This window comes from Pogona vitticeps, chromosome 2, assembly GCF_051106095.1.
Source record: "Pogona vitticeps strain Pit_001003342236 chromosome 2, PviZW2.1, whole genome shotgun sequence".
NCBI lineage: Eukaryota > Metazoa > Chordata > Lepidosauria > Squamata > Agamidae > Pogona > Pogona vitticeps.
In genome coordinates, this window is record NC_135784.1 from 307,316,793 (window position 1) to 307,460,971 (window position 144,179).

The following is a 144,179-nucleotide window of genomic DNA, read 5'->3' on the forward strand; positions in this document are numbered from 1 at the left end:
TGCCAGGTACTGAGGTCTTAAACCCATTTAGGGCTTTATATGTTAGAACCATCCCCTTGATGCTGGCATGGAAGTGGATAGGTAAGCCGTGTAGGGTGGCCAAAGTTGGGGAGATGTGCTGGTATTTACTAACTCCACACAGGGACCTGGCCGCCATGTTCTGGACCTGTTGAGGCTTCCGTATCAGCTTTATGAGTAGCCCCACAAAGCTTCCACTGCTCCTTGCACACAGGGAGTCCTTTAGTCACAAGGAGAGCCTGCTCTGTCCTTAGAGGCCCTCACACAACACTGAAGCAGGGTCTGTGCTCTGGCTTTTGCTGCGTGCCAAATTCAAGGTCATAGATCAGGGCTGTTTATGTCGACTTGGTACAACTTTGCTTCAGAGTAGACAAAGGTTGCCAAGGATTGTACTGAGATGTTTGGCATTTGGAAAGTTCAAATGTTAAAAGGATGTGCAGGCAAACAGGGAAATGGAAACAGAAAATTAGAATGCTATGGCTGAAATCTGGTAGTAACGTGTAACTAGAGTAGACCCCATTGAATCAATGGGAGTGAGAAGTGAAGGAAATGAACCACCAGTTCGAAAGTTTGTGGGGTTTTTTTTTTTGTCTCGCAGCCCAACAGGTGTTTTCCATTTCAAAGCCCCGCCTCCTCCTGTCAGTGCCCACTTAGAGGCAACAGCCTGGCTTCCCTGCCCTGCCTCCTCTGGGTGCTGCCTCTGAGTGGGTGCCAGACAGAGGAGGCAGGGCTTTGAAGCACCAAATACTTGTTCAGCTACTAAGCAAATCAGCATGAACAGCCAAACCAGTGGTCTGTGCTCATCTCTAGGGGAAGTCAACACCTGTGCAAGTACCACGGGGTCAATGAGTCTAGTTTAGTTGTTCAGCCCACACAAAACTGCTTGGGTATGGAATGGTGAAATAAGAGAAGGAGCTGGGTTTAATGGATGGACAGCTTAATTCCTCAATGAAGCCAAAGGACCTCCCCTGCGCTATCCAAAGGCATAGGGTGTGAGGAACGTACCAATATATCTAGCATTTATGTGCCATTTGTTTAAATACTAGCTGTATAACAATAGGTGCTGCTTTGGTTTTTTTGAGTATGTGTGATATGCTGGAGACTCTGAGGCCCTTTCTCCTCTGTGGGCTGTGAAGGATTAGGCTTCCATCAGCTTTAGCATGGCCTGACCTGTCTGTCTTCACTCTCTCTCTCTCATATTCTCTCAGCATGGGTTTTTGGGTTGCTTTTTTTCATGTGTCATGTTGACTTTCCTGGACTGAGGTCTTCCACTGATAAGCATGCTGTTCCTCCAGGAACATAACTCACTGCCAACTTTTCCTCAAATAAGAAGGATGTTCATTCTTGAGCATGCAGAACAGGGCTTCCAACTGTAGGAGTTTGGGGGGGGGGATGAAGACAGCAACATCTGGAGGTGTCTTGACAAACCTGAAAACATGCCTGTATGTGATTTGGATCATTGAGTCATGCTTTTGTCATCTACCATCTTCTCACATTCTCAGTACTTTGGCCATCTCATGAGAACAGAAGATTCCCTGGAAAAGACTCTGATGTTGGGAAAGTGTGAAGGCAAGAGGAGAAGGGGACGACAAAGGATGAGATGGCTGGACAGTGTCATCGAAGCTACCAGCATGAATTTGACCCAACTCCGGGAGGCAGTGGTCCATGGGGTCACAAAGAGTCAGACACAACGACTAAACAACAATAATAATGGGTTGAAAAGTTTTAACTAGAAATGCATCAACCTTCCCATTCCCCATTTTCTTTTTCTTCTTGATTATTCATTAAAATTGATTAGTGTTTATTGTTCATTCATTTTTCACATCACATTTGTTCCTTTATTTCTGCATTTCAGCTGTCTGCTGCTAAAAGTAGGGATATTTGCAACAGAAAGCTCTATTTCTGTTGACATTCAGGGAAGGCAGAACATGTGATGAGAAAGGAGGAGAGGTTACACATGTCCGACTCTTTGTGAGCCCATGGACCAGAGCACATCATGCCCTCCTGTCTTCCACTGCCTCCCAGAGTTGGCTCAAATTCATGTTGGTCCCTTCGGTGACACTGTCCAGCCATCTTGTCCTCTGTCATCCCCTTCTCCTCTTGCCATCACACTTTCCCAACATCAGGGTCTTTTCCAGGGAGTCTTCTCTTCTCATGAGATGGCCAAAGGATTGGAGCCTCAGCTTCAGGATCTGTACTTCCAGTGAGCACTCAGGGTTGATTTCCTTCAGAATGGATAGGTTTTTTTTCCTTGCTGTCCAGGGGACTCTCAAAGACGGCCACCATTAGGTAGCAAGAAAAAGGCTTGTATGTTGGAAGTGGTCAGCGTGTGTCAATTTAGCTGTTCACTGCATTAGATCGCTTTCTTACCTCAGGTTCTTTGCCTTCTTCATGAGTGATTTGAGAAAGTCTGTAATTCTTTGAAAAACAAACTGAATTGATGTTTTCACTCATTCTCATCATAGAAACGACCATATTGCATTTGCCAGACATTCACGAGCACTATTTATGCCTTAAGAATATATTCCTTAGCTGTCCAATCTTCACACCTTTTAAGTCGGACTCTTGAGCCACCAAACAAAATTTCAGTGCTTTTATAGCATACGCAGTGTGCAATCATGGTCGAATCTAAAGGAGTGGCTGAGTTACCAATTTGAATTATCCTTCTTTTCATTCCCTGCCACTTTTAGGGGCTATCAAAGGAAATTCAAAAAAGTTGTAAACCGCCCAGAGTGGCAGATAGATGGAAGGTATAAAAGTCAAAGAAATAGATAAATAAAATACATAAGACTTTCTACCTGACTGATTATTCGACTTGCAGTTATATATATATTTCAAGACAAATAGAGTCTGGTTACATTTAGGCAGGGGGAGAAAAAACAGATGCACAGATATAAGATAGGTGACATGCTTGATAGCCGTATAGGTGAAAGGGATCCAGTGGTCTCAGTCGATCACAATGTAAATGCGAGTATATAAATAGGTACCACCTCAGTGGGAAGGCGAACGCATTCCGTGTCTATTCGCGCTGGTCACGTGACCAAAGAAATGGTCTACAGACAAACGCTGGCTCTACAGCTTGGAAAAGGGGGTGAGTCGGACATGACTGGACTAAATGTCAAGGGGAACCTTTACCTTTACCTATCTGGTAGAATCAGTTGCCTTACATTCATAAAATTCACTGGACTCCTGTAAGAGCTCAGAGCTTCAGACACGATTCTGGTAGACATTTTGCAATGGACTCCAAATGGAGTAGGGTCAAGACCTATTATAATTGAGGGCAGTTGCTAATACCCAGCCCTTGATGGCCTGCCTGCCGTTTTCAGCTAGGTGATAATGTCATTCATTGATATGACAGGACACTGAGTTGACAGCACAATGGGCAACATATTTTGCTGTGCAGTTATATGAGATCATTTGCAGCTCCCTCTCACATCAGTAACACCTCAGAGGACACATAAATATGACTCCATATGTTCTCTGTGGCCATAAGGAGGAAATCTGAACATGAGCTACAAGGCTACGGCATGTCTCCGCTAAAGCACACCGAGGTGACATAGGACACATGCGACAGATTCTTCCAGGTCATGCAAATGCCAAATATATCGGAGCACAAAGAGTTGCCAATTATATTTAATTGGCTTCGAAATGTACTAATAGATCCTGCTTTGATGGGGAACTATCAAGAGTTCCTTTGTTCCTTCTTTTTTTTCAAAGCTCTTTGTCATTAAGGGGTTCAGATCAGCAGCAGTACACACAAAACAATAAGAAGAAAACTACTGTAACCATCAGCGATGGAAGCCACCTGTTTCAGTCACAAAGGACTGTTCGCATTAGGTGAGGGAAAGGGATATGAATCCAAGGCAGGAGCAAATAAAATCTACATTCAACATTTTGAATTAATGTATTTTTTTTTCTTTCTAGCAATACTTGTCAAAAAATGTGTGGAAGCTTAAGCAGAATAACTGTAAACTGTCCCAAAATGACTCTTGGTCCTTCGGCTTTTCGTGGGCAGGTTTGCACACCTGTCTCTGTAGGGTAGCAAATGCTTCCTTGAGATAAATATATGCACCTCATTTACTGAAGGAGGGAATGGAAAGAATATTGTGGAACAAATAACAAATTTTAAATTCTTCTGAGCAGAAAGAGGGTCCTAAGATTTCAAATATATCTTCTTGGAGCAACATATGCAAATGTGTGTGGGTGTGTGGGGTGGGGTGTGTGTGTGGGGTGTGTTTTGCCTCAGGTGACCCCGGCAGACCATCTGGCTTCATCTCACAAGTCCAGGGGAGCCCGTGAGACAGTGAGTGTCCCTAGGCAGAAGGGACAACGGTGGAGGAGGTGCAACAAAAGGAATAAGAGGGTGGGAGTTGCAGGCCTCAGGGTCATCATCAGTCACATCAGATGAAGAGGAGAGGATGAGAAAGAGGGTGGAGCAGTGAGGTCCCATCTTCTGCATTTCTACAGAGGTGCGAACATGGATAGAGGACGAGGGGAGCCACTTTCTCCTGCCCAGCCTGTATGGTCATGGATGGGGTCAAGGAGGTTCTGACCCAGTGCCAGCCCAGCCTTGGTGTCCTCACCACCTTATGGAAACTGCAGAGCCTACCTCTCTGTCCATGGGTGTGGGCATGCCTAACCCTACTTTTCTTCTTAAAGGGAAAGGCCACTAAAATATTGCACACCTATTTCAGAAACCTTCAGGGCAAGGGGAGAGATTTTAGTCTCATCTTTGGCTGCATGTAAGAAATCTCAAAAGGCTTGAAAGCTCCTTCTCGAGGACTGAAATCCAGACAACTAGACTAGGCCCACTCAACCAGTGGGGATTTCATGAGTCCATTAAGTCCCATTGAGTCAATAGGCCCATTTTAATAGCAAGTTGCCACTAATTACAGGATTTCAGCCAAGGTGTCTTGTCCTATCAAGGCAGCTTAAATCTTGAAGAAGGAGGTGCTTAGTCAATGTTCTTTCTATCCCTAATAAAGAGGTGTGACATCTTGCTGAAATGTTTGTTGCCAAATCACCCCTCACATAGGATAACCCACAGAATCGGTGCTGTCCAAAAGCTCCTCCCCATTCAGGTCTTGCAGACTAAAAATTGTTATCAAACTGCATCCTTTTCTTCCTCCTGCCTCCAGAGTTTTACAACAGTCTTGCCTCTGGCTGTGAGCCTCCTACGGACAGAATGGAACAGGGGCATGTCCGAATTGTGATAGCTGCAGTTGAGCCATTTTAGCTGCTAGAATAAGTTTAAGCTTGATTTGACCTACAACCCATGTACACCTCTTCCTGGGGTGGGGGGGGGAGGAGACTCACGGTCTCCTTTCCCCTGCAACGTTTCTCATTCGTTGACATTTTTCCTCAAAACTTTCCTGGAAAAGGAATCCTCACCCCAAAAATACCCTCTAAAATGCTTTAATTTGGTAGTGGAGGGAATATACAAGCAACCAAGAGAACTAGAAACCCTTGATAGCATTATCAATTGAGGCATTTTAGATGCTAGAATAAGGTTAAGTTTGATTTGACCTAAAATGTCAATGAATGTACAATGTAAGGCAGTGGGGGGGGGGGGAGAGAAGGTCATGCCAGGAGGGAACAATGGGGTTTGAGTTGTGGGCAGAAGCGGGCTGGGCTTCTTCTCCGGCACTGCTCTCAGCTTTTGATCACATGCCGGATTGTCACTGTTCTTACACTAGTACAAGGATGTTGGCATCAGGCACTAGGGAGACAATGAAAGATCTGGACAGACAGAAATACATATATTTATTAACAATAATAAAGAACATACAGTAAATTAAAATCAAATCAATAAACATAAAATAAATCGGCCAACATCAGATAATAGTTGGCCGGCAAACACAATTTTGCAGTCATCAGGAAGAGATGGACTGAAAAGCTTTAATAAAGAGCATTGTCTTCAGGAGTCTCTTGGAAAATAGAGAGTGGGCCAGGCATAGCTCAGCTGGAAGCCCATTCCAAAAGGCTGGTGGCACCACCAAGAAGGCCTGATTGCTGATGGAAATCTTGCTGGCTTCTCCCAGTGTAGCGGTCCATAAGAAGACAGATTGCAAGGTTCTGGTGGCATGGGTTGATGTTCTTGAGGAAAGGCACTTTGGAAAGTAATGAGGTCCCTGTGAAGGACTTTAGGAGTGGAAGGAAGGAAGGAAGGAAGGAAGGAAGGAAGGAAGGAAGGAAGGAAGGAAGGAAGGAAGGAAGGAAGGAAGGAAGGAGGGAGGGACGACCTGATGATGAATAGAAGGAAGGAAGGAAGGACCTGATGATGAATAGAAGGAAGGAAGGAATGAAGGAAGGAAGGAAGGGAGGAAGGAAGGAAGGAAGGGAGGGAGGGAGGGAGGGAGGGAGGGAGGGAGGGAGGAAGGAAGGAAGGAAGGAAGGAAGGAAGGAAGTGAGGGAGGGAGGGAGGGAGGGAGGAAGGAAGGAAGGAAGGAAGGAAGGAAGGAAGGAAGGAAGGAAGGAAGGAAGGAAGGAAGGAAGGAAGGAAGGAGGGACGACCTGATGATGAATAGAAGGAAGGAAGGAAGGACCTGATGATGAATAGAAGGAAGGAAGGAAGGAAGGAAGGAAGGAAGGAAGGAAGGAAGGAAGGAAGGAAGGAAGGAAGGAAGGAAGGAAGGAAGGAGTAAGAGAGCAAATGAGTGAATGAGTGAATGAGCAAACGAATGAAGAAACAAATATGAAAGATCTGTGATGGTGTTCCCCTGCCTCGTGGGTGACCAGAACATCTTTGTTATGCCCTGTAGTCACCACTAATTCTCACTAATACCCCTGCCAATCTATTTTGCACACTATACAAATAGTTGGAGACAGAGTTGATAGATACAGTTGCTAGCGTGGACATCCTAGGCAAATTAACTAGTCTCATCATCAAGCGAAGCATTGTTTGAGAAGTTTTCTTCTTGAGGTGAATGGTGGGGGAGGATTAGGGAGACGCTTTGCAAAAGAATAATACAACAAAGACCTTGTGAAATTTGGGCATACAATCATAATTCTTTTCAAACTAATGGATTAAGAAAGCCTCTCCAGGAGTACGGTACTTTGCACATCTTTTGTTTGTTTCCTCTTCATTTTCAATTTTAATTTTAAATGACGTTTTAGTAATTCACCCAAAAGAAACACATGTGGGCTACATTCATACCCTTTCAAGACCGCCATGCATTTCAGTTTTTGTTTATTTGTCACACTTTCAAACTACCCAATAGCCAGTGCTATCTGGGCAATATAATCAGAAATATAAAACACTACAGTCAAGTATGGCAGTAAAAATATGACTAGAAAGTCACCTTTCTCTTGGTTTGAGAACCAAGATGAAATAAGCAGTGGAGAATAAAAGCATCCTAATTTACATACCATTTATCCTAGTGAAATCTAATCTATCACTACAGAACATTAGGAGTTAAACCCAATATTAGGGTCATATCGGATAGAAAAACTGAAATGAATAGAATAATTTTGTTGTCATTTTATTTGCAACTTCGCACGCTGGCGGTAGTTTGTGTGACTGGGAGGGACCTTTGTGGGCTAAGGTGATTGTATGTACATCTATTGAGCATCAACAAATTGTTCCCTCCAGCTTTTGGATTCAAAAAGATCCCTGCCTTTCTTATGAGTATTTTCTTTCCTACTCTTTCATAAGTTGGAAGAAGTGGTAGTTTGCAGTTGATCTGTTCAGTCGGTTCCTATGTGTGAAGTAAAGAAAGCAGTATAGACAAGTCTGTAATTTCAAGCAACTGTAAGTAATTATATATATAATTTTGCCTTCTCTGGACTCATTCCACTCTGTTTATAGCCTTTGAAACTGTCATGCCAAGAACTGGGCACAGTGGTCCAAGTGAGGTATGGATTAAGCAGAACAGAGTGGTCCGAGTCCTACCCTTGATCTGGGTATAACACCTCTCTTGATGCAATCTCTAATTGTGTTAGCCTTTTTGGCTGCAGCATCACACTCTTGACGTCTTCTGAGCTGCTGGTTTACTAAGACCCCTTCATCTTTTTCACCTAAACTTCTGCCAGTCCAGCTGTCACCTCTATTTGTGTGTCTGATTCTTTTCCTCTCTGCCTCAATGCGGAATGTTAGTGGCTGTCATAGCACTTTCATAGATATACCAATTCCAAATATGTCCTTGTCTGTTTAAAATACCTATTATATTGAAATGTTTATTTTAAACAGGACAAGATAACTGTTGCTGTGATTACAGTTACAATTATGATCATGACCACATTCAATCATGGCCTCAAATCACGTATATCCTTTTGGGAAGTATATAAATATATCCTTTAGGGAAATATTTCACCTAGCCTAGATAGCAGCAGTTCTCAGCAGTAATTATGTAAGAAGGATATTATCATCAAATATAATAAAACTCTTACTCTAATGCTTCTTTTGAATTTTGATCTTATGTCAGCAGAGAAGTTGCAGCAGAAGGCACTCCTTTAAAAAAACAAATTTCTATTGCTCAAGTTGCCAGTTGGAAGTTTCTAATTAAGGTGAATTTCATTACCAACTTTCTGAAAATTAGACTAGCCAGAACATGAGAAGCTTCCACTGACCAAATCAAGATATGAATTCCCTTACCACTCAATTTTCGATACCAACGAGAAGAGGTTTTGTGGCTTTAATAGATTGCTGGAGCAGAGTTGTTGTTTTTTTCAGCTGGAATTTTGCACCCAGAATCCTGTTAGTTTTTACAACCTCTCATACCCCTCTCTAGTACATGTGGCTGGAAAGGACTTATCTGGGCTGTAGTGATTGTCAATCCAACCATCACTATCTGATAGTTCCTGCCTGCTTCTGCTTTCAAAAGAGAGGCCAGCCTCCCTGCTCTGTGACTCTTTCCCTCTCTAGAGTCTGTTGAGGTCTGTTACTGAAAGCAGTCAGTTGTCAGTCAGGTTGGCGAGTTTTGCTCTTTGATCTGTTCACCATTGTAAATACACCTTCTTATTCTTTCTTTCTCATTTGAATGTCTCAGAATCAGTTATTGAGACCATGTGTGCCAGTTAAGGATAAAAGGGGTGATCTACGTTGGGGACGAATCTTTGTGAATCTGTCCACTTCTGCTGTGAAGTTAGGGGGACTTTAATAAAGAATTCAAAGTCCTGAAATTCTAAATCTTTTCCTCAGTCCATATGTGGATTCAGTAACATTTTCCAAATGCTTTCCCCTTGGTATTTTCTACCTAGCTTCTCCATGGAATTATTAAAGGCTTTTTGACTATAGGCTTTGTGCCCATTGCACATCACTTTAGCCACTCCTATTGTTCAGAGTTATGTGTGATTTTGTATATTTGCGGCACACTACAAATGCATAAGAACTGTGCAAAGGTGTGGCTTTCTAAGGCACGATTGCTTTATCTCACAATCTGTCTCCTGGTGTGGAATGAAAACCATCATTTTCAGTCTCTATCTACCTTTTCCCCTTTATTATTGGTGCCTGAGCACCAGTATGGCTGTGGTTAAGATGGTCTACAGCAGTGGTCCCCAATCTTGGACCTCCAGATGTCCTTGAACTACAACTCCCAGAAGCCTTCACCACAACCTATGCTGGCCAGGATTTCTGGGAGTTGAAGTCCAAAAACATTTGGAGGCCAAAATTGGGGATCACTGGTCTACAGAATACCCTCTTCTGCTCACTGCCGTTCACACTTTTTGAAAAACAGTCCTGACAATTGCTTCATGTTTGAGTGTGAAGTGCTTAACTGATGAAAAAAGGAGTCTGCTTCTGGGATTTTCCCTTGCTTGGTGTCACTTTGTCTATGGTAGTGGTTCTGGGGGACTCCACTTCAACACTTTGGCCTGTGGAATGATTCGGAGTTCTATGATTTCCCATACTATTTCACGTAGGTATTAAAGAACTGAAAGAGGCTGTCCAGAATTGTGTGGTCTGTTTCCATCAGTGTACTGATGTCATCAATGTCCATTAGACCTCTTAGGAGATCTTTCTCTCAGTCTCTCTGGCCCCAGTGTGTGGTCACCCAGCCCACCATCCACTGTCTGACAAAACAGCCCTCTTGTGATTTCATGATTGGAATAGCCATTTGCCCTACAAATGGAATAGCCATTGTTTGAGTGTGGTGCTGAGAAGGTTGAGTTTGGTGCTGAGAAAATGAGCTTCGCAGTTCCAATTCACATGGTCTATTAGTGTTTTGATTATGCCTCTTTTTTGTTATGGTTGGTGGTTGGAGTTTTTGTGTAGAGACCAGTCCGTGTGGGTGGGTTTTCTGTAGACCTTGTGTCCAAATAGGAGGTCAGATTTGCATATGACCATGACATCTAAGAAAGGGAGTTGGCCCTCAATTTCTTTTTCCATGGTGAATTGTATATTTGGGTGGATGCTATTGAGATGAATTGTTCCCTACAGGCAAAATGCTATTCCAAGAATGAAATCATAAGAGCCATCAAACTGAGAAAACAACACCGAAATGAAGAAGAAAAACAGCCACCCACAAATAAAGTTTTTCTGCCATACATCAAAGTGGTCACGGACCACATGGGGAAATTTTTGAAAAAACACAACCTGCAAACAGTATTCAGACCCACCACAAAAATACAACAAATGTTACAGTGAGCAAAGGACAAAAGGGACCCCCTCACCACTGCAGGAGTATACTAGATACCATGTAGTTGTGGCCAGGTATATATTGGGACCACAAAATGCAGACTATGAAAGACACTGCAGACTAAAACAACCAGAAAAAAATGGCAGTAGCTGAACATGCACTGAAACAAGTGTACATGAAATCCTATTTCAAAACACAGAAGTACTGGACAACACCAGCAATGATTATGTTAGACTACACAGGAAAGCCATTGAAATCCACAAACATCAGCACAGCTTCAACAAAAAAGAAGAAAGTCTAAAACTCAACAAAGCCTGGCTCCCAGCACTGAAAAATACAGCCTGCAAAAAGGTCAATGAACTCTACCCAGCCACAAGGACTGGTGATCACTGCACACAAAAGACTAGCTAACAACACCCATCAATCACAGTGACAGATCATCTCCCCCCTCATCATGACAATACACCCATAACAAAAAAGCACCATGATCACCATAATCGCCCGATCTCCTGAAAATAGCAAAAAGCTGATCAGACAGCTACAAATACTCAACTATCCCACACAGTACACCAGAACACAGAGAGAGAATTCTAACTCCTGTCCTCTGAAGATGCCGGCCACAGAGACTGGAGAAACATCAGGAAGAAAACCCTCCAGAACATGGCCAAACAGCCATAAAAACCTACAACTATTTATTTATTTATTTATTTATTTATTTATTTATTTATTTATTTATTTATTTATTTATTATTTATTTATTTATTTATTTATTTGTTTGTTTATTTATTTATTTATTTATTTATTTATTCATTCATTCATTCATTCATTCATTCATTCATTCATTAGATTTGAATCTTACACAATGCACTGCTAATCCTGGGGTTTCTCACTTTCCAAACATGAGTGCAACAGTTTGTTTCTTGATTTTTTCAGCCCTTTTGCCTGAGCTGGGCAGCAGATTGAGCTGTTTCGGGATCTTTCTTTCTTTCTTTCTTTCTTTCTTTCTTTCTTTCTTTCTTTCTTTCTTTCTTTCTTTCTTTCTTTCTTTCTTTCTTTCTTTCTTTCTTTCCACTTTTCTGAAAAAAAAAAAGAAAAGAAATCAAAACAGCCAGTCAATAAAACATATTTGTACATATCAATGCGCAAGTGGCTTCTCTCTCGCTTTCGCTCTCTCTCTTTCTCATGTATTCGCAAATGCACACCTAGAAATCATTACGCAAAATAGCCAAAGCAAATTGAGGAAAATAATTATTGCAGTTGATGGAGCAGAAACCCCATTACAGCTAAATTCTACTTCACAATACACAGTCTTGCCCGTTCAGAAGTAAATGCATTTTTCAGCATCTGTAACACAGTTTATTAAATTAAGTTTTAAAATAATTCACTCACCTCTCCCCGTTTCTCTGTGTTCCTGAGCTTTGTGGTTGATTTCTATTTCTCCTTTTTTGTTCTTTTTTGTTCCATCAGTTTCTCATGGCTTTTGTATCATATATTAATTTTGAACCGGTGGGAGGAAAATTTGCCATGTTGGGCTCCAGCAATGCAATTGCTTAAAAGGAAGTACTTGGGATCGGCTTTCCCACACACAGTCTGAGGCATGTGTAACCTCTCCTCCTTTCTCACCACATGTTCTGCCTTCCCTGAATGTCAACAGAAATAGAGCTTTCCGTTGCAAATATCCCTACTTTTAGCAGCAGACAGCTGAAATGCAGAAATAAAGGAACAAATGTGATGTGAAAAATGACTGAAAAATAAACACTAATCAATTTTAATGAATCATCAAGAAGGAAAAGAAAATGGGGAATGGGAAGGTTGATGCATTTCTAGTTAAAACTTTTCAACCCATTATTGTTGTTGTTTAGTTGTTAAGTCATGTCTGACTCTTCGTGACCCCATGGACCAGAGCATGCCAGGCCCTCCTGTCTTCCACTGCCTCCCAGAGTTGGGTCGAATTCATATTGGTCGCTTCGATGACACTGTCCAACCATCTCGCCCTCTGTCATCCCCTTCTCCTCTTGCCCTCACACTTTCCCAACATCAGGGGCTTTTCCAGGGAATCTTCTCTTCTCATGAGATGGCCAACGTATTGGAGCCTCAGCTTCAGGATCTGTACTTCCAGTGAGCACTCAGGGTTGATTTCCTTTAGAATGGATAGGTTTGTTCTCCTTGCAGTCCAAGGGGACTCTCAAGAGCCTCCACCCATAGCACACACCATTTCATCAGTTTGAACAGCACGAGAATGGGAGGAAAAGAGAACTGATACTCAGGTTTCATGTATATGGCTGCAGAGCTAGAGCTTGGGTGTATAATTCCCCACTGTGTCTCTTTAGACCTTCTGGACATCTCCATTCTGAGATGATGATGATGATGATAAGAGATTTTGCCCCATGGATGCTAAATCATCTGTTTTGCAGCTCCACTTTCTATGTGAAAAACCCAAAGCGGAGCAGGAGTAAATTTGATTTTATGCTCCCTGTCCTGCCACCGTTCAAATTAGACAGGGGAGCTTCATATTCGTATCCCAGAGGATATAAATATGAAACTCGGCACCAAAGGCATCAAAGGGTGGTTCATTCCTGCCCTTCGGAACCTGTCTGCTCCACTCACCAGGCTCCTTGCAGTGTGCATGTCCGTCATCGGTGACATCCTGCCAATCACGTGCATAGTCCTCCAGCGCTTCCCCACCTCTCCGCTCAGCCAACCACTCAGCAGCTGAGCAGGGAGAGTCACCTTCCTGCCTCCTCACCAGAGTGGTTAGCTGAGGGAAGAGGTGGGGACGCACCAGCAGAACTATGTGCACAATTGGTGCAATGCCACTGCTGACAGATGTGCACACTGTGAGGAGCTCAGTGAGTGGACTGGGCTGGTTCTGGTGGGAAGGAATGGACCCTAGGATATGCATACGAAGCTCCCATGTCTAATTCAGATAATTTTCCTTGGTGCGGTTGTTCTTATTAACGTCGACGGCCACAGGCTGATTTGTGGTTCGTCAGAAATCCCTGGGGAAATTCGTGGGTCGTGACAACCCACGAACCACAACAAACTGCCATGAGGTTCGTCCTCATCTCTATTGGGCACCCAACAGCAATGAGACAGTGTGCACTTCTGATGGCTTACAGCCAGTCATGCTGAAGGACCATTCCTGGCTGTGCTTCGCTTCCTGGTTCCTGTTGGAATCATGGTAATTAAACATGCAAATTAATGCATGATCCCCTGAGAGGAAGGAAGTGCTTGGAACACTGACATGCTGGCTGGCTTTCATGACTCCCTCGCCTGTCTCGATCCATTAACTAATACTCTTTAATTGGTGGACAAAGAGGACCTTCCCTCTACCTTCAATTGTTTATTGCCTTTGTTTAGAGAAAGGAACTTTATGGGTGCTCTTTTGAGTTTCTCCTGTCCTCCTGTCTACTGTATTTCTCTCAGCCATGGTTTGCTTCTTGTTCTATTTTATGCTTCGTTCCTTATATTAACCTCTGAAGCCTTTGTACTTTATAGAAGTCTTCTGTAACTCCATTCAAGCCTACCACTTGCAGAGTTATTTTCTTTTTATGCTACAGGCTGTGTCTGAGTAATTAATTAAGCTGGTTAAATGCATTGGGGGGGGTCTTTAGGAACTTGCTTCTCAATTTTAACTCCTAAAGTTGCTAGTCCTTCTGTTGTGCAATTAAGGGAATTAAAGACATCCCCGTCTGCTGGTATTACATAGCCCATCACTCGTAACAGTTTTAGGTAAAGATCTACAGCCTCTGGAAAGGGGAGCTTCATTTAGCTAACTTCACTTAGCTTAGACAAGATCCAACAGTATACCTTGGTATCTAGTTGCAGCAGAATATGGACCTTTCCCTCTTTCTCTTAGCAGTCCTTGGATCTAATAACAATCCGCCTCAACTAATTTTTCCGACCTCCCAACCAGGTTTTGGGGTGCATAAAGGAGGGGGGGAAACTGATTTTTGGCAGCTGAATCAAGACCCAGCCAAAGTACACAGATGGATCTGGGCCACTTTGTATCTCCCAGTTGCAACGGACAAAAGAAACAAATTCAGCAACTCTTATACATCCGCACAGATAGAAGAAAATATACTTCCTTTTTGTAAAAGTCGCCACCCCTTCCTTAAACAATTCTTTAGAAGGGGAATAAAAGGAGAATATGCCAGGATTATCTTTTGCCTTGATTAGAAGGGATCTATTTATACAGATGCCTCTCTAAATTATGAATTCAATCATCAACCCAAAGATAAAGGTTGAGTTATAAAGGCCCCGTGTTGATTTAATATCTAAGGATGAGACTTTGAGTCAAAAGCCTGAATTACATTAGAAGTGCCGGGTTTGAAGACCGCAAGGCTTTGAAACTAAATAGTACAGCAAATAAATCTGATCATGTGCTTTAAAACTGAGGCAGGAAAAGAGGAAGAGAAGGAGGAGAGGGAGGGATGGCAGATAAACACTATCTGTCCATGAAAGCATCATCCAAGTATTTTTGATCAAAACTGCTGTCTCTTTGAAAGGAATTGCATCAAGGCACTTTACTCTTTCAGGGTTAATGAATAATTTTGGTCTCCTTCAGTTTGATAAATGATCTAGATCCATCCTTATATTTTTTGGGGGGGATTTTTTGGACTTGGTCCTATCACTGTCAATCTGCCAGCTCTTCGAAGCCCAGTCCAGGCTCTGGAAAAGAATCAGCATCATCTTAATACGGCAGAGATGGAATAGACTCTATGGATCATCAAGTCCAGCCCCTGTCAAGGAGGCACAAATGAATCATCTCCTGCCTATTGTTGTTTAGTCATTTAGTCGTGTCCAACTTTTCGTGACCCCATGGACCAGAGCACGCCAGGCCCTCCTGTCTTCCACTGCCTCCCGGAGATGGGTCAAATTCATCTTGGTCGCTTCGGTGACCCTGTCCAACCATCTCATCCTCTGTCGTTCCCTTCTCCTCTTGCCCTCACACTTTCCTAAATCAGGGTCTTTTCCAGGGAGCATTGGAGCCTCGGCTTCAGGATCTGTCCTTCCAGTGAGCACTCAGGGTTGATTTCTTTCACAACGGATAGGTCTGTTCTCCTTGCAGTCCTGGGGAGTCTCAAAAGTCTCCTCTAGCACAACAATTCAAAAGCATCAATTCTTCGGCGGTCAGTCTTCTTTATGGTCCAGCTCTCACTTCCATACATCATTGCAGGAAAAACCATAGCTTTGACTACGCATACTTTTGTTGGCAAGGTGATGTTTCTGCCTTTTTAAAAATGCTGTTGAGGTTTGTCATCGCTTTCCTCCCAAGAAACAGCCATCTTTTAATTTCGTGGCTGCTGTCACCATCTGCAGCCCTCTGTTAAAATCAGCCATTTATTTGGGATCCATCTACACAGACCTATTTTATTGCATTCTCCCGGTCATCTCAAGTGAGCTTCTTACCAACAAAAAGATAAAGTTCTCCTCGTTCTCCTCCTCCACCCTTCTCAGAGCACCCCAGATAGCACAGCCACCAGCTGGGGGATTCTGAAAGTTGTAGGCACAACAAGGAACTTTTCCTCTCTCTGTCTCCCCTGATTTTACATTTGTTCTGGCTCCAGATGGCTACTGTGATGGCAGAGAACATCAAGTGGACAATCAACACCTATAATCATTCTGTAGAGGAAAACATTTCAGAAAGCATCAATTGCATTTGAAACTCCATCTGCTGAAACAGAGTGATGCCCTATGCTAAGTTAGAGGTATAGAAACTTATGAAACAAATTTGTGGTTATAAATTCTCTTCTTCCCCCACACAATTGTCCTCTTTTCCATCTTCTCACTGAGAAGTATCTTTCCCCCTGTCCTCCTTAAGGCTGTACAAAGGACACCTGAGTTTTTACTTTACTCCCAAAAAGTTTCCTCACACTTCTGAGAACAACATTTTCTACCAAGTAAAACAATAAACTAAGTGGCAAAACAACTGAGCAATAAAAACAAAGCAAGCCAGCATGACGGTTATTTGGTGTGGTGCCTGTCTGCCAATTTCAAGCTTTAGATGGATTGGTTGTCTCTTTTTCACCAGTCAAGTGGTCTTCTGTTCTTGCTGTGGGTGCTTCAAGAGAGCTTAATGAAGCCCATTGTCTCGGTCTTGGCAGGAGGCAAAGGATCTCCTAAAGCTGCCCGGTCCTTCATCAACAACGTTGTGGTGTCAAGACCGCCAGAATCAATAAGGATGAGAAATTTAATGATCAGCTGTCAAATTCCTGCTCTCTAATACCTGTCATACTGCTGAAGCTACAAACCAGAGAAAAAGGATGATGAGTAATGGGCAAGAGAGTTTTTCAAGAACTACTGGCATGGGTCAGCAGTGCTGGCACAATGCCATTTCTCATTATTGGTTGTGTCTGGCATGGATAAAACACCCCCAACATTGTAGAAAAAGAGAGGATGAATAAAAACAGATTCCTCAGTTTTCCTCTACATATAGAAAAAAAAGAACAAAAATGGAGGGGGTTTGACTGAATGAGCGGCTAGTCAGGTGGCAGGAAGGGTTAAATTATTGGCTAGGATTTTACTGCAGTCTTGAGATTTAGGGATGTATTTTCAAACATTTTAAGCTGCAGAATGCAATTGCAGGTGGTGAGCTGTGGGGGAATGCCCCTCCCCAAAGTTGTTAACCTGTTGGTTGATTCTCCAGTAGTAGAGCACATTCTCCTGGATGATGTCACACCTGCTTCTGGGAGGAGCTACTGCCCATTCTTCTTCTTTCTCATAGGTGATAGAGAGCTTGCTTAATTGCCTTTCCTTGGGCCAATCATAATGACATTATGTAACCATTGTCCTATCTGAACTCTGTCAACAATTTGTATACTGTCAACTACCTGTGAGCTTGTAAGGTCAATAAACACAGTCCTCCTGGGGGCAGGGCAGTCGTCATATTAGAGTCCTCTCCTTCTAGTCGCCCATCAGGAGCACTGCTGGCAGACATCCATCCTTGTGCGTGGCTGACTTCTTTAACTTCTCTAAGACTATTTGCTATCCTAATTACTTATGACTACATAAACTATCAGCCTTCTCATTTTGTGACTCCAACAGTGAGCACTCCAACACTGAAGGCATTCAAGAGAAATCTTCACAGCCATCAGTCTGACATGCTTTGTTTTGGATTCCTGCATTGAGCAGGGGTTAGACCTGATGGCCTTCTAGGCCCTTTTCAACAATACTCAATATTTCCATGATTCTATTATCTTCTGGCAATTTTGGGTATTGTCTGGGTCCGTAATTTCATGTTTTCTCTTCTCACCAGGCTCAAAGCAGAAGTGACATCTTACCTGAATCATGATTTGGAAGGCAAGTGGAAGAGATAGGGAAAAATCCTCGTTGTGCCTACATGAGGTCAGTTGCCAGGGACATGACAGAGGGAGAAGATCTTGACCTGGAAGAATCAATGTTTAGTATCTCCAGGGAAGTCCGAGGAAGACATAAGGTTCCTACAGAGCCGCTGACCACCAGTGGAGATAATACTCTATACTGAGTTAAAATATTCACTTTTCTGAATCCAAAAGCACATGCCTAGAAAATATAACATAGGTATTTTCTTAAATGCAATTTTGATATGCATTTGAACATAAATTTCATCTTTACTTTTTCCTTTTAGGTATCTTCTTTTCCCCCAACACAACTGAGACATTTGAAAAAGTGTATAATGAAAAGATAGCTGCATGCCAATTCCATAGCATTCTGGAAGCCCATATCAATATTGCTTCATTCAGCCTATAAAGACCTAAATGGCCTGGGTCCAAGCTATCTCAAGGACCATGTCTCCCATTATGAGGCAGCTTGGATGCTAAGATACTAAGATCCTCAGGAGAGGCCTTTCTCTCGGTCTCGCCACCTTCACAGTGTAATAAAATGTAATAAAATAAACATGGTCAGAAAGGAATCAAGATTAGATATGACTATTCGTATCCCTGGGGATACGAATACAAATAGTGGCACCACAAATGCCACAGAGATTCTTTCCCTCCTTGTGGAACCACTCGTTGTTTGACACATTGCGCTCAGCTCTGTTGATGCTGCGCTAATCACAGAAGGAGTCTAGCCAGCTCTTCCCCACCTCCCCGTGCAGCTGACCACTCCATCAGGGAGGTGAGACGGGGAAGGCCGATGAGTGGTCGGCTGCATGGGGAGGTGGGGAAGAGTGGGCGGGGCACCTTCCACAATTGGTGTGACAACAGTGTCAGAGCTGAGCATCACACACCAAATGGTGAGTGGATCAGCTGATTCTGGGGGGAGGGAATGGACTTTCAGAGCATCTATGGTGCTGCTATTCATATTTGCATCCCCAGAGATACAAATACAAATAGCCCATTTCTGATCAAGATGGAAGATTAACTTAAAGAACTGGTCAAGCAGGCAATTATTTTATTTAGCGAATTTAGCTGTTCTGTAGGATATGTAGTAGTCTGGCCCAGCTATCAGGAATAGAACTGTACATAAAGGGAAAGAGTTCTTGATCCAAGTTTTTCAGAGTTTAAGATATTGGTCCCTCAGATCTGCCTACAGAAGACATTATGTTAGAAAGTGTACCATGTCCACCAGTTTAGAGCATCCTGCTGAACAATGTCTATTTGTACCATGTTGGTCCATGAAACATCTCTGAGTTTCTTTCAACTATAATAAGTTCAGTCTGTGTTTAGATACGAGTTGTCTTAGCTTGTGTGAGCTAATCAGGCAGCTTTCCAAAAGGCAAGGAAAAGACTTTCTATGTCCTGTTGGAGCAACCACAAATTGCAGATGTCATGTTAGCTTGGATATTAAAATCATATAATCATATGTTGTTGGGCAGCCTCATATCCTCTCCTGTGAGTAACCCAGCTTTGATATAACTGTGGATATCTTAGCTGCCCAAGAGTCCCTTCCCATTTCTTCATAGGCCAATGAGACCAGTAATGGGGTCATATAGTACACTGTCTTGAGCCAAAACAGCACAACTGCTTTCTTAGCAAGAGTAGCCACAGAGTAGCATGATGTTTCAGAGTGGACTATAGTCCTGGGAATAGATTTTCTTACCCCTAGCACTCTGGTTTTAAAAAATAGTGTTGGACAGATTCCTATAAAGAGTACAAATGAAGTTGGATGCTTAATGAACAGACACATTTTTCCCACCTGTTTTCTGCCTGATTTAAATACCTGGCCTTAAGTGGTTGGGTCAGTTGTTGTTGTTTTTTTTTTATATCAGTGCATTGGGTAGTGCCATATAAAATGGGTACTAAGTAAAACCCTTGTGTTTGCTTTTCAAGGGATATTAGAGATGGTGGTCAAAATGGCTGATTAGTTCTGCTTTTTCAATGGCCAGCCGGGTGATATTATGCTAGGTTTTACAGACTTACTAAAATGTCTTATTGTCTTCCTTGATGAACTCCACCAAGATTCTGTGCATAGGCTGCCTTTAAGATGGCCTCTCACCCAGCCCAAGCAGGGGGATGAAGATGAGGAGATTAGCGCATCCCTGTTGTGTTTGGTAGATTTGTAGCGTTGTGCATCCGCTTGCAAGGGTGGCGTGGTTAGCTTCCAGGCATCCATCAATCAACGGAGGTTCTGGTCTTGTTAGTGTCCAGATGGGTTTCCCCCCCTCATCAGCCAATACAGTACTGTAAGTCATTTTCCAGGCTACAAATGAATCCAATTTCCAGATGTGAGTTGGAGACACTAAATGATGTTGGACAAGATGCTGTTCTGATGTCAAAAAGTAAACCCCTCTTTATTATGGAACAAAATCTGTGCTCTACACTTGATTGACAAAAGCCAAAGCCTTTTAGAAAAAGCAGGAGGATGGCTTTATTTTAATATTTCCTTTCTGACACATAGAAGATTTCCCTTTCTTATTTCTTTCTTTTTCCTCCTCTTACTTCCCAGGTAAATTTCATGATACAAATATTTATGAATGTCAGACAGTGCGATCCTATAGCATTTACCTAGTGGACGTGCTTCTTAATGAATTCTGCTACGCACAAGGGACTAGGGCTTTAATGAATAGGTCACTGTGAATTCTCAAGATGGCTGTCACTTTGAGATATGAGGATCATTTTTCTTTAGCAAAGAAGAGCTTGGATATGTGCATATTTAGGGAGATCTGTTTCCCAGGACTTTTGAGCTGGCAGGAATGATGTGGCAGCTGAGACATAAGTCAAGTAATTCCAGGTCACACTTCTGACGTCTTGAAAGAAGAAGCCAGCTTTTGAGGAGCACTTTTGAGGGGTTCAGTTTAGAGTAGTGCATTTCTGTCCCAGGAGAAAGATCTGGAACAAAAGCTAAAATGATAGGGGGAGGGGGGTTAGATGAGGAGGAGAGACATCTCCAGAGTTGATGGGAACTTGTAATATGGTGGTGATTGCTTAATAAAACAACACACACATCCAACCAAAGCAAATGTAATATTTTCACTTCTGTTTCCTCTTATTGTTCCTCTCATTTTAGAAACGGGGCTGCTATCACGGCTACTGTAATGCTCTCTATGTGGGACTTCCCTTCAGACTGACCAGGAAGCTACTGCAGGATTAGAACGTAGCCACTGGGTTTGTTTCAAGTGTGAGCAAATTTGATCAGATGATGCCCAAGCCGGTCTTGTCTGCACCTTCTGCCAGTGAGGTTCTGGGCCAGATTTAAGGTTTTTGTTCTTACGTCAAAGCCTTCCATGGTTTGGTCCCCCATTACTTGTCAGAGTGCCTTTCCCCCAAGAACCACGAGATCTTCACAGGCCATGATCCTAAAAGTTGCTACACCTAGGGAGACCAGAGAGGCACAGATCAAGCCTTCTTGGTGTTGGGACCAGCTTTTGGGATGGGCTCCCGGTCGAGTTGTGCCTGGCCTTCAAGAGGCTATTCAAAATTGTGCTTTTCAAAATTGTAGCTTTTACTGGTATTTTATAATGCATTCGCCAAAATTGTCCTGTCTGTCCATTCTTGCTTTGTTGCTTTTATGCTGTTTTACTGACTTGTTGGCTCTTACCTTTTTAAATTTTTGTTTGTTATTTACTTCTCTTGCTATATGCTTCATATTTCCCTCATTTGTTTGTCCAGAGTAGTGCTTTGCACTAATTGGGCAGTATAAAAATGGAATGAACGAACAAATGGATGAATGAACGAACAACCAAATGACCGAACGACGAAATGAATGAACAAACAAACAAATGAACGAACAAACAAACAAACATCTAACTTCAGATGAAGCAACTCTAAAAAACAACACTGTGCTGCACCTTCCCTAGTTTCCCAAGTTCTTCAGCTTTAAACTCTACTCCTGACTCCACTTGCATTCTGATTTATTTCACTGTGAATGATCAGCTGCAAAACAAAAATCTGTACTTTTCATTTGTATACCTAGGGTAGTGTATTGGATGGAGTGATGGACTAGGATTCAGGATCCCTAGGTACAAATCCCTGCCCAGTCATAAAAAGTCACTTAGGGTGTAAAACTCTTTCAATTTCTCATGGAAAGCTTTACCAGAGTTGCTGTACAGCCCATGGCACACACGACACATATTTTCCATTTCTCAGTTATCTCAAAGTACAGGACACATAATGATGGGCTCAAGCTACAGGAAGGCAGATTTCAGCTGAATATCGGGGGGGGGGACCCTTAATTGGTACAGCAGTGCAACAATGGAACCCATAACCTCAGGAGGTGGTGAGTACTCCAACGCTGGAAGCATTCAAGAGAAAATTGAAACATCATCTGTCAGATCTGCTTGGATTTGGATATGTTGAGCAAGGGGTTGGACTTGATGGCCTGATAGTCCCCTCCCAACGCAATTACTCTATGATTCTATGAGCAAAGTATTTTAACTTACCAAGTTCTCTGATTTTTATGATTTATTTGGTCTTAATATATTTGCTTTAACCTTTCTTCACTGGTTGCCCTTTTGATCCAAGAAACTCTTAGCATCCTTGATAAGTCGTCATTTCACTGCCAAAGCCAGTTTTAAAATTTGATGGTATTTGGCTTTCTTCACCTTGAGGAAACTTATCTGGGAAAAAGAAATTCCATTATAAAGGAAACTTAACATCTCAAGGAAGCACTTTTTCTTTTGGTTTCTATTGCTTGGCTTCAGTCTTTCTCTAAGTACGGAGAAACCTGTCAGTGTTGGTTTCAGCTCAAGCCTGAAGACTTTTCCAATTTTAACTTAGTCTCATATTTTTCTCTTTCCCCTTTAAAGCTAATGTGAACATCTATGCATATTCTAATATGTATTTTTCCTGATGTTCTTGTTTTTGCGCATAAATGTTACAAGACATTTTTTTCCTTTGTTGAGTTTCCCTGCCTCCCGGGGGGGTGGTGTTTCACCCACAAATAAAACTCAGAGCAGCCTTTCCTAATGCAGACATTTCTCTATCATAATTAGTCTTTTGATGACATTTTCATTAATATATGCTTGTTTGTGCACATTTGCCTAATGAGCACATATTTGTGTGCATATTTTTGATGAACTCTCCCACAAAGTTTAGAGGGACATGGTGGCGCTGCAGGCTAAATCGCAGAAGCCTCTGTGCTGCAGGGTCAGAAGACCAGCAGTCGTAAGATCAAATCCACGCGACGGAGTGAGCGCCCGTCGCTTTTCCCAGCTCCCGCCAACCTAGCGGTTCGAAAGCATGCAAATGCGAGTAGATTAATAGGGACCACCTCGGTGGGAAGGTAACAGCGTTCCGTGTCTAAGTCGCACTGGCCATGTGACCACGGAAGATTGTCTTCGGACAAAAACGCTGGCTCTATGGCTTGGAAACGGGGATGAGCACTGCCCCCTAGAGTCGAACACGACTGGACAAAAATTGTCAAGGGGAACCTTTACCTTTACCTTTTACCCACAAAGTTTGGAAGGTAGGCGAGTTTTAGTTTACCCTTTGAGTTGAAAGAATGGAATCAGGAAACTTTATATATATGGGTAAATGAGAACCAAGCACATGCAGGGCTGTCTGGTGGTGGCTAGTGTCCACTGAGACTGGAGCAGGGAGCTCCGCAGAAGGCTGGGCCACAGCAGAATTGGGCATTCAGAGATTGAGAGAGAGGGGGGGGAGAGGGAGAGGGAAGCAGGCAAGTAAATAAAGAGACACACACAGAGATGCAGCACCTTCACCCAAATTAGAAATGTCACTATCTGCTCCAGATTCCCTCTCATAGGTCTCTCTCTCTCTCTCTCCCTCTCTCTCTCTCCCCCCCACACACACAGAGGCTGAAATTCATTAGTAGGTCAGGACAGGAAGTACTATGCCAACAGGAATTTACCAATTATGTTCTCTCATTAGTAGACGTTGTCTAGAGGGGCGGGGTAAAAATTGAATAAATAAATAAATAAATAAATAAATAAATAAATAAATAAATAAATAAATAAATAAATAAATAAATAAATAAATAATTGCTATTATTAAAGATGGAATATGGTGAATGCAGAAAGGGGAAGAATAAAACCTAAATAAAGCATCATGTCCAGTCCATCAAGTGTAAGGTAACAGTTTATGAACTCATTTTGAACACCTGCTGTGGTGTTCCTGCTTTAAATACACACTCTGAACAAGAAGACAACATCTACATAGAACGATAAAGCACTTTTGGGAAAGACACATCTCTTGTGACCTTATTTAATTTGCAAAATGAGAGATGAACATTTCATGCCTACAAGGAAGTCACACCCTCTAATAGAGATGTGCCAAACTCCCAAGAGAGATTTTTGATAATAGCATGAAATCCTATTTAGCTTCCCTGAAAGTTCTTCAGATGTCCTTCCAAAGCTCAGCCCTTCAACTTTGCAAATGAATTTTGCAAATGTGTGCAGGAAAGAAATTGTCTACGCATACTATGGAACTATGGTTTATGAGGAGATGGATGGATTTGCTTAATTCCCCTGAGGAACAAACCAACCCAACTGCTGCTTGTTTGCCCATGCCCAATTCAAGAGAGGAAATGTGCATTGGAGAATACCATGTCATAGCATCATGGGCATGTTTAGTCTTGAGAAAAGAAGACCAAGGGGTGATATGATAGTGCTTTTCAAAGATTGCAAGGCAGCCAAAGAAAGGCAGGATGGCTTCTCCATTATCCCAGAGTGTAGGACACGCAGCAATGGGCTCAAATTACAGGAAGCCAGATTTAGGCTGAATATCAGGAAAAAAAGTTCCTATCTGTAAGTGTAGTACGACAATGGAATCAATTATCTTGAGAGGTGGTGAGTGCTCCAATGCTGGAGGCATTCAAGAGAAAACTGATCAACCATCTGTCAGATTTGTTTGGAATTGGATTCCTGCCTTGAGCAGGGATTGGACTCGATTACCTTATAGGCCCCTTCCAATTCCATTATTCTATGTCACATTTTATGACTGTATCAGATACTTGCCAGCATTTGGGGGTGTAGGGCTGAGGCCTTATATTCCCTCCTGCACTCCGTGCTAGCCTCTTTTGCTGGTGCTGCTCAATCTGCCTGCCTGGTATCTGGGTCTAGAGTTAATCTGCTGGTTGTCCAGGGTCCAAAGCCTGCCCAATTTGTGCTGGTTGGGGCATATCTGTAGCTTGCAGAATGCACTTTGTCTGGCACCTCATCCTTATAAGCCAAGAGAGAGGGACAAGCTTCTCTGCCTAGAATTCACACTACAGCCAGTTTAGGAAAGCAACTATTAATAAATTTCTTGCCCAGCTTTAAGATGTCCTTGGACTGCAACTCCCAGAAATCCGAGTCAGCACACCTAGGGATGAAGGTTTCTGAGATCTGCAGATCCAAGCTTGGGAACCACTGCTCTAAACAGTAACACACACACACACACCACAAGCACAGAATGATTGGCTGATCCCCACCCACCCCAAAAAGACTTGCATTGTTCCTTTGATGTTTCTGAAGCTTAACAGTTTATGCAACAAACCAGGAACCATTAGGGATATGTACACATTTGCCTAATTTGTGCAATTTTGTTTAATGGCTGCAAAAGATTTGTTATTGTTCCCTGGTTAAAAACAAAACAAAACATTTTGCCCTTTGCCCTTGTGTGATGATAGAAAGAGTCAAAATCTAAGGATGCTCAGGCTCGCATGCAAGGATTTATATTGCTATGTTACATAGGCATGGCAGAACGTCAAAAAGTAATTTCAGATTACGACCACCAGAATCCCCTTCTTCTAGCAACGGCATCTCCTCTCTCCCGCGAAAACAACCTGCCCCTTTCCTAAATACCATGATGTTGAACCTTCTTGATTTTTTTTTAACCATTCTATGACAAACTGCTATTTAGTCCTGTCTCAGGATTCAATATTTTTTGTTTTACTTTCTTTTTAGGGACCAGGTTGACTCTTAAGGAAAAAGAATGCTTTCTTAAAGTAACCGTGACATTCTGTACTTTTAATCCACTCCCACGACTGTGGCAATAAAGTGAGAAATGAAATCAGAGATGTTTGCAAAATAACGAGTACATATCTCATCGCGAGACATGCACATACTTCTGCGGGTGAAAACTGTTCCTTGGGAGTGCTGGTCTTTAAAGCAGAATTGCCACAAAGCAATTTTCGTGATTCAAGAATATAGCAAAGTAGGAATAATTCCATGAACAAGATGAGCGGAGGTGTATGTAATACAGAAGTCTAAAGGAACCTAACTTACAAAGTGCAAGATGTTAGGGAGAATTGACCAGGACTTCTTGCAGTGTCCCTGTGTGATTTAGTACTGATGGGTTGGAGTCCTTCCTAGCTCAAAGCTGGAAGCATTGCTGGTCACGAACGTCCATCTTTCCACTCAGCTGGTTCTCTTCCCCAACCCTGAAGGCTTGAGGGACTTACTTCTAGTGGTGGAAAATGAGGAGATGGTCTCTACTTCCCTGGTGGAGCATCCTTTTGTGTTTGGGAGATGGCTCCAGGGCTGTAAGTCCCAATATCAGAAAGTGCTATTCACAAAAATTTCTTCTTGGCAGAGTAGACAATAAGGTGTTGAGGTGCAGAAAACAGAATGTTGCCTTTTCAAAGGAACTCATTATGTAATTTTTTTACTTCTCAAAACAGGTGGGTGTTGTCATTATGTTACTCAGATTTCACAAATAATTGCTTCCAGTGAAAGAATAATGTATATCACCGCATAACATAGAGCTAAATTTGCTAGGGGTTATACCCAGGCAACAATGACTGCATACATTGATTGTGTAATTGGTCATACTGTTGCCATTATGACTGAGTGTGAAATGCCCCTGCAGAAGTTCTTTCTGAATAGCACCTCTGCCTTGGCACAAGTAGCACCACTGCTTACATGACGCCGAGTCAGACACTTAGCTATTCAACAGGACTACAGCCACTGTGTTAATTAACACAAAATTCAGGGAATCAGTCTCTGTTTTCCGGTAGCAGCCACTTCCAATATTGTCTCTTGGAAATATTTATAGATATGCAGCAGAAAAAAAAGGAAGCAATACTAATGATGGGGAAATCCGTGTTTGTAAATGAATACGAATATCCCCGCCCCAGCTGCACCTAATGAGGGTCCGTCCCCCTGGGACCAGCCTGTCCACTCACATGTCTTGGCACCACAAAGGAGCCACTCTTCCTGCCAATTGTAGCATTAGCTCTGTAGTCTCTCTGCTCGGCTGGCCACTCAGCAGCTGTGCGGGGAGATTTGTCCTCCTGCCCCCTGCCTAGTGTGGCCAGCCAGGCAGGAAGGGGAGGAAGCTACTAACACAATTGGCAGGAAGAGCGGGACCTTAGCAGGGGTTGGACCCACATTAGGTGCAGCTGGGGCAGGATATTCATATTCGTTTATGAATACAAATATGCCCATCTCTAAACAGTACTTCTCTTGGGATTGTAGGGAAACAGCATGAACCCTGAAAAAAACAATCTGGTGGAAAAGCTTCTAAGGTAAAGGTAAAGGTTCCCCTTGACAATTTTTGTCCAGTCATGTCCGACTCTAGGGGGCAGTGCTCATCCCGTTTCCAAGCCCTAGAGCCAGCGTTTGTCCAAAGACAATCTTCTGTGGTCATATGGCCAGTGCGACTTAGACACGGAACGCTGTTACCTTCCCACCAAAGTGGTCCCTATTTATCTCTTTGCATTTGCATGCTTTCGAACCGCTGGGTTGGCAGGAGCTGGGACAAGCGACGGGAGTTCACTCTGTCGCGTGGATTCGATCTTACGACTGCTTGGTCTTCTGACCCTGCAGCACAGGCTTCTGCGGTTTAGCCCGCAGTGCCACCATGTCCCTGAAAGCTTCTAAAAAGATGTTCAAATGTTTTTTTAGAATAACCTTTGCAATTAAGACATGTTGAGTTAGGGTTGTTGTTGTTGTTTAGTCATTAAATTGTGTCCAACTCTTTGTGACCCCAGGGACCAAAGCATGCCTGGCCCTCCTGACTTCCACTGCCTTCCAGAGTTGGGTCAAATTAATGTTGGTCACTTTGATGACCCTGTCCAGCCATCTTGTCCTCTGTCGTCCCCCCTTCTCCTCTTGCCTTCACACTTTCCCAACATCAGGATCTTTTCCAGGGAGTCTTCTCTTCTCATGAGATGGCCAAAGGATTTGAGCCTCAGGGTGAGTTAGGGTATCTGACTGCAAAGCCAGAGGTCAAAAGGCTAAATCTCATTGTGCCTCCTGAGAGAAAAGCCTGCTTGTGAGGCTGAGGAGCCATGCCCCAGGTTGCTCCCAGAAGAAGGGAATGGTAAGACATTTCTGCTTACTCTGTACCTAGAAAACCTTGGAAATAGTCTTTGTTCGTAGAAATTGACTTGAAGACATGTTATTCGTTACAGCTAAGCAACTTATGCACTTACTGTTAGACCGAAAAAGTAACTCTGTAAATATTTATGTCACTATTCACTCAAAAATATCTAGTTAGAGATGATTATGTTACTTAGAATTAGTTACTTCCGAGTTCTGTTTAGGAGATCATACATTCAGGATATGCCCTCAAGCTCTTTTGCAGGAGCTCAAGCTGGTTACTTACGAGGTCTGAGCTTTTCCTAGTATCTGTCTCAGATATTCACAGCAATAGAACTTGTTTCTGGTGGTGTGCCAAAATGATCACTGGTCCCTACAGAAATCACAAACTAAGCTGTTGTGGGGACTGGCTTTCAGCTTGAGGGCCATATTAAGTTTCAGATACGTTCTTATAAGGGTCAGGTGGAATGCAGCTAAAGGAAAAATGGCTGGGACCACACATACTGGCTTAAAACTCTTAACTCAACTTTTGGAGTGTCACTTCAACTTTTTAGGGTGAGAAAAATGCATAGAAAAGCCAGAAAAACAATGAATGAAGGTGGAGAGAGCTGGATGGAAAAAAACCCTCTGTAAAAGCCCTGGGTCTGTGACCAACTAATGACTATAAACCAGACAATGAAACCAAGATGCAAAGAGTGTTTCAGAAATGTAGTTTGTCTTAACTATCATGAAGTGTTCTGTCTATGCTAACCAAACTATGATTCTTTTCTCTCTGCTTGGAAGGTAAAAACCAGATAATATAGAATGTACATTGTAACATGGAGATGACTTAACACAACAGAGTGCTGCCCCGCTTAACGATTACCCTGCTTGACAACGAATCTGCTTCATGACGATGTTTTTGCGATCGCTATTGTGATCGCAAAACGATGTTTTAATGGGCAAAATCTGCTTTACGACGATCGGTTCCCTGCTTCGGGAATAGATTCTTCACATTACGACAATCAAAACACCTGATTGTTGGGTTTTCAAAATGGCTGCCGGCTGTTCAAAATGGCTCCCCGCTGTGTTCAGGATGGATTTTTTGCTGCACAGCCACCGAAAAATGGCCACCCTATGGAGGATCTTCGCTGGACGCTGAGGTATTTCGGCCATTGGAACACATTGAACTGGTTTTCAATGCATTTCAATGGGCTTTTTTATTTCACTTGACGAGGATTTCTCTCTACAACAATTTCGCTGGAACAGATTATCTTCTTCAAGCGAGGCACCACTGCATTTTAGAGTTTAACAAGGACCAAAGCAATGAACCATAGTGCTTATTTTATTCTACATTGATTCCTTTCTTCTTCCAAGGAATTTAGTGTAGTATACATGGTTTCCATTCCTCCTCAATCTTATCCGGGCAACAAGTCTGTGAAATAGGTTAGGCTGGGTGATAGTCAATAGCTGAAGGTTATCGAGTCATCTATATGGTTGAAGGGGGATAGGTATTTGTGGGTAGTCATTATGTTTAAACAAGACTGATGCAACAGAAATTAACAATACACTTAATCGCTTTAGATAAGGCTCATCCTTCAACAATCAAACCATGGTTAATCACGACGCATTAAAAATCCATGAAAATTGCTTTGAAATGGAGGAGCTTGTCGTTTCTAAAATCTTTTGGCTTTGCTCAAGAAACTTCATGGGGACGTGGTGGCGCTGTGGGCTAAACCGCAGAAGCCTGTGCTGCAGGGTCAGAAGATCCGGCAGTCATAAGATCGAATCCACACAACAGAATGAGCACCCGTCGCTTGTCCCAGCTCCCGCCAACCTAGCGGTTCGAAAGCATGCAAATGCAAGTAGATAAATAGGGACCACCTCGGTGGGAAGGTAAACAGCGTTCCGTGTCTAAATCACACTGGCCATGTGACCATGGAAAGATTGTCTTCGGGCAAACGCTGGCTCTATGGCTTGAAGAGCGGGATGAGCGCCGCCCCCTAGAGTCGGACACGACTGGACAAAAATTGTCAAGGGGAACCTTTACCTTTACCTTTTAAGAAACTTCATAGACAGCATTGACTGGCAGGAATTGGTTTCAAATTCTGCTTCAAATTCTTACTAACTGAGCTATGGTGGTGACCTTGTGGTTCTCCATATCCCAGAGAAATCTCAAAAGCATTAGGCATCTCCATCTTTGCTTCATAAAATCTTTGGTGGCATGTCTTATTGGAAAATGCTAAGATGCTAAAAGTGAGGGGGCGGGAGAAAAGAATATGTCAAAAAAAGTGGTTGGGAAGAGATTTTAGATTAAAGACAAGTCGAGATAATAATTTGAAAAAACTGAGGACAGTTCGCTACACAAAGTGAAAACTAATTTGAAGATATGAGAGCAGATTCAATTCCTCTGTAATCGAATGTGACTAGATTCAATTTTCCCAACTTATTGTGCTTCTCATAAGTTACAGATGCATTCGCTGACAGGTCTCAGATCTGAGCCATTCTGACAAAGTCCAATGCATCACTTAATTTTTCACTCCTTGATTAATCGACAGTTGAAGCTAGTGGAAATGGTTGCCTAATGTAGAAACAAAGAAGGGGAGCGGATGGCAAGGATGTGCCCCTTGTCTTTCTCTTCAGCTCCATGAATTCAAGGGAGGGAGAAATGAATCCTATTAATATGTAGAATTAAGAATCACATAAATTATTGTGGAGATGATTTTGTTCTAAGGTAATCTTTTGTTTGAGAAGAATTTTGTGGAATTTACGAATTTCATCATATTCAGGAAGGAAAGAAACTGAGAGTTAAAAATAGTTGTGAGAGGGAGATAATATGAAACTGATTAGATTCGTCCATCTAGGAACAAGGTTTTGGTCCAACTTTGATCCCCTGTGTTTTAATTTCATTTTTATTGAAGTAAAACTGCCGTTTCCCGCTTGTTCTGCGATCTTTATTCTGAGAGGCTACCTGTATATTTCAAGCAGTTAGAACAATCAACTCTCCTGCTTAGATCAGCTGAATGTATCAAACATGGAACATGTAGAACTGGGAAAGTTCATATCAGTCCATTCTGAAATGAATTTGTCACCATTCAGTCCTCATAAGTTTAGGACAAAAACTGTACACAGGAGAACATGAAACAGAGAAAGAGAGAGAGTCCCTTTCCTAGCCCAAGATCCTAGCTGTCTATCAGCAAACAATGGAATGGTTGTTGGATGACCATGTATGATTCACATGATGAAAATTATATATATTCGGGAGGCTGGTGATTCCAATTTAATGGAGGTCAGTGAATCCATTCTGGGGTCTACTCCGAACTTTACATGAGCTGTCCAAGGTTGACCCTTTGTTGCTTGGCTGTAATGAATAACATGTCTTCAAGTCAATTGATTGATTGATTGATTGATTGATGATTGACTGATTTATACCCCGCCTATCTGGGCGACTTTATTCCCCAAACAGGTTCAACATTTTGCAGAGGTCCTTTAAATTTCAGACTAAAACCTAGAATGAATTCACCACCCTCCACTGACGCAAATCCTGCATGCAGTGAGGCATATTGGCTGCCAGGAAAACCAATGTGAAACTTGGTTGCATCAATAGGACTATAATGTCTAGTACAAGGGAAGTGATACTACCACTCTATTCTGCTTGGGTCAGACCTCACCTGGAGTATTGTGTCCAGTTCTGGGCATCTCTATTCAAAAAGGATGTTGACAACCTGGAACGTGTCCAGAGGAGGGTGACTAAAATGGTTAAAGGCCTGACAGCCATGTCCTACGAGAGCAGCTTAGGGAGTTGGGAATGTTCAACCTTACAAAAGAAGGTTGAGATGGGACATGATAGCCATGTTTAAATATTTGAAAGGAAGTCATGTTGAAGAGGGGACAGGTTTGTTCTCCAGGGCTCCAGAGACTAGGACAAGGAGCAATGGTTTCAAGCTACAGGAAAAGAGATTCCATCTGGACATTGGGAAGAACTTCTTGATGGTCAGAGCTGTCCAGCAGCAGAATAGGTTGCCTCAAAGGGTGGTGGAGTCTCCTTCTTTGGAGATTTTTAAGCAGAGGCTCAATGGACATCTGTTGGGAGTACTTTGATGGATGTTCCCGCACGGCGGGGGGGGGGGGTTGGACTGGATGGCCTCAGTTGTCTCTTCCAACTCTCTGACTCTATATGCACTTTGTCCCCGTTGCAAAGCTCTGGAGAGTGAACCTGAGTGTTCTTTTGGACTTACATTTCTGCACTAAATGACCATCAACACCAGATGTTGGTGGCTTGAATGTGAATGTGTGTGTTTTGGTCCACTTAGCAGAATCGGATTTGAGGTGATGAGGAACTGATGTGCAAATTCCATCCCTAGTCTGATCATCTGTCTTTGAATAGCTCCCAATCTGCGTCTTAGATCAGTTTGACAATGCAGTACAGAGTTTGTCAATTGGGACAACCTTCCATGGTGATAAGCTACATGTTTAGCTCTTCCTAAATGGCTGAGAACACGCCACACTGCTCCTATGGTCTAGGAAGGATCCACATGCCAGTATGTCATACTGACGGCTCAGAGGAAAATGTTGTGAAACAGATAGCACTGCCAATCAGCAGCACCATTGTGGGAATGGCTTTTTCTCAGTCTACCTTAAAATGGCCCTGAGTGAAAACTCTTCTGTGGTCAGGAGATGATATCACCTATTTGAACTAGCCACTGTGTAAGCTGGGTCTTTAGAGTATTTCAGATGTGGGTTGGAACTATAGAGAAATGAGAAAGGGGGAAAATGGTTCTTGTTTTTCAGAGAGGGACAGCCACCAAGCTAGAGAAAACAGCTTCTGTTGCCCCCTACATACAGTGGATACACTAACACTATTGGCAGCTGAGGTGTAGCCCATGAAATAAGACATTAGAAGGCCTTTCAAGGAAAGGACTGAGCTATATCATTCCTTTTCCCCACAACACTAATTATTTTAATTACTTCGCTTGGAAATGACCACAAAAACCATCAGCTGTTGACTGTCATCAGTATATCATGGTTTTGGACATCCCAAGTCAAATAGCTAATTGTATGGTGCTAAAATCATTCTCTCTCTCTCTCTTCTCCAACTTTTTCCATCTTTCTCTCTCAACACCCCCCTTCTCCCTTTTTTTATTTTTCTCTTTCTTTCCTGTATTCAGACTTCAGAGATGACATGCAGGAATCATACAAGATGTACCTTGCATGGCAATTGCTTTATCCATCAAATTGGGGACATGGTTGGCCGAGAATGCTATCCGTCATTTTATGGACATCTTTAATACACTTCCCTGTGTATTTCCCTCCCTGTTTCTAGACACCTCTGCTTTTAATTGCTTTCTCTCCAAACAAAGGCATGCTAGAATTCTGACATTTACCAAAATCACTCACACCTAGTGGACTCAGAGGCTTAACAGGGTCTGTTTCCAAAGCATTGTCCATTCATTTCATTTTGAACTTTAAAGCTTTTCTTCCTGCTTTCTCTTCTTCTTTTTTTTTTTTTTTTAAAGAACTGAGATAACAGGATCTACTCTGAGATCAGGCTTAGGAATCACAGCTTGAAATGCCCATCCAGGTGAAGTCATGCAGAAAATGAAACATATCTGGCTGAACAAGGCTGTGGCCAGAGTGACAAGGCAATGTCAAGGAAAAGGGCAGGAAGGGATGTCCACAAGACAGGTAAGGGCTCCCTGGAGCGCTCAGGAGGGGAAAGGGCAGTAAGTGGTGAAGAGCACGAAGAGTTAAAGCTTCATCTGGTGAGTTGGAAACTTCAACAAACCTACAATTCCCTAGGACAACACGGCAGCTCGGATAAAAGATTTCTCTGCCTCTGTATGTTCTCCTTGTTTACATCGGGTGCAGTTTTCATAGGAATCTGATTTATCAGACTGTCTGTCTTGCCTATGAATCTGTATGAAATCTTTTGTCTTTGCTGGAAGGAAGGTGGAGTACCACAGGTCATGAAGGATGCAAACATCGTCACATCGTACAAGAACAGGGGTGACAGGGGCAACTGCAATAAATGCCATGGCATCTCTCTTCTCAGCATTGTAGGGAAGCTGCTTGCCCATGTTGTGCTGAAGAGGCTCCAGGTGCTTGCAGACAGAGTCTATCCAGAATCACAGTGTGGATTTCGAGCTAATAGATCCACCACTGACATGGTATTCTCCCTCAGACAGTTGCAGGAGAAATGCAGGGAACAACGACAACCACTCTTTGGAAGGAAGGAAGGAAGGAAGGAAGGAAGGAAGGAAGGAAGGGAAGGAGGGAGGGAGGAAGGAAGGAAGGAAGGAAGGAAGGAAGGAAGGAAGGGAAGGAGGGAGGGAGGGAGGGAGGGAGGGAGGAAGGAAGGAAGGAAGGAAGGAAGGAAGGAAGGAAGGAAGGAAGGAAGAGAGAGAGAAAGCACACATGCACACAATACAACTTCAGTAACAGCACGCTCTGTGCAGCCGTGTTTAACATATGGTGCCATCCTTGCTTTGTATTTCCACTTACAAATATTAAAAAAAGAGAGAGAAAGGAGGTGACAGCTTCTCCTGAAGAGACTTCAGAACAAAATGGTAGAGGGAGAGACAATCAAGGACATGTAGTTTATTTGGGTTTAATTTTTCATTTTATAAAAATCATTAAAAATGACACGGTCCTCTTTTTTCTCCCCCTATACCACAGCTGCCATTGTCAAGCTGTTAAATTCTTTTTCCCCCCTATCTGCAGCTCTGAAACAGTTGTTTTGATTTCTTTCTAAATGACAGCTTGCTTTAATTTAGTGACATATTTTAATGGGAAAAATGCACTCTTATCTCTCCCCCCCAATTAAAAAAAACACACTAAGAGTTTTGTACCCATTTGTACACAATGTCAGCTTCCTCGAATGATCCAAGATGTTGCACAGAACTCCACCGTTCGCCTTGCCGTTTGTATTTTTTTTTAGAGGGTGGTTCCCCCCCCCCCCCGATTATGTTATAGTTTATTTATAAGTCACCTTTTGGCCAGAAATTCCCAGAGGTGGCTCAGAAAAGTATATGAATATGACCTTTAACCCTCATGAAGCAGGACAGACATTTTCAGCCCCTGCAGAATGCAGAGAGCATTAGACTTACAATGTAAGCATTCTGGAACATGGTTATCTAAAGAATTGGAAAGAGCATTTTGAAGTCTCAGCTGCCTGCAATTGGAGGTGTGTAATTTTTTAAAAATAAAATAGATAAAAAAATATGAGTGAAAGAAAAAAGAAAACATTAATCCCACCCACCCCTCATATTTTGCATTTTGCTTTTCGGATGCTTGTAATCCTTGCCACTTTAGCATGTTGCATCCAAAAATGCTGTTTCTTGATGAATCCACAGAAGCAGGTGTGATATACATTAGAGTATTATTTATTCCTTTATTTTGTGTCCCCTGCAAGGGGACCCAAGGCAGCTCACAACATTAAAACAAGGAAATCTAGAGGGGAAAAACCACTAATCTATTACTTAGCAATTGAACTATAATAATAATTAAAGGTACATTAAGCCATTAAACATATAAAACTTAAAAAGCAAACTTGTAACTTTACGTTAAAGGAAGTGAAAGGGTTCAGGGAGTGGTTTTGCCAGTTCCACACCCCCAGTGAGTTTCCACGGTTCAGTAGGGATTTGAACCCAAGCCTCCTGAATCCTAGTTAGAGATGGGGACAATTCACCATTTTGGCACCAAAGCTGATGAATCACGAAGCCCCCCTCATGAACCGACAAAGCACACATTTATTCGTTAATTCGTGGGGTGTTAAACAGAAAAAGCTGACCCCTCGCTGCACCTCCCCCCAGTGCTGTACCTCCCCTGCTGTGCCGCCCGCTGCCATCTGCCACACCCCACTTCCACTGCCACCGTCCCCCCCCCCGGTAATCGCTTTCACCGCACCACCCCTGCTGCAATCTCCAGTTGGTCTCCACAGCCATGGCCTGCAATAAGGGAAAACGGTTGCAGTTCCAAATAGAGTAGTCCTAGAATGAGCTGGAATTTTTAGCATGTATACATTATTGAAACAGTGACGTCTACTTTGGCTTGGGCACGTCGTGAGAATGGATGATGGTCAGATTCCAAATGATCTCCTGTATGGAGAATTATTGCAAGGAAATTTCCCCAGAGGGAGACCACAATTGCGATACAAGGACATCTGCAAGCAGGATCTGAAGGCCTTAGGAATGGACCTCAATAGATGGGAAACCCTGACATTGGAGCGTTAAGCCTGGAGGCAGGCATTGCATCACGGTCTCTCCCAATTTGAAGAGACCCTTATCCAGCAGGCTGAGGCAAAGAGGCAGTCCTGAAACTAGCAAAATCAGGGAGCTGGACAGGGGACAGATTGTATTTGTTCTCAGTGTGGAAGGGATTGTCACTCTCAAATTGGCCTTCTCAGCCACATTAGATGCTGTTCCAAGTCCTCCATACAGAGCACGTTACCATAGTCTCTCGAGACTGAAGGATGCCTAATCTGATATAATCCTAAACTCCCAAGTAGTCCAATTTGTGATGGAGTAGGAACAGGAATTCTCTGTGAACTCTGGAAATACATGGCATGTACACAAAATCCTTCTGTTAACCCTTACCGTAAGCCTCACCCTACTTCTATCTATCAATATTCTACTACAGAACATACCTCACCATCTACTAAATGGAAGGGTTTTGGGTGCAGACCAAAGAAGACAGACCACTTGGCACTTATGGTTGTTTCCCACATCATAAAAGAAAAATCTGGAGTGTTAGTTGCGGCAATGTATCTATGACAGCCCTTTGAATCCTTCTTTGTTCCAGCCAATAATGCTTGGGGATGATCAAATACCCTAGCATGAATTTATGTAACTGAAAAGCTAGCCACCATGCCAGACCCTACAGACCAACCTCAACACATGGAAATCCCCGTAGGGCTCAGCAAATGGGACAACATTCACTATGCTCAAGTGTTTCAGCCCTGTGGAGACAGACTAAATGGCATAGAATTGAATTTAAATATACTTCAGGCCACATTCAGAGGTGTGAACAGAAAGCCACCCCCCTGCAAATATATGAAATGGACCTCTTTCTCACTCTGGATTTGTCCACCATGATTTCCCCCCTCCTACTCAACTCAAACCCTTTCTCTTTGGGTTAGGTGTTTTCCCATTACTGTGAGAATGTATTGAGCCCTGTGATGATTCATCTAAAGAGGGTAAAGATGCATCGAAGATAGGAGGAACTTTTCTGAGTCCTCCATCTAAGGAGCTAAGAAACCCCCCCCCACCATCTCTGTTCAAAGGCTATATATTCTAGCAACTAAGCTGAAATCCCTCCTCTTCAATCTGCTACTCTGGATACTTGCCCATGGAGTGGCTTACAAAAGATGTGCAATTGTTAACTAGGAGAATATGGAGTGGTACGCAATAAACTCAGCTAACCCGTATCTTTTCCCCCTCACTCCTGCTTAAGGGAAAAGAGGAACATAATGAAATGTAACCAAATTGAATGGAAACACTAAAGTAGATAATGGCACCATGTATCCATTGAAACAAAAAAAAATGCTCTTATTTTTGCAGACAGTGTCTGCACTCACGGAAGCCAAAGGTGCTGAAAGCCACTCATACTATAAGTAGTGTGTTTACATGTTATTCTCGGTGGCAAATAACTACCAAATGTCGCCATTTCAATTTTCTCTGAAGGGGTTCCTTCTGTCAGAAATCTCATCACTGGCTATGCAAGGGAGGGAGCAATGGTGTGCCCTTGTAAAAGTGTACAAAAATAGAGAAGAGTTTTTATATCCAACAGTATTCATATTGTAATGTGCTGAAACTTCATACTTTTCTAAACACTCACCCACATCCAGAAACTCTGCAGAGTTAATTACATAATGGACATTTATTTTACAAGATTATGGAGGGCCGAGATAGAACAAGTTGAAGAGGAGAAATTCTGAGGGACTGGCATAGGATTAGATTGTTTCTTAAGTTTCTTTCCTCCCCTCCCCCTCAAGCTTATAAGAAGAAGTAGCAGTGTGGTGCAGTGGAGAGAATGTTTGACTAGGATCCTCAAGACCTGAGTTCAAACCCACCATGGAAACTCATCGCGGTGGCAAAGGTCAACCACTCTGTGAATAACTCACATGATTCAAAAGCCCTACTAGGTTCTCCATAATTGGGAAGTGACCTCATGACACAAGACAACAATTAACTATGTTAGGAAAGACATAAAAAGAGTTGAGGTGTAACAGATCAAAGGCCTCTCTTGCTTTTAAGATGTTTTCAAAGAGGCCATGGTGTGAAAGCACTATCTCATGTGGGTTCTCCAGGAACGGATACCGATAGACAAACTGCCTGTTAGGTAAAGATAAAGGTTGCCCTTGACATTTAGGCCAGTCGTGTCCAACTCTAGGGAGTGGTGCTCATCCCCATCTCCAAGCCATAGAGCCAGCGTTTGTCTGAAGACTGTTTTCATGGTCACGTGGCCAGCATGACTAAACACAGAATGCTGTGACCTTCCCACCGAGGTGGTACCTATTTATCTACTCACATTTACATGCTTTCAAACTGCTAGTTGGCAGGAGCTGGGACATGCGACAGGCGCTCACTCCGTCATGTGGATTTGACCTTACAACGGCTGGTTTTCTGACCTTGCAGCACAGAGGCTTCTGTAGTTTAACCCTCAGTGCCACCACATCCCTGTTGCCTGTTAGACTGGAGGAAATAGATAGCCATAATGAAAGGTAGTTTTGATAGCCCTCTTAGCCTTCTCCTCCATGAATATCCCTGCTCCTCTCTTAAAATTGTCCAAACTTCCCCCTCTGATAACAGCCAGTCTTGCTTAATTGAATGACCCCAGGTTCTCATATGATTAGAGAGGAAGAAAAGTTTGATCCATCTACCTTCTTCACGTTGTCCATGGTTTTAAATGTTGGTGTCATATCCCTTTGACAGCCACAAACATTACAACCTTGGGTTAATGTTAGCCGCCCAGAGTAGTCAATTGACTAGACGGGTGGGGTATAAATGCAATCAATCAATCAATCAATCAATCAATCAATCAATCAATCAATCAATCAATCAATCAATCAATCAATCAATCAATCAATCAATCAATCAATCAATCAATCAATCAATCAATAAACCTTAACTCACTGGGGAGTTGCTCCATACCCTTGGTCTTTGAGGTGTCCATTTTCCAAACCTTTTCCACCTCCAAAATAACATCTTTTTATCCACTCCTTTTGGAGACAGGAAATCCATCATAATGGATATGATGTTGCTTCTGAAAATGGCACCCTCTGTCTCTTATTCCTTTTTTTCTTCCCTCAAGACATGTAAAAAGGGCCAGCAGTTTTTGCACCTTAAAGACAAACAGCTTTACTGTAGCATAAGTTTTTGTGGCAGGCTACATTTTCAGGATGTAGAGATGGACGGTGGGCCATGGAAGCTTATGCCACACAATACATCTGTTGGCCTTTGAACGGCCTCTTGCTGTTTTCTTGCTCCAGCTCACTAAAGGAGGATGTAGTAGTTGAGCTGGAAGCAGAGGTTGTTCCCTCCTGGAGTTATGCAAACATAAACCCACAAAGAAAGAGGCGTTCACTCACATTAGTGTTCATTTGGTCGAAGTGGTTTGAATCCCTCATGACTGTCTGTCTCCTTGCTTTAGTTCTGGTTATGGAAATGCATAGCAAGATATTATTGTATCATACATTTCTTCACACTCACCCAAATGATGTAGGCATAGTGCCTTAGGCCAATATTACAGCTTTGCTCAATCATTCCAAAATTTGCTGTGCAAGAAGCAGACATGGGAGCTTCATATTTGTACCCCAGAAAAAATGAATACGAATCTCGGCACCATAGATGGCCCCATTCCCACCCACCCTCCCCAGAACCAGTCCAGTCCACTCATCAGGCTCCTCACAAGGACACACGTCCATTGGTGGTGACATCACACCAGTCACATACGTAGTCCTGCTGGTGCAGGTGAGTCTCCCCGCTGAGCTACCGAACAGTCGGCCGAGGGAAGAGAGCAGGAAAGCACTGGCAAGACTATGTGCAATCTCGCCTCCGACAGACATGTGTGCTGTGAGGAATGGATGACTGTGACACCTGTGGTGCTGAGCTTTGTATTCGTATCTCCCAGGATATCCAAAGCTCCCATGTCTAGTGAGGAGAGTAAGGACATGTTTTCTGTTCCCTCTTCCCTGGTCCTCTTTTGGGTCCTTCCCATCTGTTTCAGTTATAAGGAGTTTATATGGAGTTTTAGCTAAATGAGTGATGCACTGTCTGGATAGCACTCTGGTGATTTCGTTGCACATGCAATGAAAATAACATGTTATTCTATTCTATTCTAAAACAGTCCAGATTACAGTTGGGAATGACTCACCATTTTGGTGAGTTGTCCTGCTTCTGGATTTGTAGAAGTTCACAAAGCATGAAACTCCCCTGTGAACTGACGAAGCATGAACCACGATTCGTGGGAGATTACTAACAAAAATCTGCCCTCCCGCACCACTGACACCCCACCACCACCCCTGCCAACACACCCCCACTGTAATCACTGCCACTGCTGCCATCTCCAGCTAGCCTCGGCAGTCATGGCCTGTAGAAAGGGACACTGGCAGCCCTTTGCAAAGATGGCAGCTGCAGCTTTCATACTCTAAATGAAGCTGCAGCCACCATCTTTGCAAAGGGCAGCCAGTCTCCCTTTCTACAGGCCATGGCTGCCGAGGCTAGCTGGAGATGGCAGCAGTGGCAGTGATTACAGTGGGGGTGCGTCAGTAGGGGTGGGGGGGTGTCGATGGGGAGGCAGTGGGCAAGGGGCAGCAGGTGCGGTGACTAAGTTAGAGAGAGAAAGGGCTGTGGGGGTGGGTGGCTGCCTATTAATTTAATTTAATTTAATTTAATTTGATTTATTTATATCCCACCTATCTAGTCAATTAAGACCACTCTAGGCGGCTTACAACAAGAATATTACAATATAATTAGAAACAATTTTAAAATAAGGGGAAAACTTTAGGCAAGATGGGAGAGACACTAGGAGAAGGAAAGAAGGGAAAATCAGGAATTGGCTAAGGGGAAGGCCTGCCGAAACATCAGTGTTTTTAGCTGATTTTTTAAAAATCAACTGCCTTGCCGATCAGCTGATTGGTGGACCAGTAGGCAGAATGGGAAAGCCATAGGCTAGCTCTCCCTCTCTTCATATGGGAGATGAATAAAAATGGTGAAATATTCATCCCTTTGTATTCGTTGGGGTCTCTGGAACCCATTAATATGAAGGGATGAATATCTAATGAATCAGCAATTTCTGATGAATATCGCAATCCATTTTTTATTCATCCCCATGTTTAGTCCAGATCCATGGAGTTCTCTACAGGAAATGCCCATTTTACAAATGGTTCAATTAGAAGTCCCAAGGGACTTTTCCGTCTAAAAAGCTTTGAAAAACTGAGTATGTTCTTCTCAAAAACTACACCCAACCACATTATCATCCATTTCCTCTGGCCAGACTTAACAGGTGCCGCTAAGGAAGGAAAATGATGTTGGATTCAACAATGTTTGGATTCAACATCTTGATCAAGGGTATGGAAAATGGCTCAAAGACAGCCACGCAGCACCCCAGATTTTTTTTTTGATGGAAACTCTTAAAACTACCTCTTAAAACTTATTGCAGGGGAAAAACAACAACACACAGCTAACTTTGAACATCTGCACATAGGCGAGCTTTATGTGGCAATGGGGAGGGTGAAATACAAACTATACAAACATTTTAATATATGAAATAATGTGCATGATTGAAAAAATATGCACACATAATAGCCAATGAGAGGAACGTGAATAGTAGCATAAATCAGCACAAATTTCCACACAAATCCCTACAATTCTTACAACTATTATTGACTAATTAACCAACATGGAACAACTATATTGATATGTTCTTTTCTTTTCTAAAGTGCATATTTTATTCTCATTTCTCAAAAGAGATCAAAATATTTGGTTTTGTATTTTTTTTTAGAAAAACACAGCTGAACGTCTCAAGCTTTTGGCCAAAGGTTTTTTAAAAAGCACTTGTAGGAAGGCACTTTGGTGTCTTTTCAAAAAGCCCAACCGACAAGCCAGCACATAAACGACACAATATTCTTCTTCTACCGTGTATTGAGACCACCTCTACAACAATAAGCATAACTGGATACTACCATTACACTTCAAAGGGAGGGATTTTTTTCACCTGTTGAGTTCCAATGAGAAAGTAATTAGAAAAGAAATTGGTTACCAGTAGTTATAGTTACTGATTCCCAGTGTGGTGTAGTGGACTAAAGCACAGACTAGGACTCAAGAGGCCTGGATTCAAATCCCCACTCAGTAATGGAAACTCACTGGAGGTGTAAAACTGATAAAACCACTCCTTAAATATCTCACCTTGAAAGCCCTTTTAAGGTTGCTATAAGTCAGTTCTCACTTGATGGCAGAGAACAACAGTTACAGTTACTAGTTGTAGTTATTAGGTGGAAAAGGAAATTGAATTTATTTATTTCCTTCCTTCCTTCCTTTCTTCTTATAAAAGACAATTTTTAAAGCTAAAAGCAATAAGTATAACAAATACTAAAAAGGGTCAAATGCAAATTACAACATGGTAAACAAATACAACACAAGAAAACACATTCAAACCAGTAAGGCAGAATAGTCCACTTTAAAAATCCCACTCAGGCAGTCAGTTCCCTAAAGAGAAAGGTATTTGTCTGCTTGCTGAAAGAAAGCAAGGATGGGGACCAGCCTGGCCTCTAGTGGGAGGGAGTTCCACAGTCTGGGAGCAGCCACAGAGAAGGCTCTCTCCTATGTCCTTATCAAATGCACCTCTAGTGCATTTGGGTAGTTATAGTTACTCATTAATTTGATTAGTTACTTCCAAGTTACTGAGAAGACATGTTCAATGTAATATTACAGAGTACTTCCCAAAGCAGAATCTCAACCATTGTGCTTCAGTAGAAACCATGAAAAGTCATATTAAAAAGAAGAAGAAGAAGAGAAAAGTGAGGCAGGGAGGAGAAAAAGGAATGAAGTTGTTTTATAAAGATGTTTTGGTGGTTCGTGCCAGTGCGTTTAGCAGCCAAACAGGTGTTTGGCGCTTCAGAGAAAGTGCAGCCTCCTCCAGGGGGCGCCCACTCAGAGGCAGTGCACAGAGGAGGCGGGGCAGGGAAGCCAGGCCACTGGCTCTGAGTGGGTGCCTGTCAGAGGAGGCGGGGCTTGGCCGAACACCTGTTTGACTGCTGAACGAACCAGCGGTTCATGGCCAACTGTAGGTTGATACATAGGAAGGAGTCTTGAGACGCTTAGTGTGGTGACAGATCCCTAACAGAAGGAGGCATTTCTGCAAAACAATTTTGGATTCTCCTCCTCCTTAGGTTTGCTTAGCCCCATCTATTCTGTGCAATTGTGTCTAATGAGTTAACTTCAATATATGTTAAGGAGTTGTGCCTGGGGTCATTTATGTTAACAATCTTAATGTGTTCCCTTCATCATAATTACCCTAATTAGCGTACAAGCCATTACTAAATGCCCAATTCACATACAGGAGTACCTTCAAGCTCCTTTGGCTCTTAAATAAACACAATCAACCGAGGTCCCGATCCACTTTGAAATGAAAGGGGGACAGGATGTTCTCCTCCAGCACGCAGGGTCCTTGAGAGGAACGGGAGATTCGATTGGGATTGGGGTCGCCAGGCTGGAAAAAAAAAATCTCAGGACCAGCAGAACCAGAAGAGGAAGAAGTTTGATCTTATTGTGTGTGTCAGATTTAATATCTGGGCTCCTATCCCTTCCACACTTGCAACCCGACCAGGATTCTCTGGCTTATAGCAAAAGTATTTATGTATGTGTTTCACAAATATATACATGTATATATGTGTTTCAGGGATGTGGTGGCGCTGCGGGCTAAACCGCCAAAGCCTTTGTGTGCTGCAGGGTTAGAAGGCCAGCAGTCCTAAGATCGAATCCATGCGACGGAGTGAGCTCCCGTCGCTTTGTCCCAGCTCCCGCCAACCTAGCAGTTCGAAAGCATGTAAATGCGAGTAGATAAATAGGGACCATCTCGGTGGGAAGGTAAACAACATTCCGTGTATAGCCATGCTGGCCACGTGACAATAGAAAACTGTCTCCGGACAAACATTAACTCTATGGGTTGGAAATGCAGATGAGCACCGCCCCCTAGAGTCAGATACAACTGGACAAATTGTGAAGGGGAACCTTTTCCTTTATCTTCACACATAATATTTGTTTAGGAGGAAAAGACCCTGATGTTGGGAAAGTGTGAGGACAAGAGGAGAACGGGACAACAGAGGACGAGATGGCTGGACAGGGTCATCAAAGCGACCAACATGAATTTGACCGAACTCCGGGATGCAGTGGAAGACAGGAGCACCTGGCCTGCTCTGGTCCATGGGGTCATGAAGAGTTAGACACGACTTTAAGGACTAAATAACAACAACATGAAATCCATATCGACTCTTATTTATTATTTTTCTTTTTACTCTTTCTCTCTCTTTCTCTGTCTCTCTCACAGATATTATTTTGCAGTTGTGCAACCGCAGTCTACTGCGCCATCTCAAAGGCTTCACAGGTGTCTGCCTCTTGTGACATGAGAACAGTCCACCTATAGATCTCAGATTCCGGCCTGAAATCTCAGAGAACTGGAAGTTGCTGATTGGACAACCCAAGCCAGTGTATGTTTTTACTGTAGACAATGAGCTCAACAGAGCTGGTAAAAGTTTTTCAGGTTGCTTCTTTCAGGTTCAAAACTTCCCAAGGGGAAAAGAAAATATATAACAAACAGAAAACTAGCCGGCTAGGAGGAACATTTTGTTCCTGATCCTCTACCCTATTTCACCCTATCTAGTTGTTCAGTAACCCAACATCACCACTATATTACTGGGAGATGGTGGCACTAGGTCTCCCTCATTGCTTGGCTCACACAAATGGAAATGAGTCTCAGGAAGAGGAGGTCCTGCTGATGGACAGAGATTGTCTCAGATTTTCCAGGATTCTTGCTCAGGTGCAGGCCATACATATGAGCAAGAGCCTTCTCTTCATCAGGCCTGTCATTGCACATGTGGAAAAAGCTGAGCTCCATAAGGATTAAATTCTCCCTTGATTTGTCCTTGCATGTGAGGATGAGGAACCACAATGTTCTTAGAACTGCAAAGCTGAAAGGAGCCCTATGGATCATTGAGTTCAGTCTCTATGTAGGAGATACAGTGGGGGATTGAACTCCCAACCTCTGGCTTTGCAGTCAGATGCCTAAACCACTGAGCTATCCAGATTTCCTTCTCCTTCCTGGAAAAGGTATACAGATATTTCTTGGCACTATTGATGGGAGTTCATTTATTGGCAAGAACAATTTGTTTTGTAAAACAGATTGTTTAATACAACAATCCCAGTGCCTAGCAGTGTTTTGCGGCTGGCTGCGTCTGTCCCCTTTTATTCAGATGGGATGGGCTCATATTTGTGGGCTGTCTTACTTAGAAGTCACTGTTCTGGACTGTTCTTTACAAAATTGAAACTCTACTTGGAATGGGCACTGTGCTGCTGTTCCTGTGGATGATTTGGGGGCCTGAACCTCCATCTCATCACAAAACGTGACTGAAAAACGGCTGGCACCCTCGCTGGGCATTTTCAAAAGCCAGTTGAAAATTTGGCTATTCAAGCAGGCCTTCCCTTCAGTCAATTAAGTCATTCTTATTTTTCTTCTTTTATTCTTGCCATCTTGGGACTCTTTGCTTTAAATTAACTGTTAACATCACAAATTTATATTATATTTTATATCATTTTGTTTTTTAATGTAAAACTGTATATTTTAAATTGTTTTTATCTTCTAAGTTGTGAGCCGCCCAGAGTAGACTATGTCTAGATGGGCGGCATATAAATGCAATAAATAAATAAATAAATAAATAAATAAATAAATAAATAAATAAATAAATAAATAAATAAATAAATAAATAAATAAATAAATAAATAAATAAAACCACAATTTGGTCACGTTATCCTACTTGGTGGGATACTTGGAGGGATGTGGTGGGGCTGCAGGTTAAACTGCAGAAGCCTCTGTGCTGCAAGGTTGGAAGACCTGCAGTCGTAAGATTGAATCCATGCGACGGAGGGAGCTCCTGTCGCCTATCCCAGCTCCTGCCAACCTAGCAGTTCGAAAGCATGCAAAATTCGAGTAGATAAATAGGTACCACCTCGGTGAAAAGGTAAAACAGTGTTCCGTGTCTAGTTGTGCTGGCCATGTGACCACGTAAAACTGTCTCCGGACAAACGCTAGCTCTATGGGTTGGAAACAGAGATGAGCACCGCCCCCTAAAGTTGGACACGACTGGACAAAATTGTCAAGGGGAACCTTTACCTTTACCTATCCTACTTGGAAGTTGCCATTCTGGGCCATTGTGTTCCACTCAGGCAGGTTTTTTTGGGGGGGAATAAAAGCTTAATGAAAGAGTGATACTCATTCCGTTTGAGGTCTAAAATATTGTTCTGATCTTTGTCCATCACATCCCACTATTTTTGGCATTATGGTTTATTAAGAAGCACCCATTGTGGTCTGTTGCATTCTGTTCTGGCTTTAGCCTAGTTCCTAAATTCATCTGGAGATACTCTAATTCCATTTAACATCAGAAGGGAATAATCCTCATTTGAATCTCTTCCCTTCAAAGAATTGCATTTGCACTTTAATAAATTTAATACCCATGCCTTTGTTTGCTTTTAATTGCACTTCAGGAGGTGCAAACCTTTTCCTTACCTTGACTTTGAGGTGCTCTTTTTGAAATCACAAGTGCTTATTGACTACAATCCAATTTCAGGGCCCTTCAGTTTTGGATGTTACTTCAAATATGGGAGCAGGCAGGGCTGTAAGCTGAAATTCCCATCTCTTTTTTCGGCTGCCTCTAAGGGTTGCCATGGGAAGAAGAATCTGCATTCTCCTGATAGAATTCAACATAGTTCTAACCATATAGACAGCCTAATGTTTTAACCAGGCTTGTATATACGTATACTTCTAAGTGAACCACACTTTGGTCTCTGTAGGTGTGAATCTGACAGGTGGAACTTCCAGTCCTGGTCTGATTTCCTGTTCAGGTGGGTCGCATATAAGGATCTCTTGGTGGAACCCGAAGAATGGAGGATTGTGAGATTTTTAAATCCCACGTTCATCCATTTCTAAGCAAAGGAACATGGAGGTTTTAAGTCAATCCATCTCATGCTTGGTCTTCCTCTTTTCCTGCTGCCTTCCACCTTTCCCAGCATTATGATCTTTTCCAGAAAAAATCTTGTCTTCTCATGATGTGCCCAAAGGAGGACAGCCTCAGTTTCAACATGTTTGTCTCCAGAGATAATTCAGGCTTGATTTAATCTAGGTCCCGCTTGTTCATCTGTCTGGAAGTCCAGGGCATCCACAAAGCTCTTCTCCAGAACCACGTTCCAAACAATTCAATTTTTACCTGTCAGATTTATTTGCTGTTCAGCTTTTACATCTGCACACAATGATCAGGAGTGTAGATGCTGATGAGCTTGGTCTTGGTCTCCAGTGACACGTCTTTACACTTGATCTTCTCTAGCTCCTTCATTGCTGTGCAGTGGTGCCTCGACTTACGGCCGTCCTGACATACGACCATTTCAAGTTGCGACTAGCATTGGCTGCAAAATTTTGCTTCAACTTGCAGCCGAAGCTTCGACTTGTGATCAAAAGAGGCAGGGAAAAAAGGCAGGGAATTCAAATTAGAGGGCTAGTCCTAGCTCAGCAAAGAGCTTCTTTGTAGCTCTTTTTCCCCAACGGTTAGCGTGTGTATGTTGGAGGAGGCTTGGAACTGCCTGGAGCTGCTTTTTACTTCTGAGTAAGTACATTTACGTAGGGACGTGGTGGTGCTGTGGGCTAAACCGCAGAAGCCTCTGTGCTGCAGGGTCAGAAGACCAAGCAGTCGTAAGATCAAATCCACACAACGGAGTGAGCTCCCATCGCTTGTCCCAGCTACCACCAACTTAGCGGTTAGAAAGCATGCAAATGCAAGTAGATAAATAGGGACCACTTCCCCTTGACCATTTTTGTCCAGTCGTGTTCGACTCTAGGGGCCGGTGCTCATCCCCGTTTCCAAGCCATAGAGCCAGCGTTTTGTCCGAAGACAATCTTCCGTGGTCACATGGCCAGTGCGACTTAGACACAGAACACTGTTACCTTCCCACCGAGGTGGTCCCTATTTATCTACTTGCATTTGCATGCTTTCAAACCGCTAGGCCTCTGTGGTTTAGCCCACAGCGCCACCACGTCCCTCATCCAGTTCATTAGACGTTGCCCAATATTCACCTAAGATTGTTGATGTCTCTTGTCCCAGCAGGAAGGGTAGAGGGAGAAGAAGAGGTATGAGATTGCAGCAGAGCTTTGGAAAGGCTGCCTTTTTTCAGACTAAGATTACCAGAATGCCTGCTGGTAATGTTTCCAAACTCTCCTCACCGCTGTTCCTTTTGACAGAACTCTGTTCCTGGAGGGAGATCAAGGGACATTTTATTTTGCTTTTCAGGACATTCTGAATTAGCTAGGTGCACGTCCTAACATGGAACAGTTTATCAAATTGGATGGTGAACACCATGAATGCATCTGCATTTAAATTCCACTGTCACATGCCCATAACACATTTTCCCCTCAAAGAGCCACATGGCTTTCAGCTCATAATTTATTGCTGGGTATATTAGGTACATGAAGTCCTTCTGATTCACAGCCTTCTAATCGGCTATTTAGAGTTTACACCAAGCAGAAAATCAATGTATTCAAAATGTAGTAGCTCTCTTGTTAACTCCAGTCATTTGCTTAAACAGTAATGCTGAGATGATAATTGAAATATGGTCTAAACCATGCATTTTAATTTGCAATAAAAAATGCTTGAAATATGAGTAATTTGATTTTTTTTCTCCAAAGGGCATGTTTATTGCAGTCCCTTCTTTGGGATCTTAATTCCATGGTTGACTGAGATTTTAGAATAATAGTCTCTAATATCTTCCTGGAGGAATACCAATGTGATTCGCACCAGCTGCAATCTGACACAAATTCTTGTATGTTCGGGTCTGATGGTTCCAAACTATCTTATGCGGGCACAGCAATGTGACATATTGCTCTCAAGTTATCTAAAATTGCAAAAGATCCTATCCGAATGGTATCAGACTGGTGTCCCACCTGGATCAAAAGATCTAGCAATGTAGAGCCAACAGATATTAGCCAGAATCGCACTGGTGTTTGGGTGAGATTTGTGGCTAATTGTGTCTAATCAAACAGGTGCTCTTAACTGGGTTTCAGACCAAGCATGTGACTGAGACACACCCCAGCCTCTCATCATTTAGTCACGGCAAGTTAGAATAACCTTATATAAATACTATTAAAACTCTGGCCGCTAATTTTAACCATTGTCTAGGTAGATCAGATGTGTAAGTCCTGGGATTTGGTTTGATTTGGCTTGGCCTGGTTTTCATCAGAATTCACATAACAGTAAGAAGACATTCAGCTCTAAAAAGCATTTTAAAGAAATAAAATAAAAATGAGACGATGAAACTATTAAAACCAATAAAGTTATGATTAGTTGAGATAATCCTGATAAATTAAACTCTTCCCTAAAAACCACCAGAAGTAGAAACTGCTAAAAAGCTCTCATATAAAACTTGGGTTTATGGTCTGAAGCTCAACATCAAAAAACAAAACAAAACAAAAAACACCTAAGATCATGGCCACTGGTCCCATCACCTCCTGGCAAATAGAAAGGGAAGATATGGAGGCAGTGACAGATTTTACTTTCTTGGGATCCATAATCACTGCAAATGGTGACAGCAGCCATGAAATTAAAAGAAAACTGCTTCTTGGGAGGAAAGCGATGACAAACCTCAACAGCATCTTAAAAAGCAGAGACATCACCTTGCCAACAAAAGTCCGCATAGTCAAAGCTATGGTTTTCCCTGTAGTGATGTATGGAAGTGAGAGCTGGACCATAAAGAAGGCTGACTGCCGAAGAATGGATGCTTTTGAATTGTGGTGCTGGAGGAGGCTCTTGAGAATCCCCTGGACTGCAAGGAGAACAAACCTATCCATTTTGAAGGAAATCAACTGTGAGTGCTCACTGGAAGGACAGATCCTGAAGCTGAGGCTCCAATACTTTGGCCATCTCATGAGAAGAGAAGATTCCCTGGAAAAGACCCTGATGTTGGGAAAGTGTGAAGGCAAGAGGAGAAGGGGACGACAGAGGACAAGATGGCTGGACAGGGTCACCGAAGCTATCAACATGAATTTGACCCAGCTCTGGGAGGCTGTGGAAGACAGGAGGGCCCAGCATGCTCTGGTCCATGGGGTCACGAAGTGACTAACGACTAAACAACAGCAACATAAAACTTTGGTACAAAAAAAAAGTCCAGCAACACTTTCCATGATGGAACCTTGATGCTTAGAAGCAGACGTGGCATGTTCTGGTTGTCAATAATGTGGACCCATTTGAGAGTGGAGAAGACTGGAGATTGAAGTGGGTTTAGGAGATATATTATAGATCACTCTGTCCCTAACTCTAAACTCCACCGTAGTCGTAACTTTAAGCTTTAGCAAAGTGTCCTACCAGGAGCCGGGCCTGCTGCCCCAGAGGATTATGGTGGTGGAGGAGGAACAGGATAGGGAGGCTGCATGAGCTGGTTCGGAGGTGACAGAGGCAGTGGGAAGGGAAGGGTCAGACATCTTGTTTTGCTGAAGCAAAACAATGCACAGAGGGCAAAAACGTTTGGCTCTTCATTTTGCTTTGTGAAAAAGAGATGTCCTGAACCACCAACCAGCCCAGTTCATCTGTTTTCCTGCTTCCCAGCTCAGTTCCTGCCCATGTCTCACTACAACTCCTTTGAAGGCTCTCCCCATAATCCTTAAAAGGCAGATGATCTAGATTGATGCAAGGGCAAAATGGAGCTACTGTTGTTTGTTTTCTGCCTGACATTGAGCCTTTACAGATCAGTGTGCCCCCTGTGAGTAGAGCTAGCCTGTGTGGCCTTGGGCAAGCTGCACTAAAAAGGAAATGGTGAACCATGTCTCAATATTCTCTACCTGGAAAACCCAGAAAAAGGTTTTGCCATAAATCAGAATTGACTGGACGGCACATTATTATTACAGAAAAACAACACAGATATCTTATTTTATCCTATTTTACTTTACTCCATCTGTATTTATTTTACTTTAAAAACTCTTTCAGAAACCCAAGAACAAACAGACTCAGGCCATCTCCAAATCATGCATGGGGATCTGCCCCAATTTCTGTACAAAATATTTGGATACAAATCCAGTTCGGCAGCACTCACAGATCACTAACCGGTATCTTCTTTTGCCTTCCCTTCTCGTTGCCATCGGAAGGATGGCTTCCTCTTCCTGCCAACTCTTGTCGAGAGCCTAGGATCCCTCAAGTGGAGTGTTTTGTTTCCTTCGGTTTTGTTTTTGCTGCTGGGGTCCTGGCACTCAATCTGCATAAGTCTTATCAGTCGTACACAGGAGAAGGGGGCATGCGGAGGAAAGAGAGAAAACTATTTGTTATGGTTCAAAGTCAGGATTCTTTTATGTTTCCCTTGCCCTAACTCCCCTTCTTCCTGTCCCCCCTCTCCCTACAAAAAAAGATAAATAGTCATTGAAAGGACAAGCAGTTTTGATTAGCATTTAAAATGTTGTCAATTTTTAATGAAAACCATAACCTCCAACCAACAACTTCACACAAACTGGAGGCGAGGTTGCCGGGTGCATGCTAATGGGCTTGCCACTGTTTTCCCGGACTGCCCTTCCGTGAACTTTCTTGTCGTTAATTTGTGATGTCAGTGCACATTAGGAGCCTGCAGAAGGCTGAACTAACAAAAGCATCAACCGATCCACTGGTATACGTGTAAGAGTTTTGGGGGAGTTGCTGAAACCATCCTGGGTATTTCAGTTTGCCATCCTCTTAAGCATCTAGATCATGGGAACCTAAATGGCCACCTTCCCTGAAAAGGTGCAGCCTTGTTACCTCTTTGTTGCCTAGTAAGAGTAATAATAAAATAAAATAAACCCATTTGTCATGGCCCCAATGGAAGACTTCTTTAAGTTGAATTTGCCTGGAGATGGAAAGAATGCTTCACTAAATCCCCAGGGGTTCTGTTCTATTTTATATTAGGCTGATTGATTGATTGATTGATTGATTGATTGATTGATTGATTGATTGATTGATTGATTGATTGATTGATTGATTGATTGATTGATTGATTATTGGTTGGTTGGTTGGTTGGTTGGTTGGTTTACTGACTTGTTTATTAAAAACAATTTTACTTCACCTTTCTCCTTAAAAAGGACCCAAAGCAACTTACATCACGGAAAGACAATATTTAAAGCTGAAGACAATAGACGCTCCACGCGGTGCAGAACTGCGGAACTGCCGAGCGCAGAAATGCAGAACAACTCGGAACTGCGGAGCGCAGGGTTGTGATATTTAGGCTGACGGGAGGGTGAAGAGCCAATTATCAGGCTGGCTCCCCCTGGCTCATTGTCTTTCGTGGCATCGGCAGAGCAGCCCACTCGCCCACCCTTGAGAACTATAAAGGAAAGTAGCTGGTCACTTCAGGAACGGATGGGAATTTTTGGCTTGCTTTCACAATTGGCACAAGACAGGAAGCTTGTGTGTTTTCACCCATCCCATTCTTACTTCATGGTGCAATTAGGCAATGATAGGAAGACATGTTGAATAGGTCGCAACTGCGGGTAGTATGGAAGTAAGGAGTGTGAGTGAGTTCCCTATGGACACTGGAGGAAGGTGACAATTATCCCAACTCCCTGGTGGAAAGGGAGTTATATGAAAGAGGGATGGGTTAAACAAATCTCCCAGGCGGCAGTGCACCTGGGGTCTCGAGGCTTGGTGACTGAAGCAGTGGGGGGATTCTTGGTTTTTGGGATGGCTGAAGAGATGCTGGACAGAGGTCAGCGTGCTTTGGCAATAGGAATTGACGTTTGGTGACCTGATCCAGTTAAGGTGGTACACTGGAGTCAGAGCAATTTGCATTACGGTAGGCCCCCTTGTGATAGGGAAAATAAAAGTTCAAATAGTTTAATAAAGTTGTGGCCCTAGTTTTATCCAACTTCTGTGTCTCGATTCTTTAATCCAGGCTGGGTGGGCAATGAGGATATAGCGGTGGTTTACATCCTTAAAAGCCAAATTTAAGGTTGAGAACAATCAGTAGAAAGAGACAGCTTGCATCATTAAAATATAATATTAAAGCTAAAAAAACAGAAAGAATACAAATATTAAAAAGGAACAAACAAATACTATTCTGTGAAATGGAAAACACAAGCAGTGCAAAAAAAAAAAAAAAAACCACAGTCAAAGCAGGAATGCACAACAATCTATCTAAAAAGCCCACTCAGGTGGCCAGTCACTAAAGGAGAGCCTGTCTGACGAAACAGCAAAACATGAATGTATAGCAAATACAGAAGGACTGTGCGACTGGTAAGAAAGATAGAAACAACCTATTCCATGCTTCAGAGCTTTAGATAAAGCTTTGATCATCCTATTTGACAGCATGTAAGAAGAACAGCAATTACTGTCTTCTCATCCCCAAGATCATTGGGAGCAAAGGAGGCTGCCAACGAGGCTGAAGTAGTTCAATTACGGAGTTAGGAGGCCCTAACTGTTCCCACAGTTCGAGATTCGTGCCGACTTACAACTCAAAGTCCCCAACCAAAGTACTGCAAGAGAGGACACCTTGTATGGTGAGTTTTTTTCTCCAATGCAGACATTCTCCTCGAGAGAAAGCCCCCCACTCTCAGGAAGATGGCAAACTAAGAAGCCTAAAGCTAGGAATGGCAGTTTTAGGGTGTTTTTTTTCCTCTCTCTCTACTATTACAATTCACAAGGAATTCGCTCAGCCAGACCTCTGGCATCTGTAGCCAAAAACATTTCAACTCTTCAGAGGAGTTTCAGTGGCTGCAGTGAAGAATAGGCCAACCTCAGGTGTGTGAACTGAAGTTCTTCCGAAGACGAAGATTGCTTTGGCTACTGGTGCCAGAATTCTGGCTTGGGAGAATTCCTGCTGAACTGTAGCAGTTGTAGTGAAAACAACAACAATAAATCACATGCCTACCTACAGGTGAACTCTCAGTGGGTCTCCGGCAACTCAGCAATATAAATTTCATTGGTGAGAATCTATGGCTGTTGGAAACTTTTCTTCCCATTCATCATCATCACCATCTTAGAATGGGTCATTGGGCTCAGCTCCTGTCAAGGAGGCCCAGTGGGGAATCGAACCCCCAATCTCTGGCTCCACAGCCCGATGCCTCAACTGTGCGGCTATCCAGCAATTTTGTATGCCTTCCTCTTGTTGCGATTGACCCGCTGGTTCATGATCTATGGTTGTGTTTAATTCTATTGCTTGAAATATCTCTCCCTGCATGATACACAGAACCAAGTCAGATGAACCTTGAAACTGTTCCTTGATGTGAGGTTCGGTGCTCCATATTTTAACCTCCTAGACAGTCTGGCAGCCCTGTTTGTTTGCATCGTGGGTGTCAGTATCCTGTTGCATAGCTCCACTCATGCAATGAGAGTTACTAGATATCACCAGCTGTGTCACACTGCCATGAATTGGAGCATCACTTTTTTTTTTTTAAAAAAATGGCTCTTGTGACTTGTGCACAATGATACAAAGTCACACACAAGCCAAAATCAGAAAAAAGAAAGAAATCTAATTAGCAGCAATTTGCCACTGCCGGTGATGTCACTCCCATGGCATTGGTGGAGATACACAACAAAATACTGGTCAGTGTATCCTAGCATTACTTCTCTAATCTCCTTTTCTGGCAGATTCACGACCTTACCAACACTTGACCCTGGACTCTAGACTTAGCTATTTCCACAGAAGAAGGCACCATCTCAAATTGGAGAGAGGCCTGGATTTCTCCTGGAATGCTAAAGCTAAGTGAAACTTTTTCCTGAGAATTTTCTGAAAGTTCAGGAGCCGGTTCCTTCTCTGATCTCCACTCTCCTAGCCTCCACCCTGTTAATGATCTTCCCTTTGCAAACATGTCATGCAAATAAAAAGAAAATTAATGACAAGAAGGAGGCCAGAGAAACATCTGTCTCCAGAAAAATGCATTTATCAGGATACTAGGCAACTGTGGGTTTTTCCCCCAAAATAAATAAATAAAACCCGACTAATCTACTTTAACATAACTATAAATTCTGAATCAGCAGCAACTGTAATTGAGTTCTTAGACACTTTGCATCATCTTTCTTCTATTCATCTATTTTTTTACGAACTATTACCTAACCTCTGGTTAAAAATATATTTCCCTCTATACCCTTCCAGAGTCGATTTCTTCATTTAATTTTTGCTACAAAATGCAGCATTGTTACCCTCCCAAATCCTGGATCAACATCTTGCGAGTCACCCGGGCTAGGCTGAAATTAAGCCTTCTTTTAACCACGGGAAATCTGCCGATGCAGCCGTCAAAGCAACATGGGCTTTATATAGTAGGTCATAACCAACAACTTCAATTCCACTTGACTTTGCAGTTTATCACTCAGCTATAACTGGAGTATGTAGAGGCCCATAGGTAGATGTATATACATTCATTGAATAAATTGCCACTCTGCATAATTTGCCAGGCAGGGTTGAAATGCAAGCCCGGATGGCAGCGCAATTCAGCAACTGCTTAGCGGAGCGCATCAGCATGTTAGGAAAGAAAGAGGATAATTCAGCATCTAACTGAAATGTAAGTGCCTGGCTGTGTACCAGAATATATATATAAGTGTGTATATATAATATTAGATATAACTCAGTTTGCATACCCTTCTGCATGCATATATGGAAAGGTCCCCGAGAATATCAAGATGATAAGAAAGTTTTAGAAATGTGTCGAACACCTAATTCTTAAGCATACTTAGATGGAAGCAATTCTTGCTGTTTAAAACGGATTTGACTTTCTGGGGGAGTCTAAAGCATCCCAAATGCCTAAATGCTGTATCTGGAATGTTCCGCAAGTGTGAGGGAGCAAAAATGGCTGCACAGTCATGCCCAGTAGCTCATAATCTGGTAAAACTGTAGACATTTCATATTGAAGGGTGGGAGGAACCAAAACTGTACATACTTCTATGCCACAGAGCAGTGTTTTGAAACCTGGGCTATCATAGTGTTTTCTGGGGGTGGGTGGGTTTGCAGGTCACCTGATATGTCTTGTAAAGGTAAAGGTTCCCCTTGACATTTAGTCCATTCGTGTCTGACTCTAGCGGATGGTGCTCATCCCCATCTCCAAGCCATAGAGCCAGCATTTGTCCAAAGACAGTTTCCATGGTCATGTGGCCAGAGCGACTAGGTACCACCATACCATGACCTTACCACCATGGTGGTACCTATTTATCTCCTTCCATTTACATGCTTTCGAACAGCTAGGTCGGCAGGAGCTGGGACAAGTGACGGGAGCTCGCTCCGTCACGTGGATTTGATCTTATGACTGCTGGTCTTCTGAACTTGCAGCACAGAGGCTTCTGCAGTTTAACCTGCAGTGCCACCACGTCCCTGATATGTCTTGTAGCCCTTGCTAAATAATTTCTTCCTTGACCTTTTTGAACAGGATATTAAAGTTAATGTGTATATGCATGCATGAGAAACAGGCCCTTTGAGGGAGAAAGGAGCCTCTACTTGCTGGGAAGGGATGACCTTAACCCATTAAAAATGTCTTTTTAATATAAAAATTGTACAGATTGTAGGTTACTTGGCTATTATAAAAGTGGGTCACAACTCGAAAAAGGTTGGAAACCACTGCCATTCAGTCTATGGGCACTGTAGATGTAATACAGTATAGTGATTAGAACTGGCATATTAAGAGTATCATTGTTACCCCATAATGCACTGACACTGGGAACAATGAAGGGTAAAATTGTCCTTTCTCATTCAATTAATTAATGGGTGTTGTGTTTGTAATATAAAAAGCAATATAGTGCTGTAGCACTATAGTGATTCTTTTTCCTTCTCCTGTGAGATTGGTTCCTCATGATGCATGTCAAATCAAGAGCTGCACACAATAATTTCTGACGGCTCTTAGCTGGAGACACAGTTTCACATGGAGGTGTCTAACCTCACCCTTCTTTTCTCCTATTAACAATGCACCAGTGTTGGAATCTGGAACATACAAACAGACCTGCCCAATGTAGGTCCAGTTTCTGATCATTCTTTATTTTTTAAAAAAGTTTGCTGCTTTATATACCACCCCATGGTGCTTCAAACACTCTCTGGGAGGTTTACAAGTTAATTATGCAGGCTAACCATTGCCCTCACCCCCAGCGAACTGGGTACTCATTTTACCGACCTCAGAAGGATAGAAGGCTGAGTCAACCTTGAGCCCGCGACCTGGGATTGAACCCCAGGTCGTGAGCACAGTTTTGGCTGCAGTACAGCGGTTTAACCACTTGCACCACGAGGCTCATTATTCTAACTAGTAAATAAGACGAGTGACTCCAACAGGGAGGGATGAGTGTTCCTTGCTCACATGGGCTGAAAGATGTGTATTCCAGGGTCTGCTCCTCTTATTCAGAGCACTCACTAGCAATTTATTTCCTGTAGGAATGGAAAAGGAAAGAACAGGAGATACGTCCATGCATGTACAGTCCCATTGCCTTTGGCCCTTTCCATTTACTGCTGCATAGACAGATTCTTCTCCCCTGGATGGCTGAGGTACAGTTTAAAGGGAGGGGATGAAAAAAATATGCTCACAAATAGAGATGAGCACAAACCTTGGGTTCAGAGATTTATGCCTGCTCTTATGCACAGTACTGCAGGTGCCATGCATTCCCTTCCACCCCTGCCTGACCCACTCACCAGCCGGCTTGTACTGTTCTTCCTCTTCAGCTGTTCAACCAGTCTCCGGCAGGAGCACGGGGTTTCCTGCCCCTCCTCCTTGGCCGATCACCCACTCAGACAACCAAGAGAAGGAGGAGATGAGCGTGTTCTGACTGGTGAGTGGATATTAGGTTGGGGAGGTGGGGGAAAGGAAGGCTCAGCACTTGTGCTACCGTGCTTACAAAGTGGCACAAACCTCCAAATTGAGGATTGTGCCCATCCCTACTCATAAACTTTAGATGCGTCTCACCTCATATTTAAAAGTTGCCTGTCTGCCATTTGCCGTGGTGAATCCTTTGTGATCTATTATTTTGCCATGTGATGCTGTGAGAATTCGCCCCTCTCCCAAATGATCACTGCTTAAGATTCTCCATCTAAGTGAATGGGATCCCCAGAGCTACTAATTTGGGGGGGGGGGGGTCTGGATTGGCTTGACAAGAGTCCTCCTCCCATCCACATCTCATCCTCCTATGAAATGTCAGGCTGGCACCTAAACCAAATTGGAGGAACTGTGCTCAGTTAATAATGTGTTATTAACACACAAAACATAAGGTATGGCCTTCAAAATGTTAACAAACGATAATGACTTGAGCACAGCTCTAAACAAGGAGAATTCTACACAGCCCCCCCCCCCCTTTTGGGCTAAGATTGCAAACCCTAACACTGAATTACTTCTGTGACCCGGCATAGTTCAGCACGAGAAGTGATTAATCTTTGAAGCATGATTTGATTTGTTAAAAGCCCTGATAAACATCCTACAATAGGTTGCACATTTGCCCATCACCCCGATACAGCCGCAGGTATTTATATTTTTAATATAGAAAAAGAAAGGAGAAGCAGAATGTAGCATAAAGGTCATGAAATTTGATCATCTCCATATTTAAGGTTACTGTAAGTGTTCAGCAAATAACAAGACGGCTTTTAATCCTCCGCTTGCACTTTAGTCTCATTTAATATAAAACCTATGAAACCTATGAAAGATTATTCCTGAAGTCATTATCTTTAACTGTTGAGAGCATAGATCATGCCTAAGTGGCTGCAGTTCGGTGTGAACTCTCAGCGGGATAACTGCTGAAGATCTGATATATGTTTTTCTGTCTCCATCTGAGCCGAACGACATGGAGAAGAAGTGGAAGAAGAGCGATGCAAACTTTTTCAAAAATGAGTTGCAGAAGAGATTTGATGGCCTCCCCAGCCCCCAGGCAGGCACTGAAACCATGAAGAGTTTGAACAAAAAAAGAAGAAGAAAAGAACTATAGCTGTTTTCAAAATTAACAAAGAGAGCAGTGTTAAGCTCCAAGAGAAGGCAGTTGAGCGATGGATGTTGTGATCTCAGATGTCAGAGCCTCCTGGAAAACCTTTACCTTCCCAAAAGTAGTGTTCTGATTGTGGTGGAGCCCCTCACCATGATAGGTTGTGTCTCAGGAAGCCTTGCTTGTGATTTCCCAAAGCATTACACATGCTGGTTACTAGCGCACAACGAGTTACAAGTTCCCTTGCTGATATAATTTTGCTTGGAAGATGAATCTTCACTTATCCTGTTCTCAGAGGTGAGAATGGAAAATGTCCAAAAATTTCTCCTTGTGGGGTGAGGTTGCGAGAGCTTTTATGAGTTGTTGGTTTTTAAAAAAAACACTTATTTGTGCAAATGTTTGTGGAATGTATTATTGTGCAAATTTATATTTTGTGCAAAAAGTTAGTATTTTGCACAAGTTACAAGGGATTTTACAAAACATGCAAGCTATTACACAAAAAAGGAGAGGTTTAGAGCCATTCAAAATTATCCACCCATCTTCGGATCTTTATAAAATAAGCCTCTTGAGGGCTCATAACTATGATCCACTCATTTTAGCTGAGCTCTGTTCACATCCAGTGTTCAGCCTGGAGGCAGGCGGTGCATCACGGCCTCTCCCAATTTGAAGAGACCCTTGCCCAGCAGGCCGAGGCAAAGAGGAAGTCACAAAAGCAGCAAAACCAGGGAGCCGGACAGGGGACAGACTGGATTTGTCTTCAGTGTGGAAGGGACTGTCACTCTCGAATTGGCCTTCTCAGCCACACTAGGCACTGTTCCAAGCCCTCCATACAGAGCACGCTACCATAGTCTTTCGAGACTGAAGGATGCCTAACTAACTAACTGTTCACATCCAACACTTGTCTCTGGACTTTCAGAAAGGAAATCCATGGAAGGTACAGGTCTCTTCTCAATGCCTCAGTTGGCTGGACACAGTTGCATAACCAATATTCATTTCTGGATATGTGAAAGGGAAATCTGTGGATGTCCCAGGTTTCAGATCCATCTGCATCGACTGAGCACTGTTGTCCAGCCAACATGTGTCTCTGAATCTCCAAAAAAAAAAAAAAAAAGGAAAAACAAAAATACACCGCTGGCCATGAATAGGAAGCCACCATAACTTTGGTCAAAGCGGCTATTTCTTGAGATGAGGGTTCTCCAGGCACAGTCCCAAAACAAGAGGGACAACTGAAATAGCCTTGTTCTCCTGATCCCGGAGGTCCAAAGACTGGAGAGACTTGTGAGATTCCTTGGCATTTCTAGCCCAAGAGAGGTGTTTCCAGGTGGCTCTACTGCAGCCACAAGCAACCCATAGGGCCTTGAAACAACTACACAGACTTTTAAGTGGCTTCCAACCCAGGATAAACACATATCAGACATACACAGCATATACATCTTATACATCCCTGAGGGACTGGACTGAAGGATATATCAAGGCTATCTCAATAGCAGTGCCCCAGTTGTGAAATTCTCTTCCAATGAATGTCAGACAAGTGCCATCCTTATTGTGCTTCTGAATGCACTGTTTCAAAGAGCTTTTGGTCACTAAGATGGGTGGTGGCGGTGGTTCATTTGTTTTAATTAATTGCCCTATTTTTCCATTGATAACACGCCCCCATTTATAAAACGTCCCACCAATGTTCTAACCCCCAAATTAAGAAAACATAGCTTTGAGGGTTCAGCCTCTGAGCTCCGATCGTCAGACATTTTGTCTCTGTCGAATCTTGAGCCTACAGGCTCCACCTCTAAGAAGGTGTGTTCCAAGTGGCTTGTTCAGGACGAGCTGATGTCAGTTCCATAAGGCTCCTGATTAGAAGATGCTAAGTCTCCTGACTGTAGGAAACTCAGCCTCGTGGCTGAAGGGAGTCTGTTTACAGAGGCAAGGTATGTGCCGTTTTGTTCTCTCCTCATCTATCTCAGCTTACTTCCATGTAAAAGATGCCCCTCAATTTTTAGGGTAATGATTTTAGGAAAAAAGTAGTGTCTTATAGGTGGAAAAATACAGTATGCGTCATCACATTGCTTCCTACTTATGATGACTTTCTTGTATTATCTGAGTACAGAATACTCAGAAGTTACTTAACGTTCGCTTCTTCTGAGGATGCTCTGGGACTGTTCAGCTTGCCCAAGGCCACAAAGGCTGGCCCTTCTCCTGCAAGGCACATTGAAGAATCAAACCCCCAACCGCCTGACTCAATAGCCAAGTGGCCCAATTCGCTGAGCTATCCATCCAGCTTGGGCATGATTCAAATATCTTTCAATGTTCTAAATCTATTTGTTTTAATGACTTGGTATGTGTTTGATTCATTCTTGATCCGTTTAATTTATTGTAAATCACCTTTCCAGCTCTTGTGGGCAAAACGTTCTTAAATAAGTGAATGAACGAAATATAGTCCATATAAAAGCTATATCTAAAGGGTGGCAGTCAGTGCAATACCTTGGCTAGAATCCTCTTCATGTGCACCAGTTGTACACAGATCTGTAGGGGGTATGTGTGACTTGATTTCTTGGCTGTCAGGCAAGGCAGAATCCAGAATGTTTGTTCAGAAGTACAAACCTCTTTGCTGTAACTGGACAGTCACCAGCTTGTGAAATGCCAAGCAGAGACTGCATGGAGCAGCGTGGACAGAGTGAGATGCTCTGACATTTTGCAACAGGATAGTGGCGCTTGATTCTATTTAAATTGCAACTTGCCTCTGTTTCAAGAGTCTCAGAATGTGACTATACTGTGAGCAGAAAAACTGCAGTAGAATCAGGTTTGCCATCTTTTAAAACAATTCAAAAAAGGTGAATACATAACACAAAGGGAATCTTGGATTTTTTCCCCCTCTAGGATGTGAGGTTTTAATCTGAAATCAAGGTATTTTACTGTACTGCCAGAGGGTTGTTTATTTTTACCCGGATGTCAACTTGATTTAATTTGAGTTGATTCATCAGATGTGAATAACTTCCTGTGTCAGGGTAAATCTATCCCAAAACTTTGCCCCAGGTCTGAATTCCAATAGCATGTCTTTTATACTGGACAGCTGTCTGGAATTTCAGTATTTTCTTCCCTTGCCCTCCCCTTCCTCCCATCCTATGGTCTGATCCTCCTCACTCTCCCCAAATCCTCCTTCGTGTGCTCCGCTTAGTGGGAGGCAGCTTACAACAGCAATGACAGGGTGCATGTGAGGGTGGGTGGCCAGGGAGCGAGGGAGGGAGGGAGCTGGAGAAGGCAAAGCAAGGCAAGACAAAGCATGGGTCTCCCCTCCCCACTAGTAACTCCCACCTCCCATTTTCCTTTGCAATCCAAAGTCATGCAAACAGGCCAAGGTGCAGAGCAGGGAGCCAGCCAGCTAAAAGAGCCTATTGCCAATGCAGGTGAAGCTCAGCCCTCAACCCCGGGGACCCTTCCCTAGGTGAGATGGGTAGATGACTTGTTTTGGAGCCAGAAGAAAGTAGTTCGAAGACCCACTGTGCTAATTGTGTCTCCCTGGCAAGGTCTTGGAAGTGCAGCGTTTTCAAGGACAATGATTTAAACTGTGAGTGTAGAATCCAACATCAGTGTAGTGCTTAAAGAAACAATGGAATAAAACTTGCCACAAAGGAACACACACAGTGATTTAAATGCCACGTGACTGCCACATGACTTTGAATTTATTTCAAAAACTACAAATGCTAATCCAAAATATTTCAGTATTGTAACCATGCTCTTAGCCCTTCCGCGCTCCACAAAATAAGCATCAATCTCCATTAAGATCTGAGGTTATTGTCTCTCAATGACAGTAATAAGTTGATGAATCAGTGGTGATGGACACCGACTGGTTGGGGAAGGCGGCTGTCTGCTGCTCTCTGTGGGAAGTTCAACCCCTTTTTAAGATGTGCGATGAGAAAAGGAAGCTTTGTTAGAGTGCAGTACAGAAAATCTCTGATCAGCAATGTAAGCAGGAAATCCCAGTTTTTCCCTACTGTGTGGTGAGGGGGAAAAAAAGGCTCCTTTGGTTGTCCATGGAGGGAAAGCAGAGATGGGACAGAAAAGGGCTGGATCCAGCAGCCTCGACAAAAGTAGCCTTTTCCCACCTGCCCCTTTCCCCAAGACTTGGAGTGGAAGGAGACGTACTTCACCTTGAAAATTCACACCTTTGTAAAGTTGATGGGGAAGTATTGTAGGACTTCAAAGAAATAAAATTTGCAGAAAAGTATGCAAATATTTGCGGGTGCCTAAAATTCCGTACAATGTTTTTACAAATGTGCACAAGTACATGCAGGGGAAGATGTGCACAATAGATGAAATGCATTGAAAAAAATATGAGCCCCTGCTAAATAACTGGCACACACGTTGGGGTCAACCTGTACTGCATCCTTAATGTTCAGGCCCTTCCTTGTCTGGGCCTGTGATATTGGCTGACATCCTGCTCTGTAAGTTATACTGAGTAAGGCTGATGATGTCATCAGCCACGGCAATCTTTCAGAAATGTGGCATCTACAGCCCCACCCGCCCCCATAGTCCAAAGGTTCCCGCTTTATTACTGGGAAGCTCTAGAGACCACAGGATGCGGGAAGTCTTAAACTCCTCAAATCACCTCTCCCAGGATTAATTTACTGACTGTAGCAACTTTAGGTGATTAAAGACTTCCCCCACCTCCTGGTCCTTCCGAATGAGAAAAGGGATTCTACAGTCACTTCAGGACCTTCTGGGAGGGGGAGGGGGTATCAGAAATGTTTTAATTCTAAAAATTGCTGCCTCTGATGGCATTGTCAGTCTGAAACAGCATAAACTATGGAAGAGGACTTCGGCCATTATTTGTGCATTTCTGGATCTCTGAAAAAAATAAATCTCATCTAAAGGCCGGCAGGCAGCGACGACTGCCACCACCATCACCTTAATCTTGGAAGTGCAGAGCTAGACGGGAGCCTATGCGTCATCAAGTCCAGCCCCCTGTCAAGAAGGCAGAGTGAAGAATCAAACTCCCAACCTCTGGCTCTGCAGCTAGATACCTAGCTAAAATGTTTGTGTAACCTCAACAGGAAAGTAAAAAAATGGCTGGAGGAGGATAAAAAAAAAAACAGACCTTAATGCCCTTGAGTGACTGATCCTCTCTAAGCCTGTATAACAAGCATCTTTCCCCAGTCATGCACACACCGAATCCTTATAGTGCAATGTTAATAAGTTTAGGAAACTGAAGACAAAGGGCTGGGAGGAAAGAGTGTCACAGAATGTGAAAACAGCTTTCTTGTCACCCTATAGCTCCAACAAGTAGATGGCGCAAGAGATGGAAGGAGAGAGAGATATGTCTTGCAGTGGCACAGAATAGCTCAGTGGTTGGAGTGTCCGGGGTTTCCTGGAGAAGTTCAGCTCTTACTCACCATTTGTGCCAGCAGCTCAGTCCTCCCAATACTGTGGCTGATGTCCTGTTGCTTGTTGCTTAGTCTCGCAATTTGCAACTCAGTTGAATTTGTGGAACCAAAAGAAGAATGGACTCACCAAAAAAAAAAAAAAAAAACCCACTGATTTAAAGGGTCTGCTTTGGTTGTGACTGACTACATCAAGCAACTCCATTGAAATCAAGGGCAACCATGTGGTCCAAACAAAATAAAATACAAATGCAAAAACAGGCGATAGCTTTGTAGACCACACACACACAAAAAAATATCATCCTACAATGCACAAGCTTCAGTGGATCAAAACACCTCTGCGTCAGGTTTGTACCAGTGTGAAGAACTTAAAGTCCAAAAGTGATGGCAGGATGAATTTTGCCAGGAAAGTTACTGAAACATCTGGAGGAGGCGGGGCAAGGAAGCCAGGCCACTGGAGGAGGTGGGGCTTTAAAGTGACGAGCATCTGTTTGATCACTAATCAAACTGGTACAAACCACAACCCATCTCTAATAAGTAAACACAAAGAGAAAACATGAGAAGAGCATTTTTCAGGAGGTGGATATTTCGAACAGTGCAAAAGACGAGATTTTTTTTCAAGTCCCTCCTTCAAGACGATGTCGGGCATTTCCCCCTTTTCTTGCCCAAGAGGTGCATGTACAAAATATGAGCTCTCTCTCCCACCCAGCCCAACCCCTCTCTCGCCATAGATCAGGGTTTAGCTGCTGCGTATTTTTCCCAAACGGGCTGTCAGCCTTTCCCTATCAGCAGTGATTAAACATAAGCAAGAGTTGTGATTCATCAAGAGGCAGATAGAATCATCACAGATGTAAAGCATTCTGCGTTCCAAGGTCAGATCTGGTGGGGAGCGAGGACAACTTTATGCACCTATCTATGCAGCTGTCGGAACTTATTTATGGTAATTCATTTGCAGTTGCATCATTACAGAGGAAGAATAAAACATTCCCACCTTGGTGCAATTATTTTTAAAAAACTTACACGGGCGTCTCTACACATGTTCTCTCTCTCTCTCTCTCTCTCTCTCTCTCTCTGTATCGGGATATGTGCATGCACACACACACATAGACACTAACATAATAACATGAATGTACACTCCACTTGATTATTTGAATCTATGCATCTCTAGACTTTAGGACTCCTAAGAATGCTACTCATTCTAAATAACATCTAATTATGATTGTTGTTGCTATGTGCCATCAAGTCGCCCCCTACTCATGGCGACCCTATGAATGAGGGATCTCCAAGTGTTCCTGTCCTTAACTGCCCTGCTCAGCACTTGTAAACCCAGGTCTCTGGCTTCCTTTAGGGAATCAGTCCATCTCACATTTGGTCTTCCTCTTTTCCTGCTGCCTTCCACTTTTCCCAGCGTTATTGTCTTTTCCAGAGAATCCTGCCTTCTCATGATGTCACCAAAGTAGGACAGCCTCGTTTTCGACATTTTTGCCTCCAGACATAGTTCAGGTTTGATTTCATCTGGGACCCACTTGTTTGTCCTTCCGGCAGTCCATGACATTCACAAAACCACCCTCTAGCACCACATTTGAAAGGAATAATTCCCCCCCCCCCTTGTCAGCTTTCTTAACTCTCCAACTTTCATACCCATGTATGGTGATTGGGGAAAACAAGTATGTGGATGATCTTGGTCCTGATCTGATACTTAGCCTGAAATCCTATTGCACACCTCTTCTGTGCAATAGGGATGATGCCGTTGGCAGCAATAGACTGCCACTGATTAAATTTATGCTTCACAAGACAGGTGATGTCATCATCTGTGATGGGCCCTTGTAATGTAATCAAAACCTGGCAACAGTCACACATGCACTGGTAACAACCAGACTAGACTACTGCAATGCGCTATACGTGGGGCAGCCTTTGAAGATGGTCCGGCGACTGCAACTGGCACAAAACTGGACTGCGCAGCTGGTAAGTGGTGCCACCGCATGGACTCCTATCACGCTGGTTCTGAAAAATTACACTGCCTGCCAGTTGCTGCTCGGGCCCAATTCAAAGTGCTTACTTTGACATATAAAGCCCTAAATGGCTTAGGACCTGGTTACCTAAAGCAGTGCTCCCCAACCTTGGGCCTCCAGATGTTCTTGGACTTCAACTCCCAGAAATCCTGGCCAGCAGAGGTAGTGGTGAAGGCTTCTGGGAGTTGTAGTCCAAGAACATCTGGAGGCCCAAGGTTGGGGACCACTGACCTAAACGACTGTCTTCTTCCATATGAGCCTGCCCGTCCTCTAAGATCAGGCCTGGAGGCCCTTCTGAAAGTGCCATCCCTGGAAGAGGTGAGGGGGATGGTATGTCGAAATAGGGCCTTCTCGGCTGTTGCCCCCCCCAACTTTGGAATGCCCTCCCTATAGAGATCCGTATGGATCCAACATTTTTGGCTTTTGGCACCAGGCAAAGACCTTTCTGTTTAGCCAGCATTTTAATTAAACAGTATTCTTTAGCTGGCCATATGAGCAGCAGGACTTATTAATATTAATGTTTTAATGATTGCTTTTAATATAGGTTAGTATTATAATATTGCCTATTTTTAATGTTTTAAAAGTTTTAATATTGTTGTACGCCGCTCAGAGACCAGTGGTAATGGCATGTCTAAAAAATATTGTAAAGAAATAAATAAATAAAAGTAATGTAATTAAGAGAAAAACCCTGGTATGTGTGTGTCTGGGTCGGTGTGTAAGATGTATCTCAATGTTTCAATGCAGGTTGTGTGTTTGTCCTTTCTGTCGCGAACTGGTCTTCTGACTGCCTGGGTGAAGCTCTGGAACGGTTGGAAATCAAAAGGGCTACCAGTCCACTTCCTGTTCGATGTTGACAATGGGGAGAAAACAAAAGCACCTTGTTTTAATGCAAAATCACTGTCCTTTTTTTTTTTTTCCAATTTTTTATTTTCAGCTTTGGCACCTCCTGGAATTGCAATGTCAGTGATCCAAATATTTCTTCACTCTATTACTACTACCATGTTCCCCCAAAAATAAGACAGGGTCCTATATTAATTTTTGCTCTAAAAACACATTAGGGCTCATTTTCAGGGGATTTTTTATTTTTTTCATGTAGAACAATCTTATTCAAATACAGTCATGTCATCTTCTTCTGGTTGATGCACAAGGGTAGACTGTGGGGTTTTACTTACTGTAAATGGGTCTTATTTTGGTGGGGGGGGTAGGGCTTATATTATGGGTATCCTGAAAAATCATAGTAGTGCTTTTTTTTCAGGTTAGATCTTATTTTTGGGGAAACAGGCTATGACTGTGTTATGTGTTATGTGTTATTGTTGTCATCATCATCATTATCATCACCATCATCATCATCACTATCATAATTAAAACACGGGGCTGGGATTTACTGTGGGGAAGAAAAATAAACCCTTATCATTGCCCCATTCTGCAGATAGGTCTATGGTGAAAATTGAAAATTATTAAAATTTCCCACAAAGGGAAATGACAGAAGAAGAAAAAAAGACAATATTGTAGAGTATTCCAAACAAATATTAGACCTCATGTTGGCTGATTCCACTTTACTGTCTTTCTCTCTGTATTTCTTCTCATTTTGCCCCAAAAAATATTTCCCTGAAAGAATTATTCTTATTAATTTTCTCTTCCTTTTCTGCAGGGGGCATAAAAATAACTGATGAGTGGGAGAACATAAACCGTATGGTTAGTGAGGCAGAGGTGGTAATTAGAACATGCTGTACCATGCAGTAAACAAAGCTATTATGAACGATAGAGTTCTTTATAGAGTATTTAAAAAGGAAGGGAAATAATAAACTTTCCTATGACTGGTTTAAAAACACGATCTGCTCGCCCCATGGGAAATAAGAATGACAGGAAGGATCTGCATTTAAAACAACTGGTCCATATTTGTGGAATCATTATCATGAGAAGAGAAGTAGCTGATAAGTAACTTCACTGCTGAAACCTCCCACAGTCTGTTGTATCCCGGCATGAAGCATGATCCGAATGCATCTACTCTACAGTGTCTGCTATACAAGACAGTCTTGTTCTGCTTTTTTAAGTAACTCCCAAGATTGTGAGCTTTATGAAGACTCATACAGTATGGGATCAGAACTGAGGCAGTAGGACGTGGGTGGCTTTCTTCAGAACCTCTCCTGAGCACCATCATGGGTGGAGGGAAGGTGGAAACAGTCTCCCCATACATGATATAGTTCAAAATCTGATCGCCTCCTCTGTTTTTTTCCTCCACCGCTTCTCTTCCTCTTTCTCCCCCTGTCCCACTGTTAAATATCTCATACTGTCTGAGGATTCTTCCTAATGTTGAGTCAAAATCTCCTTTTCTTCTAGCTTGAAGGTATTGGTTTGTGTCCTACCTGATGGAGCTACAGAAAATGTCTGTCTTCCTCACAGCAGCCCTTCTGATATATGGAAGATGGATATCATATCATTTATTCAGTTTTCCCTTCTCCAAGCTAAGCACAACCAGCTCTCAACTATACCTCACAGGGCTTGGTTTCCAGATCTTTTATCATCATTGGCGTCCTTCTCTGGATACATTCCAACTTGTTGATATCCTTCTTAAAGTCTAGTGCCCAGAACAACTCAGGTGAGCTCTAACACAACTAAGGAATTACTATACTTTTTCTTATGCTGGATGCTTCTGTTTTTACAGCCTTGTATTAAATTTGCTTTTCCCCCCTACTTTTTGCTGCCACATCATATTGTTGATTCCCCTTACCAAATGGCATTTAAAGGCCCCTATATCAAATTCATATTTTTTTCTACTTCTCCTTCTTATCAGGCAGCCAATAACACTAACAGATTTTCTATGTAACATGTAGAATAATAGAATCATAGAATAGTGAATTTGGAAGGGGCCTATAAGGCCATCAAGTCCAACCCCCTGCTCAAGGCAGGACTACAAATCAAAGGATATCTGGCAGGTGGTTGTCTAAGTTTCCCTTGAATGCCTCCAGTGTTGGAGGACTCACCACCTCTGGAGGTAATTGATTCCATTGTCGTACCGCTCTAACATTTAGGAAGTTTTTTTCCTGATATTCAACTGAAATCTGGCTTCCTGTAACTTGAGCCCAATGTTGCATGTCCTGTCATTTGCCCTTTATCATTTTATAGAAGAAACTAAAAGAAAGGAAAGGAAACAATTGTTTTAGATGTTGAACTTGGCAAAATAATTGTTTTAGAAGTTGAACCTCAAATCTACTTCTGGGGATTCAAGTCAAGTCTTCTATTTCTATAGTCCATTCATTTCTCTGCTTAATTCCACCCCAATTTTTATTTCCTGCTTGTGCTGGAAGGTGACATAATTTTGGAAACAAATCTATGAATCCATGAGGGTGAATGTGTGCACATGCTCAGACACAAACACATACACATGCCCCCATTAATAAGATGGAAGGAGACACAGAGGACCTTGAAATATAGAGAAAGGCGTCCAGACATTGGTATCAATGGTTATTGTCAAATGCCTCCAGAAGGTTGGGCAACCATTGTGTGCAATATTTTGCTGAAAATATTGAATGCTTCTTCTTCCCAAATATTAACATCGCGGAAGGTCAGGAGAGAGACGGATGGTGATAAACGAGAAAGCGCAATTGTTCTAACAAAGCATCTGTGAACAACTGTTTGATCGCAATGACAGACATCAATCAGAATAATCACTTCAAATATGAAAGTTTTCAATTAGTAGGAGAACATAAATAAATGCGTCTGGAAAAAAAAATAAGCATAAGGGATTTGGAAAGGAGACAGCCCATACATAACAAAAGAGTGCGAGGCAGCAGGAAGAAAAATGGACTGAGAAACAAAGAGGCAAACGTCAAGGCAGAGTTGCAAACAGTTCTGCTGGGAGATCGCTAGATAAACAGAAGTATTATACATATTGTTTCTCTCTTTCCCTTGTGTGTGTGCGCTCTCTCTTCCTCTCTCCCTCTCCCTCTCTCTCTCTCTCTCTGTGTGTGTCATGCATGCAAAAAAAGGATTTTGCAGCAACTCCAACCATTTCCCACCCTCCTCTGTGTGTGTGTGTGTGTGTGTGTGTGTGTGTGTGTGTGTGTGTGTGTGTGTGTATAATTATACAGAACCCTTCACAATGCCCCTCTGGGTCATGGATTCTGATTTAACCCTCTTCCACTAGATTAAAGAAACATGCACTAAGTGATTTGTGGGGATTTCACTGGCATTTAAGTGCACTTTGTTACCATTGTGATTAGACTTTGGGTTGTGATGCATTTTCTCTTTTCTAAACCCACTGAGAATTCCAATGTCCTCCCCCCGCACACACCGCAGGTCCCGTCTGCACTCCACCTACTGGTAAGTACAGTGCATCAATGTGACTTCTTGATTTTTTTTCCATCCATTTCAAAATGGTATGGGGTAGATGTCTGTCCCAATATTTTTATGCCGTTGGAAGAAAAAGGGGAGGGAGACCTCGGTAACAAAAGATTTGTTGCAACTTTTTTTTGTTAGATTTGTTGCAACAGTTTTTTTCCACAGCTTTTTCTTTGGTTTGGTATTGTCTTGGGGGGGGGGAAGAGTTGGATTTGGTAGGGGGGAAATGATCCCTAAAACACAGGGACATTGTTCACGACCCTTTCGGTGACAATGATACTTAGGGAAACCCCCAGCAATTAGAGAAGATCAACAGAATTTTTCAAGGAAAACTCCATAATTGCCCAAATTATCACTAGAGTTCACATAAAATGAGTGGAATGAAAATCTAAAGTTTTTTTTTTAATCTGAACAATGCAAATCTTCAGTTATTATTTGCAAGTAGTTGCTGCAGCCTTGTTTTCTCTTCAGAAAATGATTGGTCAAAGGAAAGTAACAATAAACTGACTGCTTGACTCTCTTCAGAAAACTTATCTAAAAAATTGAATGAAATTCTTTTAACTTATATGATGGGACGATGGGAGACAATGGTATTATTTTCTTGCTCTGTTTAGTTTAACAGACACCAACTTTTTTGAGCAACTATTAGTGGATGTGCTGAGCACAAGCACCTAGTTATTTTCTGCCAGCTTGTGCATCTTTCTATATCATTGAAAAACAAGAAGACAAACCATGAAATCCAAATCTCCATGAATAATATATACACAGTAGTAATATATGAGTTCTCACAGTTACTCTCAGTTAAAACAACAACAACAAGAAGAAGCATTGTGGCGGCTAAAAGACTAGCAAATCTGATTTTGTATAAGTTTTCATGGACTTTAGCCCACTTCCTCACATGTCTAAGGAAGAGGATTCATCAAATGAAAGTCAGTTCTTATTCACCAGACATTTCCCCTTTTCATGGAATGTAAATGATTCCTTGCAGATCCTTATAAAACATTTACATTACCACTAGTTGACATTACCACCAGTGGGGTGGTTTCCTGTCCTCACAGGAAGCTAGCATGGAGCTAGGCCTAGCTAAGCTCGAAAGCCTTCCAACTAGGTCTTAGCACTAGGTGAAACTCATTTCAACATCTGTAGGTGTTGGGTCTGTTGGGTTGAACTCCCAGTCATGCCCTAGTTTCCTATTCAGAAAAGAAGCTCTCAACTAGCAAAGGGCAGCTTCCTTTCTGCATAGTAAGCTAGCATAGAACTAGGCCTAGCTAGTCCTGAAAGCCTTCCCAACTAGGCCTTATCTCTAGGAGAAACACATTTCGATGTCTGTAGGTGTGGGCCTGTCAAGGTGGAACTCCCAGAATGGAGAATGATGGGATTCAAAGTCCAAAAACATCCATTGAGCTACATTGCTCAGATATTTCCTAATGCACGCTCATCACAAGTCTCCGTATATGATAAGAAATGCCTACATTGACTTAACTTGGGGCAAGTTGCTGGTGAAACTGAGGAGCCTGACATCATGCCAGTGGAAATAAATAAGCAGATTTGGGCCAGCAGCTCGAAAGATTGCACTTTTTTCTGCCAAGGAAGTTACTCCAGTCCTTCCCATTAGCTTTGGTTACTCTTTTCTGTACTTTCCCAAGTGGCAACAATCTTACAAAAGGATTCATTTCATTTCTGAGGTGATGATTAAAAACACTTCTTCCCGCTTCTCAAAAAAAATATTTATACAATATTTATTTTGCACATTTCCATAATGCTCACTCTGCTCCTTGTCATAAGACAACAGGGGATTTGGGTATTAAGAATCATAAGGGTGTCAAGCTGTCAAAGATAAAACATATATTTGAGATAAATGGACATGTGTCATTTGCAAGAAGGAGGAGCACACTTTTGGAAACAGTTTGGAGATATCTATAATGCAGGAATTTCTTTGCCAACGTTGCATGGCCCGAGGATGAAAAGTTGGCTATGCACCACACATGTAAAAATAAGAATAGATTAGAAACTGGTGAATCAGTCTATATGTATTCAAATGTATTCAGTCTATCCTGGCCTGTTTTTGCATATATATATATTTAAAAAAAACAATCATGAAAATGTAATGTTTTATGCCATTTTGCTTAACAAATGCTTGAGCCACTGCTGAGCCAAACATCAGCAGTGCAGCTTGCCTTTGCCCCCCTCCCTGGATAGCATGAGACTTCTTCTACTCCCTTGAGAAGTGCATAGGAGGACAGGGGGGAATGTTAGGTTATTTAAGGGGCGTTCCCCCCTCACACTGCCCTCTTCCTTTTCCAGCATAAATGAGGGACAGTACTCCTGCTGCTCAGTGTGATTGTGAGCTGTGTCATCGGTCTGAGGCCTGCTGAGAAAAACGCTAAGGAGTTGGGAGGGGTAGCATTGGCTCCCTCCCGTGGTTTGATTACCAGTTGGTTCAATTGTGTTATTGTTACCAATAGTTGACTTCTTTTCCTTTTTTTAAGTTAAATTAATATTGCTGGATTCCATTTATATTCATTGTACAGTGGGGTCTCGACTTACGAACCACTCGACATACGAACATTTCGACTTACAAACCGCTCTCATAGGAATATATGGACTCGACTTACGAACTTAGATTCGAGTTACGAACTCTTTTTTTTCCTTTTTTTTAAAGCTAGGTCATCTTAGGTTAAAAGGAAAAAAGAAAAAATATCCCCCTCTAGTGGCAGAAGGCGGAATAGCAGCTTCCCATTAGTTTCTATGGACGAAAAGAGCAGATACGGATTAAATGGTTTTCAATGCATTCCTATGGGAAATGCAGATTCGACTTAAGAACTTTTCGACCTGAGAACTGCCTTCCAATATGGATTAAGTTTGTAAGTCGAGACCCCACTGTATTTATATTGTTGCCTGGAAATTGTTGTAGCGAGGGGGGGTTTCATGACCACACTGGCTTGTTCAGCGTGATTGGAGCTGAGGTAAAATAGAATTCAGTTCTAAGAAAAAGAACTTGCCAAGATAGAATGACCAGGGCAAGGGGCCACCACTTTATCAGGATAGCAATACCATGCCCTTAACAGGCTTTGCCATTTGGCAACTACACAGTGCCCTCGGCTGATCATCTCACCCCGGCAACCCAAGAAATACTTTGCAAGAGAAAGTATGTTGATTTATTTGAATTGTTGAATAGAGATGTGGAGAAGAAGGATTTAGACAAGGAGAATGATAAAGAAAATGAGAGACATAGGAGGAAAATGCCAGATAGGACATTGTCCAATTGGCTACCTGGGTTTTTGATTTATGCTGGGGTGATTGTAAAGGCACAATCGTGGTGGGCACAATCTCTTTTTCAATATTTGTATATAATCTACAGGGCATATGTAGATTTCTGAGGGCAGGCAAAGCTTAACTATGATGAATAGTTCCGTATGCGGAGTGCGATTCACCCAAATCTTAGATGGGATGAGCCTCTGCTTGGTCTTTGGCTGCAGTTTGTGACACTAGCCAGGCTCAATCTTGGAGATAGGGTCAACAGTGGACATCTAAACAGAAACTCCGACATGAATCAAAATCCCCAGGTTGGAGCGGGGCAGGTGGTTCAACCCCACCTGCTCTGCTGGGAGTACAATGCGAAGGGTGCTTGCCCCAGGAAACCATGCCACTTCTAGCATGAGTGTTCAGCATGTGGGGGACAACACCGCAATTCATCTTGCTTCAGGACGGGGGCTCAATGGCAGAATAAGGGCACAGGAGGAGGGGAAAAGCCCACTAGTGGCGGGGGTAACCCTGTAAAAGGGCCCTAGCCTAATTAAAGTTATCGTTCTAGAAGCATGGCTGTGCAACTACCCCTGCGGGGAGGATGATAGCTACCTATTAGATGGCTTTAGGTATGGTTTCAGGATCCTGGCAGCTGGGGAGTGCAAAGCATATTTTGCGCAAAACCTGAAATCAGTCTTTGGAAAGGAGGGTATTATTCGGAAAAAGACTGATGAGGAAGTTAAGGAAGGGAGGGTAATGGGACTCTTTGTATCAGCACCTTTGGAAAACTTAAGGGTCTCACCTTTGGAATAGTTCCTAAAAAGTTACAGGGTGAGTTCAGATTGATAAACCACTTGTCCTATCCTGAGGGAGCGTCAGTTAATGATGCTATCCCTCAGGAATTTTGTACCGTGTGTTACACCTCTTTTGATGAGGTGGTTCGCATGGTACGAAAGTGTGGTGTGAGTACTGAACTGGTGAAATGTGATATTTAATCAGCTTTTCAAATTTTGCCTATTCTTCCGCAAGACTTTTTTGGGCAGCACGATATGGGGAGGCATCCCCATGAGGGAGCAGCCTGTGGAGCCAGCTATGCAGAGCAGCTGCCTTTGGCCAGTTTCTGCCAGATGTTTTGGTGATACATCTGGGTGGCAACAATCTGGCCAAGTATTGTGGAAAGGCGTTGATCCTGGACATCTTGTGTGATCTGTCATGGTTGAAGGCCAAGTATCCAGCCATGCAGATTATATGGTCGACTATTGTACCTCGGTTGGCATGGAGAGATGCCAGGAATTTTTTCTCCATTAACATTACATGCAGGAGTGTTAATTGGGGGGCCTGCAGAGTGGCCTGCAGCAACCTTGGGTCAGTGATTGGTCACCAGAGGATCCGTATGGATAGGCCTGAGTTTTTTTCGGAATGATGGTGTATATCTGTCCAATTTGGGTTTGGATGTCTTCTTGGAAGACATCAAGGTGGGGCCTGCTCTCTGAGCTCGACCGGCTCAATGGTGGGCATGGGACTTAGCTTGACTTAACCGACTAGATAGGCGGGATATAAAATAAATAAATAAATAAATAAATAAATAAATAAATAAATAAATAAATAAATAAATAAATAAATAAATGAATGAATGAATGAATGAATGAATGAATGAATGAATGAATGAATAAATAAATAAATAAATAAATAAATAAATAAATAAATAAATAAATGCTGTGGCAGGTAGTGCAGATATAACAGGTTTTGTTGGTGAGTCCCATTGCAATCTCAGGTAGGCTATAGCCCATCTGACCTCCCAGCACTGCGGATCATGTGATTACAGTGCTTGGGGGGGAGATGCACTGGGGACACACAGGGACCAACAGTGAAAAACGAAATGCTGGCTTGAGGCCCAGGGGTGGTCAAATTTGGGCCAGCCATGTTCTCGCTGTCTTTAAGACTGTGAAAACTTGGGGCCAGGGATTTGCCCATTTGTTGATTAAGGGGTACTTTGAGACATCTGTGCTTAAACCTGATTCTGCACTATGGCAAAGGATGGCAACATTGATTATGTTCAATGAAGTGTGGCCTGTGATTAACCCATAATTCTTTTCTCACGTCTTCATTCCAGGGTTTCGGAAGGCTTTTTGTACTCATTTCTCAATGCTTTTGTACACATTGCATATACATGTATGTGTCTGCAATTTTCCTTAAATGCACTTTTGTCTATGTACGTTTTGAATTTGGGATTGCATCAGCCCTGAATAAATTCTCCCTACCAGCTTTTCCTTTGTGGGGAGTTGTACACATGGATATGTATGTGTGCATTTTGACTTGCAATGTAAATACCAACTCATTTCATCCTTAAGAGAAAACACATGCATTTATTTATTTTTCCCTTGCTGCTAGATTATGATTCTTTAAAAAACTGGTCAGAGAGATTTTGTGTATTTTTGAGACTGATTTTGAAGCAATTCTGAAAAAAACATGCCAATGATTGGGAAGGGCTTTCCAGCATCAACCACTGAACTCAGAAGCATCAGGTGTATTTGTGTCTTTCTTTTCAATCATGTTGCTTGCTTTGTGTGTGCATTTCAGGGGAAGATGCCAGTATTATAGACCTGCGTCATGAGCAAAATAAGGAAAACATAGTACAAAACAGTATTCTTTTGTTCTTGCAGTGGAGACAAGAACTGTTGAGGGGTTTGAAGTCTTCTCAGTAGGCTTCTTCTCTGCGATGCAATGGGTTTCTTTCAATCTACAATTTAAAAAAATCCACAAGATTTCCATAGATACCCAGTTTTGCCCACCATAATTCTTAATCAGAAGACATTCTGTGTACGTACGTTCTTCCTCCCTGTGAGTCTACCAGCCAGATGAGGTGATTGGAACACAAGCCTTCATGTGGTCAGAAAAACATGGGATAGGATTCGCTCTTAGCACAATTCTTGAGGTAGAAAAATTGATGTGCTCCTTCTGCCAAAGTTCTTGCCCCCAAGATTTATGGATGTACTTTTCCATAAAGGGAGGTTTTAAATGGAATGCCCGTTTAGTAGGAAAGGCTGGTTGTGATGACCCACATTTCCCCCCCTCTACTCCATGAATCTTGATGTTCCCGAACAATAATCAGAAAGCTGTGAACTCTCATCTTCTCTGCAAAGAAATGTGAACAGTTAGGTTTCCCTCTTGCATTGACACAATGGAGTCCTTGTATGCTTGGTAGAAACACAGAACCACTGTATGTCCTTTGCATGAATCTAAGGGTAAAATTTGGTCGATAGCTTTGACTAATGCTCACCCAACATTATTTGCACTTGTGAATTTTACTTTCCATCCAGTGGGGCAGTTGCCCTGTTTTATGCTAATAGTCTGTCAAAGTGTCTCACAGCTCTAGAATTTGGTTTCCCCTTGAGCGGCTCTCAAGTTTATTAGTTTGACCTTATCAAGCATCTTTTTAAGGCAGCTTTTAACGTCAGTCCAAAGTTACAACTGCCCTTCAGCCTGATTTCCACAATTACATCTCTTCTGAATTCCTCAGCATGAACCCGGTAGCTTCGGTCTGTCTTTCTCTTCCTTTCTGTCTCTAAATCCTCTCAGTCTGCAATGACAGAACAGGGAGGGCGACTGGGGGGGGATGGCAGAATGTCAACACATCACTTTGGCATGCTTTGCCCACGGCATCTCTTGGTTGCGTTCTTTTGACAGTGACCCAGACTGCAGGTGTGTGAGCAGCTTTTGTCTTCCAAAGTATGACAATGTGTCTGTCTCTGGGGAAGACCCATTTCAGTATGTAAACATCTACCCTCAGCTTCTTTTGTCTCCTGTTAAAATAATCCTTTATTTTTTAAAAAAACCAACAAACTAGCTTCGGTTGTATAATAGTACTTCCTGGAAAACTTCAGAGCAAGTTGCCAGTGTTTAGGCATGAGATTTGGAGGAAGGAAGGAAGGAAGGAAGGAAGGAAGGAAGGAAGGAAGGAAGGAAGGAAGGAAGGAAGGAAGGAAGGAAGGAAGGAAGGGAAGGGAAGGGAAGGGAAGGGAAGGGAAGGGAAGGGAAGGGAAGGGAAGGGAAGAGAGAAGAGAAGAGAAGAGAAGAGAAGAGAAGAGAAGAGAAGAGAAGAGAAGAGAAGAGAAGAGAAGAGAAGAGAAGAGAAGAGTCTATGTTGTCTCAGATTTTGATGGATTTCCAAGTGTTCATTTAAAGAATGAGGAAATAAGCCATTTCCTTCACCATGTGTTCTGTATTTTGTGTGAACTGTTTCAATACCATAAAGGAGCTTTTTCATTTCCTGAAGTAAGGACACACATGCAGCTGTACAGCTGGCACATTAAGGCAAGAAGGTAATGTTTCAAACATGCACAGAAAAGAGTTTTCATTTTTTTAAAAATGACACGGGCTGCCCCCTCCCACACAAAAAGCCTATATGGTCAACTCACTGTGGAAACATAAAGCTAGATTTACATAAGTCCTTGGAACTATGTTTTATTTCTTAGAATCTGGAATACTTCTATTTGTTCTAGCCTTTTGAATCTAACCTGAGCCATTGACTGCCCATATATACTCCAGTTTTCTTCACCAATCAGATAGATTCAATTCTTTTAAAAATAAAGAAAAAAACCTCTGGTTTATGAATGTGGGATATTGTACTTCTGTATCCATGATTCAAAAACCTAGGAAATGGCCTGATATTGCAGCTTGCCTTGCTGGAAGGGAAAAGGATGCTAAGGTTTACGTAGCAAATTGAATGTAAACAACACCAATGGCAGCAGTCAAAATGATCTACAGGATACTCTCTTGTGTTCACTAGCAGTCAAAAAGTGATGCCATGCAAGGGAAAATCCCAGAAGCTGACTTCTTTTTTCATCAGTTAACCACATCTCACTGAAACACAAATCAATGATCAGGGCTATTTTTCAAAATGTAAATGATAGTGAGCACAAAAGAATATCCTATCAACCATCTTGACAACTGTCATTGGTGTTGTCTACATTTATGACACAGAGGTGCAACCGTGTAAATAGGAAAAAAGGAGGGTGGAAACAGTTTCAATAGCAATGTACTGAATCTCCATTAGAGGCCATCGCAGAGCAAAAGAAAATCCTTTCTAATTCCATGCTATCTGCATGAATAGCAGAGAGACCCATTGTTTCTCTAAAGGGTTTGCTTCTCATGCAAACAGCAATGTTAAATAAATGAGAGTCTCAACAGAAGAGGACCCAGTGAGATTTTGCATTGAGTCAGCTAGGTAAGAACAAAATGAAGATAAGAAGGAAAGTTATTGTTTCCTCTTATCAGCAAAAGTTCATGAGATTTTGCATTGGATTTCTAGTGGAATATGCAACCTTGAGAACAACATGTAAACAATGGATAAGGAATATAAACAACCATGCCTATAAAAGGGCTGGTATAATGTAAGCAAGGACTTGCAGGACAGAGTCAACAAAGCCAGTTGAACCACAAAGGAGCTGAACCAAGCCAAGCTGACAAGCTGGGAAGAGGAAAAAGACAATGGAAGCTGCAGAGGTACAGCAGCACAGAGGCAACATACAGAAATCATGGGTTCTACTCAATAGATTTAAATTTGATGTTGGTTTGGTAAGCATGTAGAAAACTTAGGACATGTGTGTCCAGATTTGCAAAAAGGCCAAGAAATGTACCTCTACCTATATTGATTTTGACTTTTTAAAGAGACGCACTTTTCAAAGCTCTTAGCTCTTCTATTTTAAGACTGAGTGGAGATTTAAGTTCTTGTCTGTAACTCTTTAAGCTAGAAGCCTACAACTGAAATATATATTTGTCTGTCTTAAGATTTTGCCCACAGCTTAAGTTCAGTCTTTGGATATTTTTAAGCCTATGTACCTACAGTTTTACTTATAGATGTAAGAATATTTTGAAGCCAGATGCATGCAACTTTTTAAAAGTTACATGTGTTTATGGGTTCCTTGAGGAGAATGGCAGAGTGAAACATTTTAAATAAATAATAATAAACTGAAGTATTTTTATTATGCATAAAAGCAATGTGGATGAATAAATCTTGTAGAATTAGGCAGGCTAATGCTGCCTGAACTCACATTTCTTTATTTACTTCACTGTGAGTGAAAATAATGATTTATTCTCATCATTTTGAAGAGAGAGATGATTCAAGTTTGGAAGCTACATTTTTGGCAAGCCAGCCTGGAAACCAGATTGATTAATCACTGTACCTTGACATTACTGATGAAGCAGACAAGAGCGAGTAAATGACGTAATTCTTGATACCCAGTTTAACTTTGATATGGCTGTCATGATCATTTGATTCACACTGGTATTTAACCCTTTCTGGGATAGATGGTAGCTGTGAAGAACCACCACAGACTCAAACTACTGAGGGATGTTATGAAGTTCTCTAGTGTTCTGAAGGTATTGATTGAGTGTCAGAATTTTGACCTTGACACCTCCATTCACCCCATGTATATAAAAATCACATCATGCTTATATTCTAATAGCCAGGCACCCTCCACACTCTCTCATTCCTTCCCTTGGACAGCCAACTCCACTGATCTTTTTCCTCCTTCTTTGACCCAGCCAACCCAAGTCATAGATAGATAGATAGATAGATAGATAGATAGATAGATAGATAGATAGATAGATAGATAGATAGATAGATAGATAGATAGATAGATAGATAGATAGATAGATAGATAGATAGATAGATAGATAGATAGATAGATAGATAGATAGATAGATAATGACAGACAGACAGACAGACAGACAGACAGACAGACAGACAGACAGACAGACAGACAGACAGACAGACAGACAGATAGATAGATAGATAGATAGATAGATAGATAGATAGATAGATAGATAGATAGATAGATAGATAGATAGATAATCCCCTGATAACTTTCCATCAAAATACTTTAAAATGCGTGATGTTCTATGGCTTCTGAATTCAGACAAAACGGGATGGGTCTTGGATGATAAAATTCTTGGAAATCACTATTCTCTGAACCTCAAGGCATCCATCTACAGTATGGTTTAAGACATGTTTTACTTTATGGGTGTTACAACATCTTCATAAACACTTGGAAAACACAAATGCACATTTATACAGTTGAAGCACAGTCCAAGTCTGGAAATTACATTATCAATGTTATGTAAGAAGCAGAATTCATATCAGAATGGCTTTTCTTCCCTAAAGGATCAAACAGTTGCCAACAAGAAGATCCAGTCAGCGTTGTGTTGCTGGGCCAATTAAGTTGTTTACAGCATGAGGACATATTATTCAAGATTGTCCCAAGCCGAGAACTCTGAGAAATCTAAACTGGAAGAGGACCACATCGCTGGAGTTAGCACATAACAGGACTATGCAAACTCTGAGATAAACCTGGAGACCACCTTTCAATATTTTAACCATTCTAGATTCCCCAGGTTAACACTGAAACCTTTCACAGCTGAGGCCAGATTAAGTCAACCATTTTAATATGTCTATGTAAACCTGGCAACATAAAGCATCCCTTTTCAGGGACCTGCTAAGAATCAGGATTTTAAAAACAAGGAAAAAAATACAAGTATGGCAAAACAATGGATCTATAAGTGAGAATGTGAATACATTTTGTCAATATCTTGTTTACAACCAAGACAGTCCTTTCTACAGAAGGAAATACAAGGTGGTCAATAACTCTAAAGTCCCTGCAAATGATCTTACTGACACCTTGAGTCTGAAACACTAACCACGTTTTTTCCTTGCAGTTTATGGAACTTTTACAAAAGTGTTTAATTTCTTTTCCTTAAAAAAAAAAAAACCATGCACGCACACGCACACGCACACGCACACACACACACACACACACACACACACACACACACACACATGCAGCAAGCATAAGAAATAAGTTGGTTGCTCACAAACCTGTAAACGACCCATGCCGAGGCAATAATCATAATGAGTTTTGCTTTCATAGAATTGTATAGTTGTGCATACGTACAAACAAATATGAAAATGTTCATTTTATCTCAGTGCAAGACATCGTTTGTTCTTCTGTTCTCATTTATCATACAAGGAAGTCTAGGTTGTGGTTTGGACTGCTGACTTCCAGTTCAACAGCCAGACCAAGTAAGAACACCCCATACTAAATTTTGTGTGAAAGATGATCCTGAAAGCACCTGGTACAGCAGCTCCTACGTCTGCAGACAGTTCCATTGCTGTTCGCCAACTGGCCATCTGACTTCCAATAAGGTAACTTTGCTGGTATTGTTCCTCACCAGGCAGCTCATTGTGCTGGAAAATACAAATGCACATTTATTCGGTTGAAGCACAATCCAAGTCTGGAAATCTGGTTTGGGTCAGAACTTTGCATGCCAGGCCTTTAACTTTGATAGAGTTTTGCTGACTCAGCTGGCCTGTTCCCATCTTTAATACAGAAGACAGTGATTGACATCATATCACACTTTGTATTACATGTTACAAGGAAATGAGAGCAAAGGAATAGCCGCAGTTCTGTGTCTCTTATAACGTCTATTTTCCCCCCTTCATTCTTCAAGGTTATAAAGCAATTCCTTCCTTCTTAATACTCATACCTGTCTTGCTGCTTAGCCCTGTGCTCCGAGCATGCAATTTCCTTCCCCATTTAGCATCCTCATATCTTCAGCTGCTCAAAGGGAACAATACAAAGAAAGTCTCAGCTATTGACATTCATGAGCTATAGGTGCACACATCAAGTACTCAGAATCTTGTATGCCTTGGCTAATGTTTCACTGCTGCTTAAAAAGATGCAGTGACTCTTGATCTTCTTAGATTCCCTGTCACCACCATGAAAAGAGGCCAGAAGTAGGGGCAACAAGCCCAACTTGAAAAGGCATGTTAATAACTCATCAGAAAGTTGAATTCCCCATATTCCCAGTTGATTGGAAAAGCAGAGGGTGGGGAGAAGATGAATACAGACAGGAGGGTTTGACTATGACTGTCCGGTCCATTGACATTCATATTTAGTCTGTAAAGTCATTTCAGGAGTAAGGGTGGGAATACAATTTGCTTTGTAATGTGCTGAGACAATCCTATATCTTCAAATGTGTTTCATGACAGATCTTATAAGAGATCGTAAATTACTATCTGTTGAAATATATGAATGTAATGGATTCCATTAATACACACACCTGCACAGAAGAGATTGGGCAAACGAGAAGATATGATCAGTCAAACAACTTTAATAGTTATTAATTACAGCAGCTTGCTACTTGTACCTCACCAACATCAAACATTAAAGCCCCCCAATTTTTTTTTAATAATATACTTGAAACCTGTGTGACTATAATATGGGAAGCTGTCTTTTATGCCATCTATTGAATCACTCCGCATCTTGCTGAATGCTTTACAATTTTTCAGGTGTTTGTGAATTCTCAGGCAAGGATCTGCTCACCACTCATGATGATAATACCAGGGAAAATTTTTACGGGAAGTAATGAGTTTGAGGAGTTGGTTGTTTGCAAATTTAAATTCCAATTGGCTCAATCAGCATCTCTTGAATGTAGCTCTCCATCAGGCTCAGCAGTTCTTTAAGCATTAGACAGTTCTTGGCTTGAAAAAAAAAGTATCATAATTAAGCCTTATCAGCTTTGATCTGAGGGTGCCTTTGCCCAATCTCTACTTTAGGCTTTGGATAAAACTTTATGGGGGTCATAAATCTTGCAATGCCATTAGATGTCATTTGAGCAGCCTTTTGAGTCTCTGCATGGCAGTCTACACATGCATTCATAGGATCATAGAATAATCATGTTGGAAAGGGCCTATAAGTCTATTGCTCAATACAGGAATCCAAATCAAAGAAGAGCTGACAGAGGGTTGTCCAATTTTCCTTTCAATGCCTCCATCCTTGGAACGCTCCCACCACCCCAAGGTCATAATTTCTGTTGTCATACTGCTGTAACAGTTAAGACATTTTTCCTGACATTCAACCAACATTTACTTTAGGGGCCGATAGATTGCAAGCCTATGGCCAATGGAATGGTGTGACTCCAAAGTCACCCGTTATCTAATGTTTTTGGAGTTCTTTCCAGTAATGGGAGCACCATGGCTTTGGGCAGACACGTAGGCCAATTCTGCTGTCACTTTTTGGTGTGGCAATATTCGCCGGTCTAAGACGGATCAGTTAGGAAAAGGCCAAGGGATAAGTTTAGGGCGTTGTTTCAGTTCAAGAGTTAGGAGAATTTCTAAATATTTTGAGTTACGGGGGACCTCAGCAGGGGATCTATTTTGCCACAGAGACTAGACAAAATAGTCTAGTCTATTTCGAACAGTTACCTCCAGGGGGCTGGAGTTTGATTCAGAACTGTGCCTCCTGGAGGAAGAGCCAGCTCAGGGCATCTCAGAAGTCATGAGCAAGCTGCAGGGATTCTCTACCTAGAATGCCCTGGAAGGTGTTGCCATAAATCATAATTGACCTGACGGCACACAAGAATGATCAGGGAACTGGAAACCCAACGCTGTGATTAAAGACTGAAAGAACTGGGCATGTTTAGCTTTGAGAAGAGAAGACTGAGGAGAGATATGATAGCACTTTTCAAATCCTTGAAAGATAGTCCTACAGAAGAGGGGCCGGATCTGTTCTTGATCGTCCCAAAATGTAGGATATGTAATAATGGGTTCAAGCTACAGGACGCCAAGCTGAATATCGGGAAAACCTTCTTCTGTTAGAGCAGTACAAAAATGGAACCAATGACCTTGGGAGGTGGTCAGCCCTCCAGCAAGGGAGACATTAAAGAGAAAATTGGACAAAACCATCTGTCAAAGCTTCTTTGATCTCTGGATTCCTGCACTGATGGCCCTATAAGCCCCTTCCAACTCCATTATTTTATGATTCTATTATTATTATCACTAGGTCTCATGAATTATTACTGGAGAGTTGCAAGGAATGGTTTGCCATTCCTATCCCTGAGGATTTTCTATGGCCAAGCAGAAATGTTGAACTCGGGTCTGCTGGTCTGCTGGTCTATTCACTAGACCATACACAACTCTCACGATTTGAATTTTTTTTATGAAGAAGGAGTTTAAGAAATACAGCTACAGGCAAAGTGTGCAGGCTTTGTCCTTCTGGAACAAAACGTTGGAATCCTCTTACTGGAGACACATTTGTCGATGCTTAGAAAGCCAAGAAGTATTAAAATGTCCAGAGAATGGGAAAGGAACACAGTGGGAGAATTCACTGCTCCCTGGAGAAGATAAAATGGAATTTATTCAGAGTTGCTTTCCTGGGCACAATGTGGCTTTATTCATCGGAAAAGAGGGCAGCGATTAGCACATTGCTATCTTTGCAGTAGCCCTTAGTGGAATAAATGGGAATAAATAAATAAATAAATAAATAAATAATTCCAGATATAAAAGAATATATTAGGTAGGAGCTGCACCTTTAAACTCAACGGGACGCCACCTTCTCTGCTGTGCTACTGCTCCATACACTGCTAAATTGTTAAATATCAATTCAGGATGCTAGCACTGCATAGCTATCATGCCGTCTCAGGCTGTTAAAATTTCACTACTGCAGGCTGAAGGAAGTTCAGTATGTTCTATAAAAATCAGTTCTGTTGAACCATGTGAGTTGTACAGGAAGGAATGGGCAGGAATGGGCTAAACAGACATATACAGAATATGTAAGGAAAATTAGTCTGTATTCGCAAAGGCTCCTGTGCTATGTAGAGCATGTAGTGGTCAAACATATACAGTATATACTGACAATGTTACCATCATCATTATCATCATTGTTGTCATCAATTATATGTAACGGATCCCCTTGACTTTTAGTCCAGTCCTGTCTGACTCTAGGGGACGCTCTTCAAGCCATGGAACCAGCGTTTGTCCGTAGACAGTTTCTGTGGTCACGTGGTCAGCGCTACTAGACATGGAATGCCGTGACCTTCCCACCGAGATGGTACCTATTTATCTACTCACATTTTTACATATTTTGGATCACTAGGTTGGCAGGAGCTGGGACAAGCAACGGGAGCTCACTCCATCGCATGGATTCAATCTTACGTGGATTTGATCTTACAATGGCTGGTCTTCTGACCTTGCAGCACAGAGGCTTCTGCGGTTTAACCCACAGCACTACCATGTCCCTATCAATTATATGTAGGTATCTTTAAATCTTGACTTGCTTGATGCTTGCACAGTAAATAAGAAAAGGATACACCTTACACATACAATCAAAATATTGTATCACTTTAAAAACTAACATTTTTATTTTGATAGAAATTTTCATGGATCAAATTCCACTTCTTCAGACACAGTAGTACAAATCCTATCCCATATATTTACTCCTTGGTGGTGAGATTCATACCCAGTGGAATACAAAAAAAAAGGTGTAAATGGTTTATTAACCCAGGAGTGGGACTATCAAGGTGTTACTTAAGAATGGGAATGATAAGCAATATGTCAAGTGGACTTGCCTGTCACAGGAATGCTAAAAACTGTTTATGAGACAGAAGTCAGAGTGTGCCAAGGTAGAAAACTAGCTTATACTCATCAGATATTTCAGAGAACTGGGTTATTAACATACACGGTTTATTAAGAAGCCTTGATCTCTGTTGAGGCCATTCAAGATTCACTGGAATTTGTTTATTGAGCAAGTTTATGCTGCCTCCTTTTCAAATATCTTTTAAAAATGCAGTTGTCACTTAAAGCAAGTGTCCTGGGGGGTTGATGAGTTTTGAAATTGGTTTCTCTGTGTTTCCTATTCCTTGGTGCCAGATTTCTATCCATTCATTCTTTTATGCAGAAAGGATCCTGTCTGTCTTACGCACAAAGCAGAAGGGCACGGCTAGTGCAAGATCATATAAATCACATTCAAGGACAAAGCGGTAAACGAGCCCCTGATGTTGTGGCTGGCATTTGTTGGGAGAATTTATGGTGTTGCCAAGGTAGATGTGGGATCCAAACTGGCATCCAGGTTTCTGACAGACTGTTGCTCCTGTTCCTGTTTCCATCATATGTTGTTGGTTGTGTTTGTGTTGGGGGGCAGGCCTAAACTTGCCTACAGACACCCTCCCTTCATCAACTACTGTCACACAATAGGCAACACAGGCTGGAAAATCCTTGATACTCTCTCTCACTACAATGGACCTCTAACTAGGAGTTAGAGGTCCATCATAGAACTATAGAATCATGGAGTTGGAAGGAGCCTCTCAGGTCATGGAGTTCAACTCTATGCTCAAGGCAGAAATCCAATCAAAACAGACCTGACAGATGGTTGTCCAATTTTCTTCTGAATGCCTCCTTTATACTTATTTTGGGCCACCTGCCCTCACGAGTCACGTCAAATAAAGCAGGCTCTCCTGAATTGCATACTAAAACACTTGTTGACACACTCCTGCTCCGTACAATGCTATGGCTTATTAGATTCCTAATGATGTGTAAATATTCCGTCCATCATATCAAAAGATGTGTGGATATATTCTGCCTGGCATTGTTCATAATGCAGAGAATATTACGTTCCCCGTATTCGAATGATTTGCCAAATATTTCCACTTTGCATGTGCAAATATTTCCTCACATCGTGGATGTTCTTCTAATTGCTTGAATTGATGGCTTTTGTTGTCCTTGTTTCTGATGCTCCCTGAAACAAAACAAGAGTTATCCAACTTTCCATAATTTGTGCAAATCATATGACATAAAATATCTTGGATTTTGGACAAAATAATCAGATTTCTATCCCTACCACACATACTGCTGTCTGCACACAGAATTGCAATTTGTATATACTGCACCATGTTCCAGTTGACCAAACATCTCATGGTCATCTACAATTTCAATTGCTTTCCATGACATCATTTTCCTAATTTTCAGGAGGATAAACTACATAAACTACAATTAAGAGATTTTCCTTGGTGATTTGCAACAAATATGTGAATTTTGACCAAAGAGTGATTATAAGGATAGTTTTTTTCAAGGTGGGGGGTGGTAGGTAACCAAGGAAGATTAATGGCAACATCCTGTCAGGTTTCTAGAATTTGCAGGCACATCATCCTTGAAGGACAAGCTCTCCAGTTTTTTGTTTTTATTTTAAATATTTTTTCATGAATTTTCCTTCAGTATACTTATTTTTCAGACTGCTACAGATCTGGCACTGTTCTATAGAGTAAACTTAAGTGGGTGGTTGAAGGAGGAAAGAGGCAGGCATTTTGCCACTACATTGTAAACGCTGACTTGATTTGTCCTCATGAGGTAAACAAGAAAACATCAAATTTTTTCTCCTTGACACTAGCTACTGCAGGGCGGCTCAGCAGTGGGAAAATGAACAAAAAGAGAGAGTTAAGCATTCAATTAACAGTTAATGTACTTGCTGCCTGTCTCCATAACGACTCAGGAACAGTTAAGTAAATGATCTTTTTCTATGCAAGTTTCCTATATCTTGCCCCCCTCAAATAAAATCTGTGTATTTCTGTGAACCTTCTTCTTCTTCTTCTTCTTCTTCTTCTTCTTCTTCTTCTTCTTCTTCTTCTTCTTCTTCTTCTTCTTCTTCTTCTTCTTCTTCTTCTTCCTTCATTTCTCTAAAAAGTAATTATAGGAAGATGCAGTAACTCTAGTAAAAGTAGGTGTAGTGAATTGACAGTTGGTCTTTTTAAGAATTCAGCCTCTTCATGTCAGCTTGTTGGATGTATATCTTGTGTTCTGATATTTCTTCTGTTTACCATTTTTTTACTGTTGTGTTTGTTTGATCACTTTTAGTATTTGTATTACTTCCTGTATTTTTGTTTTCAGTAATGATGTAACCTGACTCGGGTCTCTCTCAGGGACAAAGATGGGGTAGAACCATTTTAAATAAAGCAATAAATGCTAAATATGTGTTTACTAGAGATGGGCACGGACCACCAAACCAAGCAGTTCATGCAGGTCCATTTTTTTGTCCAAACAAGTATTTGGCAATTCCCATCCCCACCTCCTCTGGTGGGTACCTACCCAGAGGCAGGATCCTGACCTCCCTCGCCCACTGACTCTGACTGCTGCCTTTGAGTGGGTGCCCACTGGAGCAGGCAAGGCTGAGGAGCACCAAAACACCTGACTGGCCAAAAGATGAAACAGCGCAAACCACCAGTTCGGCAGTTCATACCCATGTCTAATACCATTCAAAGGGAAAATACAAGTTTTGTACAGAAACTGTTTCTCACAAGTTATATGTCAGGAAAACCACAAGGAAAAAAAAAAAGAAATACTGCACCGGACATCTCAGTCGTGCTCAAAGGCAGAATCTTCCAAAGAAGTCCGAGCAGATGTCTCATTGTATGGAAACAGAGAGTTTTTGGCTAGAATCCAGGCAATGACAAAATTTGGCCATGTGTGTCTTTTTTTCTCTCTTCCTATTCTTTTCCTGGAAAAGTTCTTTAATGAGTTAGAATGAGCTCCTAAATCAAGTTTCTGCCAACTTTGTAAAATGCAAACAAACAAACAAGAACACCACCAGAAACGGAATATCCAAATCCTGATTCGGAGAAGGATCTCAAGCTTATCACAATATGAAAAAGCAGAGAGGAATAAGGTCTCGACCTTAGACATGAGGCCCTCAAGCAGAGTGTGATGCCACTGTGCAATTCTCCTCACAATTAGGGGCTTCCTTGAGATAAGGTCTTGTCTCTGTGACAGGAAGTCTGTGCTGACAAGGAGGCTTCCGGATGTGGATCATACCTAAGCCTGAGGTGGAGTTCACGGCAGCAACAACATATGGTTTGCCAAGGCTCAGAAGAAACTTTCTGACTCCATGCCCTTCCTTTCTTCCAATATCTGAAGGCTTGCCACAGGGAAGAGCACATTGATTTATTCTCCATTGCGCCTGAGGGTAGGACAAAAACCCATGTGTGCAAACTCTTCAGAGGGAGATCCAACCTGGAAATAAGGAGGAATTTCCTGATAATGAGAACCGTTAAACAGTGGAACAGCTTGCCTCCCGATGTGGTGGGTGCCCCATCACTGGAGGTTTTCAAGAAAAGATTGGACAGCCATCTGTCTGGGATGGTATGAGGTCTGGGAAGGTATGAGGTCCGGGATGGTATGAGGTCTCCTGCCTTGGGCAGGGGGTTGGACTAGAAGACCTCCAAGGTCCCTTCCAACTCTATGATGATTCTATGATTCCTTTTGTGATATCCACAACCATGCTTGTTAGACTTATGTTTTCCACCTTGGTGTGAATGAAACTGGACTGCCCCTTGGTGTATCCTGTGTTTCTCCTCAAATTGCTTTTCGTCTTTGTTGGGTGCTTACCTTGGATTGCTGAGCTTGGCTTTGGAATCTACCTGTTTCCTGGTAGGACTCGACTATGTCTGGCAGGACATGACCTTGATTTTCTGTTTTCCCAGATTGGTCTAGCTCACTCTTTCTGCATAAGTAACATGTACTCCCAAGAACCCCATGGAGTTCCTCTGCTTAGAGGTAGGACAGCATCCCTACCTCCTACTTCCCAAAACTTTTAAGAATGCCATAGGCTGTTTTTTGAAGATACACTTGTGTGAACTTCACTGGCATCAAAACTTTGATTTGAAAGAAAACCTACTATGTCTATGAGCCACTCAAAGAGGAATAGTGAACAAGACTCTGAAAGAAATGGAATCTTTGTGTGAAGGAATCTCTTCCTGGGGTGTTGAGGAAGGATGTTATCTTTGCATTTTTTTTATAGCCACTCTTGCTTCCTGCAAAACCATTTGCATCGACTCCATGTGTCTCCTAACCCAAAAGACTTCTCTCAGCTGCTGAGATCCTTTTACAATGGGATTAACTTTTACTATGCTGTTTGTACACTGCCTGGCTTAATGAGGCCTTGCTCACAGTAGGAGTTTGTAAGCACCACTCCAGGGTAGTATAAAAAATAGTAAAAATCAGCTCTTCTCTTCCAAAATACATAATGGAGAAGCTCAAGAGAGTCAATTAAACTTTTTTGGGAGGGGTGGGGGGGGAGAGAATGCAACTCTTGGGTGCATAATACATTCAACTTTGAAGTGTGGAAACATTAGCTTCTAATGAATCCATCAATGAGGGTGTGAGGAAACTCTTTTGTATGTGTGAAAGAATGCCATCTTCCTGTAAGGCACCAAGCTTGGCAATGCCAAACTGGGATTAATGGTGGTGTTTTATATCTGATCACCTCCTCCATTATTTAGTGTTGTTATTAGATTTTGTCACATCATTTCCTAATTAGGGTGAACCTAATAGGTTTTCAAGGTATGGAAGGTGTTCAAGGAATAGCTTACCATTGCCATCTCTTAGTGAGGTTTCATGGTGAAGCAGGCATTTTAGCTCAGATCTAAATGATGGAGAGAGGGTGATCACATGTTGTCTTTCAACGTGTGAGGTTTCTACCTGAAAGGTTGCCAAACAATGGTTCTCTTTTTGAGGACATCTTTAGCCTCCAGGTCCATACGGGTTTAAAGATAAAGAAACATAAAGAAAGTCTTGGAATTTGAAGTTGCCCTTCTGTTCTGAGGATCTGGGCAGCCCTTCTAATCACCTTTTCTCCAACAGAGGGAGAGACATTGTAATTCCGTTCAAGGAATAAAAATATTTTGTAATTCATGTAATTTAAGCAGATCACTGTTCTTTTCGTCGAAGAGTAAATGGCCACACAATGAGGCAGCCATCCAAGGCATACAGGTGGACAATTTCCTGGTCTCTTTCCTTTTTTTTCATGCTCCGCTAATCTTTCCAGGTTTATAGGTAATGAGAAGAGGGAGAATGTGCACCTTCTCCTTGGGTCCAGAAGGAGAAGCCAAAACGATGAGTCATAATTAGAGATAGGCATGAACTGCCGGTTCGGCGGTTCATGCTGGTCTATCTTTTAGACAAACAGGTGGTTGGTGGTTCCCGGTCCTCCCTCCTCTTATGACTACCCACTCAGAGACAGCACTCTGGCTTCCCTTCCCTGACTCCTCTGGGCACTATCTCTGAGTGGGTGCTGCCAGAGGAGGCGGGGTTGGGAAGCACTGAACACCTGTTAGTCTTAAAGGACAAACTGGTATGAACCGTCAAATGAGTGGTTCATGCCCATCGCTAGTCATAATGATTGTGCAAAGGGGGTAGAAATACCTAAGAAGGAGGTGGGGAGGCAACAGCATCTTCCTCCAGACCTTTGCTTCCTAAAAGTGAATGGCCATGTGAAACTGCCAACACACGGTTTGAAAGAACTACATACTGATCTTCGTCGGGCCGCCTAAGCAATAGCAGCTGCTTCTATTTGATTTAGACTTAGACTCCTCGTGTTGAATATTCAGTGGGAGCAACTCATCTCCTTCTAATCAGAAAAAAGACCCTTTCAGACTTGATTCCTACCTTTTTCTTGACCTCAAAGGAATAAGACCTTTCCTAGCTTGACCGTGTCCCATGTACTTCTCAGCAGACAGAGATGCCACACTCTTTTTTTGTTGTTGCAAAGTTGGCTCAGTATTTTGGGGCTTCGTTAGCAGCAATTTTGAAAAAAGGTCCTCTCTGATTAGACCATACTTATTGGTTTCTATATGTCATAAGGGTTTTTTTTTGTCTTACCAAACCCAGTAATATGTTTTGGTTGACAAGTAAGAGATGTCCTCCTTTATTTTATTATTTTATTTATTTTATTTATTTATTTATTTATTTATTTATTTATTTATTTATTTATTTATTTATTTATTCATTCGTCCGTCCGTCCGTCCGTCCGTCCGTCCGTCCGTCCGTCCGTCCGTCCGTCCGTCCGTCCGTCCGTCCGTCCGTCCGTCCGTCCATCCATCCATCTATCTATCTATCTATCTATCTATCTATCTATCTATCTATCTATCTATCTATCTATCTATCTATCTATCTATTTATTTATTTATTTATTTATTTATTTATATATATATATCCCGCCTATCTGGTCGGATCAGGACCACTCTAAGCGGCTTTCTAAACTTGAGGACCTGATTCCGTTAACACTTGGGATATCCAACCCCCAATGAGCTCTGATAACACAACTTAAGGATAAACAAAGGATCGCCCTTGAGACCTGTTATGAGTTAAGTTCTCAAACTAAGGTTCTCCAGTGCAAACAATAGGTGCATAGATTGCCTGGAGCCAAAGAAGTCATAAAGGAATGAGTGCCTCAGGCCATGTTTTCATGACCATACTAGATGCGACTGAACGTGCAGGCCTGGCCTGGGCTGTGTTTCAAAGGAAGAGAGGGTTGAAGGCAAATATTACAGAGGGGAGGAGGAATGTTTTAATCAGCGACTGCTCTGGAGTATTGCTTTGGAATTATCATCTCATCCACAACATTCTATCAGAACTTTTAATTTCAGTACTCTTAAACAGGGAGGAAGGAAATGTCATCATTAACATGATTGTTTTATTTAACAAGTTATATGCCATTCTTTGCTCCTGAACAGGCTTGCTAACAATTGAAATAAAACAATAAAGAAAAATCAATATAAATCCAATTTAAAAAGCACTAGAGACAGAAAAGATACACTTCCACTATCATTTTATTTTTCCAAAAATAACAGCAAGTTGTTTGCTCTGTGATAAACATTTACTAGCGAGTAAACCCTGTTGAACTGTACTGGTTTTATTTGTGACACACATATGAAGGATTATGTTAATGTCCAAAGATGTTTTCTTCTCTTTTAAGGTGTAATCCATCATTTCCCCTTTGTTGACTTTTTGTAAAGATGCTAGAAATTTTGCAGGTAAATTGCTGCTGTTTAGTCATTAAGTCGTGTCCAACTTTTCATGACCCCATGGACCAGAGCACGCCAGGCCCTCCTGTCTTCCACGGCCTCTTGGAGTTGGGTCAAATTCACGTTGGTAGCTTCGGTGACCCTGTCCAACCATCTTGTCCTCTGTCGTCCCCTTCTCCTCTTGCCTTCACACTTTTCCAATATCAGGGTGTTTTCCAAGGATTACAGGTAAATGGATAGTGACAATAAATGTGTTCTATGCCTCAAAGAAAGATCTGGTTAGAAATGTTTTTCACCTTCCTCTGAAAGGCAGGGAGAGCATGTGCAAACAAAATCAGGATAAGGTATTATTTCAAAGCCTGAGTGTCATCGTTCTGAAGAACCTCTTCCGTGAATTTACCAGGCATGGGATTTTCATAATTCATGGACTACAGCCCCTAGATGTTTGTAAGAATTTCCCTCAGCCAGAACAAAGTTCTGCAAGAACTATAAGGGGTCCATTTTGTTTTTTAAGAGTTGCTCTGTACGGAGCCTAGTGGGCAGAGACTCCCACACCCCTAGTCCTTTGCAACTCCCATGTAACTCAGCCCTGCCCACCTATTTCTCCTTTCTTCTCCACAGGCTCCTGGAATCTGAATTCATTAGCTGAAGCCCTTGAAAACACCTGCCAGGACACTGATTTCTTTATTAAATGCTCCTGGAAGTCTTCCTGACTGTACTTCAGGAAGTACCCACAGAAACAGACTTTTTCACATTTTTCCTTCATGATTTCTGTTTGGTTTTTTTTTCCACTCTCAACCATCAAAGCTTGGAAGTAACCAGTTACTATATCATAGAGTCCAAGTGTTGCCTCATGCTACCGCCTTGTATTCAACTGTGAGCCTTGAGGCAACAATGAGGTGGAAGAAGAGATGCTTCATGCCGGATCCCAGTAGTTTGTAGTATTCCGATTTTTTAAAATAGATAAACTTGACAATATTAGCAATTTTTTGTGAAGGAATAAGGTAAAAATGTTATTTTTTGATATTTTAACTGTAATGACAATTAACTGGTGGGGTGTAAATTGGAGACTACACTGCTGTTGATTTCTCATAATGATGCTGAGGTGTTACAATAGTTCTGTGTCATCACGTAGGACCTGACTTATTTGTTGTTGTTGTTTAGTCATGCAGTCGTGTCCGACCCTTCGTGACCCCATGGACCAGAGCACGCCAGGCCCTCCTGTCTTCCACGGCCTCCCAGAGTTGGGTCAAATTCATGTTGGTTGCTTTGGTGACCCTGTCCAACCATCTCATCCTCTGTCATTCCCTTCTCCTCTTGCCTTCACACTTTCCCAACTGATTTATAGTGACCCTACTACAGTGGACCCTCTACTTATGGAATTAATCTGTATTGGAATGGTGGCTGCAAGTTGAAAAGTCTGTAGGTCGAATCTCCATTGACCTACAATGCATTGAAAACCGATTAATCCCATAACCGGCAGATTTTATTCTATTTTTGTTCCATTTTGGTTTTTTCTGGTCTGTAGGTCGATTCTCCGGCTGCAAGTCGAATCTAAATTTTGCAGCCAGAGAAGTCTGTAACTCGAAAAGTCTGTAAGTTGAGCCGTCTGTAAGTCGAGGGTCCACTGTAGGGCTTTCAACTTAAGTGAGAGATTTAAGGAGTTTTTTTTACCTGTTCTACTCCCCCAGAGAGATTCCATGGCCAACTGAGGATTCAAACTCTGTTCTCCAGAGTCCTAGTCGGTCACTCTATCCACTACACCACACTAGGAATCAGATGCTGAGGGAGTGGCGTAGAAAAAGCCAAAAGGTTTTAGTTTATTTGCTGTCTGAAGAAAAGATTGCAAGGAAGCAGATGGAAATGAGAAGGTCCTGCTGCTTGATGCTTTTTAGAAACAGAACCATCAAAACCTGGAGACACTCAGGGCTCTCCAAATGCAAAGCAGGTCATCTGTCCCTAAGATACAGAAGCTGTGAAGTCAAACTCCGAAACAGTTCATTTTTATTCCAACAGTTCCATCAAAAGATTCATATAAAGGCCACCACAGGAGATCAAGGAAAAGGTCACCAAGCGGTGTCAGCGAAGATGGTATTAGGTCTGTGAGGGGGAAAATTAACACAGCATCAAAGAACCAATTGGGGAAAAGGTTTGTTTTCCGTTGCTAAGTCATTGAGAGAGTTGGTTCTAAGTGTCTATTGTTTTGTCTTGAAAGAACAAGGATAAGGCTATGTGATGCTCAAGATTACATAAGTGTGAGAACGGGTGATGCTGTTTATTTGAACTACTGAAAAAATCATACAAATTGCAAGCTTTTCTGGACAGAATTCAGCCCTTGCATCCACCTTTCATGGACAGTGCAGAAAAAAATGGTAGATAAGAGTCCAAAAATTGACGGTACATTTCTGCAAGGTGATTCCAGTCCTCCTCAGGCTGTGGTCACCGGGAACTTTGAAGGAATGTGGATTGGGGGCAGCATGAATCCTTCGTGTTATCTAGGTCATTTCTCTGCCAAGCTAGCCATCAAGATCCTGAACTCTCAGTGACTCCTAAACCCCCACCAATCTCCTGGAAAAGTAAAAGTGCTCAATTCCTTCCTTCCATCAACAGCCATCATATAAACACAATCCGTTGTGTTTGAAGTGGCTAAATTGAAGCAAAGAACCAAGGTCCTATTTCTTCTTGATTTTAATTTTGGTGTAAAGAGGCTTATTCAGATGTCATCTTGGTAATGTTGTATACCATGTTATATGCAACTAACTACTGGTAGTAGCAGGTATGTTTCATCTCCACTGAACAGCAGTTTTAATAAAAAGGGCTCATAGCGGTTAATTAAAGGGGAGGGGGAGGAGGAAAAGGGGGATGATCAGGGAAGTATCCCCCTTGAATTCAGGAGAAACACTGCACTGCTCCTTTCCTCTCCCTCTCCCTCTCCCTCTCCAACCCATCCAGGCTCCTTTCTTGGCATGACCACACCCAGTAAAAAACAGCCCTATCCATTTTGACGGTGTGGGATAGGCGAAAAATCTTGTCTCACAACAGCCAATCAGCCAATCTTTGTTTTTGGCAATTTGCAGAACCCATGCATTTGTACAAGGTACCAAGTTTGGCACACAAATTGGAAGCTTTGAACAAAGCAGAAGTTCTGCATGAAACATCATTCATGCCCATGCAAGAACTCTGTGGAAAGTGCAAAGCGTTTCTCACCAACCCACCCGAAGAGGATCAAAATCTTGCTACCCTTTGTACTTGCATCTAAGAATGGGAGGATTAGCATGCACGTTTGTGTAATAATTCAGGAGAGGAATCAGCTGGAAGATAGGCACAGGACCAGCTGTACAGGGAATGTGAAAGTTTACAAGCAGTGGCTTGGGCAAGATACAAACCGGGAAGGCTTCAATGTTTCAGGAAAAGAACCACCAGCTTCAAGATGCCGGGAGGGTGGGTGCTTTTAGAACTCTGAACAGAGGTAAGACGACGAAGATTTGATGGAGAGAAATTATATAACAATTGTGTGTTGTCAAGTCAGTTCCGACTTATGGTGGCCATTTTCAGATTTTCCAGGCAGCTAATACACAATAGTGGGTTGCCCATTCCCTTCTTCTGGGGGGGGGGGTGCCCTGGTACTGTGTAGCTGGCCCCAGGCCATACAGGCTGGGTCTTCTTCCAGAAGGCACAAGTGGGGAATCGAACTTCCAACCTCTGGTTCCTCAGCCAGATTCCTAACTCATTGACCTCTGCAGCTGGAGAAGAATTGATACAACCATTGGCCAAGGGGGTAGATTTTGGCAATGAAGGGTTAGTCTTAGCAATACGGCATGGGGAAGCCGATACAAAATTGCATTCTTCTTCCACGAGATTTCTCTTTTGGTGTACACTGCCAAGTGGAAATCATTTAATGCTGCCCGTCGTCTGTATCACAAGACACAGATCAGCATTTATCCAGAAATATATAGACTGAAATGACACTCTATCTACTGTATGCTCATTACTTCCTTCCATTCTTTGCAAATAAGACTTAAGGAAAATATATATATATATATACATACACATATAGCTGTGGGAAGGACCTCCATCCCGGTTGTGATTGATTGCCAGCAAACTGCCAGTGACAATTCCTGTTGGCGGGTGAGAGACATCGACTCGTTTATCTTTATATCATATCTGCTGCAAATTAAACAGAAAAACGTAGAGTTTGCGCTCACTAAAACGGTTACATTGCCGAGCGATGTGCCTATAAAACAGCATGCTAACAAGAGTGGCATGATGAATGGAGTGCAATAAGCCACCATAATTTCAAGTTCTCCCACAAGGAAAATGCTGAGGTTCTCACCTGTTGAGCTATATTTGGGTATAACGGAACAGCGTCTCCAAGAATCAGTTAAGTCACCGCGGCTGTCAACTTCATTTTTTTCCCTTTTAGGAGGGTTCATAAGCTTCCTTGCAGGAAGTCAGAACACCAATTCATTAGGCTCGGTGTTGTTCACATGTACCGGCAGCAGTGTGAGACTCAAGAAAAGAAGTAATTTGATTGTGTAGCCTTGCCATGCCCTCCATTATTCCAGTTACATGAAATGGACTGAGGGGGGACAGCCAGGATGATCAGGGGACTGGAAACCAAGCCATAGGAGGAAAGGCTGAAAGAACTGGGCATGCTTAGCTTTGAGAAAATAAGAGGGAAGGGAGATAGGATAGGACTTTTCAAATACTTGAAAGGCTGTCATACAAAGAAGGGGCAGGATTGACCATGGTATCCTCCTGGGGAGGCTCTCCGAGTTGGGAATAGGTGGCCTGGCATTGGCCTGTCTCCGTTCCTTCTTGGAGGACCACCTGCAGAGAGTGCAGCTTGGGGAGAGTATCTCGGCCCTGTGGAGCCTCACTTGTCGGGTTCCGCAGAGGTCGATTATCTCCCCAATGTTGTTTAATATCTACATGAGGCCGCTGGGCGGGGTCATCAGGGGGTGTGGGGCCATGTGTCATCAGTATGCTGATGACACTCAGCTCTACATCTCCTTTCTACCAACCACAGGAGATGCCGTCCTGTCCCTTCAGTCCCAGCCTGGGGACCGTACGGGAATGGATGCAGGAGAACGGGCTGAGGCTGAACCCGGACAAGACGGAGGTATTGAGGGTGGGTGCCCCCACAGCTGGGGATTTGGGAAACTCCCTCTCTTTTTTGGGGGGGTGACTCTGCCCGCCAAGGATGGGGTCCGCAGTTTGGGGATCCATCTGGACCCGGCGCTCACTATGGAATTCCAGGTGGCGTCGGTGGTCCGCACCGCCTTTTTTCATCTCAGGCGGATAGCCCAGGTGCGGTCCTACCTTGATGTGGGGGCGCTCACTACCTTGGTGCATGCACTTGTAATCTCAAGATTAGACCACTGTAATGTGCTCTACATGGGGCTTCCTTTGAGGCTGCTGCGGAAACTACAGATGGTGCAGAATGCGGCGGTCAGATTACTTAGTGGAGTGAAAAAATGCCAACATATCTCACCCACTCTGGCCGCATTGCATTGGCTGCCCATCCGATTCCGCATCGACTTCAAAGTGCTGATGCTTACGTACAAAACCCTAAACGGTTTATGGCCTCGATACTTGGCGGAACGCCTACTCCCACCAAGATCTACCCGTATCACTTGTGCGAGCCAGGTGAGGCTGAGGAGCCTAACGCCGAGGGAGGCTCGGAAGGAAAAGACAAGAAACCAGGCCTTCTCGGCGGTGGCTCCTCGCCTCTGGAACAACTTACCTCCTGAGATTTGCGGGCCTCCCTCGCTGGGTACCTTTAAGAATCAATTAAAGACATGGATGTTTCGGCAGGCCTTCCCATCAGGTAATTCATGACGCCCCCTCTTTCCTCTCTTATTGTGTCTTCTGTTCTGTGAAATGCTTTTGTTGGTTGAATTGTTATATATTTTTATTGTCTCATTTTATGATTGTTAGCTGCCTAGAGTGGTCCTGACCCAACCAGATAGGCGGGATATAAATAATATATATAAAAATATATATAAAAATCCGTTCTCAGTCATTCCAAAGGAGTTTGATTCCTCATTGAGCCTCCTTGACAAGGGCTGGACTTGATGACCCGTAGGGTCCCTTCTAGCTTAGCAGGTTTAAAATTGTTATTTTAAACAAAAATCTGCAAATCTCTTCTCGTGCACAAGGAGGCAAGCATTCACATGCCAGCTTTTCAGACAGCCCCGTGTGACAAATAACGTGATAGCCCAGCCTTGACCATTGAACTATCATTCCCATCTTGCAGGTGCCATACTGAGACTGAAGGGCTATTAATGAACCTGAGTGTATTTAAAGTGAACGATGGCGTATATTCTACTGTTGTTCATGAGCGTTCATCCTACACATTTCTAAAATCAGTCTGCTTTTATTGCTCATTCCGAACTGACATATTGTTCTTCTTGTTGTTTAGTTGTTAAGTCATGTCCGACTCTTTGTGACCCCATGGACCAGAGGATGCCAGGCTCTCCTGTCTTCCACTGCCTCTTGGAGTTGGGTCAGATGCATGTTGGTCGCTTCGGTGACCCTGTCCAACCATCTCGTCCTCTGTCGTCCCCTTCTCTTCTTGCCTTCACACTTTCCCAACATCATGGTCTTTTCCAGGGAGTCTTCTCCCTGACATATTAGTAATGTTCAAATGGAGTGTTGGGTTTTTTTTCTTAATGCAAGGCCATAACTGAGTGGTAAAGTATGTCCAGTAAGTTGCACATTCAATTTTTTGTATCTCCCACTAAGTGCCATAAAATCATAGAATAACTGAGTTATCCGTTCTCAGTCATTCCAAAGGGCAGAGCATATAATAATGGTATCAAGTTACAGGAAGTCAGATTTAGGCTGAATATCAGGAAAAAACTTCTTAACTGTTAAAGCAGTACGTCAATGGAACCAATTACTTCATGAGGTGGCGAGTGCTCCAACACTGGAGACATTCAAGAGAGAACTGGACAAAAATTTGTCAGAACTGCTTGGATTTAGATTCCTGCCCTAAGCAGGGGGTTGGACTCAGTGGCCTTATAGGATAACTCAGGATAAATCATAGAATAACACAGTTATTCTATGATTTTATGGCACTTAGTGGGAGATACAAAAAATTGAATGTGCAACTTACTGGACATACTCATCGAAGCCACTAACATGAATTTGGCCCAACTCCGGGAGGCAGTGGAAGAAAGGAGGGCCTGGCGTGCTCTGGTCCATGGAGTCGCGAAGAGTTAGACACGACTTAACAACTAAACAACAAGAAGAACAATATGTCAGTTTGGAATGAGCAATAAAAGCAGACTGATTTTAGAAATGTGTAGGATGAACGCTCATGAACAACAGTAGAATATACGCCATCGTTCACTTTAAATACACCCAGGTTCATTAATAGCCCTTCAGTCTCAGTATGGCACCTGCAAGATGGGAATGATAGTTCAATGGTCAAGGCTGGGCTATCACGTTATTTGTCACACGGGGCTGTCTGAAAAGCTGGCATGTGAATGCTTGCCTCCTTGTGCACGAGAAGAGATTTGCAGATTTTTGTTTAAAATAACAATTTTAAAACTGCTAAGCTAGAAGGGACCCTACGGGTCATCAAGTCCAGCCCCTGTCAAGGAGGCTCAATGAGGAATCAAACTCCCAACTTCTGGCTCCATAGCTCAAGGCCTCGACCGCTGAGCTACCTTGATGGTGAGAATGTGAGATATTCTCTGAATATTTTCTGGTGATACATTGGTGAGTTCTCTCTTTTCTGAGAAAGCATTTTGTGCAAATTTTATAAATGGTGCAAAACTAGATAGTTGTCTTTCAAAGCTTGGGTGAGCTGAATGGGTTTTTTGTATCTTTTTTTACCAATCAGGCCATGTTTCTCTGCTTGCTGGGAGTTGGTTTGCTGCTCATGGGGAAAATAAAGTTGTCTTTTGTGCAGATAAAGTTTTTTTTTTAATGCAGATAAAATTGTGGTTTTTTTTGACAGATGAAAGAAACCTTGACCAAGACCCCCAAAATTTAAAAATGAACAAACATTCCTTGTGTTATCTTTCTTTTGAAAGCAAGGATGGTTGCCAAAACTACCTGTATCTAAAGAGATGGTCATCTGAGTGTAATAAGCCAATATAATTGACAATGCCTTTTATTGAAGAATAGGAACTTGAAAAAATGACTCGCAAATATGGGTTCAAGTCGCAAGTCAAATCTGAGTCATATGGGGGGTTGGAATTTGAGTCAAATCCGTGTCAAATCATCAATGTGATCAAGTATCACTCAGCAATGGAGTCACACGACTCCATTTCCCATCCCTGTGCAAAACAATACAGACGACACCAACACAGCCCAAGAAGAAAAGGCAGAAACGGACAGAGTAGCTTCTGGGTCAGGCCCCGTTTTCCTACAAAGTTCTTTATCCCTTCCTTCCCTCCCTTCTTTTTCAATTAGTTCAGTACAACTTTTTAGCCAGTTTAGAATGTCTCCTGATAAAAGTCAATGACAAAGCACCCTGTTGAAACAACTGACAGGCTAACAATTACGGCCCCGCCGCCTTTGTTTAAGCTGCAGTTTACTTATGAGCAATTGAGTCTCATTATTTCTGCCAAATTATATTCTAACAGCAGCCATCAAGAAAAGAAACAAACCAACCTTTTTTTTGTGTTGCCTTTCTCATACAAACCCGTGTCACCTACCAAGGCACACACAGAACCTTGAGAGCTTGAGCGCCAGCCAAGAATCTTTGTGTTTATGTCTAATTTGACTGCAGGGGGTACTCTTTTCTAGGAAATCGCAAGCATTTTTCATGAACAGAGAGACCTCGCTAAATAACAAGCTACAGAAGGGACTGACAAAGGGCTGGTGGTGTGTTGCTCTGTATGAGTAAAAGAAGGTGCCTAAACAGAAGGAGCTCAAGCTGCTTTAGTTAAACCATTGGTTTGTCTACTCTGATGGGGAGCAGATTTTCAAGGTCTCCAGTGTTTTTCTATGTGTTTGTCTGTAGCGCATTTGAAACACTCTTCAATGGCCCTGTTCCTCCACCACGTCATTCCTTTCTCCCGATACCGAATGGAAGAAAAACTCAGCTTGGTCAAAAGGGTCAGGGAACGGCAGAGATGCCCCCCTTGAAGACAAGAGCTTCATCATCTTCCTTCAACTTTTTTCCAAAGACTTTGAAGGTGCTCTGTGTTTCCTGCTCTGCCTGCCTGCTGCAATTTTTGAAGGCTCAGAAGGAATCTTTGTTAAGTATAGGTAAAGGTAAAGGTTCCCCTCGACAATTTGCCCAGTCGTGTCCAACTCTAGGGGGCATTGCCCATTTCTGTTTCCAAGACATAGAGCCAGCGTTTGTTTGAAGACAATCTTCCGTGGTCACGTAGCCAGCGTGACTAAACACGGAACGCCGTTACCTTCCCACCGTGGTGGTACCTATTTATCTACTTGTATTTTCTGCATTTTGCATGCTTTTGAACCACTAGGTTGGCAGCAGCTGGGACAAGCAATGGGGGCTCACTCCGTTGCGGGGATTCGATCTTACAACTGCTCATCTTCTGACCTTGCAGCACAGAGGCTTCTGCTGTTTAATCCGCAGCACCACCACTTTAGGTTATAGATTTGGGCTATTCTCCCAGACACAAGCAAGAACACAGACTTATTTGCCCTGCCCTTTGGTCTGAGCGGGAGATCAGCCAAGGGGACGGGGCAGAGAAGTCTAAGCTGTTGCCAGGACTGGAAGATCAGTGGAGGAGGGCCTTATGAGTGACTGTTTGAGCCAGAAGAGGTGGGAGAGGGGAGCATCATCATCTATGCTGCCTCCTTTAAGAATTGGAACAAACCAAAACAAACTGGGACAGAGGGGTTCATGCCTGTCTAGCTAGGTATAATATTATCTGTTGCCAAATTGAGTTCTACCCCCTCCCAGTGACTTTCTATGGCTGAGTGGTGATTTGATTCCCGGTTTTCTGAGTCCAAGGGACGTGGTGGCGCTGCGGGCTGAACCGCAGAAGCCTTTGTGTGCTGCAGGGTCAGAGGACCAGCAGTAGTAAGATCGAATCCATGTGACAGAGTGAGCTCCCGTCGCTTGTCCCAGCTTCGCCAACCTAGCGGTTCGAAAGCATGCAAATGCAAGTAGATAAATAGGGACCACCTCGGTGGGAAGGTAAACAGCGTTCTGTGTCTAAGTCGCACTGGCCATGTGACCACTGAAGATTGTCTTCGGACAAACACTGGCTGTATGGCTTGGAAACGGGGATGAGCACCGCCCCCTAGAGTTGAACACGACTGGACAAAAATTGTCAAGGGGAATCTTTACCTTTTTCTGAGTCCAAGTCCACTGCTCTATCCACTAAACTACAGTGGCTCAGGGATTATTTAGGATTTTTTAAAAAAAAAATCAGTAAATTCAGACAATTTTCTAAAGGGGCTTTAGAAAGGCATCTGGGAATTTTATCCCAAGAACATCTGGGGACCCAATGTCAGGAATCCCTATATTAAATTATACAATGTTCTCACTACACATATATGGATAAACTGGTTGATGCTGGCGTACAGAAACGAAACACGGCACATTTTTATATCAGAACACAGTTCGCTGCCATAGAGATTATGGACATCTTGGTCCCTGTTAGTCAGTGGTTCATGTTTAGCGTAACCTCTCCACCATCTCGTCATGCCCAAAATCCCGTGGAGCTGGGCTGTTCAGCTTTGTTTTTCCACTGCAGCAACCGACTTGTTTCCGGGATGAAGCGTTGGTCATGAGCCTCCCTTCCACTCTTTGAAAGTGTCATATTTAACATCTGCTTAGACAGCCAGAAGAGATTTCAGTGCGATGCCCTGTCTGCCAAAATGCCTAACGGCACCACGGTACATTGCTCTATCTACATTTTAATGGGGAAACAGAAAATCATGTTTGATGTTTCCATTAGTTTAAGAAACTGGCAGGAACTTCTTGTAAACAAGGCGGAGGCTGGCATCTCCTTTGGCTTCTCCTCTGTCTTCTAAACAGGTAATTCATTGATACAGCCGGGGTTGGGTAAAAGCATCTAGATGAAATAAGAACTGGTCAAGAATAGTATTATAAATACAGACCGAACCTTGAACTGGGTTTTTTTTAATTGTTGCTGTTTCTAAGAGCATGTTAAAAAGTAAAAGTGCATCTTGCCCCAGGAAAGCAGGCAGGGAAGCAGGCATTGCTCGGTTACAAGATTGCAAATGGAATAAATCTATATGTAATCTATGTATGCACATTTCTTTTGGCCCAGTTGTGTTCAGTGATGGTTATTGCTAAAATTAATTATGTAACAGCAAGGGACATATGGCAGACAAGAATGGACAGATCTATCAAGAAAGGTTTAATATTACAGTGGTGCCTCGCTAGACGATGATAATCCGTTCCACTGAAATCGCTGTTTAGCGAAATCATTGTCTAGCGAAAAGCATTTCCCCTTGGAATGCATTGAAACCTGTTTAATGCATTCCAGTGGGGAAGAATCATCGTTGTCTAGTGAAGATCGGCCATAGGAAAGCTGCTTTGTGAACTGCTGATCAGCTGTTTAAATCGCTGTCTTGCGAAGCTTAGGTCCCGAAAACACCTGTTTGTGAGTGCGGAGGGAGCTGTCAAAATCGTTGTCTAGCGAAAATCAGTTTGCGAAGCAAGGACGAAACATTGTCCAGCGAAATTCCCCCATAGGAATCACTGTTTTGCGAATCACTATAGCGATTGCAAAAAGTCAATGTCTAGTAAAAAAACTGTCATGCGGGGTAACTGTCTAGTGAGGCACCACTGTATTGGTATGTATTGTGGATGTAAGGGATACATTTATTGGTGTTTTCACAACCTTGCAAGCTGCCTTTAGTAGGTTTGGCTAGGAGGGACCTTTCAGGACTAAAATGACTGTCAATCTATCCAGCACTGGCAAATAGTTCCCTTCTGCCTCTGATTTAAAAGAGAGCCCCACCTCAAATTAACTAGATATATATGTCCCTGCACTGCTCGATTGAGAAACTTATATGGAACTTTATTTAAAAAGAAGAAGAAAATCAGCTATGAAAAGTAACTATACAACTATTTTCTCTTTTATTTATTTTTTCTTAAGTAGGCAGAAGGATTCTTTCTCCTCTTTCTTTTTTTCTCCCATACCCATCATTCTCTCTCTCTCAGTGTTCATGCTCACTTTCCATTTGCTCACCCTCTTTCCCACCCAAACACACCTGCCCCCAATTTGAGAGTCTGGCGAGAGAAGCACAACATGTAGAGACCTAAAGGTCTTCTAGGTAAAGGATATCCCAGATCAGTAAGGATCTGTCTCCAGGGAAGGTTAGAGACATCTGTCGTCTAATGAATAAAAGGGAACTGGAGGCCATAAATTTCATTTTACTGAACCAAATTGCTCTTGGTATATGTTAGTTTTCATTGGATTTACTTCAAGTGTCATACAGTCTCGATATATTTAATCAGAGACTCTGGTGTTGAGAAATAATAAAAATGTTTCTCTTTTACTTACAAAATCTTCATATCAGAATACAAACAAAAGCATATTCACTTAATACACAATATGATATTTTAACTGAGTAGCTTCATCATTTGCTTCACTGACTGGTTACATAAACGCTCAGAACTCTGAAATTGGTAACCTGACTCAGAACTCTAATAGTGAAAAACTGACACAGAATCAGACACAAAAAGGCAGGAAACGGAATCACAGCTAGAGAGGGAATAACTGGCTTCTCTAAGCGATGAAAATTCAGACCCAAGTTCCTCCCATCAAAATTCTCTTAAAGGAATAACATGCAGGTTGCTATCCCAACAGTTGCAAGAGCAGATCTCCACTTGCCCATAAAGCTCATGGCACGACCTTAGACCTCACTCTCAGCCTAATCTACTTAATGGGGGGGAAAGGTTCATATTCAAGGCTTTGAGTTTCTTAGAGGAAAGGGTGTCATGAACAGGTAAAGGACAAAAAACCAAAAGGATGCTTCAAATGAATGAATGAATGAATGAATGAATGAATGAATGAATGAATGAATGAATGAATGAATGAATGAATGAAAACAGAGAAAGAGTCTTTGTGACTCTTTTCGTAGAATAAGGCAACAAACAGACACTGTGAAAAGTGGCAATGCAAAGGGTGGGTTGAAGCGGAAGGCTCATTTGAACGAGCAGAGCCACGTGCAAATCAAAGAACCTAAGGCTCATCTCAAGGAAAGAAATATTAAGACCCTAAGAAGTCATCCGAGACGAAAGCCTCTCTTGCCCAAAGGCAGTATCCGAGGATGGCGCTCATCAGACCCTACTCCCTGCTGACTTAAAGAGAAGAATTTCAAACACAAGGGGCTGAAGAACAAAAGGAAGGAACTCAAAGCAGCTAATGAAAGCATCGGCATTGAAGTCCCTACCTTCCACCCCGAGCTACCTCAAGAGCTAGGGGGGAAAATAATACATATACATAACAGAGCTTACTCTCCATTTTTAGCACTCTTGAAGAACACGATGGGGGTACAGACAAAACTTCAATTACCTAAAGGGAAGGAAAAAAGAAAAGAAAGGAAGCTTAAGAACAAAAAAAGAGAATCTTCTGTCGGCAAAGGGAGGCCTCCTTCCTGCATCTCATTCTCTGCAAAAGTATGATCCACCCTACGTTTCCTCCATCTCTGTTCAGCTGATCACTTCTGAAGAAAGGGATATAAAGTTTTAAGAAGAATCTCTTTCAAGGATGGATCCACATCTATCGTATATCCCCCTCTCCCTTCTTCCTTTCATACTGGTTTGAGCCATCAGCTTCCTTTCCTTCCCTTTGTCTCTTTCTGCTTTTGGAAGATCACAAAGCCCTGTAGGTTGAACACTGGGTTGAGGTAGCACCAAAGGCCAGGGAGCAGACATAGCAAAAGCATCCAACGACCAGGCTTTCCAACAGGAAGGCACATTAAAGATCGCAGAGTGCTAAACTTATGGATGGCGGACTTGCCTGATCGATTATTTGTTTGTTTGAGCCACACTTCCAGATGGCATTCATTGGAATCTAGCTTACACCAGTTGTAGAGCATTGACGTCTCCCTCTACTGATGTCTTATTTAATGGTAGAGTTTCAAAACTAGACTACTGTAATGCTCTCTGTATGGGGCTGCCCACAAAGCTGGTGTGGAAGCTTCAACAGACCCAGAATATGGCAGGCTATTGAGTGGAGCTAGGAAGTACCAACAAATCTCGTCAGCTATGGCCACCAAGGAAGGAAGGAAGGAAGGAAGGAAGGAAGGAAGGAAGGAAGGAAGGAAGGAAGGAAGGAAGGAAGGAAGGAAGGAAGGAAGGAAGGAAGGAAGGAAGGAAGGAAGGAAGAAGCAAACAAAGAAACAAAGAAACAAAGAAACTAACGACTAAACGACTAAATGAACGAAAGAAGGAAGCCTGGCAGAGATAAGTAGGGGGGTTGAGACAGATATAGATGCAGAAAGAAGATTCATCCCAGAACATTCCCATTTAGAACAAATAATATGGCTGCCACGTGTCTTTTTCTCTGGTTTCTGGCCAGGTTGACCAAAGTAATCTGGCCCCTTGTTATGTCCTGTCCTGCCTTGGAACTTAATCTTTCCATCTGGCTATTCCAGGAACAATGGAAACAGAATGGGCCACTTCATCAAGCAGGAAGAAGAGTATAGATAGCCTCAGTTTATGAAAATGAAGATCAAGTGTCCATCTGGATAGAGGTCTTCCAGTAGATCCTCTGGATGGATCTTGCTTGTAGACCTCTTATCACCTGGGGGGACCTGCTTGGGGATGGAGGTATAACTCAGATGTCACAAATCCAGTCTTTACCAAACTTGGAGGGGGTCAGGTTGGTGAGTCCGGCCAAGAGTTGGTCCAAGATTGGTGAAGATTGGATTTGGGATGTCTGAGTTCATGTACGAATCACCAATGCAGATAATGGTTCAGAGCTTCATTTCATTCTCGGCAAGCACTTTTCCCTGAATCATTCCAAAACAAACCATGAAACAGCCTGATTTGTAAGGTTCCTTTTATTGGTCTGTGCTTCATTTTGTGCCCATCTCAAGGTTTGGATCACTGGAGAGAAATATTGTAAAAGAAAGATCTCTGTGATTAGACTTTCTGATTTTATGTCTGCATCTTGATGATCTTCGCCAACTAGGCTGGCTTTCTACAAAAGACCAGAAGAATCCAGGGAAGACAAATGATCATACCCTGTGTCTTTAAACAATGTTGCTGTCATCAAGCTGCTCCCAACTTACTGTGACTCTATGAATGAGTGACTTCCGAAAAGTCCTATCACCCTGTTCAGATTTCTCTAACTCAGGACCATGGCTTTCTTTATGGTGTCAATCCATCTCATGCTGGGTCTTCCTCTTCTCCTGTTGTCTTCTACTTTTCCCAGCATTATCGCCCTTTGTAGTGGCTCTTGTCTTCTCAGGATCTGTCCAAAACAGAATAGCTTCAGGTTGGCCATTTTAGCTTTCACTGAGAGTGCACATTTGACTTAATATGGTGCTTGTGTTTATTTGGTGTGATGGTGTTTGTAAAACACTCCTCCAACACTGCATTTTACTTGATCTCTCTCTCTCTCTCTCTCTTTTGCCCTATCAGCTTTCTCCACTTCTGAATTAAGGCAGAATTAATTCATGGTGCACTGGGTGAAGATACACTCTCTTCTCCTGCACCTTCGCTTCCAATATTTTGGAAGATTGTCGGAGGATTGGTTGATCAGGGGAATAGAGAAAGAGTTAATTAACATTCTCAAATTTCAAGCAAGGGCAAAGTTGAAACATGGATTGGAAAAGACACACACACACACACACACCCCAAACAGCATGAGAGAATGTTGTGCACAACTTGAAAGGGAGCTGAGGTCAACACAACTCTTGTCAATATTGTACTTGAGTTTGTTAGATATTAGTGCTCAACAACAAGCTAACCCCTCAGCTTTGATTTGCCAAGAAAGATGGGGAGGTGGAAGAAGAGCCCGGTGTAATTCCCTATGTCTAATACATGATCAAAGGATTCTAGATAAAAGCACAGGGAGATTGTTGAAAATACATAATGAAGAAGGAGGGAGGGAACATTGCATCTGGTCAGTCAGATCTTTGGGGAGATTAGAAATCCACCTAAACATTGCTACTCCCCTCTGTACAACTGGATCTTGCAAAAGACTGAGTTTCTAAGATTTGACAGCTGAGTCCTAAAGAGAAGGCTAGGAATTGATTATGGGTGTTGGATATCATTTCTATATTTTTTTAAAGCTTGCTGCTGGATAAGGCTTGGGGTGTGTGTGAGAAATCCCATTAGTACTGAGAGAAGCTTAGTTTTCTCCCGTGAAGTTTGTGACGGACTTGAAGGAAGGATATGTCCTGTTTTCTGTTATGGAACATGCAGTTTAAGATCTGATTCTACTTTTTGAAATGATCTCTGAGTCAATGTGTGTGATCTGGATTGGAAGCAACATCCCTGGAGGGAGATTGCATTTCCCCGCTTGTTGGTTTTATTTCTAAATTCTCTCCATTTGAGAAAATGGAGGAGAAGGAAGAGGAAGAGGAAGAGGAAGAGGAAGAGGAACAGGAAGAGGAAGAGGAAGAGGAAGAAGAAGAAGAAGAAGAAGAAGAAGAAGAAGAAGAAGAAGAAGAAGAAGAAGAAGAAGAAGAAGAAGAAGAAGAGCAGGAGGAGGAGGAGGAGGAGAATACTGTATGCCCAATTTCACTGGCACAATAAGGGGAAAAGGGGAAATACAAATTAATTGAAGGAACTACCAACTACCCATACTCACTAGTCTTGCTCCAGACTGGAGATGTTCATATTAAGCAACAGGTTAAAAAGAACTCAAAACAAAGCAGGACTTTAAACATCTTGCTAGAAATTTAATGATGCATGTATTTTAGCTGTGACATAATTTCTGCACACCATTTTGCTCTTCGGAGATATTGATGATTTTATTCCACCCTAATGAAATTGGCATTTTGCCACTATCTTCTGCTCCCGTAAGAAACCTATTCCTATGCATTATGTACAGCTTAAAGGCTTACCCAAGAAACCAAAGGAAATTGAATCTCTGATCCAACCATACGATTTTCTTAGCAAAAGCATTCAGCATGGGGGGGGGGGAGTTTAACAATGTGCCTTGTGGAAGTACTAGAATGGGCCCTGTTTAAGTCGATCTTTGTCACCATTAGTGACCATTAATTTAGGTCTGGACAACAGAGAATAAGACACTGGTAAATTGGAGCTTATCCAGTGGAAGGCCAACCAATATGGAAACCAAGCTTTCTGAAGAAAGTTTGAGGAAGTGGGATGTGTTTCGCTGGAGAAGACTGTGAGGTAGTATGATAGACATGGATGATGGATCAAGCTTGTTTTCTGATGCTCCAGAGAGAAGAATTTGAATGAAATTGATTCAAACTCAGAGAAGGAAATTCCAACTAAATCTTAGCTGGCAACCTACTGGAGTTAACTGTAGTTAAAAATTGATTGCAGCAAAATTGGAAGGGACCTATAAGGTCATCAAGTCCAACTCCCTGGTTAATGCAGGAATCCAAGTCAACGTAGATCTCACAGATAGTTGTCCAATTGACTCTTGAAGCCCTCCAGCATTAGAATGTTCATCACCTCCTGAGGTCATTGGTTCCATTGTTGTACTGCTCTAAAAGTTAAGACGTTTTCCCTGATATTCAGCTTAAATCTGGCTTCCTTTAGCTTCAGCCCATTATTACGTGTCCTGCACTCTGAGGTGATCAAGATCCTGCCCCTCTTCTGCATGACTACCTTACATTACTGAGATGTGAGTGGTTCTTCAGCCATTAACCACGAACAGCTACTGGATTTTATGCAAAGAGTATGAATAGGATTCTGGCTATAAGGGAGAATATCTAAGAGAGTGGAACACATTATTTTGGAAGGTGACAGACACAATTTAATTGGGATTTTCTGAAGATTTGAATAGCTACCTGTCTATTTGAATAGCTATAAGAGGATGGGCTCAGTAGCCTTTGTGACTTCTTCCATCTCTACAAATTATGTGATTCTATGAGGTTCCACTGGATGTTCTAGTGATTCAGCCTGTGGGCTCCTTTGGACAACATGGGGAGCATGTTGTAACTCCATGGCACAGCGCATGTTTTGCACACAGATTTTCTCAGATCCAGTATTTATTATCTCCAGACAGATTGGAAAAATTACCCATTTGATGAGATGGTGAGCCATTGGTATTTAGTGTAGACATAAGCAAGTTAGATCTCTTGTATGGAGAATTAGTGCAGAGAAAGCATCCAAGAGGGAGACCACAGCTGCGATACAAGGAGATCTGCCAGCGGGATCTGAAGGCCTTAGGAATGGACATCAACCGATGGGAAACCTTGACCTCTGAGCATTCAGCCTGGAGGCAGGCGGTGCATCACGGCCTCTCCCAATTTGAAGAGACCCTTGTCCAGCAGGCCGAGGCAAAGAGGCCGTCCTGAAACCAGCAAAATCAGGGAGATGGACAGGGGACAGATTTGTCTTCAGTGTGGAAGGGATTGTTGTCACTCTTGAACTCCAGATGTTGTTCCAAGTCCTCCATAAAGAGCACGTTACCATCATCTCTCGAGACTGAAGGATCCCTACAAGCAAGTTAGATAGACCAGAAGTCTGAATCCATGGATAGAATTGTTTTAGTTTGTTACGCAGTTGAAAAGCAAATTGTATAACATTCACTTTTTTAACCAGCAATTAATGAGTGCCTACTGGGATTCCCAAATGTATGCTAAGGCAGCAGGTGTAGGTGTCCCCAAGAATAACAACAGTGGCTCATTAATTCCCAGCTAGAAGAGAGTGAATATTATGGTGTTTGCCTTTTACATGTGGCCTCTATGAGACAGCTTGTTCTGTTCCTATGAATTTTTAACACTTCGTGTTTTGCCCCTTACTTCTTAAAATCTGAGAAATAATATCCATGCAGTTAGACTTTCGGATCACAATGGATCAGGCACACCTCTTAAAAATGGAGTTCATTAGAAACTTAGATTAATTCAGTTAAATGGCCCAGCTGAGGGAACATCCAACCTTTAAATAAATACACAATAAAAATAGCACACTGTTACTATAGGGTTACTGGACTGTGGCATTAAATGAACTGAATAAAATTTTATGGCTTCTTAACATGCTGAGGTTTTGCTGGGTCGTCCATCTTGCAACCTAACAACGTTTCCCAGCCTGCGATCAGTGAAACTAATAGTGTGGATGGAAATTCTCTGAAAAATTGGAAAACGACATTAGTTTTATATTATGTCAGTGGAACGAATAAAGATCATATTTTGGCATTAACAGCTAATGGCAAAAAAGAGAGGGTGGGGTGGATTTCGAGGAGAGAGCGCTGTGCATTTTCAACCCCAAAATTTATGTTCCTTTTTTTTTTTTTGAAGAGTGGGCTGTAATTATGATATTTGAATGTCATTATCATTAAGCTGATGAATTATTTAGCAAGAAGGTGAGCACGGCACAGAGGTGCTTGGTGTACTGAAGCATATTTTGCAATATTCCATAAGTCTGAGACGACTCACTGGCTGTACTATTAATCACACCGATACCATAGATTTCCTCTGTTATTATCTTTCCATGCAAGGTCAAAGTTTCTGTAGTAGCAGTGTAGCTTGTGGGTGGGGTGGGGAACAGTGTGGTTTTGGGAAACCACAATGCCACAGAAGAATGAATCATGTTGCAAACTCATGATAACCCAAAGATAGAATGGATTACTTAATATCTCCCAAGCAGAGGTTCTAACAGTAGCCTCCATACCAAAATGATACCGACTGATGTTGCATCTTAAATGAGGGTTGAGGAAAAGAATTGAAGATAGTGTATAAATGGGCAACAGTGAATATAATGTCAGATTTTTAAGAAAGGTATGTACCTCACTGTAAGACTGGCTGCAAAATTGTAGACCTTTCTGTTACGCTTCCCTCATCCATCCTTGGTTTATTCTAGACCAGGGTAGGGGAACAATTGGGCCTCCAGATACTTATGGGATGTTCATCATCACATCAGCCATACTCAATGTAGCCAATAACAAGAGATGATGGGAATCATACTTACCAGATTTGCAGATGGCACAAAATTGGGTGGAGCAGCTTAAACTTTGGAAGTCAGAAACAAGTTTCCAAAATATCTTGAGAGGCTCAAGCACTGGGCTGAAAACAACAGAATTAAAATTTAACTGGGATAAGTACAAAGTTCTACACATATAATAAAAAATGAATGCACAGTTATAAAATGGGGGATACTTGTCTCAGTAATATCATGACTGAAAAAGGATCTTGGAATTGTTGTAGATCACAAGCTGAATATGAGCCAACAGTGTGATGTGGCTGCAAAAAAGGCAAATTATTTTAAGATGCATTAACAGAGTATAGTCTCCAAATCCTGTGAGGTGCTGCAGATTACCTTCTCCCCTATTAACTGCACTCTAATAGCACTAACTGCATACTAACTGCCAGCAGACAAAAATAGAGGGGGGAAACACTCTTAAACAGAGAGGTGTAGCTTTCTTTGAAATCAGAGACAGAGAAGGGACAATCAGTTACTGTAAGATTGATTGAGAGTCACCTCAGCCCAGAAAGTCTCTTCCAGCCAAACCTACTAAAGGCAACATCCATGGTTGAACTGACTTCAACATTTTATGGCTCTGGTAGCTCATGAGAGAAACAATGCTTCAGGAAGGGAAACCCATAGAATGTGTCATATACCATATGGCCCTGAAGCCAAGGTGAAAACAGTATTAGAACTATGTTTGTATTGGACCTGGACAGTGCAAATATGTTGGGGAAGGAGGGTGAACTGAAGGGCCAGAAATGCAGAACAAATTCCAACTCCAAATGACTCTGAAGGCAACTGATTGAGTTCCATATTATTAATTTGGAAGAATGGAAGGAATGGTGCTCCATACTGGAAGAGGCCTAGGAAATGGCAGATCAGCTGTATACTCTCCCACCCACCCATGAGACCAAGACACATGGGGACTGACATCTCACAAAACTTTATCCTGGGCAATATGGGGTGAGGCAAAACTGTTCCTGGTCTGCCACCAGGGGAGCAGATTTCTGCATGGAAGCATGGTAACACAGAGCATAAAAAGTACACCTTGCCTGATGTCAGACCACTGGACATCTAACTCAGGATTTTTCCACACAAACTGGTTGTAGTGACACTCTAGAGCAGGAGCAGCACATCTCTGGCACTCCAGGTGCTTTGGAGTAATACTCCATTTTTACAGTCTGATACATAATCCTCTTGCAAGCATGATTCTGATAAGCCTGCTTGGCCAGGAAGGAGTTAAAAAGTTAGCCAAGAGTCAGCTAATTGGGTTCTGATTGACAGGATCAAAAGTTCAGTTGTCCCCAGATATGGAGCTGCTTTATTCTGTAAAAATGTATGTGAGGAGACTGCTTGGACTGAGAAATTCAGAAAGAATATTCACTTATGATACTTGGTAAAATGTCCCTCCTTCTGGAGTACCGTCATTCCACTATTTTCTATAAAGCAGCCCTGGTGCTTTTATTTTTCTTACTTGCTAAAGAAAGCCTGTCTTTTCATTTTGTTTCTGTGACTTTTATTTCAAAATACAGTGGTGCCTCAACTTATGAACACCCCAACTTATGACCATTTTGAGTTACAACCAGCTCCGGCTGCAAAATTTTGCTTCTACTTGTGACCGGAGCTTCGACTTACGACGGAAAAAAGGTGAGGAAAAAGGCGAGGAATTTAAATTACTAACCATTGGTTGCGGAAGAGGCTGCTTTTTTGTAGCTCTTTCACCCCAACAGTTAGAGAGTGTGTGTTGGAGGAGACTTCAGACTGCCTGGTGCTGCTTTCAGCTTCTGAGTGAGTACATACAGGGTTTTGCAGGGTGGGTTGGGTTATGTTTCTGTGCTGTAATGCTTTTTGTTTGTGTGTGTGTTTTGGTGTGTTTGATTTTTCAGCCCCAGCACGTTCCGATGGGGTTTGCTGTATTTGTTTTGGGTTTGTGTGTGTGTGTGTGTGTGTGTGTGTGTGTGTGTGTGTGTGTGTGTGTGTGTGTGTGTGTGTGTGTGTGTGTGTGTGTGTGTGTTTTCAGCTCCAGTGCATTCCGATGGGGCTTGCTGTGTTTTTTTTGGGGGGGGCAATTTGGTGTGTTTTTTTCAGCCCCAGCACATTCTGATGTGGCTTGCTGTGTTGTTGTTGGGGTTTTTTTGGAGATTTTGTTTTCAGCCCCAGTGCTTTTCGATGGGGCTTGCGTGTTGGGTTTTTGTTTGTTTGTTTGTTTGTTTTTGGCAGTTTTTTCCCAGGTCCAGTGCATTCTGATGGGGCTTGTGTTTTTATTTTTATTTTTTTGGTTTGGGGTGATTTTTTTTTTCTGGCCCTGATGAGTTCAGATGGGGCTTGCATTAGGTTGGGTTTTTTGGGGGGTGATTTTTTTCGGCCCCAAGGCATTCCGATGGGGCTTGCAGTGGGGTTTTGTTTTGGGGTTTTTTGGAATTCTATTTTCAACAGGAACAGATTAATCACATTCCAATGCATTCCTATGGGAAATGGTGCTTTGACTTATGACTATTTCGAATTACGACCATCTTCTGGAATGGATTAAGTTCGTAAGTCGAGGCACCACTGTACAGTAGGATCCACAGTAGGCCTTTTTTGGAGGATCAAAATTTTAGAATATGTAGTCCAGATTCTTTCTAAATAAAACAAGTGGGCGGGGCCAAGCATTATCTTTCAATATAAGCAAGAAATATCATTTCAATGTATGCTATTTGTTTTAAATCTGGAAGGGTCATTTGGGATTGCATATTTCTGAATGGAGAGTAAAGCAGCTTTACTTTTTTAAAAAATCATAACTTGAAAATCCTTTGACCAGTTCCCCTTGACATTTAGTCCAGTCGTGTCTGACTCTACGGTGCGGTGCTCATTCCTGTCTCCAAGCCGTAGAGGCAGCATTTGTCTGAAAACAGTTTCCATGGTCACGAGGCCAGCATGACTAGACACAGAACACTGTTACCTTCCCACCAAGGTGGTGCCTATTTATCGACTCACATTTTTACATGCTTTCGAACTGCTAGGTTGGCAAGAGCTGGGACAGGCAACGGGAGCTCACTCCATCACATGGAATTTGATCTTATGGCTGCTGGTCTTCTGACCTTGCAGCACAGAGGCTTCTGAGGTTTAACCCACAGAGCCACCACGTCCCTTAAATCCTTTGACCAAAGTCTCCCAAATTGGGCAGACAGCTAAAGCAAACTGCTTGCTACAACTGCCAAATGTAGTACTGATCTGAAGCCCATTTTAAATGTTATGGATACATAATCAGTTGCCCCTTTTGTATTGTATTTCCCCATTCTTTTTAAAATGTTGTGTTTTCTTTACAATGGGTTGAAATAAAACAATCTTGTGCAGGGGACTGAAAGACATCATTGAGCAGTATTACCATGCTGTGTAGCATGATAGGTCAGTTGTATCAACTGTGAACAAAACTATCCATAGCTCAGGTCTTCTTGTAGTTGAGAACACCACAATGATTGGAAAGCCAACACACGTTTTAACTCTTTGCTTGTTTGCCAATGTTGGTTTGAGGTGTGATGTGTTAATTTTCCTTTATTGTAGTAAACCAACCCAAGTAGGTATCTGACACTATGTTGGGCGGTATATACATATTAGAAATAAAAAAATTATATAAATATCTCTTGTACTCATTGTCAGGGGGCAAAAAAAAATCAAGTTATTTTTATTAAATACATTAAGAGATTTGTGAAGTTGGTTACACTTCAACAAAAAGACCTGGAAAAAAGAAATAAAAACGTGATTGTCATCCATATCTGTGGTCCAAATTCAAGCAGCATGCATACTTCTAGCATCATATTGCAACTTACTGCCATATAAGTGGAAAAGATTAGAAGCGAAATGGTAAGAATCTTAATTCAGTGCTAAAAGGTCGTTGTGTAGAGAATAATCCTTCTCATTATACCTTTGAGAAAACCATATACATTAGAATTCAGCAGTGATATAAAGACAGCCAATATATTTCATATGTATAGCAAAACCTAATATATAATGTTGCTTAATGAACCATGCTTAATGAACCAGGAATTAAAGAACCTCTTAATGAGGAACCTCTTAATGAGGGTGAAAGAGGAGAGTGCAAAACATGGTCTGAAACTCAACATCAAAAAAAAAAAAAAAAAAGATCATGGCCACTGGACTCATCATCTCCTGGCAAATAGAAGGGGAAGATATGGAGGCACTGACAAATTTTACTTTCTTGTGCTCCATGATCACTGCAGATGGTGACAGCAGCCAAGAAATTAAAAGATGCCTGCTTCTTGGGAGGAAAGCGATGACAAACCTAGACAGCATCTTAAAAAGCAGAGACCTCACCTTGCCGACAAAGGTCTGCATAGTCAAAGCTATGGTTTTTCCAGTAGGGATGTATGGAAGTGAGAGCTGGACCATAAAGAAGGCTGACCACGGAAGAATTGATGCCTTTGAATTGTGGTGCTGGAGGAGGCTCTTGAGAGTCCCCCGGACTGCAAGCAGAACAAACCTATCCATTCTGAAGGAAATCAACCCTGAGTGCTCGCTGGAAGGACAGATCCTGAAGCTGAGGCTCCTATACTTTGGCCATCTCATGAAAAGAGAAGACTCCCTGGAAAAGACCCTGATGTTGGGAAAGTGTGAAGGCAAGAGTAGGAGGGGATGACAGAGGACGAGATGGATGGACAGTGTCATTGAAGCGACCATCATGAATTTGTCCCAACTCCAGGAGGCAGTGGAAGACAGGAGAGCCTGGCGTGCTCTGGTCCATGGGGTCACGAAGAGTCAGACATGACTTAATGACTGAACAACAACAACAGCAACAACAATGAACCATGGGAAAACAGCCATTGTCTGAAATACATAAAAGCACATACTTTCCCTACCTTTAGCAATGGTACCATAAAACAATAAAACAAAACTCTGGCTTCTTCCAGAAGGAATTTCAAAGGGCTAGCAGAAAGGAATTTCAAAGGAACATCCTGAGAAAGAAAGTTCAAAGGAAGTTCCTGGGAAAGAAAGTTCAAAGGAATACCAATTTAAATTTCTCATTTGATGTTCCTTTGTGTGTTTAGATGTACTATCTTTGGTTCTGTAGACTGACTTTACACACATTGTTGTTGTGTATATGGCTTTCTCTGTTGGCCAGTACGAATAAACGTTTTCCAAACTCTCAATATGCCTCATTACGAGTTCTTAAGTGAAAAGTTCTCCTTGCTTGCATATATGGAGATTCACACCTAGAATTTTAAAAACTATGCACTCAAAAGCCGTTTGCCGAGATGAACTCGGTTGTCATTTTCCTTTCCTTTTAAATTTATTTTTTTCTTTTCCAAAAGAAATGATAACATTCTTTCTCATTCATTTATTATAAAATCTATGAAGTTTTGAAAAACTCTTGAAAACAAGTCAGCGAAATGGCATTTTTATCACACGGACCTTCAGTGGGTATGTGCGTAATGATTCCAACTTGCTCTTCATGGTTATTTTATAAGTGATTGTGCTTATTTACCTGAAGCATTTTCAAATTCTCTCTGTCACATGTTCTCTCTCTTTTCCCACCTATAGATAAGTCACTCACTGTTCCTCCTGCTGCTATTATTATTTCCTCCTGCTTCAGCCTCTAAGCTGGAAACATAAACTCAACACGTAATACAATCAACAAGCAAAACCACAATCAAGTTGGATTCTATTGTCTTAAATTTCTCAATTTTAAAAAGCACCTAGCTCAGTGTGACAATTCTTGGCAGTTTATCAAGAAAACATGAGGCACGCTGATGCATAAAAGATTGCGCCCAGTTTTATAGGATGTGCAAAACCATGCAGAATCTGGAGTTTTTGGGGAAGAAGGATGCATTCATCCATATGTATTCTCTCCCCCCCACCCACCTATGTATACATCACATCTGTTGTTTTATGGTATCATCCTAATGAGAAGTGAGAGCCTCAAAATGTTTCAAAGCTTGCATACAGTAATCTGGCCTCTGACACCTTGTTACAGGAGACATAATCAAGCAGTCCATAAATCACAATATTAGGTTTTTTAAAAATATAATTAATAAATATCCCTCACAGACTCTTGAATTAGAAAGAACTCTGATGGACTGTCCCACAAACTGCACCAGAGCACAGACAGAGTTCTGACTCCTGTCCTCTGAAGATGCCGGATACAGAGACTGGAGAAACATTAGGAAGAAAAACCTTAAGAACATGGCCAAACAGACTGGAAAACACACAACAACCATCAGATCCCAGCTGTGAAAGCCTTTGAGAATACAGAAAGAACTCTCTCTCCCCCCTCTCTGTGTATTCCCTACTTCCGGCTTCCTGTTCACATGGTGAAGGTGATGGGTGTGTATATTGTATTACGAACAGTCAGACACAAGAGTCTCTTGTGTCAACTGGAGGACCAATCAGTGAGGGGTGTAGATCATTGCTCCTTTCCTTCTCATAGGTGGGAATGCAAGAATGTGGACATATTTTTCCCCGCTGGGAAAGATTACCACTGGTTTTCTGGATTTTTCACAGAAGGACCTTTCTTGTGGAAATTAAAAATACACTTGGCACAAAGCACCTTTTTAACATGGTTCAAAGTGTTTAGAAAAGGCTTTGGGAAGACCCAGGTTTCTTTCCCAAGGACAGCATTAATGAAAGATGGAGAGCTGTGACACCTCCCCCCCCCCAAAAAAATCCCCACAACTATGTATTCTGTGCAGATTTGATGGCTGTTTTTGTTTGTTTTGTTTTGTTTTTGCCAACTCTGGTTCTCCAGGAGTACATAGAGATGTGCTAGCAAATAATGAACAAAATAAGGTAATACAGCACCAAACCCATTCATTTAATGTCTATCAATCCCCTAGTGGTCGCAATGACCAGATAGGCAGGGTATAAATGGAATGAATGAATCAATGAATGAATAGATAGATAGATAGATAGATAGATAGATAGATAGATAGATAGATAGATAGATAGATAGATAGATAGATAGATAGATAGATAGATAGATAGATAGATAGATAGATAGATAGATAGATAGATAGATAGATAGATAGATAGATAACTAAAATCAAGGAAAAGGTTTCTAAGCACCTCTCAAGCTCTACATATTAAACCACAAGAGGCTAGATTAAACCTATGGAAAGACTTTGGATGGACCATCTGGAAGTCACTTCACAGACTTCTAAGGGAAGTAGGAAGATAAAAGAATAGTCAAGTAGAGTGGGACTACTAGAATGCAAGACAATTTTTCCATGGAATTCAACCAGTGCAACATTTTTGTGAATGCAATTGATGTCCCACCGTGTGTACAAAAGAGGATTTAGCAAATGGCCCAGATAACATTTTGCAGGAGCCCAATAATTCATGGCAATCGACAGAATTTTTTTCAATAGTATGTCTCTTATGTGTTGAGTACCAAGAACTCTCTGTGTTCTGTTCTGTCAGATTGGAACTGCCCCTGTGGCAGCTCACCTACGTCTTCACGGGATGCAAGTATATCGCTACATAGACGATTGGCTGATTGTCTCCCCTTCAAGGAAAAGATCACTCAAAGACACCAAGATTGTCCTCAACACTCTCAAATCCCTAGGCCTATCGATCAACTACAAAAAGTCCCACCTAATCCCATCACAGGTGGTGGACTACATAGGAGCAAGGCTAAATTCCATCAAGGCTCCCATGTTCCTGCCACCAGAGCGCATCAAGAAAATCGACAGACCAATTCACAAGTTTTGACCACATGCGAAAGTCACAGCAAAGCATGCACAACATCTACTGGGACTGATGGCCTCAACAACGCCTGCAGTTACACATGCTCATTTAAAGATGCATGCTCTTCAATCATGGCTTCTCACTCTCTTCGACCCCTTATGGGACAGTCCACAGAAACACGTGTCACACCAGAGCTGGCACAACAGTTGCAATGGTGGACATTTCTTCCACATCTATCAGTTGGCAGACCCTTTCGGCCATTGCAACTGACATGCCAAGTCACAACAGATGAGAGTCCCACAGGATGGGGAGCACACTGCGGGAAACATCAGATTCATGCTCTATGGTCGAGTCAAGAGTCCACCTTCCACATCAGTCATCTGGAACACAGAGCAACATATTTGAAACACCAATTCAACAGGACAGAAAAGAAATATAATAAAATACAAATAAACAATACAGTCAAAGTACATTTAAATAACCAGAATATATATCAACCTCTCATATTATAGAGTACATTTCTAGGTCCCACAGAAATGCCCTGTACTAGATTGTCTTCAGACACTAGTCTGGCCCTTCCAATTGATCTGTGCTCACATTTCTGTGGGTGGCTATTATAGAACTGCTGCAACCGATGCCATGGCTGTTCTGAAGCATCTCTGACATCTGTCCTGTTGCCCACTGTGAATGGGAAGGTTCCAGACTCTTCCCACTGTATTGCATTTCCTTCTGGATCTCAGCTGGCCCTCATAGGTGCAGGAGTTAATGAATGTAAGGGGAAAATCAGAATAACCTTGTTTGTTCCCTCTTCTAAACTTGACCCATCCAACTAATGGCACGAGCAATTGGAGAGAAACAGTGTCTTCAATATTTGTCCAAGCTTCATGAGATACAGTTGGATATCCAACAAAATATGTCTTACACATAACCCATCATAAGAAGACGAAATCTAAAAGTATTGCTGAGATGTCATTCAAGCAGATCTTTCTGCTTGCCTTCTAGTTACCAAAATATATCAAGCTAATTTTTAAAACTATGGGAAGCATGAAAACTTCCTGCTGCAACCATCAGATGTTCTTAGCACATCAGGAATTTCCCATTATAATGACAGGTTATCTCTGTTTTATAACTTGGCTCGCTCAAACGAGCTGGTTGCAAAACTTCAGGTGAATAAATACAAGCAGTAAAAGGCTCCAGTTTCACGGGGGTGGTGAATCCGCTCCAGGTCTTATTCCGATCTTTCAGCTACTGAATCTTTTTGGGAGACATTGTTCAGTGCTTTAGACAGTACCTATAAACTTGAGACCAAAATGGGTGGCAATTTTCCTGCATCCAGGAAATTGGACAGCTTCTATTCCATGAAAAAAAAAAATTGCAAGCTGACAAGTATGGTAGAATGCATTGAATCACTATCATAGTGGGATTTGCATACACTATCCCTGATCTACATCGTTTTGCTGTTCACTTCTTTGACCTTGGCAGAAATTATTAGTTTAAAAACAACAACAACAATGTTTAGAGAAAAGTGCAGTCTAAATCCTGAAGGCTTTTTTTTTTAAAAAAAATCACTATTTTCTAAACTTTGAGCTTCTTCGAACATTGCCTATTTGAAAAGTCCAGCAGCTTTTTATGCATCCACTTTGTAGGCTGTGATGGACGTCTCCAGAAATGGGGATGGGTGGGAGAGCAATTGGAGGATAGAAGCCCAGGCTTTGCCTGTAGAAAAGAGTCTCGGCTTTAAGACGGGATGCCTGAGTACATTCTTGGATTGCATGGTAGAAGTCATATTGGCTGCCAATATAGATAAGGTGTTTGAGATAACTACGCCTGGATGGTTTCCATGAGGTCCTTTTAAAAGATGATGACAACACTTTTCTGGGTCAGTGGCTCTTATAAAAACCCAAAGCAGTGTCACACTTTTAGAGCAGAAAATGGTCTCTGACTAAAGGCCCCATATTCTTCTTTTTGTATGTGTATTTGTTGGTCTATTTCTTTAATATTACGTGTTAAAATCCATGATAACCTGGCTGTTGGTGTTTGGATGAGAAGATCTGGTTGACTGTCCTTCAGAAATTGCTTGATTTGGGACTGTTTTCTCTCTCTCTCTCTCTCTCTCTCTCTCTCTCTCTCTCTCTCTCTCTCTCTCTCAAACACACACACACACACACACACACACACACACACACACACACACACACATTTTAAGTGAGCACCTTTTTGTGTGCAAGTTTGAAATGTCTTAGGAAACTATTGCGTATCACCACCAAAGGGTGGCAAAGAAAAGCCCATTGCTCTTAGATATGTCTTTACTCAGAGGGAGCATCTTCTGTCCCACCCTATTGAGAGAATGGCTTCCTGTTTTAAAAATCCAGCCAAGCAGAAAAAAAAAGGGGGGGATGCTTTAGCCACTTCTGAAATCAGAGGAAGATGTCAATTTTGGCTCATTGTTATCACTTTGAAGTCCCTTCTAACTCTTATAATTCTCAGTGTCAATTTGTTTACGAAAATAAAGCTTTAAACTCCTTGGTTTGTTTTTCTGGAACAAGCCTGCTCTGAGAGAGAGAATATGGGGCCTGTGAGAAATGAATATTGAAAGGTTTACAGAGAAGTAAAACTCACAATTCATTGTTAAGTATGAGTTTGTTGGTTGGTTGGATGGGTGGGTGGCTCCTTCCTTCCTTTCTTATCCTGCCTTTCCCTTAAAAAGGACCCAGGGCGGCTTACAGCATTAAAAACTTAATATTTAAAAGCTAAAAATAGTAGGTATACAAATATTCTAAAAGAATTTAATATATTAAAAGTGCTGAATAAAACAAACACAAAGAACACATTTCAAAGCAACAAGGCACAACAATCCATTAAAAAATCACCACTTACAGAAGGCCAATCACTAAGGGGAAATATATGTTAAGAAGAAGGTAATTTTCCTGCTTGCAGATGGATAGCAAAAATGGGGCCAGCTTGGCCTCCTGTGGCAGGGAGTTCCAGAGTCTTTCCATTAGTATTAGAGATGGGGGTATTTGTATACAAATACCTCCACACAGGTGGAGATAATGAGGGTCCGGCACCATGGGGCCAGATGGTCCACTCACTGATGCACTAATGCCACATGGTCCACACTGCCATCCTATCGCTCTGGAGATTGCGATTGCCGAGCCACTCATTGACCTGGCAGAGAGGCTTGTCATCCCACCTCCTGCCAGGAATGGCTTGACGATCACAATCACTGGAGCGATAGGACAGCAGTTCAGACCCCGTGGCATTAGGGCATCAGTGAGTGGACCGTCCAGCCCCATGGCACCGGACCCTGTTTATCTCCACCTGTGTGGCGGTATTTGTATATCAATATTAATACCCCCAACTCTAATTAGTATTCCTGGTCCATCTCAAGGATCAAGCTGGACCTCATAGATACATCACATCGTGGAACGCATTTTGTCATCAGAAAATCATGGCTTAATCAACCGGCTCATTCTAAAACAGTACAACCAGCTACACATTCAAGGGCTTTGAAGACTCTGAAAATTCATGGGTGGGGTTGAAACATTCTCCTCAGTGCACTTTATGTGAATGTCATTTTTCTTTCTCTTAGCCTGTATTGTTAAGGGTGATCTGCCCTTGCATGTCTGAAAACCAAGTCAGTGATCCCTGCCCCAAACGGATAGGTAAACTGTGGCTGGAATAGGAGATACCCAAATTTCAGGCAGCCATCTTCCCACTCGATGCAACTTTTAATACTGTTTCTGTGGGTTTTTTAATTATGATCCTTGATGGAGACAGAATTCTGATGAAAGCCTTAAGACATTGAAGGCTATCTGAATGCCTCCCGGCTATCCAAGTCAACTTAGGATTCACACTCAGAACAGGATGCAGGCGATGACAGGACGTATGTCTGTGAGCAATTTAGGATTGGGGAGGAACAAATTCAAAACTCTGGTCCTAGAGGAAAATATTCTTGAAGGGTTGTGGTCAGTGATTTTACATCATGTCATGTTCACATAACAGACTTGGCAAAACAATCTTGTGTGCCCTGTTTTCCATAAATTAGAATATGACAAGAGTGAGAGAGAGAGAAAGAGAGAAGACCGTCTTCAATCACATCTCCATTCTATCAGCCACAATATAAAGCAATCAATCCAAATTTAGCAGACACGTGGAATCATGCCACTTTTATCTGTGAAGCAGATTTCCCACTATGGTTCAACAGCCATGAGAGTTATGGTTTAAACAGGTTAGTATATCTTCTAATTTACAAAAAAAGGGGGAAGAAGGCTGGAAGGAGGAACAAAGAGGAGGGTCCGATTCTACAGTCGTCCAATACCACACTGCTCAAAAGAGCTCTATTTCGAGAACAAAACCTTCTCCTGGCAAGCCAAAGAACACAGGGTTGCGTTCAAACTCTGAAAACCCTAACTAAGGGTGAGCGGATTTCCATTTTTAGCATCTGCCAAGGTCACACAGGCCCCCCTCTGCCTGGCTCCCAATTTAAGTTAGGGAGTATTCGCAAAGGCTTTCACGGCCAGGGTCTAATGGTTGCTGTGGGTTTTTCGGGCTCTTTGAAGATGCCGGCCCGAAAAACCCACAACAACCATAAGTTAGAGAATCTCGGAAATGAATCTGAAAACGGGCAAATGGGGGTTCCCCACTTTTAATTCCCATCTGTTCTTTTTCGTGGCACTTAATTGGACATTCAGTGGAATGTGCATGAAATGCATCAACAGGAAAAGAAACCTACACTAGATATGTTCATTGCAAGATAGATTTTATGTACCATGATTTGATCAGTATGATTTTTTTTTGTTTTCAAAAATAAAACTGCACTTTCACCCCAATTAAGAATTCAGAAGTCTATCTGTGGAGAAATTCTCCTATCTTCTTTCTTTCTTTCTTTCTTTCTTTCTTTCTTTCTTGCTTGCTTGCTTGCTTGCTTGCTTGCTTGCTTGCTTGCTTGCTTGCTTGCTTGCTTATCATCTATCTATCTATCTATCTATCTATCTATCTATCTATCTATCTATCTATCTATCTATCTATCTATCTATCTATCTATCTATCTATCTATCTATCTATCTATCTATCTATCTATCTATCTATCTATCTATTTTCATCCAAGCTCCACCTCTCCCTAGATGGGGCTGCCCTCAGGATGTTGGTGCCTGGGACTACTGTAATGCTCTCTACATGGGGCTTCCCTTGAGGCTGACTCAAAGGCTCAGATTTCATCCACCAAGCTGGTGGCAGGGGTGAGCAAGTGCGATCCCATCTCCCCTGTCCTGGTTCGCCTGCACTGGTTACTGGCTGCATCCTGGATCAGGTTCAAGGTACTAATGCTGACTTATAAAATCCCTTCACAGTGGCTGCTCCCAGCTTCTGGAACTCCCTCCCACTGGAGGCCAGGCTGGCCCCATCTGTGCTGTCCTTCCTCAAGCAAACAAAGACCTTTCTTTTTAGCCATGCTTTCCCTTAGTGACAGGGTGTCTGGGGGGCGTTAAATGTAGTGGTGTGTTTTGCTGCTTTTCAGTGTATATTTAGTGTTGATTTTATTTATCATATTAAAATGTAATATTTGAGTAATGCTTTTTAATATTTGCATATTTTAGCTTTTAAATGTTGTCTTTTAATGATGTAAGCTACCTTGGGTCTTTTTTAAGGAAGCCCCCACATAAAGCATACAGGTATTACAGTAATTTAGCCAGGAAGTAGCTAGTGTGTGTGTCACAGTGGCCAGATCAGGTCTCCCTAGCACATTATTTTTATTTTGCAAATGCATTTCTGTCTACTGCCGAAATCAAAGCATCCAGGCTCAGAGATGAATCTAGGAGAACCCCCAAGCTGGACACCTGTGTTTTCAGAGGGAGTGTAACCCCATCCAATATTGGCTTTATCCCTCTTCCTTGATCTGCCTTATGACTGACCAGAAGAACCTCTGTCTTGCCTGTATTATATTTCAGTTTATTCACCTTCATCCAGTCTATTACTGATACCAAAGCCTGATCTACAACCAAAACAGCTTCCTCAGATGTAGGCATTTAAGAAAATGCCTGAAGTGAATTTCATCCTCTGTTGGCGTTTTCTGAATATCTGGAAGCAGTCCTCAGCTCAAAAAATATCCAGTTTATTTAAAAATATGTTTATGAAATAACCTTTAGGTAAATGCGTGCTGAAATTTGAATATCCAATGAGATTACTTTGTGGACATACTTTTTTTTCAAACTAAGTGAGACAGAGGAGTGACACAGAGCAAATTTATGAAACTGACATGGAAAAACTAGGTACTGCTGCTTCTTCCAGTGGCTACCTGGTGCAAGCCACTGTTTTTCCATTCCCAGCTTTGTTGTATTCAATCAACTTTTTAAATATCAGGATAGATCTGAGTAGATGTGTAGGAAAGCAAGCATGCTTTCCCCATAGCATCCAGATGTTTCCATGGAAGCCATTGGCAGAAAGAACTCTAAGTAGGAAATGTTGGTCCTTCAGATGTTTTGGGCTGGGGGGTGGAGTTCTTGTTGTTGTTGTTTAGTTGTTAAGTTGTGTCTGACTCTTTGTGCCCCCATGCACCAGAGCACGCCAGGCCCTCCCGTCTTCCACTGCCTCCCAGAGTTGGGTCAAATTCATGTTGGTCGCTTCGGTGACAGTGTCCAGCCATCTCGTCCTCTGTCATCTCCTTCTCCTCTTCCCTTCACACTTTCCCAACATCAAGGTCTTTTTCAAGGTGTCTTCTCTTCTCATGAGATGGCCAAAGTATTGGAGCCTCAGCTTCAGGATCTGTCCTTCCAGTGAGCACTCAGGGTTGACTTCCTTTAGAACTGATAGGTTTGTTCTCCTTGCAGTCCAGGGGATTCTCAAGAGTCTCCTCCAGCACCACAATTCAAAAGCATCAATTCTTCGGCGGTCTGCTTTCTTTATGGTCCAGATCTCACTTCCATACATCACTTCTAGAAAAACCATAGCTTTGACGATGCGGGTGGACTACAGTTCCCTTAATCCCCCAATGTTTGCTGTTCTGGGTGGGGCTGCTGGAAGTTGTGGCCCAAAACAGCAAGAAGGCCAGGTCTCTGCTCTTCCCTGCACTGTCCTTTATTGTTGATTGGTCTCTGGCATCTGCTCTTCATGCAGTGCTTCTGCTCATCTATCATTCATGGCTGAGTGTTGGGCTTTGCAACCCCAAAAATGAGTCCATAGAGTGGAGAAGAGAAATAAAACAGGCAAACTCGCTCCTGTCACAATGCCATGCCAACATCGTTATAATTTTTGTGAATCTTTGAAACTTTCTTTCAGATGTAAAGTCAAACTTTCCAAATGCGTTTCCCCCTGTATTTTTTTTAACCAGTGCACAGCGGTTCCTCGTGTGCTGAAAATGTCTGTCCCCTACAGCTATAACCTAATTGGCATGCAGAGTTCTGATTATGAATACAAGTGATTTGGAGAAAATTCTAATGTAATTTACATTAGTAACTCTGGTTACTGGTTAAAAGATTCTAAGAGGGTTATTATCGGTTTCTTTCTCACTGTTTGTGCAGCTGTACAATTGTGATAGATTTAAATCCTGCCTAAGGAACATAAACCAGAAATTACAGGCAATTTTGTGTACAAATGTAATATTATAAAAGCCCAAAGGAAGGAGAAAGAGAGTAGAGGGAGCCGGCTCTGAATGTCTAAGGACTTCAGTTTTCAAGAACTCTGCATTCTAGGTGGGACATGAGTCATTCACATAGGGGGAATCAATTTAAATGAGTCGATTCCACATCTGTGTTAAAATAAACAGACCTCTGGTGGACAGATGAAAAAAAATTCACTGCCAAAAACCACGATTTCCTGTCCAATTAATCTGCCCTTACGTGCAGATTAAGTCATTTTTACACCAGCTCAAAACAGGTGAAATTTGATTTGTTGGGATTTTTTATTTTTAGCAATGTAAGCATCTTCATAGATGGGATATTTCAAATATTATATCAAAAGTTTGATGCTTTTTGTTGGCATGATGCTACACAGCCCCAAATTAAAGATGCACGAATCTGTTTTCAGCTTCATGTTCTGCATCTCTCTTTCCCTCTTGGGCCTGTGGACAGGGCCTCCCTCGGAGCCAGTGGCTCATACATCACTTTGGACCAGGTGTCAGTTCAGTCCAGATAAATTCAAACCTCACCTGCTTATGCTCGGAATTTGAATCTGAAGCTATTTGTTAACCTGGAACACCATCTTCCCATTGACTTCTATCAAATCCCAAAGGATGTATATCTTTTTGGTTCTGCTTGGATTTTCATTGATGCATTGATGGTCGAAATGATAGAACCTAAAGAGGGAATGAGCTGATATGCTGTCACATCTGATCTATAGATATATATATAAGTAATGGTTCATTGGATGGTTAAATGATTTCTTAATTGATTGATGTGGATGAGTGTATGGATTTAAAATATTTGTACCCCACCTTTCTCCAGAAAAATGACCCAATCTGACAGTGAGTATAGAAATACTAAAAAGGAACAGATACCATACAAGAAAGCATAAGCTACACCAAAACACTCCTGCCAACCCAGCAGTTCAAAAGCATGTAAAAATGTGAGTCGATAAATAGGTACCACCTCGGTGTGAAGGTCACAGTGTTCCGTGTCTAGTCGCGCTGGCCACGTGACCACAGAAACTGTCTTCGGACAAACACTGGCTCTGCAGCTTGGAAACGAGGATGAGCACCACGCCCTAGTGTCGGACACAACTGGACTAATTGTCAAGGGGAACCTTTACCTTTACACCAAAACACAGTCAAAGCAGTCATGTACAACAATCCATTTAAAAACCCCACTCAGGCAGCCCATCAATGAATGAGAGGAAGGTTGGCTGAAGAGAAGGGTCTTCGCTTGCTTGAGGAAGGACAGCCAAGATGGGAACCAACCTGGCCTCCTGTGGGAGGGAGTTCCAAAGTCTGGGAGTAGCCACAGAGAGGGCTTTCTCTTGTGTCCCCAATAAATACACCTGTGAAAGTGGCAGGACCAAGAGAAAGGGGAAGAAAACACAAGGTTTGTGTCTTTGTATGCCATGACCGATGTCTGCCACCTGCAGTTCTGCTCTAAATATTCTAAATTATTATTTTTCCACTCTTTCCCTGGCAAGCAAAGGTCTGTTTAATTACAGCAGCCTTTGACCACAGCCTGCCTGCTGAAAAAAGGGACTTTTCATGGTGGTCATTCTGCTGTTCCTTTTCTTCTGATTTCCCCTGCTGAGCTTTTAAATGGCTTTCACATACTTTAAACTGTGGTGCTTGTTCCTAATATGTTGACTTGTTCAATTATGCTTTAGTATTACAGTGTATTAGGCATTTAGCTGTACCCATTTTTAATTCATGTGGCGAAGCGCCTTTGGATCTGTGCTGGGAGAAAGGCAGGATAAAATTATATATAAATAAATATCACATCCAGGGGAACTTTCAGTTTAGCAAAAATCTTTTTGATGGATTAATACAATCAGGCTTACAGTTAAAAAGTTGGGTTCCACAATGCTAGCTGTTCTTCACACAATATCTTCCTTTCCTTGTTGTTGTTTAATCATTAAGTCATGTCCAACTCTTCGTGACCCTATGAACCAGAGCACGCCAGGCCCTCCTCTCTTCCACGGCTTCCCGGAGTTGGGTCAAATTCACGTTGGTCGCTTCGATGACCCTATCCAACCATCTCATACTCTGTTGTCCCTTCTCCTCTTACCCTCACACTTTCCCAACATCAGGGTCTTTCCCTTCCTTGGGATGGATGAAAAATGGTGCTCTCCAAGGTTTTCAGTGATGCACAGTGACCTCCCCTTCCATATCTTTGATATCATGTTGTTTTCTAGTGCCTTCTGGAACATTTTTCCCACAATATTTGTTTCCATGGGTAAGGGCTGAAGAATCCAGTGCTATAATTTAAGGATGTCAGGAGCTGTCAGAACCCAGGAGAATTAGCCACTCTTTGACCTGGCGGAGAGGCTCGTCATCCCGCCTCCTGCCATCGCGAGCTCCAGAGCAAGAGGAAGGGAGCACAGAGCCCATAGCAGCAGCAGAACGGTGAGTGGATGGTCTGGCCCCAGGGAGCTGGACCCTCATTATCTCCACGTATGCTGAGGTATCCACATTCGTATACAAATACTCCCATCTCTAGGATCCCGTAGTGGTGTCTCCATTTTCACTGGAAATTTCTCTTTGGATGTCAACGTATACTTATGATTCTAGAATTACAGAGCTGGAAGGGATTCTATGGATCATTGAGTCCAGTTCCTCTCAAGGAGGCCCAGTGGGGAATTGAACTCCCAGCCTCTGGCTCTGTAACCAGAGACCTAAATCACTGAGCTATCCAGGAGTTCTATACATCAACCTTCATCCTCTGGAATGGTCTTTAATTCCAAGACCAAATTTCATTGCTTGATCATCATTCCAAGGTTCAGTGATGGTATATCATGCCATTTCTCTCTCTCCCCCCCCCTCCTCACTACCTTCCCTTCAGTGGGTTTCTTTCCTCACCCCTGGCTCTGTGGCATCTATTCTTTGTTTTAAATAAGACTGATTAAAATGAAATTGCTTAGTCTCCTGACCCATGGCACATTTCATGAGCTACCATCCATTTGGCAGTTCAGCCATGAGTACAATCTGATTGGTGATCATTTAGGTTTATAGTTCCTATTTTTCCCTGATCACAGATGCCAGTGATCCTGAAATAAGGAATGTGTGTGTGAGAGAGAGAGTGTGTGAAAGAGAGTGAGTGAGTGAGAGAGAGGGTGACAGAGCAAGCACTAAGCAGCACAAGAGTTGAATGTAGGTGCTGAATGCTGTAAACCCTCTGAGAGATCAGAGAATCAAAAGATATGTTGGCTTTCTTCAACGTTTGCAAAAATTCTCCACCCATGAGATAGATAGTTCAGGTCATTTGGGGATCCTTTAAGATCTGTTGTCCTGCAGTCAGAACCACTTTTCCAGATCTGCATTCCACTTTCTCAGATCTGAATGCCCCCAAATGCAAAAGCACTCAAACAACTGTGGCAGTCCATTCATGTGATTTGAGGATGGAGATGCTGTTAAAATCAAAACAACTGACTCCCTGTTGAGTATAGGCATTCAGCCCTGACCCCAGAGATCAAAAGCTTCTAAGAAGAAGCACATACAGGGCAGCACAAATAACAATGGGGAAAAAACGGCTACTGTTCTTTCCTTGCTACTATGTTATATACCCTTACGTCCTATTCTCTGGTCGTGCCAAACTGGGGATTTTGGTCCTTTCATATGGTTCTAAGAAGAGGTGTTCTTACTACCCAGCTCATGCAATAGCTTCAGGTCAAGCTAGATGACGGGTTTACCACAGTAGGGATTTTCTAGAGCTGCTCCCTCAAGATGGTAAGATACATGTTTGCCACACAGCATGTGGTTTTTCTCACTTACTGATGTTCTCACCTACCTATTGTATGTTTAGCATGCTTTGTCTTGGGGTTGGTTGTTAGAAGGTAATGCTGGCCTTGATTTGCAAGTATGATCACTAAGGTCTGTGCTCTGAAGAACTCTCAGATCAAGAAGGAACATAGGGATGCACCTTGCTCTTTATGTTTTGTATAACTCTATGGATTCATTTGAAATGTGGTGCAGGAGGAGAGCTTTGCAGATATCCTGGACTGCCTGAAAGATGAACGAGTGGGTCCTAGATCAAACCAAGCCTGAACTCTCACTGGAAGCAAAAATGTTGAAACCAGAGACAGGCGTGAACGAAACCATAAAAAAAAAAACAAAAACCCGCAAACGAGGCTGGTTCGTGGTTTGGTTTGTGGTTCATTTTGGGCCTCCCATTTTGCCAAAATGACATGAAACACTGAACATTTTTCTCCTCGGTGCTTTGTTTTGCCTTGCAAAACAGGTTGCCTGGCCCTCCCCTTCACCCAACCTCCATTGCCTCCCTACCTTGTCTTGAAGCTGTCGCTGCTTCCTCCACCTGCCATCTTGAGAGGCAGCAGATGCAGCTCTTTGCATGGACGTCGGGCCCGCTGCCTGTGCGCATGTGCCTGCCACACAGTTGAGCAGTGGGTGCATCCACACAGGCAGCAGGCCCTGTGTCCATGCAAAGAGCCACGTCTGTTGCCTCTCAAGATGGCAGGGGGCATTCATTGGGCATTCCCCTGTTCACTTTGTGATAGTTCATGGCTCTTGGGTAGCCATGTACCTTCATGAACCACCTTTCCCCCCCCCCCCCACTTTGTGCCCGTCTCTAGTTGAAACCAAGGCTCGCCTGCTTTGGGCACTTCATGAGAAGGCAGGATTCTCTAGAAAAGACAATAATGCTGGGAAAGGTGGAAGGCAGCAGGAAAAGAGGCGGATTGAAGCCCGAAAGGAATCCACAGGCTTGAGTTTGCAAGAACTGAGCAGGATAATTGTGGACAGGACATTTTAGAAATCACTTATTGATGGGGTTGCCATAAGTTGAGGGTGAGCTGATGGCACATAAGAACAACAATGACTGCTATTTGATCTTTTCCAGGACTGGCAGCTTATGTATCAGTGCCATGCATTTTCAACTCATCAGGAAAGGAGTGGGAAGCAACAGCGATGGATCTGGTGTGTGTGTGTGTGTGTGTGTGTGTGTGTGTGTGTGTGTGTGTGTGTGTCGAGGGGAGCTTTTGCTCTGGATTCCCTTTCCAACAAGAACCATGCATTGCCTAAGTATGATCAGCAAAAGTGCATACTGAGGGCTACAGCTGCTCTCAAGGGTAGCTTTCACAGATAAGAGTGCTTTATGGAGAACGGGGAATCACCAATTTTCTCCTCTGTATCTGAACACAGCACCAATGGTTTGGGGTCTCAAACACATGTTGGCTTCATCATTGTTTTTTGTTACCTTGAAATCCATCGCCAACAGACATCTGTTGAGTTTTACAGGAAGACTTGTTGCGAGGCTAATTCTGTGTGTGCTTGTTTTTGTTTTGCGTTTAATTTTATCTCTGCTTTCTTCCTAAGGTCCTTGGAATATCTGCATCAGAACCAGCCGAACAGCGACATTCCACTTTTAATTAAGCTCACGTTGGGCTGGCTCCAAAATACAATCAAAGGCAATCCATAATGATAACTCTAACTCGGCTTCCTTTCAGCAGGAAGGGAATGAAAAGTTATTGTACTGAAATGCTATTGTTGTAATCATTGCATCATTCAGCTTGTTAGCAGGATAATGAGATGGGGAAAACAAAGCTGATTACTGGCATGTGATAGATATATCGAATGGGGTCTGGATGATAAACTCAAGAAGCTGTCTAGAGCTGTCTGACATTGGGGCACTCTATGTACCCACCCACTTCATTTGAAGATGCAGAATAAAGTCCATCAACGCCCATCAGTTTAGATCCGCAATGGGGATATATTTGAATACAGTTTGGTATTTGCAGTGTCTTAATATATTTGGGCCCACCCATCGGGTTAAATGTGTTAGGCATTTGAAGTCCTGCAGAACCGCAGTCAAAAAACAGCTTCAGGTTGAAAAGCAGGGCTTGATGAATCCAAAAGTCATGCAGATATCCCATGACCCCTGGCAAATACACACGCCCGGGAGATTACCTTTCTTTGCAAACACAAAGGAAATGCAAACATTCATCTAACCATGGATTAATCTCAGATTCCTTTGCAGGACTTTGAATTCTAGAGAATCTGAAGGTTTGCATGTGCTATGCATTTACAGTTGATTACGGCATTGTCAAGTGTGATTTGGGGGGTATTGTTTTATTCCTGTGCATCACGATGACCTCATACCCCATTGGGAATTTGCGGGGGAAATTCAGGTTTAGGGAATCGTCGCTTTCCTTCTCAGTCCATTTGAATGCCCTTGGTGAGAACAACAATAATGGTAGGTAATCTCAAACAACCCACCACTAGTCTATCCCTGGAAAATGCAGACATTTCAGGTGTCTTATTCAGAATCCTGTTTCGGGTAATGATGCAACTCATCAAATATGAGCAGCAGCCAACACACACACAAGTTTGTGCTCATGACACACATTCCCAAATCCTCCACAATATGGAGGAGTTTCACAATAGATACTTAAGACAGTTTGGTGCTGAAAGCATTCCGAGAAAGCGGAAAGATGGAAAACTGCTGGGGGAAAAGAGATTGGACATGCCTACAGGGTCCCTTCTAATTCATTTGATTTTCTGATGCTTCTCCCCACCATTCGCGTCAGTCTCCAGAAGACAATTTAAAGCAAGGCTGCCTGCTATCTCAAGCGAACTTCCCCATTGTCCTTATGAGATTGACGTGGTGACCCAGACAAGTTCCTGGAACAGACAGAAGAGGATTTCAAAGCGCGGGGACAAAAGAACTGCAGAATTATTGATGTCTCTGATCCACACAAACATCAACTTCCTGATGCAGTCGGAGGTCAGCAAGAAGTCTCCGAGACCTCATAAAAGAAGTTCTACAGGCTAATTTACCCCCTTCCCGACTACGTGAGTCTCTCCTCTCTCCAGGCCGGTAGAGCAGCAGGGGAGAGGCACAGTTTTGAAGTTGAAAGCTTTTGTGCTCCCACTGAAGAGAGATGATGAGGGAAAGTCTTGTGAAAAGGCAATGCCTATCAGGTATACACATCCGTAAAGGGAAAGAACTCAACGGGCACCTGTTTTTTTTTTCAGTCTAAATAACGTGCAAAGGTGGCACTTCCAAAACACAGAGGGCAATTAACATTTCTGCCTGTAACATTTTCATATCAAAATTGCGAAGGGAGGAAGGCTGTTTTTAATCGATTTCTGCATGTTTGCAACAAATAGCATTTTCTTTTTATGAGTCCATTTTTCAAATTCCAACCAAGCACCGTGCTTTAGAGGAAGATAAAAGATGAACAACTACCATTTTTTCAGGAATTAATTTTGTCAATACCGTCTGTTCTTTTATTATGCAATATAAGAACAATTACAGCACTATATATCTATATCTATATCTATCTATCTATCTATCTATCTATCTATCTATCTATCTATCTATCTATCTATCTATCTATCTATCTATCTATCTATCTATCTATCTATCTATCTATCTATCTATCTATTTTTTTAAGGAACTTGGAAGATTATAATTTTTCAGTTATTGCTTTTTTGCCTTAAAAAAAGCTCAGTAAGGAAATACATTTTTATTACTTTTGTTATTGATGCTATAAAACTATATATTTTAATGGCCAGCAAGTACAATGTAATTGATCATATGTTGAAAATGCATTAATTTGAGTTACAGAATTTTTCATACGTAATTTGAAATTATGGAAGAATATAAAAACTTCACACTGGGCGATGTAAATCTGTGACTTATTCTTTCATTATATTGCATTACAGCATGAGGATAGTCACAGGGGATGAATGAAGGACTTTGACCTCAAATGTGCCAGAAAAAGCTATGACTCTGATTTTGCTGTGAGCTGAGTACCATTGGAAAGGCGCCACTATATGACCCCCATCCTCTCAGACGCTGCTGCTACTGGCCCTTTTCCTCAGCACAACTCTTGACCTGGTTGACCCTTGGAACGCTGGCGACACTTAAACAAACTGCAGACCACAGAATATGCTGTCTATAAAAGAGGGTGATTTTGTAGTAAAAATAAAGGACTTTCCTGCCAACCAAGTGATTGTCTAAGCAAGTGGAACATGTTTTAAGGCTGTTTTACAGAAGACAGGAATACATTTATGCATTTGTGTCCTTGTCTCAGTGTGTATTCCAACTCCTTCCAGTAACATAACGATCAGAATGTGTATTTACCTCCAACACTTGAATACAAGGAAAATAGTGAAACTGAAGCCATGTATAATGTCAGGCAAACCATCATTTCTTTGCCCCAAGGTGCCCTCAGGATGGAAGAATTTGCAGCAAGATGCAGCTGCATGGAGGGGAGTTGCAGATCCTTTGACCTGCCTTCCATTGCATAGTTTGATACATCTATTCAGAAATAAGTCCCATTTAATTCTGTGTGATTTACTCTCAAGTGAACAGGGATCAGATTTTTGTCTTAAGGACTGTCTCTTTCCCATATAGCCTTCTCCACCCACTCAGATTACCTGGGGGAGGTCATAGAGGGAGGTCATGGAGCATACTTTAAGTTCTCTGGTGGTTAAGCCCCACCACCGCTTACAGAATCTTAACCTATTTTGAACCTACTTTGAATATGATTTGCTATTTAACTACTGGCAAAGTTTGTTCAGTGTCTTCATGTATTTAAACTTCCTTCTTTCCTTCCCATCTGTATATCTGCTTGCCAGCCTTATCATGCACTGTATTGGTTCTGAAAATTTTATTAAAATGCATAGGCAATATAATCACTCACTCACTCATTAACCAACCAACCAACCAACCAACCAACCAACCAACCAACCAACCAACCAAACAAACAAACAAACAAACAAACAAACAAACAGACAGACAAACAAACAAACAAACAAACAAACAAGCAAGCAAGCAAGCAAGCAAACAAGCAAACAAGCAAACAAACAAGCAAACCTAAAAGAAAGAAGCGCCTCTCAGTGAGGCATGAAGATGCCAGGGTGGGGTTCCTTTTTCCTCGCAGATGGAAGAGATGAACGCAACCTCACAGGGGTTCAGGCAAGCAGGCTGGGACTAGGTAAGCCTTTGAAAAGTCTGCCCAGCCCTGCATCATTGGCTGTGTAAAACAAACAAGCAAACAAACAAACAAACAAACAAGACACCTTGGCTGCCCTCCTGATTCAGCATGTCTCCATCATCCCATGATAGTTTAAGGTTATCAAAATACTCATTTCCATATGGATTTTTGAGAGAGAGAAACACCATGAAATGTGCATTTTGAAAGAAAGTGTCCATTGAGGCTAGATCCAATTGTTATTCCCAACTAGAGTTGTTGTTGTTATGTGCCATCGGGTTTTCTCGGACGCATGGGGACCCTATGAACGAGTGACCTCAGAAAGGATCCGTCATTAGCAGTCCTGCTCAGTTCTTCCAGACTGATTCCCATGGCTTCCTTCGTAGAGCCAATCCATTCCATATTTGCCCTTCCTCTTTTCCTGCTGTCTTTCACTTTATCCGACATTTTTGCCTTTTCCAGCAAGTTTTGTCTTCTCATGGTGTGCCCAAAGAATGGCAGCCTCTGTTTCCTTGTTTTTGCTTCCATGGAGAGGGTTCAGGCTTAATTAGATCTAGGACCTGCTGGCTCATCTTTTTTGTGGCCCAGGGTATATGCCAAACTCTCCTTCACATTTCAAATGAATCAAACTTTTTCCTATTGTCTTTTTTCATATGTGGCTTTCACCCTCTATACAGCATAATCAGACCTACTATGGTGTGGGTGATCTTGGCCTTGGTCTCCTGTAAGACATCCTTGTGCCTGATGATCTTTGGAAATTCCACTTCATTTGCCCTTCGAATCCATCATTGCCTTTTGACTTTGTATAGCAGTTGAGATATCCTATTTTGCAATTATTGCTGAAGCATTGATGTCTACTACAGCAGCACAAAGGGATACCCCTCCCTCTCAAGTTTTCCCCTCTGAAATCTCAGGAAAGGAAATGATGCTGACCTGCTGAATCTCTGCATGGTGGGGTGTCTTTTGTTTTGTTGACAGCATTGAATTAAGAGGCAATCGTTACACTAGCTGGCTTATGCACATGGAATGGAGGCGGCGCCATCTTTTGTAAATAAAATCCAACTGCCACACTCTTGGGCTTCTACAGAACAAGAGGGACTTCATACTCCTTGCCTCAGGAATCAAACTGTCTTGGGCAGGTGCTTTTTTCCTTCTAAAAACAAGTATTTTCAGCATCTCCCCCCAGATGACAATTCCCAGCATTTGTGACGGGAACTACAGATAGCCAGCCACACAGCAATAAAACAGATATAGGCTTATCACACATACTTGTGTTTCAGCAGTTTTGGACATGAACGCCCAGTTGTGCCTTTCTTTATTTCACTTCTAGAGGGTGAACAAAGAAGAACTGGTTCCTCTGGAATAGCTTACCAAGGAGGTGGATTCAGCCCTAGCCAAACTTTCGCTCCATGGATCGGCACTCCACATAGATGGTATATATGGACCTTTTGAAGAGAACAAAGGAGTGCTGCTTTTAAAAAGTGAGCACTTTGGAGTTTCAGATGTGTTTGAAAGCCATACTTTACAGAACAAGTGGTTACCGGGATGCATTTGCGCTCTGTCCATTTGCTATGGCACTCGGGGGCAAAAACAGCAACACACTGCAGCCAACACACTTCCTTCCTTCCTGCCTTCCTGCCTTCCTTCCTTCCTTCCTGCCTGCCTGCCTGCCTGCCTGCCTGCCTGCCTGCCTGCCTGCCTGCCTGCCTATCTATCTATCTATCTATCTATCTATCTATCTATCTATCTATCTATCTATCTATCTATCTATCTATCTATCTATCTATCTATCTATCTATCTATCTATCTATCTATCTATCTATCTATCTATCTATCTATCTATCTATCTATCTATCTATCTATCTATCAGCTAAGAAAACCCAACAGTGAGTATACAAATACTAAAAAGGACCTAATGAATAATATCATACACAAAATATTCAAATCAGGAAGGTAACCAGTCCCCTCAGGGAAAGCCTGCCTGAAGCGAAAGGTCTTACGGAAAGACAGCCAAGATGAGCCCAGCGTGGCCTCTATGGGAGAGAGTTCTGGAGTCTGGACATGGTGATAGAGAAGATTTACCCCCCCCCGTGCCCCCACCAAACATACCTGTAAAGGTGGTGGGACTGAGAGAAAAACAGAGCCCTACCTTACCATTAGAATCTGTTTAAAATAAAAAGATAGAAGACACAAGCAATAGTCAGTGACCTGGGATACTCTTCAATCTGTAGAGTGATAGGTTCATATATGGGGAATTCAGGTACAAAGCCTCATTCCACCATCACAGCCTCACCGACCTAGCAGAGTTATTCTCAGGCTAAACACAGAACACAGAGATGGCTAGATGCCTGCAGTACCTTGAGCAAATTAGGGGAAATGTGACATGAAACTAAGGATGTAATGAGTAATTAGCAATTTTGCTTTGTTTTGCCTTGGTTTCGGATTCCTGTGTCTTTTATTATCCATCCATGATTCCTGCAGAGGCGGGGCAGATTTCTGGAGAATATTGACTATTGAAAAACACTGATTCCCCCCCCTCCTTTCCCAATTGCCCATTTCCTTCACAAGTTTAAGCTGGAGAAGCTGGTGCTGCTTGGTCCCACCTCTTTGTTGTGCTGGTCAATTTCATACTGGTCAGTTTCGAGGCTCCTGTTACTACAGAGGACTGCACACAACCATCTGAAACTGACCAAGGAAAGAGACTGAAATCGACAACAAGAAGGAAAAGTTACAAGAGCAACCACGTTACACAAAAATCCTGGGAATTATAAGATTTGAAGTACAAACTTGGGATGTGTATTTGGATATGGAACGATTCAAGATTCATGGAATAGTTCCAAGTAGATCCAAATTCCAATCTGATATCCTAGAGTGCAGGACACACAATAATGGGCTCAACTTAAAGGAAGCCAGATTTCAGTTGAATATTAGGAAAAACTTCCTAACTGTTAGAGCAGTACAACAGTGGAACCAATGACCTCGGGAGCTGGCGAGTGCTCCAACACTGGAGGCATTCAAGAAAAACCTAGGCAATCCCCTGGCAGATATGCTTTGATTGTATTCCTGCCTTGAGGAGGGGGTTGGACTTGATGACCTTGTAGGCCCCTTCCAACTTCACTTTTCTATGATTCTATGATCTATGCAAGAGCCCTGAAATACCTAAAGAGGCTGATCCATTGTTTTGCTGAGCTGAGAAGGATTCTGTTTGGGGAGGTTAGACAAAGTTGGTCGTGGGATTGCTGTCTTGCCCACCCACTAGCGTGCCCAATGAGAGAGCATTCTGTCAGGCGGGGGTCACTGTCATTCCACATGGTTTATATCTGGAACCTGCAGCTGTAGAAAAAACTCATCTTCCTTCAAGTCAACCTACAATTGCTGGGCTTCCCTGAAGTTCTCTTTCAATAAGAGAGAATGGCATACTCTGATCACAACCCCAGTTCTATCATGCTTCAGTCTGCTGCCCTCTACTTCTACCCCTTTCATTCTTCCAACTGCTACTTCAAGACTGTGCTCACTCACCCAGCTGGGCTGTGCCCTGTGCTGTTGGCACAGTTACCACCCACCATAGGCTGTTTCCTGTTCCAATTCACCTGGAAATGCTGCCTAGGATATTTACCCACTCCCCAGGCAACCTTTCTTCTGCGTCTCCAATGCTGCTGCCATTCCTGCTGGCATTCTCCCTGTTCAATACTTTCCGAATACCTAGCATGACTGGCTGTTGGTGTGCACAGTTAAAGGACATGGAAATTCTTTAAAACCATTTCCCTTGTTTGTATCTCTTTTTTTTAAAGGCGAAAATAATGACAGTGTATTGATATTGGCTGTAACCAAGTTCCAAGTAATCAGAAATTCAGATATTTTAAAAATTCCAAACTCAAAATCCAAAGGCTGGGATTCTGAATTCGAAAACCAAATTTTGGTGCTGTTGCACATCTGTCAAACTTAAGCTTGAACCAGAAAGAGTAGGCAACATTAAGCTAAGTGATGATGATGAATCTTATAGAGAATGACATCAACTCCTGTGTATTATTTAGTGTATAATTTCTTATGAAGAAACCAGTTCTATGATTTCCTCCCTTCCTTTCCTTCCTTCCTTCCTTCCTTCCTTCCTTCCTTCCTTCCTTCCTTCCTTCCTTCCTTCCTTCCTTCCTTCCTTCCTTCCTTCCTTCCTTCCTTCCTTCCTTCCTTCCTTCCTTGTAATTGATGTTCAGCATTCAACTTGTTGATTATATCCTTGGCTGTTCTCAATAATGGATTGCACCTTTTTCATTTTTCATACCGGTAAGGTTTTGCAAATGGTAGACAATAGTGGACACACGGGGGGGGGGGGGGGGGGAGCAGGATCTGATAGGTCAAATCACCATTGATAATTTTCTTCAACCAATCACATGCATTTTTGCCCCAGCTTTCTAATAAATTGCCACTCTAGTTTCATCTTTTCTCCCTAAAGTCGAACCTCCTGCTTCACAGAAGGCAGAACTTTTTTGGCCCACTTGAGGGAGAAGTTCTCCCTTTCACAAACTCACAAACAGGGAGCTGCAGGGTTTATGTTCGATTCCTCCTGCAATTGAAGGATCGATACCCTGTCCCTTCCAGTTCCTCTTTAATGGAAGCAATGTAGCTTCCTAGGAAGGTTCATAACCTTGGAGGTTATCTTTCATCCTGAACTCTCTTTGATTGTAATTTTACATCCCACAAATCTCATTCTATCATCTCCAAAACACACCAAGGCTGTGACCAAAGCTGTCTCAGGATGATGCTGAGTCAATAATTCATACCTTTATTACATCTCAGCTGGATGGCTGTAATTCATCGCACTAGCTGGAGCTGGGCTGTAACACCTGTAGATGTGTGTGTGCTGCATTGCTCCAGAAAACGGCTCTTCTAGGCCACTTGTTTGGCTGGAGCAGCTATCCAGTGCAGCATTTCAAAAAGTACATGTGTGATAGAGAGAAGGGGAGGGAAGGAGAGAGAGGGAGGGAGGGAGAGAAAGATCAAGCAGAGGTATTGGCAGTGGCTGAAGGAAGCACAACGAGAACAGAATATTAAAGGAAAGGAGGGAGTGAATTCAATTAAAGACTAGAATCATGAAATCATAGAATAAGGGAGCTGGAAGGGACCTATAAGGTGATCGAGTCAAACCCCTCCACTTCCCATGGATGGCTATCCAATTTTCTCTTAAATGCCTCCAGTGCTGGAGTGTTCAAAAAAAATTGAAAGAACTGATGACGTGAAACATAAAAATAAAAATGGAGACATGGAATTTATTTTGTGGTTTGGTGAGCCCCCTTGGGTCCCCAACAAGGAAAAATTTGGCATATGAATGAATGAATGAAACAATGAATGAATGTATTTTGTGATTTATTAGCATAAAATTTCCCCTTCACGGATTGCTGCCTTGTCCTGGTGAAGGGGCTTGAGTCATTCAGAGAAGCTATGGGCTATGCCATGCAGGGACACCCAAGATGGACAGGTCATAGTGGAGAATTCTGACTAAACGCGATCCATCTGGAGCAGGAACTGGCAATGCCACTCCAGAATCTTTTCCAAGAAAATTCCATGAACAGAAATAAAAGGCTAAAAGATATGATGCGGGAAGATGAGCTCCTCAGGTCGGAAGGCATCCAACATGCTACTGAAGAAGAGCAGAGGGCAAGTACAAGTAGCTCCAGAGCTAATGAAGTGGTTGGGCCAAAGCTGAAAGGATGCCCAGCTGTATACGTGCCTGGAAGTGAAAGGAAAGTCCGATGCTGCAAAGAAAAATACTGCATAGGAACCTGGAATGTAAGATCTATGAACCTTGGTAAGCTGGATGTGGTCAAACAGGAGATGGCAAGAATAACATTGACATCCTGGGTGTCAGTGAAGTAAAATGGATGGGAATGGGCGAATTCAATTCAGACAATTATAATATTTACTATTGTGAACAGGAATCCCGTAGAAGAAATGGA

The 144,179-nt window shown here is 42.3% G+C and overlaps 1 long non-coding RNA gene across 6 annotated transcripts; it reads right to left on the minus strand.

The window, feature by feature from the left end:
* Positions 1 to 5,764: 5,764 nt before the first annotated feature.
* LOC140705017 (uncharacterized) lies at positions 5,765 to 68,562 on the minus strand. 6 transcript variants are annotated; one of them, XR_013540993.1, is made up of 5 exons: positions 64,720 to 68,562; positions 51,537 to 51,705; positions 11,982 to 12,293; positions 11,452 to 11,668; positions 5,765 to 6,159 (listed from the first exon to the last, which is right to left on the minus strand). It is a non-coding gene; the product is annotated as an uncharacterized LOC140705017 (long non-coding RNA). The 6 variants fall into 6 exon arrangements; XR_013540991.1 differs by lacking the exon at positions 5,765 to 6,159 and adding an exon at positions 17,876 to 22,572 and having other exon boundaries at positions 7,429 to 11,668; positions 51,548 to 51,705; XR_013540990.1 differs by lacking the exon at positions 5,765 to 6,159 and having other exon boundaries at positions 7,429 to 11,668; positions 51,548 to 51,705.
* Between the last annotated feature and the right edge of the window lie 75,617 nt (positions 68,563 to 144,179).